The 144179-nt window shown below is 37.1% G+C and overlaps 5 protein-coding genes, 2 long non-coding RNA genes and 3 pseudogenes across 14 annotated transcripts; 6 read left to right on the plus strand and 4 right to left on the minus strand.

The window, feature by feature from the left end:
* The first annotated feature begins 1572 nt into the window (after positions 1-1572).
* LOC130725656 (peroxidase A2-like) lies at positions 1573-6581 on the plus strand (annotated as a pseudogene).
* Positions 6582-7873: 1292 nt separating this feature from the next.
* Positions 7874-10189, minus strand: LOC130725658 (protein FAR1-RELATED SEQUENCE 5-like). The gene is made up of 2 exons (XM_057576867.1): positions 10130-10189; positions 7874-10048 (listed from the first exon to the last, which is right to left on the minus strand). Exons 1-2 carry the CDS (start codon positions 10187-10189, stop codon positions 7874-7876), a joined length of 2235 nt encoding a protein of 744 aa, XP_057432850.1.
* Positions 10190-11161: 972 nt separating this feature from the next.
* Positions 11162-11762, plus strand: LOC130725659 (peroxidase E5-like). Its single transcript, XM_057576868.1, has 2 exons — positions 11162-11392; positions 11505-11762. Exons 1-2 carry the CDS (start codon positions 11162-11164, stop codon positions 11760-11762), a joined length of 489 nt encoding a protein of 162 aa, XP_057432851.1.
* Positions 11763-19785: 8023 nt separating this feature from the next.
* Positions 19786-22148, plus strand: LOC130723867 (uncharacterized). Of its 2 annotated transcripts, none has more exons than XR_009014373.1 (2): positions 19786-20156; positions 21784-22148. It is a non-coding gene; the product is annotated as an uncharacterized LOC130723867 (long non-coding RNA). The 2 variants fall into 2 exon arrangements; XR_009014374.1 differs by lacking the exon at positions 19786-20156 and adding an exon at positions 20166-20747.
* A 21687-nt stretch (positions 22149-43835) lies between these two features.
* Positions 43836-46485, plus strand: LOC130726498 (protease Do-like 5, chloroplastic). Of its 3 annotated transcripts, none has more exons than XR_009014877.1 (6): positions 43836-44031; positions 44732-44881; positions 45239-45301; positions 45425-45522; positions 45665-45820; positions 46032-46485. XR_009014877.1 is itself a non-coding variant. In XM_057577776.1 (5 exons), exons 1-5 carry the CDS (start codon positions 43993-43995, stop codon positions 45689-45691), a joined length of 369 nt encoding a protein of 122 aa, XP_057433759.1. In that variant the 5' UTR covers positions 43838-43992; the 3' UTR covers positions 45692-45854. The 3 variants fall into 3 exon arrangements, 1 of the variants encoding a protein (XP_057433759.1); XR_009014876.1 differs by having other exon boundaries at positions 43837-44031; positions 45665-45855; XM_057577776.1 differs by lacking the exon at positions 46032-46485 and having other exon boundaries at positions 43838-44031; positions 45425-45514; positions 45665-45854.
* Positions 46486-46880: 395 nt separating this feature from the next.
* Positions 46881-49291, minus strand: LOC130726205 (uncharacterized). Of its 2 annotated transcripts, XR_009014744.1 has the most exons (3): positions 49104-49291; positions 47583-48203; positions 46881-47494 (listed from the first exon to the last, which is right to left on the minus strand). It is a non-coding gene; the product is annotated as an uncharacterized LOC130726205 (long non-coding RNA). The 2 variants fall into 2 exon arrangements; XR_009014743.1 differs by having other exon boundaries at positions 46881-48203.
* A 17090-nt stretch (positions 49292-66381) lies between these two features.
* LOC130725660 (uncharacterized GPI-anchored protein At1g61900-like) lies at positions 66382-67208 on the plus strand. The gene is made up of 3 exons (XM_057576869.1): positions 66382-66706; positions 66806-66868; positions 66982-67208. The coding sequence occupies exons 1-3, from the start codon at positions 66382-66384 to the stop codon at positions 67206-67208; spliced, it is 615 nt and encodes a 204-aa protein (XP_057432852.1).
* On the plus strand, positions 67039-71715 carry LOC130723130 (ferredoxin--NADP reductase, root isozyme, chloroplastic-like). Of its 4 annotated transcripts, XM_057574088.1 has the most exons (4): positions 67479-68620; positions 69201-69257; positions 70637-70972; positions 71356-71715. In XM_057574088.1, the coding sequence occupies exons 1-4, from the start codon at positions 68597-68599 to the stop codon at positions 71461-71463; spliced, it is 525 nt and encodes a 174-aa protein (XP_057430071.1). In that variant the 5' UTR covers positions 67479-68596; the 3' UTR covers positions 71464-71715. The 4 variants fall into 4 exon arrangements, 3 of the variants coding, with proteins under 3 accessions (XP_057430070.1, XP_057430071.1, XP_057430069.1); XM_057574087.1 differs by lacking the exons at positions 67479-68620; positions 71356-71715 and adding an exon at positions 67039-67225 and having other exon boundaries at positions 70637-71257; XM_057574086.1 differs by lacking the exon at positions 71356-71715 and having other exon boundaries at positions 67930-68620; positions 70637-71257.
* Positions 71716-72995: 1280 nt separating this feature from the next.
* On the minus strand, positions 72996-114575 carry LOC130722745 (peroxidase E5-like; annotated as a pseudogene).
* Positions 114576-123306: 8731 nt separating this feature from the next.
* LOC130722744 (O-fucosyltransferase 23-like) lies at positions 123307-125478 on the minus strand (annotated as a pseudogene).
* Positions 125479-144179: the final 18701 nt, after the last annotated feature.

The raw sequence follows: 144179 nt of genomic DNA on the forward strand, positions 1-144179 counted from the left end.
GAACCCAATACAATTTTCCAGAGAAACTAGAAACCACACAGACAAAAACTTCAAAACTATATATGTCATTTTTCCAAGCCAACATATTAAAAGAAGAAGACAAATTACTAGGGATCACAACCACCATCCAAATACCAGTGTAGCATGTACTTTCTGATATAATTGGCGAAAGCACTCAACAGGGAATCTGAGAGGTGAACCTCCTTGGCGAAACCACTCAGCATGCAACAACTTTTCTGAAGTGGATGCGTGGACAGCTGGATTTAAGATTTTACAACAGCACTTGCAGTCAAACAACGTTGCTAATGAGAGAATGCACCACTAACCTCATAGCAATTCTAAAGTAGATGTTAGTGCCATATACAAGAAATTAAATGTTACCAGATTAATTTGGCAAGTAAAGCATAGCAACTTGATGCAGGATCTTTTTACATCTATTAAGTATTACTATACAAAGAGAAGTCCCTAGTTAGAAAAGAGCATTTTGTATACGTTACCATATTAATTTGGCAAGTAAAGCATAGGTAGCAAGGATCATTTTTAGTTCCACGTAAAAAATTTCCTCCAACATTCTTACCGCACTTACTTTCCCATAACCTCACCACATATTAATAATTACATAAGCATGCATATGAAATATAAGTTTAATTTGGAGTTAAGGAATAGTGAAATATATAACTTGGGAAAGATGAAGAGGTTAAGTAAGAAAAATGAATTAATTTTTTAAATCCTATAACTGGCAAGTACTCAGGTACCTCCAACATTCTTACCACACTTACTTTCCTCCAACATTCTTTCTGATGCATTATAAGGCTATGAGCCTAAGAAAGATGAAGAGGTTAAGTAAGAAAAATGAATTAATAGTATGACTAATAAAGTGAATTAATAGCATGACTAATAAAGGATTTACGTACCAACTCTATCTTTCGTCTATATATAAAAAGTAAAAACATTACAAATGAATTAATAGCAGTAAGAAAAAGAGGAACCATTATATTGGCGTGACAGTAACATAACAGAACCAATAATGGACCAAACTTCAAAAGCCAAAGTGCCAGCTCAGCATTTAAACGAGTAGATGGTTATGGCTGTTATAACAGAAAGAAGAGAAGAGTTAGTATGCATCTTTGTAGTATAAATACAGGTTGTTGAACCTTTTGTAACTACCATTTTCATTTTCTATCAGATAAAACTTTTCTATCTTCTTCTCTACGTTTTCTGTTAATAACAGAACCACCAAACTTCAAAAGCCAACATCCATCCCTTCTAGTGTAGAAAAGTCGAGCACAATTTCCAACTATATTCAAACAAAGAGCAGCGGAATTCCCTTATTTTTGCCGAGAACCAGCTCCAACTTTTCCACTCAATTCATTCAGAGAGTATATGGCTGTAACAATGTGGCGGGCTATTACGGGATTGAATTACAAATAATTAATTAAATTCTTAATTAGTAAATAGTCTAGAAAGTTCAGTCGGTCCCAGCAATAGTGGTGTGACACACACACACACTATAGAGTATATATAGAGGATTCTCCCGCATTGTTTGTCCATTGTATAAAAACCCGCTCGAATTCCCATTCCCAGCAATGTTTATGATTTCATCTATGATTTGAACTTCTAAGAGAAGTTGTGTTTGCTTCAGGAGAATTCTTGAATTCGTGTCATTCCTTAAGGAGAATAACGTGGATCTTACAAACGTGAAGGTACGTAAAAGATGATTTTGCTTCAAATACAATAACATTTTGCAGACTTTCGTTCACTTTTGCATGTTTGTCTTTTGGTTGGATATGATATATATGCTTCTTTCCCTTTGCTCTTGTGTCAGATGTATGTTGGTTAAGGGTGGGTCAAATGTCCCACCAAATTTTCATAAGATGTGCTAATAAATGTATAGTATTGAGAATAAAAGAATTTCATTGCCCCGTATATAAGAAATGCCCCCACACAGCCACACATCGATTTATACATTTTCAAAAAGTTTGAACTTTTTTTAATGAGTACCCAACCAATGTTCACACAACTTGCCATGTTTATAATTTACTAAAATTAATTATCAGTGCAATTAGATCATTAGATTGTATTTGGAAGTGGTATATTGGTAGGGCCTCTAGTACTTAGATAAGAGAACAACAAAAAGTGCATCCAAAAAATTTAAATTCTAAATTTTCTGGGGCTGAAGGACTGAATGCAAAAGTTTATGGTACTCCATTGTCCAGAAGCTAAAATGGCCCACTTGGACCTGAGCTACATTAATGCAAACAAATGCCAAATCTGATCTTGCTTTTTACCTCTCTATATGTTAACTTAATTAAGGTTTTACCAAACTCTTTCTGATGCGTTATAAGGCTATGAGCCTAAGAAAGATGAAGAGGTTAAGTAAGAAAAATGAATTAATTTTTTAGAAAGCAGAAAAATGAATTAATAGTCTCACTAATAAAGTGAATTAATAGCATGACTAATAAAGGATTTCCAACTCTTTCGTTTATATTAGTTCAGGCATCTCAAAAAGCCTCCCAAATTCCCCCTATGGCTGTAATAATGTGGCGGGCTATTACGGGATTGATTATATTATGTGCTTCACTGATCCATGCAGCAGTCCCAGTCCCAAATGGGACTGTTGCTGCTGACTTGCTCAGTCCCGATTATTATAAAGACACATGCCCCCAACTGTACCATACCCTATCCGGTGTGATCCTCACCGCCGTTAAGACTGATATACGCATCGCTGCAAGTCTCTTGAAGCTTCACTTCCTTGATTGCTTCGTTCAGGTAATCTTTCAACTATTTATTTATTTAAACTACAAGTTTATATGATATTAAAAGATAAGGCTGAAATAAAATAAGTGTTAACATTATTGCGTTTTATCTTTGTGACCGATAGGGATGCGATGGATCAATATTGCTGGTCGAAACTGCCAAGATACGAAGTGAGCAAAGAGCATCTCACAACATGCACACAGTGAGGGGTTGAATGTGGTGTATGATATTAAGCGTGCGGTGGAAGCAGTATGTCCGGCTACAGTATCATGTGCTGACATTCTTGCATTATCTGCGCAAGTCGCTTCTGTTGTGGTAAGGGGTAGCTATAGATTATTTCCCAAGCTTTTTATTCCTAAATCATTTTTGTTCTAATTTTGGTGACTTTAATTTATTGTTTAAAATAAATGGTGACTTGTATATATGTTTACAGGGAGGAGGTCCCACGTGGCAGGTTCCACTGGGAAGAAGAGACAGTTTGACGGCAAATAAGTTTCTCGTCAATCAAAATATTCCAGGAGTAGCCTTCACTGTGGACAATCTCAAGAATTCTTTTGCTGCCCAGGGTCTCACCACCACGGATCTAGTTGCCCTCTCAGGTAAACTCATTATCTTTTTGCCACAATTTGTTTTCATATAAGTAGTAAAATTTGATGAGCCAACTACTTAAGGATTTATTTGCTCAGAGCAAAAGTCTTAGAATTTAACATGCCCTTCCTAGTAAAAATTGTGGCTTCACGAGAATCTTCAATATATCAATAGTGTTATCTTCATCTTTTACTAATTTGTCCTCTTATGTACCCACAAAGGAAAAAGAAAACGCATGTTCCATCCAAAACCACTAGCACATCCATAGAACTACTGCCGCAAACAGCCCTCACCTCCCTGAACAAGTCCATTGCCTGTGAGACTCAGCCTTTGTATTGCCCAACTTCCAGTAATAACGAAACAACCATCTTGCAACTAGGAAGAAGAAAAATCAAAAACAAAAAATTGATTTTGACCACAAAGAGGATGCAAGCAATGGCCCTTTATATCTATCAGGGAGAGAGAACCGAAAATCACTTTTCCTAGGACATGGAATGAAGTTCTGAAATTTGATGGTTTAAAAAAAAAAGAGATATTGGTATTGAGTCCTGTAGTAATTCAACAAATTCACCTGCCGTAGGAGTGTTTCTACCATTATTTAGTTGAGGTTCAAAGTGATTTGGGGCAAGAAACTTAGGTACCAAAAAAATAGCAAGATAACCTACTTTTGGAGAGAAGAGGGTAATTTTGTAAATCTTCATAAATATTTTATTTTTTGCACTTTTTTTTTTCTGAAGAATTTATATTTTTCATTTTAACTTTTATCATCTAATTCTTAGATTTCATATCCAAATCAAGATAAAATATTTTCTCTTTAAATTCTAACTTGTAGTTTGTTTGGATGTGAAACAAAGAATACTTTTCTTTTTTGAAACACCAAAGAATACTTATTAGAGAGAATCTGGTGTTTTCCATTAGTAGATAAATCTAAAAAGACAAGTCCGTCGGTTTCTTCCTCAAAATATATAATATATTACAAATGTTTTAAAAATATAAATAATTAAGAACAACTACGTAATGAGTAACTAACATATTACATTTTGAGCTCAAAAAACTAACATATTACATTTTTAATGACTCACTATTATTGGGATTATCGAACAACCACAAAATTTGCGGGAAAGGCCGGAGGGATATTAAATGTGGGCGAGGATCTAATTCTAAGAGAAAAATAAGATAAAAAATTGTGTGCATATATTAAAAGTCTTCAGCAAATGAATTTAATTTTGTATAGATGACCTATATCTCATTTGTGTATTTAATTAGGTGCCCATACCATTGGAAGAGCTCACTGCAGAACTTTCATGGACCGTCTGTACGATTTCTCTGGGAACCCTGACCCCAGTATGGACAGCACATACTCAGATTCATTGCGTGCTTTATGTTCTCGAGATGGATCTGGAGCCAATTACGAGACCTATTTGGACTTCTCTTCCCCAGATAATTTTGATAACGGTTATTACATGGGCCTCCAGGTAAACCAGGGTTTATTACATACGGATCAGGAGTTGTATTCATCCACTAATGCAGATACTTCCATGCTTGTCTCCAACTTCAGTAGCGATCAAAGACTATTCTTTGATCAATTTGTTGAATCAATGATCAAGATCAGTAGGATCGGTGTGCTAACGGGCAGTGATGGGGAGATCAGACATCAGTGTGATTTTGTCAATGCTGGCATTCGCTTCCCCTTCTCTTACTTTTGGTTGTTTTGGACTGTATTAGTTACTTATATATGTATTACTTTATGTTAGTATTATTTTAGACCTTATTATAATAATAACATAATTCGAGTACTTTTTATCAACAAAAAAATAATCTTAAATAAATTATAACTTTAATAGCTCTTTATAAAAATCTTAAATAACATAAAATAGTATCTATTAAATTTAAAATTATTTAGGTTTTGTGTAATTAGTTTCCTCTGTTATGCCTTCTCAAGTCATTTGCACTACTGATATATAATAGATCAAAAAATATATTTAATTTTTTAAAATTGTTTTGTCTAAATTATTTACTAATAATTCATATTTTATTATTATTTAATTTTGATTCTTGATGTTAAAGTATTTTAATTTACACACGCGCGCGCGCGCATGCACACACACTTTTTGTTAGAGAACAAAGTTATGTCCTGAAGTCTTTTGTCATGTTACGTTCTATCTTATACAACAAACGTAAAAATTAGTTTGTAGTTGAATAACTTATTGATTTGAAATTTTTATTGATAAGTTTTAATTTAATGTATATAATACTAATGAGATTTTTCATTTTCTTTATGTATTTTTAACAAAAATTCAATTGAGTTTTACATTTTAGTATGTAGTTGGATAGCTAATGACTTAGAAAATTTTATTCAATTTCAATATTTTAATTTAATTTATTTAATACAAAGGGTTAAAGTGTGTTTTACATTTTAGTAGGTAGTAGAATAAATTAGGACTTCCAAAATTTTAATTAGTTTATTATTTTATTATTTAAGGTATTAATATACAAAAGAAATGTTTCATCATTTAATGCATTTAATGTAAAGGAGTGCAACAAAACTCAAGTCTCCTTTATATATATATATATATATATATATATACTTTATATATATATATATATATATATATATATATATAGGGAGCATATCAGGTGAGAGGAGTGGTTTATAATGAGAGATGAGAGGAATAATTAATAACCCTTGGATCAAAATAAAGGGTTCAGATTAATTCTCACTTTTAAGTTCTCACGTGACCACCTCTCTCTTCAATTCATTCTTTTCGCACATACGCACACCATCGTTCGTTCTCTCCCTCTCCCTCCCCGTCTTCCAATCCTGCATCAGATTCAAGTCTGTTCTTCCCTTTCCCTCTATTGCTGACGAATATGGGTTGGTTCTGTGTTTATTCGAGTTTCTTCTAGCTGTTGGAAGCAAAGGCAAACACGGTTTTCGTGTTCACTTCAGTTCAATTCAATTCAATCTGAAAACCCTAAAGCTTTAGGTGGTCGAAGATGGAGGTGGTGGAACCCGTAGAGCCACAGTCACTGAAGAAGCTATTATCTATCATTGCTGATTCTAATTCATTATTTGTGCCTCCTTTCTCCTTTTCTATTTCAAAAATCGTAACTTTTCACTATTTTCGGGTACCCATTATTTACCATTGCTGATTCTAATTTATTATCTTTATCTGTGTTTTTTGCAGATATATTTCCTTGGAGCTTATTTACGGAGTATTTTTGGCTACATGTGAAATTTGTGTTATGTTGGTTTGCATAACTTGCTTTAATTTTTTTTTGCACATACAAATTTCCTCACGAATTTTGCAATTTGTGTGATGCTATTAGTGGTCAGATTCAAGTGATTCAATGAAGCCTTAGAGAATGAATCAGCATCTCAGATTGAAGTGATTTAATGCAATGGTGCATCTTTGGAAGCTAATGGAAGAGTCCTATGACAGTTAACTAATGTTGATAGTTTATACTTGGTGACAATGTATTAGGTTATGAATTGGTTTATACTTGGTGACAATGTATTAGTTTATACAGTGGTCTCCCCATGAGATGTATTCCCCATGAATTGATCTGCTGGGTTATAAGTGTATTCCCCATGATTGCTGAACAACAATAGGCTGCTGTCTTTTTTGTAACATATTTTTCTGGTTCTTCTCTTGTTTCTCTGTTACTTGAGTCCCTTGTACACACCATGGGTTGAGGTACCCCTAGTACCTCTTTAATACAATTTTGTTTATCAAAAAAAAAAGTTTCCAGTCTTTATAAATATTGATCCACAAATGTGAAAGTTGCTTATGTTGTATCAAGTGACTAATGATTTCAAGTTATGATTTTGTAATGAAATGGATGTTAATTTTTTCTTTTTGCCCATAACTGTGAAAGTTGTTTTGCTTCCCCAATATCAAATGATTATGGAGCAACTTTGAAAACTTTTACTTCATTTCATTTGTCCCAGATCATCAATAAATTTACCTTAAATCTAAATATACACTCTGCTAGTACAGAGGAATGCATAAATACTGGGATGAAGAGAAGTTCTGGCAAGTCTAATTCATAATCTGCACTTCTAGCACATGGTCAATGTATCAGTCTCAATAACACATGAGAAGCAATTATTTCAAACTTCAACTCTAAACAAAGCTACTAAACTAAATGATCCATAGCATGAGATCCCTGAATACAATTCATCTTCAATGAGCTATCACCATTGTCTACAACATAATGAAAAATCCAAAATCAATTTCCTATTTAAAACATTGAATTGACGTGTTCTTTTAAACTCCAAAATGTCCAAACTTGAAGGTTGAATTGACTTCTTCTACTTGAATTGAGTTCTCTTTTACGTCTTCTTTTCATGCCATTCTTCCCTTTTGACAACAAACACATCTATTTGCATGTGAAATAAGAAGAAGCAACACAAAATCCCCTGTTTAATAACAAACAAGATTCTTAGTTAGAAAGTTTTTAAAAAACAAGAACAAAAAAGCAGAAAGAAGTAATTGAAATCATATACGAAAGTTTCTTACCAAAACTAGGAAGATGCTTTTGAGGGACAGTTACGACTGTCATGAATTCCATGTTCGCCACAAGTTCTACAAAGCCTTGTTCTTTTCTGTTGTTGTTCTACAGCCTTCTCTTTTCCACCTTTGATTCGTCTTCCACTTCCCTTTGTTTTTGAAACCCGTGGGGGAAGGATTTCCACTTCTTTAGGAATATTGGATCCAACAAAAGTTTGCAAGTCATCAGCCATATCTTGTTCAGGATTCTCTTCAAACTCGTTCAATTGCTTTTCAATGTCAATAACTCCATTCATCACGAAAAGCAATTTTTCTTTACTATTTCCCGCCTTCTCCACACACTTGAATAAGTGATCCCATACATCTGAAATGATCTTCCTCTCATTTTCTGGTTTAGAACACATTTCCAATGCATTCTCAGCAGTATCAAAAATAGGTTTTCTATTTGCCAACTTAGTCCACCTATTTAAAATGTAATTACTTGGGATCTCATTTAATCCTTTCCCTTTTAGAACACAAAGTATGTGTCTACAAGGTATTCCTTGAGATTGATACATTTTGCAAGAGCATTCTGCATTGTGATTAGAAGGATTATAAGCCACTTCTCGCATTTTAGCATTGGCGTGACTGTTATCGATTATATGCAATATTTCCAGTCCACCCTCCTCTTTCTTGCTTTCAACTCCACAATCCACACATGCAATCCATAACTCTTTCTGAAACTTATAAAAGTTCTCATGAGTATAAACATTTGATCCATGCTTTTCTAAATTGCGATTCAACTTCAGTTTTGGTTGTGAGTGAAGTGAATCATTATCTGCAAGTAGTTCCTTTTGCCTCTGTGCTTCGATAGCAGAATCAAATCTCATCCAAAATTCAACCAAACTAACATTAGGATTCAAAAATTTACCATAGAAAGAATTCTCACTTTCTGATCTTGAGGTTGTTCTCAATATCCCAGCTAAAAAAATATCTTTAAAGTAAGCTGGGATCCACATGCTTCGAATATCATACATATGTGAGAGCCAATCATTCTTTTGTAATTGAAATCTAATAATGATAGATTTCCATGTTGTTTCAAATTCATTTGCTGTCTCCGATCTCCAAATACATGACTTGAAATCAGTGTTGAACTCCTCATTGGCATTCAATGAAACACCAACTTTTTCAGAAACTTTCTTCATAATGTGCCACATACAAAATCTATGAGCAGAATGATTAAAAATCTTCTCTATAGCTACTTTCATTGCAGGATCTTGATCTGTTATTATAAGGTTTGGTTGATGGTGACCCATGGCTTCTAAAAATTTTTCAAACAACCAAATGAATGAATCAGCTTTCTCATCTGCTAAAAATGCTGCTCCAAAAGTAACACATTGCCTATGATGGTTTACTCCAGTAAATGGTGCAAAAATCATTGAATATCTATTTGTCTCATAAGTAGTATCAAATGAAACAACGTCCCCAAATAAAGAATAATTTTTTCTAGAAAGACCGTCTGCCCAAAAAACACATTTTAATCTACCTTCTCCATCTACATCATAAGCATAATAGAAGGATGGATTTAATTCTTGCTTCCTTCTAAAGTTGTCAATAAATACATGAGCATCAGAATCTTTAATTAAAGTCTTTAAATCTCTTGAGTAATTCTGAAGATCTCTTTGTGTGCATCCAACATTTTGATAACCCCCAAATTGCTCTTTCAACAAGTGGTAAGTTTTCGAAGGCCCAATATTTGCTCTATTATATGCACGCAATAAACTCTTGTGCACAGGATTCACTTTTCTTGCTGATCGTAAAAATTGTCTCTTCATAGGTGAAGCAAGTGCATGTGTATGACTTTCATGAAATTTATTAAGTTCATATTTACCTTCCTCTACCAGTTTGAAAACAGCCCTTGCATAGCATCCTTCTCTTGTTAGACTCCTTCTTCTAGCCTTAAGCTTAACTGTGGATTCACTTTGCACCACACTTTCTGTCTTATTTGGTAGGTAACCTTCTTTTGAGCAAACAAAATACTTCCAGCGCTTCACGCCATTTTTGTCTTTAGTTTCAGATGAGCAGCGAACACTAAATCCAGCATTATGTGCATACCTTTTGTAAAACTCTTCACCTTCTTCTAATGTATTTAATTGTTGTCCAACCTTCGGCTTTAATTCTTCAGCACAAGTTGGCACCCATTCGTTTTCCTAAAAAACATTACCATATAAGAAAAAATAACTTAATTACACAAAACTGAATATAGTAACATAGTGTAGAGAGCTTTGTACCTCTTCAATTGAGCTGTTGAGGGCAGAATCCATCCTTAATGGGGATACAATTCTACTCATTCCTGCATATAGCAATGTCGCCCAATTAGCTCATTGTATTTACCAATTAAAATTGAGAAAATAATAACTAATTCAGAACAAGTGGGATGAGATTATTCAAAAAGGGCATATACGTGGGATGCATTACAAAGATAAGAGTCAATTGAAATATATAAAATGCATACAGTGGGAACATTTTCAGCCAAGAAACAGTCAATTTTGGAAGCATTAATGTAACTTAATACCCTTTTACTCAGATTTTGCAATGAAAAGCAATGAAGTTCAGTGGAAGATGTTAAAAAATCGAAAGGGGGAAACCTGGGAATAAAACTTGATCATCACTCGAAAGGACGGTGGAGCGAAATAGAGCCTTGGTCCTCCGAAACGCTGCGAGGGTGGAGTGGGCAGAAACGTCGTCGTGGCCGAGGACGGAAGGAGACGTTGCCCGACGGCGAGAGGATGAAGTGAAATCGTCGGAGAAGAAGGCAGTGACGGGTCGTGTAATTCTGCCCGGCGACGGAGAAGATGAAGTGAACTCACGAGTCGTGTTTTTGGGGAGAGAACGAACGATGGTGTGCGTATGTGTGAAAAGAATGAATTGAAGAGAGAGGTGGTCACGTGAGAACTTAAAAGTGAGAATTAATCTGAACCATTTATTTTGATCCAAGGGTTATTAATTATTCCTCTCATCTCTCATTATAAATCACTCCTCTCACCTGATATGCTCCCTATATATATATATATATATATATATATATATATATATATATCTTTGAATATTCAAAGCCTTCACCATTAAGTTTTACCACCTAGGAACTTCTATGATTTTCTAGGCAAGCCAAGATTAATATATATAACAATTCATAAGCTGCCTTCACAGTGAACCCGACCTCATAATTTCCTTGCCACCCCCATTTATCCACACTTCCTCTTCGAATAGGAAATCAGATTCAGTTTAGACCTCAATTCATTCAGAGAGTTATGGCTGTAATAATGTGGCGGGCTATTACGGGATTGATCATATTATGTGCTTCACTGATCCATGTAGCAGTCCCAGTCCCAAATGGGACTGCTGCTGCTGACTTGCTCAGTCCCGATTATTACAAAGACACATGCCCCCAACTGTACCATACCCTATCCGGCGTGATCCTCACCGCCGTTAAGACTGATATACGCATCGCTGTAAGTCTCTTGAAGCTTCACTTCTTTGATTGCTTCGTTCAGGTAATCTTTTTAGTATTAATTTATTTAAACTACAAGTTTATATGATATTAAAAGATAAGGCTGAAATAAAATAAGTGTTAACAATTATTGCGTTTTATGTTTGTGACTATAGGGATGCGATGGATCAGTATTGCTGGTCGAAACTGCCAAGATACAAAGTGAGCAAGGTGCATTTCCCAACATGTACATAGTGAGGGGGTTGAATGTGGTGAATGATATTAAGCGTGCGGTGGAAGCGGCATGTCCAGCTACAATCTCACGTGCTGGCATTCTTGCGTTATCTGCGCAAGTTGCTTCTATTGTGGTAAGGGTAGCTATAGACTATTTCCCACAATTGCTTGCCTTTTTTCCTATATCATTTTTGTTCTAATTTTTTGACTAATTTATTATTTAAAAGAAATGGCGACTTGTATATATATTTACAGGGAGGAGGTCCCTGTTGAAAGATTTTTTACCACTCTACGTTTGAATCTCTCAAGACTCAATTGTAGTATAGTAAAGGGTTTTGTCGTATCCACAGGGAGGTGTAATACTTATGCCGTTCAATAGTTATCAAGCTTAAATGATGGTTGCACAATAGTTTGATTTTTGTTTAAAAACATAAAAGTAAATAGGAAAACAGATAAAATGACAGAGAAACAACAGATATGAGGAATGGTTGGGATGAGATTTCATTGAATGACCTCTGTGCCTTCTAGTGATTCAAATACAACCAAGTCTATGCTTATGACTCATCTACACCAGTTCAACCCTACATCATCGATGTCTCGCATGAGTGGATAGCAATAACTCTCTAATCCTAAACATTGATGTCTCACATGATTAAGAAAGATAGTTATCATGAAGCTTAGGTGTTTAAGTGACTAACATACCTAACTCTATGTCTAGCAATTAGGATTATTAGGTGATTAACTCTAGTTCGGACTCTAGGCGATATAGCTCTCGCTCTCACGCCGAATCAAGCATATATGTTCTAGATGCGCAAACTAAAACATAACATGAAGATCAAGAGAGAATCACTAACTCATAAACAAAGAACATGATTTATATCAAGGAGAATCAAATAGAAAATATAAGTATCAATCAATTACATCAAACCCCAACAAAAGAGAGAGATTAGCTATCCATTTTCATGGATAACTTTACAAATAGAGAAGAAGAATGAGAAGAACCGAAACCGTCGCGATGTCTCGCCGCCGAATCCGATGTCCAAGCCTCTTCTCTAGCCTCCTAAGCCTCTCTCCATGTTTCTCTTGTGTTTCCCCTCTGTTTGGGTTCTGTTCTGATCAAGATCGAGTTTTCTTTTGAAACTGAAGAAAAATCCTTTTATAATGATTTCTGCATCTGTGCAGAGTGCTGGGCGCCCCTTTATGGGCGCTGGGCGCCCAGTTACTTCAAGGTTGGGTTTCTGGAACCGTCATAGGCGCTGGGCGGCCACTGACAAGCGCTGGGCACCTTGATGATTCAAAAATTCTTCAAGTCTCATGAAAATATACATTTTTCCTTGAGAACTTAGACCCTACATCAAAATTTGAGAATATAATCAATCATAAAACACATTTGAGCTTAATTCTCAATCAAATAACAAATTCCAATCAAGATGAGGAGAACTAATAAGGATTTCTCATGAATCACTTAAGATAAGTGCCTAAAATGAATTCAAATATACGTAGAAATGACACTTATCAGTCCCACGTGACAAGTTCCACTGAGAAGAAGGGACAGCTTGAAGGCAAATAAGTTACTCACCGATCAAAATATTCCAGGATTAGCCTTCACAGTGGACCAGCTCAAAAATGCTTTTGCAATCCAGGGTCTCACCACCACGGATCTTGTTGCACTCTCAGGTAAATTCAACAATTTTTTTCCATATAAGTAGTAAAATTTGATGAGCCAACTACTTAAAGATTTATTTGCTTAGAGCAAAAGTCTTAGAATTTAACATGCCCTTCCTAGTAAAAATTGTGGCTTCACGAGAATCTTCAATATATTTGTGAACCCATAAAATTATAAAAGCTAAACTAGTGTGATAATCCGTACGTTGCACGGAATTTTATGTTATATTTTTTAATAAATAAATTAGTTTTCATATATATAATTTAAATTATAAATAAGTCAATCGTGTATAAGTTAACCATATAATAATATATGAAGAGAAAAATGAAATAAAAAAATGAAATTGTGTTGTATATATCAAACAATTTCAAAAAAATTCTTAAGCACTACATTTACAGTATTGGTCTAGTGTTTGCCCGACTCATCCAGTTAGGGATGACAATTTTCACTTGTGTGTGTGGGGATCCCTGTGGGGATTACCCCATTTGGGGACCCTATCTTGGGGAATTTTCTCCCGTGAGGGTGGGGGTGAGGACGAAATCCCCCCGAGACAAATTTGGGGATAGGGTTGGGGATCACCCTCCCCGCCCCATGTACATAGGTAAAAATTCAATAATACCCTTAATAACTAATAAAAAAATATAAAGGATCATAAACGTAGCCGATTAGGTACTTCAAAATTTTAGTTTGAACAACATATTTTTAATGAAGATGAAGATGTTATTGAGGTAAAAAATATGTGGTTTCTATATTTAAACATTTGTGGTCCTGGTATAAATTTATGTATTTTTTTATTTTATTTTTAATGATATATTAATGATCCTTGTAGGGATCCGTGGGACCTGTGGGGAGGTGAAGATGAGATGAAAATTCACCCCGCCACGGGGATATAGAGTGGGGATAAGACAGAGAAGGGACGCGGGGATGGGGAGAGGGGATGTACTCCCCATACTCCATCCCCCCCACCCCGTGCGGGTGTCATCTCTACATCCAGTATAAAAAGTTTAAGATCCTTTCTTGAGCGTATTGTAGAGAGAGGTACATATAATTGACCATGAGTGAAGATAGACCTCAGAAGGAAGAGCCCAACCTGAGATAGTGTTTGTCCTTGCTTTTGTTTATGGTCATCGCGAAGCATACTACAATTGGTAACTGTCTTCTTCTGAATTTAATTGGAAATTTAGAATTAGAATGGACTTGGTTCCTTCTTGAAATGTGTACTTTGTCATTAACATTTGTTCTTATGATAACAGTTGCACTAATAGCACGTTCTTCAAGTTCATCCACAATTAACTTGGTTCCATTGTGTAAAACTGCTTCTTGGTCTATAATTCTCAAAAGCATGATTGGAGTACCTACTTTAATAATAGTTTGTGGTTAGAGATTCCTGAACTTTTAGTGTCGTTCAAAAATTCTGTGGTAAACCACTCACCCCAGATTTCAGAATCCTCATCGGATCGCAAGGCAGAGTCGGAGCTCGGATATTCATGTTATGGTGCAGCTACCATGCAAATCATGTAAGTGTTTATCATTTCAACTGCTTCCAGTGTAGGGGCCAATATTGTTGTATCTTGAAAGAATTGCGGGTCTTTCATTTTGTGTGGAAGGTCAGGATATGTATATTTAATCAATTCCATTAATGGGTCGGGACTAATTGGGATGAGCAGATCTGGCGAGATTTGAACATTATACTTTCATGCTCTTGAATCAAGATGATCGTCATTTCCAATTTTAAGAATCCAATCTGCAAACTCTTTGATTTATTTTGCTTCATCAGTCGTCTCACCTGCGGTTAGACGCATGTTCTTAGACAATTTCATAACTTTAAAATGCTTCCACAATGATGAAGAGTTTATTGTAGCTTCCACAACTTCCTGTTTGCTTCCTCTAGTTATTACAGGTAGTATTTGTCTAAAATCACCTCCAAGTATTACTATTTTTCCTCCAAAAAGTTATGTACGTTGTCTTCATTTTTCAACCTCATCAAATCTCGAAGTGTAACGTCAATGAGTTTCGAAACAAAACTTTTTCAACATTTGGAGCTTCATCCCATATAATAAGGCTTATTTTAAGCATAAGCTTTACTCCTAGACTTCCCTGCTTTATATTACATATTGAGGTCTTTGTAGCATCTAATAGAGTGCAAAATTTAAAATGAGTTGTTCTGCCTTCTGGCAAGAGTAATGATGCTATGCCGCTGGAAGCAACATTAAAAACAATTAGTTCTCTAGATCTAAGTGACGTAGATAAAGTGTTCCAAACAAAAGACTTTTCGGTTTCACCATAGCCATATAAAAAGTAGGAGCCTCCTAAGTTTGACAACACAAATGTGACAACCTTATCATATACAGACTTTTGCTCCGGTGTAAGGATACTAAGCAACTCTTCATATTATACCTTTAAAGCAACTGCGATTCGTAGTCCAACAGTCGAGAATGAAGATTAACTAATGTTTTTTAACTGTATCGAATATAACTAATGATGTTCACACATTTCGCATAATTATCATGCGCAACGTCATTCTCTAAACTCTTGAATTTCATTTAAATTAAATCTGAAGAAATAATTATATTATTATAGCAACATTTCAAATCTTAATAATATAACTTGAAAACCTACATACCTGAATCATGAAATATTTTTCTTTTGTTGTGTAGAATGCCTTCTAATAAGAGAAGTCAAAGCCAACATGCTTCCCAAACATCATTAGACTTTGAGATTGAATTAATCATTAATATTCTTACAAAGAGTTTACTCATTTGTTCTTTATAAGCTAAATTAGAGACTTCTTTAATTGCATCTATATATTCTTTGTCATTTGTTAGCAACCTCAATTGATCACATGCTATCTTAAAAGTATCATATGTTATTCCATTCACCGTTCTCATACTTCTATATGATGTACAACTCTTTAGCATAGTAAGTAGGATTCTCATGTAATATAACTCTTTGATGCCTAGAGGGATATATTGCAGTATGCCAATTTTAAAACCTTTTTTTCTTGGTTTTCAGATTCTATCTTTTTTATGATAAACAAATCTACTGGAAAATTCAGCATATGTTAGATTCCGCCCGTCCCGATATTTTTCATTAGCTGCAAACCAAGTCATAAACATTGTGGATTTTGTACGACTCTTTTCTAGAACATCTCCAACGTCTTCATCATCATTATAATATGCCAAATATTCATTTGGAAGATGAAATTTTAGTTTTTGCACCGACGACCATCGTTTGTGTATGGTAAAATCAAATGTTCTCCAAGCTGCCTCACACAGAGAAAGATAACGACAATCATAACTTTACCGCATCCACTGGCTCTTTCGCTTGAGCATCGTTGTCCTTATTTGAAATTTCAAACATTGCTCGGTCTGCGCCTTTGTTGATATATTTGAACAAATATTTTATAGCATTGGACTTGTTACAGTACTTCACATTAATGTGAGCTGGATACCTTATAAGGAGTGTGAGATTGTAAGACACAACATACCTGCAATGTAAAACATGCCGCATGCAGATTACAATTGTAAGAAATAACATTTCTGAGTTATCTTTCATTTTGTCACGAAGTTATATTTGTTAAAATTGGTATCAATTTCAATGTTTTTTTTTTTCTTGATTACAATTCGTGTTTACCTTCTTCTATACTGGGGGGTAGCCTTCTTCATCAATAGGTATGGTGTTCTTAAATTTCTTTGGGAATAATTTAGTGCACCTACCCTTCTCTATTAGTTGTAAACAAAAAAATAAGTTAGTATTTTTTTTTGAAGAATTAAATTAGTACATTCAAGACTACTTTTTTTTATAAGCATATTCAAGACTACTTAATAGTATTTGGATATTTATAATGCTACATATGTAATTGATTAAATTAACTAAGTGTTCAATGAAATTAATATATCATTTTAATTTTTAAGGGTCACTATTATAAATGTAGACTCGTTGAAAGTATAGTAATATTTATAAAATAAAAATAATGTAAGAATATAGCCCTTGAGTGTTAATATTTTAAAATAACAATTTTTTTGAAGTTTTTAAACTAATAATTGTTTAAACATAAAACATAATTACCTCAATTAGGGGTTTAATTTTTATGGATAAAGTAAAATTATTGAATCACATGTACAAATTTAAAATTATGAATTTAAAAATATTTTTTTAAACGGTCACATCTTATTAAATCAGTTTTCCTAGATAAGTATTAAATGACTTTGAATGCTTTATAATAATAAATTTTTATAGCTTAAAATGGATTGTTAAATATGAGACTTGAAGTCAATTTTTTTAAACAATATGCAAACGCAAATGTGAAATGCTTTGAAAGAGTATAATCATGGTAGAATGATACACAAAGTAGTAGGATATAATTATAAATCAGTATAGCTTAATTCTATCAATGTACTCATCAGTGATTATACTATCCTGGGAACTTCAAACCATTTCAGCACTAAATCTAACCATTTCAAGCAACTGATTCATTAGCGGTTTCGCCAACACCAGAGTGCCTGCAAACACATTGTGCTTGAATTCATAAGGATATTAGTTTTTTATTGTACAACCAGAAAGACCTCCTAAGAGAACCTCAGTGCAATCACCTCAACTATCTGAATCTGAAAGCTCTGAGAACTCCTTGGAAGAATCCTCAAGTGAGGAGACTGAAGATGATGATGTCCCTCTAGCCAAGAGGCAAAAAGTTATTTTTGAGGAAGAAGATGAGCAGGATGACTGTGAGATCATCCAGGATGTGCTTCGGTTATAAGGGAATCTTCAGAAGCTGAAGAATCCACGGCTTCTGATGAAGTACCCTTAGTGAAGAGAAAGAGACTGTCTCTGACGGGTCCCCTTCAGCAGAAAGAGGCAGAATCAAAGCAGGCATCTGACCTTGCTTCAGAGGCACAAAGGGAAAGAAGATCAAAGAGCACTTCTGATCCTGCAAGGGTTGCAAAACTCACCAGAACCACTCCCATCAGAAGTCCAAGTAAGGTAATTACTGAAAGCATTAACTCTGATTCTGCTTTAGTAGTTATTCCTGAACAACCCCTGCCTATATCTACCTCCATGCCTACCTCAACCCAAACAGCACCCACTCAACCTGAAACATAAGCTCCTAAATCAACCATCCAAACAGCTACCACTGTCATTCCTTCCATCCCAATTCACACCTCTTCCACTTCCACCATGTAAGATCAAGTTTTGATCTAGTAGTACAACTCTATGTTTTGATGATTACAAGTTAACCTTTTGATATGAACAATTGTGGTACTCTAACGTGTTTTTCTGAGTGTGCTATTTACAGGCTCTGACCTCAACTCAATCTCACACAAATCAGAAGCACTGTGTATAAAGAGTGACCCAAGCAACGCTTTCGCATTCACCATGTTCAGTATGAACAGTGGAAAAGCTTCAGAAGTTCTGAAGCTATACAAACTCTGATGTGGACTCAGTCGCTAGAAGCTCTGAAGATCCAGAAGTTCTGATAACCAAGAAACACTGAAGGTTCAGATGTTCTGATGGTGTAGAAGACTCTGAAGATCCAGAAGCTGAATAGTGGAAACTCTGAAGTCCAGAAGCAAGAAACTCTGAAGGCCATGTTCTTCCCTCTGAGTTCAGAATCAGAAGATACAATGGTCAGAGGATCTGTGCTTTCCCTCTGACTCTGATCAACCGGCTTCACAAGTTCCAATATGAAGTATTCCCCTGATCAGAAGTCTCCTAGGTTAAAAGGTCAAGTCGCTATCCAAGTACAAAAGCAAGTGTACCTTCCTGACGACCTACCTAACGTTCTCAGCCACAGCAGAAGCTGGATTTTCCAGAACTGCCCTCCAACGGTAGCATTTCCCATGCAACGCTCAACCCTAATCCTTGGAGTATATATAAAGGCTGAAGATTGAAAGAAGCGGCGAAGAAACTAAGTAGAAGCAACATACACGCGCAAGACATATTCAAAATATTCTAAGCTTTCTTTCATCTTGAAATTCATTGTGTTTACTATAAGCTTTTTAGAAGCACTTTCTTTGTAAACAAGAACTTCATATACAGTTGTATAGTTTGCCTTTAGGAGATCAAGGTTGATCGGATCCTAGAGAAGACTAAGAGAGTGAATCTTAGTGTAAGCTAAGTCAGTGTAATTGTTAGTCACTTGTAGGTTTCAAGTGCAGTTGTAACTCTTACCTGATTAGTGGATTGCCTTCATTCTAAGAAGGAAGAAATCACCTTAACGGGTGGACTGGAGTAGCTTGAGTGATTTATCAAGTGAACCAGGATAAAATCCTTGTGTGCTTTTCTATCTCTTATCTTTAGCACTTAAGTTCTCAAAAGATTTGTCAAAATCTTTAAGGTGGAAGTTTTGTTCTGAAAACGTTATTCAAACCCCCCCCCTTTCTACCGTTTTTCATACCTTCAATTGGTATCATAGCGCAAGTTCTGATTACCACACCTAACAGTGTTCAGTGATCCGGGCCGGTGTGAAAAACAATGGCTGCCACCACCAGTGAAACTCAAAGAGATGGTTACTGTAACACCCCGTTTTTAATTAAAATAATGTTGGTATTTTATTTTAATTAAGATTATATTGTATGGGGGTTTAATAGGTGATATATTAATACTTTAATGAAATAAAATAATTTTTTTGTGATGCTGAGTGTGTTTTATGAAATGGAAGAGAGCTAGGGGGTGAAAGTTAGGATTAAAAATAGAGACAAGGACTAGGAGAGATTTTAGGATTTTTAGTTTAGCCCTTGAGGAATTAGGTTTAGATGGTTTAATAAGGATGGGGAAGCAGCTAAAGAAAAAAAAAATAAGAAAGAAGAGGACGCGTGAAAGAAGGAGAAAAAAAAAAAAGAAGGTTGTGCGTGAAGTAGCAGGAAGAGATGGAGAGCGGATCGGCTTCGGAGAATTCGATCGGGAACGGGGAGCTGCACTCAATCCAAAGGTAAGGGTGGGATTTTGAGTTTCTAATGGAATTATGGTGAATGATATTAGGGATTTGGGAGATGTAGAATTGTTTCTGTTAATGATGTTCTGGAAATCTGATTTGAAATCCATTGATTTTGGGATTTTCTTTTGTGTGATTGAACGGGGTGAGGGCAGAACCATAGTATGCTAGGAGTTTTGGGTTGAGGTTTCCTTTTGATTTTCTTTATGATCACGCACATAAGGACTGTTAGGTAGCATGCTTGTTAGGTTTTGTGTCTTGTTTGATGAGAAACAACTTTAATCACTTATTTTGGAACATAAAACGGACTGGTCATTTTCCTGGTATGAACCGTGACTTTCGAAGCCTTTTAGAGCCTGTTTAGAGTGCTCGAATAATGTTGCGTTGAACTGAGAAAGTGTAGGCCTTTGAAAGAGCTTTCTGGAATGATATGGTACATAATTTTTGGTTGAGAGACGAGGTCTGTAAGTTCAGTTTAGTAAACCATGTTTTTCTGCGCTCTGTATCTGCTATCTCTGCCAGTGAACTTCAACGTGATTTTTCACCTTGTTAATGTGCCCAGAAAATTCTTTGATGAACTAGAAAGAGGTAGAGTTTTCTGTTAGCTTTTCAAATTGAGGTCATTTGTAATTTTTGAACAAGTAACGAATCCTGTAGGTTATCTCTACTGAAATATGTTTCTGCTGTGAGCGTAATTCCTGAACTGCTATATGATTTATGCACGGATTTGATGATGCTGTGCTGCTATCCAAAATTTCCTGGGCTGGACAGTACACTTCGAGACCTGTTTTCGCCCAGTTAGAGTGCTCAAATGAAGATGTGATCAACTAAGAAATTGTAGGACTTTAAGTTAGCTTTCTAGGCATATAAAATACATGATTTTTGGTTCAGTAACGAATTCAGGAGACCGCTTTTAGTGGCTGGTGTTCCTGCTGTTTTTCCAGATTACGGAAATTCTGATTGTTTTGGAAATATAATTAGATTTAGCTTACATGTTGTATGAAAGTTAGTGTCTTTATGTTCCATGTATTAGCTATGAGAATGATGCATGTGGCTGAACACCTTTAGCATGAAATCCATAATTTATTTACCATATGTGATAGCTTCTTCCATGATTGCATGCTTAAGTGAGTTGTTTCATTGATTTGGTGCCAAAATTGCCTAAGATGTCAGGGTAATTGTATAGTTGATAAAAATGCATGTGTGCTGAATTGTGTTGTTTTAAGCGATGTTAGTGATGTAGTGATATAGGCGCAATGCCTCATGTTGAAGTGATGATTATGAGATGTATACGTCCTTTTGAGTCGCATAGCATCTGCATACTCTGTGATGGCCTGTATTGGCGATTTGTGATGAAGGCTTATGCCTTGTGCCTCCAATAATTGGCAATTCGTGATGAGGGCTGAAGCCCTGTTGGTACCACATACATATGCATAGTCATTGTTGTGTTCGAATTGTATCCGAGTCGATGACGTTATTTGTGACTGTTTTAGTAACTGAGCTATATGAATATAAAAAGAAGTGGTGTGGCATTAATCTAGCATATTTATTGTCATTCTTATATTTATGATACTCGATATCTCACCCCTTCTGTTTGAATGTTACCCTTGTTGGTAACGTGCAGGTAATTAGGAGGAGTAGTCTATAGCCTTTATTTCGAGTTGGAGTCCTTGCTCTGATACGTAGCACTCGGGGGGGAAATGGACGCTTGTTTTCCTTCTGTTATAATTTGAATTAAGTTGTTATTTGAGAAGTTGTTTCTGTTTTAAGTTGTGGGCAAGATACTATGTTTTCTTTAAGTTTTAAAGACACTGGATTCGCTGCATAACTATTTGTCAAAGTGAACTAGTTCAAAGACTAATTAACTGTCACAAGAGCATTTAAGTTTATTTATGAGTTCATCTCAAAGTTTATGTGCTATGTATCTGTTACAGGAGCATTATGATAATGTTTTAAGTGATTATGTAATGCCCCATGAGTGTTAGAATTTTTATCACTCTGATATTTGCAATACATATACCGTTTAGAATTGGGGTGTTACAGTTACAACGCAAAGCCTCCTATGTTCGATGGTCAAAGGTTCGAATATTGGAAAGATAGACTGGAAAGTTTCTTTCTGGGTTTCGATGCAGATCTCTGGGATATTATTGTGGATGGCTATGAGCGTCCAGTTGATGCAGATGGCAAGAAGATCCCAAGGTCAGAGATGACTGCAGAACAAAAGAAGCTGTACTCACAACATCACAAAGCAAGAGCAATTCTTCTAAGTGCTATTTCCTATGAGGAGTACCAGAAGATTACCGATCGTGAGTTTGCTAAAGGCATTTTTGATTCTCTGAAGATGTCTCATGAAGGAAACAAGAAAGTCAAAGAATCAAAGGCATTGTTTTTGATCCAAAAGTATGAATCCTTCATCATGGAGCCAAATGAGTCCATTGAAGAAATGTTCTCCAGATTTCAATTGCTTGTAGCTGGCATACGACCTCTCAACAAGAGCTACACAACAAAAGATCATGTCATAAGGGTCATCAGGTGTCTTCCTGAAAGTTGGATGCCTTTGGTGACTTCAATAGAGCTCACGAGAGACGTTGAGAATATGAGTTTAGAAGAACTCATCAGCATTTTGAAATGCCATGAGCTGAAACGCTCAGAGATGCAAGATCTGAGGAAAAAGTCCATAGCCTTGAAATCCAAATCTGAAAAGGCTAAGGTTGAGAAGTCAAAGGCTCTTCAAGCTGAAGAAGAAGAATCTGAAGAAGCATCAAAAGATTCTGATGAAGATGAGCTGACTCTGATCTCCAAGAGACTCAACCGCATCTGGAAGCACAGGCAGAGCAAGTTCAAAGGCTCTGGAAAGGCAAAAGGCAAGTATGAGTCCTCAGGCCAGAAGAAGTCTTCAATCAAGGAAGTCACATGTTTTGAGTGCAAAGAATCTGGGCACTACAAAAGTGATTGTCCAAAGTTGAAGAAAGACAAGAAGCCAAAGAAGCACTTCAAGACCAAGAAGAGTCTGATGGTGACATTCGATGAATCAGAGTCAGAGGATGTTGACTCTGATGGTGAAGTCCAAGGACTCATGGCCATTGTCAAAGACAAAGGAGCAGAGTCAAAGGAAGCTGTTGACTCTGACTCAGAATCAGAAGGAGATCCTAACTCAGACGATGAAAATGAGGTATTCGCTTCCTTCTCTACCTCTGAACTGAAACATGCTTTGTCTGATATCATGGATAAGTATAACTCTTTATTGTCTAAGCATAAAAAGTTGAAAAAGAACTTATCTGCTGTCTCTAAGACTCCTTCTGAACATGAGAAAATTATTTCTGATTTGAAAAATGAAAATCATGCTTTGGTAAATTCTAACTCTGTGCTTAAGAACCAGATTGCTAAGTTAGAAGAAATTGTTGCCTGTGATGCCTCTGATTGTAGAAATGAATCTAAGTATGAAAAGTCTTTTCAAAGATTCCTAGCTAAAAGCGTGGATAGAAGCTTAATGGCTTCAATGATCTATGGCGTAAGCAGAAATGGAATGCATGGCATTGGCTATTCTAAACCAATTAGAAATGAGCCTTCTGTGTCTAAAGCTAAATCCTTGTATGAATGCTTTGTTCCCTCTGGTACCATATTGCCTGATCCTGTACCTGCTAAAGTTGCTAAACATCCTCTTAAAAAGGGATCTTTCTCTATGACTAAATATCATGCAAATATTCCTTTAAAATATTATGTTGAGACACCCAAGGTGATCAGAACCTCTGGGGTAACTAACAAAAGAGGACCCAGAAAGTGGGTACCTAAGGACAAGATCATCTATGTTGCAGATATCCTTGATAGCTCCACTGAAACACCAATCATGGTATCTGGACAGTGGATGCTCGCGTCACATGACGGGAGAAAAGCGTATGTTCCGAGAGCTGAAACTTAAGCCTGGAGGCGAAGTTGGCTTCGGAGGAAATGAAAAGGGTAAAATTGTTGGTACTGGTACTATTTGTGTAGATAGTAGTCCATGCATTGATAATGTTTTATTGGTAGACGGCTTAACACATAACTTATTGTCTATAAGTCAATTAGCTGACAAGGGTTATGATGTTATATTCAATCAAAAGTCCTGCCGGGCTGTAAGTCAGATCGATGGCTCTGTTCTGTTTAACAGCAAGAGGAAGAACAACATTTATAAGATCAGATTATCTGAGTTGGAGGCTCAGAATGTGAAGTGCCTTCTGTCTGTTAATGAAGAGCAGCGGGTATGGCATAGACGGTTAGGGCATGCCAGTATGAGAAAGATTTCTCAGCTGAGCAAGCTAAACCTTGTCAGGGGCTTACCCAATCTGAAGTTCGCTTCAGACGCTCTTTGTGAAGCATGTCAGAAAGGAAAATTCACAAAAGTCCCTTTCAAGGCAAAGAATGTTGTCTCAACCTCAAGGCCGTTGGAACTTCTGCATATCGACCTTTTTGGACCAGTGAAAACTGAGTCTATAGGTGGCAAGAGATATGGGATGGTTATCGTTGATGACTATAGCCGCTGGACATGGGTAAAGTTTCTAACCCGCAAGGATGAGTCTCATGCTGTGTTCTCTACCTTCATTGCTCAAGTGCAAAACGAGAAGGCTTGTAGGATTGTGCGTGTCAGAAGTGACCATGGTGGAGAGTTTGAGAATGACAAGTTTGAGAGTCTGTTTGATTCCTATGGAATTGCACATGATTTCTCTTGTCCCAGAACTCCTCAACAAAATGGTGTTGTTGAGAGGAAGAACAGAACTCTTCAGGAGATGGCTAGAACCATGCTCCAAGAAACTGGCATGGCTAAGCACTTTTGGGCAGAGGCAGTAAATACAGCATGTTACATTCAGAACAGAATCTCTGTGAGACCAATTCTGAATAAGACTCCTTATGAATTGTGGAAGAACATAAAACCCAACATTTCTTATTTTCATCCTTTTGGCTGTGTTTGTTATGTTCTCAATACTAAGGATAGATTGCATAAATTTGATGCTAAGTCTTCTAAGTGTCTATTACTTGGTTATTCTGATAGATCTAAAGGTTTTAGATTTTATAATACTGATGCTAAGACTATTGAAGAATCTATTCATGTTAGATTTGATGATAAGCTTGACTCTGACCAGTCAAAGCTAGTTGAAAAGTTTGCAGATTTAAGCATTAATGTTTCTGACAAAGGCAAAGCTCCAGAGGAAGTTGAGCCAGAGGAAGATGAACCAGAGGAAGAAGCTGGTCCCTCTAACTCACAAACTCTGAAGAAGAGCAGAATCACTGCAGCTCACCCTAAGGAATTGATTCTGGGCAACAAAGATGAACCAGTCAGAACCAGATCTGCCTTCAGACCCTCTGAAGAGACCTTGCTGAGTCTGAAAGGATTGGTGTCCTTAATTGAACCCAAGTCCATAGATGAAGCTCTTCAGGACAAGGATTGGATTCTGGCAATGGAAGAAGAACTGAATCAATTCTCCAAGAACGATGTTTGGAGCTTAGTGAAGAAGCCTGAGAGTGTTCATGTTATTGGAACGAAATGGGTATTCAGAAACAAGCTAAATGAGAAAGGAGAAGTAGTCAGAAACAAGGCAAGGCTAGTTGCTCAAGGCTACAGCCAGCAGGAAGGAATAGACTACACTGAAACATTTGCTCCGGTAGCAAGACTGGAGGCAATTAGACTGTTGATCTCCTTCTCAGTAAATCACAACATAGTTCTACATCAGATGGACGTAAAGACTGCCTTCCTAAATGGTTATATCTCAGAGGAAGTCTATGTTCATCAACCCCCAGGTTTTGAAGATGAAAAGAAACCAGACCATGTGTTCAAATTGAAGAAATCACTCTACGGTCTGAAGCAAGCTCCCAGAGCATGGTATGAGAGACTTAGCTCATTCCTTCTGGAGAATGAGTTTGTAAGGGGTAAAGTAGATACAACTCTTTTTTGCAAGACTTATAAAGATGATATCTTAATTGTGCAAATTTATGTTGATGATATTATATTTGGTTCTGCTAATCAATCTCTATGCAAAGAATTTTCTGAGATGATGCAGGCTGAATTTGAGATGAGTATGATGGGAGAATTAAAGTACTTTCTGGGAATACAAGTTGATCAAACACCAGAAGGAACATATATCCATCAGAGCAAGTACACTAAAGAACTTCTGAAGAAGTTCAATATGCTGGAATCTATAGTGGCCAAGACTCCAATGCATCCTACATGCATTTTGGAGAAAGAAGATAAAAGTGGTAAAGTATGTCAGAAGCTCTATCGTGGAATGATAGGTTCACTTCTATACTTAACTGCATCTAGGCCAGACATATTATTTAGTGTTCACTTATGTGCTCGTTTCCAATCAGATCCAAGGGAAACCCACTTAACTGCTGTTAAGAGGATCCTAAGGTATCTGAAAGGCACCACTAACCTTGGCTTGATGTATAAGAAAACATCAGAGTATAAGCTTTCAGGTTATTGTGATGCTGATTATGCTGGAGATAGAACAGAGAAAAAAAGTACTTCTGGAAATTGTCAATTTCTGGGAAGCAATCTAGTCTCATGGGCAAGCAAGAGGCAATCAACCATTGCACTATCAACTGCAGAGGCAGAATATATCTCAGCAGCAATATGCAGCACTCAGATGCTCTGGATGAAACATCAGCTGGAGGATTATCAGATCCTTGAGAGCAATATCCCAATTTATTGTGATAACACTGCTGCAATCTCGTTGAGCAAGAATCCTATCTTGCATTCAAGGGCAAAGCACATTGAGGTAAAGTATCACTTCATTAGAGATTATGTGCAGAAGGGCGTACTTCTTCTGAAGTTTGTTGATACTGACCATCAATGGGCAGATATCTTTACAAAGCCCTTAGCAGAGGATAGATTTAATTTTATTCTGAAAAATCTAAACATGGACTTTTGTCCAGAGTGAAGATGGATCAGAACCTCTGACTATGATACTTCTTGATCAGAAGATGTCTAGTCCAGAAGGTAACTCAATCAGAGTGTGTGTGCCCACTGGTACTGACTCTGAAGCTGAGACAACAACACGTGTGTCAGAATTTCTGATGCATAATTCCTTGTGCCCGTGTGACAGTCTGTTATGACTGCGTGTAGATATGCTTATCTCTTGTGTGTGATTGTGTATTTTACTGTTACTATCTATCTTTAATTTTCAACCGTTGATCTTACAGTGCTTTTTGAATCAACAACGGTTATTTGATAAAACCCACTATACACACACGTTCTCGTTCACTTCCGGTTTTCACTCTCGCACTCTCTGCTTTTCAAAACCGCCTCTTTCTTGATTTCTCTCTCGATCTCTCTTCATCCTTCAAACTTCATCTTCTACCTCAAACCTTCAACCTCTTCAAAATGGTGAGACAAACCAGAAGATCTACTGCAGATACACCTCAGTTCCCTCACATGGAAGTTGGTTTGGCAACGGGTCAAAGGGGCTCTGAGAACCCGGCACAAGAACAAGTTCAAGTTCAAGAGCAGATTGTTCCTATTGCAGAACGGGGCTGTGCCGTTCACTGCGTATTTGCTCCTGAGGAACTCCAAGTCCTGGCAGAATGGAGATTCAACCTCGACAACCTGGCTGCAAATGGGTATGATCTTCGTCCTGAAGTTCAAGCTCAAGGTTGGGGAAACTATTTCAATCGACTTCGAGGACCGGTGTATGAGAAATTGGTAAAGGAATTCTGGAAGCACGCAGACTGCGATGACACTCAGGTGGTCTCTCACATTCTTGGCAGGAAGATCATTATCACTGAGAAGTCATTCGTGAATCTGCTAGGTGCAGATACTGCTTATGGGTATCGTTTCCAACTGACGGAATCGAAGCTGAAACCCAGCACCAAGGACATAGTCAACCAGGCTCTGTACACCACCTTCAAACCGGGCAAGACGAGTTACAAAGTGATGGATCTTCACCCCAAACTCAGAATCTGGCACAAGATCCTGCTCAACTGCATAAACCAGAGACCGAAGGGCAGTTCTCCAGACTACATCAACTTCAACCAGAAGGCGATGCTGTTCTTCATTCAAGACAAGGAGAAGATCTGCCTTCCCTACTTCCTGTTCTCCTACTTAAAGGAATGCATCCGGAAGTCTCGCACCACCGCCTCCATCAAGTCTGCAATCAAATATATCCCTTTTGGGAGGCTGCTCTCAGACTTTCTCATTGAAAGCAACTTGGTGCAAGATTTGATCGATGCTGGTTGCACAGAGGATTTGAGCACAATTGTCAGTGATGTCTTCACTGCAAACTCCTTGAAGAAGATGGGCTTAATCCAGAAAAAGATTGCTCCTGCTCATGAAGACTCATCTTCTGAGATCAGAGGAAGAAGAATGCCTCTGAATGACTACCCTCTGTGGACTCAAGCAGACCATCCTGAAGCCATCAGATGCTATGTTGAAGACCTCAGGGCTCAAGGATTCGAGATTGACCTTGATGATTTCATCAGCAGACTACCGCCAGCTCCAGAGTTTCCTTCTCCTCCAAAGAAGAAAGCTCAGAGGAAGATGGTTCTGGAAGAATCCTCTGAAGAATCTGATGTCCCTCTGGTCAAGAAGACGAAGAGAAAGCCTGATGATGGTGATGATGATGATAGTGAGGATGGTCCTCCAAAGAAGAAGCAGAAGAAGGTCAGAATCGTGGTGAAGCCTACTCGGGTGGAACCAGCTGTTGCAGTGGTCAGAAGGACTGAACCTCCTGCCAGAGTGACTCGATCATCAGCACATTCAAGTAAGCCTGCACTTGCTTCTGATGATGATTTGAATTTATTTGATGCACTCCCTATTTCTGCCTTGCTTCAACACTCCTCAAATCCCCTCACTCCTATTCCTGAATCCCAGCCAGCCGCACAAACCACCTCTCCACCACATTCCCCAAGATCTTCCTTCTTTCAACCTTCTCCTACTGAAGCATCACTCTGGAATCTGCTTCAGAACCCAACCTCTAGGTCAGAAGATCCAACATCTCTCCTTACCATTCCGTACGACCCATTATCTTCTGAACCAATCGTCCAAGACCAACCCGAGCCCAACCAAACAGAACCACAACCCAGAACGTCTGATCACTCTGCTCTCAGAGCATCAGCACGTCCTGCTGCCAGAACCACGGATACAGACTCTTCAACAGCCTTCACACCTGTATCCTTCCCAACCAATGTTATTGACTCTCCTCCCTCCAATACCTCTGAATCAATTAGAAAATTCATGGAGGTTAGAAAAGAAAAGGTATCTGCCTTGGAAGAGTATTACCTTACCTGTCCAAGCCCTAGGAGATATCCTGGCCCTAGACCTGAACGTCTAGTTGACCCAGATGAACCTATCTTGGCCAATCCTATCCAAGAGGCAGACCCCTTAGTTCAACAAGCTCACCCTGTCCCTGACCAACAAGAGCCCATTCAACCAGACCCTGAACCTGAACAATCAGTGTCTAACCAATCCTCGGTTAGATCACCTCACCCTCTGGTTGAAACTTCAGACCCTCACCTTGGAACCTCTGAACCCAATGCTCCCATGATTAACATTGGTTCTCCACAAGGTGCCTCTGAAGCCCATAGCAGCAATCACCCAGCCTCTCCTGAACCCAACCTCTCCATAATTCCCTATACTCACCGTCAACCCACATCTCTCTCTGAGTGCATCAATATCTTCTATCATGAAGCCTCTTTGAGGCTCCGCAATGTGCACGGTCAGACTGATCTCAGTGAGAATGCTGAAAATGTGGCTGATGAGTGGAACAATCTGAGCACTTGGCTAGTGGCTCAAGTTCCAATTATGATGCAGCTCCTGCATGCAGAGGGCAGTCAGAGCATTGAGGCTGCAAAGCAAAGGCTTGCTAGGAGGGTGGCTCTTCACGAACTAGAACAGAGAAATAAGCTTCTTGAAGCTATTGAAGAAGCCAAGAGAAAGAAAGAACAAGCAGACGAAGCTGCACGTGAAGCAGCAGCTCAGGCTGAACAAGCCAGACTTGAGGCAGAACGTCTTGAAGCTGAGGCTGAGGCAGAGCGACTTGCACCAGTTGTGTTTACTCCTGCTGCTTCTGCTTCCCTTCAAGAACCTCAAGCTGCTCAGAATGTTCCTTCCAGCTCTACTCAGACAAGCTCATCCAGACTCGACATCATGGAACAACGTCTTGACACTCATGAATCCATGCTGATTGAGATGAAGCAAATGATGATGGAACTTCTGAGACGCACTGACAAACCTTAGTTTTTAGGATCTCTTCTTTTTCTTCTTTTTCGTTAACTTTGTTTTCCTTTTGTTAAACTCTGTTTCTTTTTATTTATTTATTCTCTTTTGTTCGTTTGTGATTATATATGCATATATATCTATATACTTATGTCACATATGTTTGCAAAAGTCTTTTTTATTCATTGTTCTATGTTTACATCATATTTCTTTACATCATATAATCTAGAATGGAGGATCCCTCCTCATTCTTCTGCACTCCTGGCGCTGCTCTGACCTATCCTTCTCCAGACGCTCCAGTACATGCTGGATGTTGTTGAGTCTGACCTTTAGCTCATCTTTCTCCAGAATCTCTTCTGAAGTCCTGAGCTTCTTTTCCAAGATTTCTTTTTCTTCCAGCAGCTTGAGTTCAAGCCGGCTGAGTTCTTGCACCTCCTCCACGAAGGCAAGAAATTCCTTCAGGTCTCTCTCCAACTCTGGACGCAGGTCCTCTTCCAGCAGTGTCCGTGTCAGCTCCGCGATGGTCGTTGCACCCTCTGGATGCCTGATGTTCAGGAACAAGTCCTCTTCAAACGCCTTCTTCCTCAGATCTTCTAGTGCTACGTTGTATGATGCCATTTTTTTTCTTACTGAAAATTATTCGAGGTGTGAAGCTTACCTTTCTCTCCAACGCTTTTTATAGGCTTCACTTTCTCTCTGAAAGTTAATGCTATTACAGTTTCTCGAGGTTAAGTTCTTGGTAACTGACCCTTCTATTTACTCACTTGACCGGTGGTAAACGTTCATCCCTTGCATTAACTCTTCTATTTATTTTCGCCTAACTCTGATTCTTACATCGTTTTCATTTTCTTTAAACTTAGACCTTCTCTGAGGGGGAGTACCTTGTACTTCAAGCTAAGTTTTTCACACCCCAAGCTTTTTGCTTATGACAAAAAGGGGGAGTAAACCCAGTTTTTGATGTGTAAGATGTGTTAGTGTGATTTATTTTTCTTTTGGAGAATTTAAGAGTTCCACCTTCATGACCATAGATGTGTCACTGGACAAATACAAGGAATACATTTCACTTCTTCTGAAGTGATTCTAAGTTGACTCTGATACCCAAGACTCTGATACCTTGTCCATGACTCTGATCACTTATGCGCTCTGATTATTCGTTTTTCATCTATGTCATAAGCTTCTCACTCTGAACTCTTATATTTTTTAGCTCAGAATCTAGACTTTACTAACGTTTTCATCAAGTATTAGATTCAGGGGGAGCTAAGCTCAGAATCAAGGAGTGACTTGAATTCAGAATGAGCAAGATAAACTATTCACATCAGGATAAGTATTATTCTATATCTCTAAACTCTGAGTGAATTCAGTTTAATGTTTAAGAATTGTTCATCAAAAATCTTAGTTTTGTCATCATCAAAAAGGGGGAGATTGTAAGATCAAGTTTTGATCTAGTAGTACAACTCTATGTTTTGATGATTACAAGTTAACCTTTTGATATGAACAATTGTGGTACTCTAACGTGTTTTTCTGAGTGTGCTATTTACAGGCTCTGACCTCAACTCAATCTCACACAAATCAGAAGCACTGTGTATAAAGAGTGACCCAAGCAACGCTTTCGCATTCACCATGTTCAGTATGAACAGTGGAAAAGCTTCAGAAGTTCTGAAGCTATACAAACTCTGATGTGGACTCAGTCGCTAGAAGCTCTGAAGATCCAGAAGTTCTGATAACCAAGAAACACTGAAGGTTCAGATGTTCTGATGGTGTAGAAGACTCTGAAGATCCAGAAGCTGAATAGTGGAAACTCTGAAGTCCAGAAGCAAGAAACTCTGAAGGCCATGTTCTTCCCTCTGAGTTCAGAATCAGAAGATACAATGGTCAGAGGATCTGTGCTTTCCTTCTGACTCTGATCAACCGGCTTCACAAGTTCCAATATGAAGTATTCCCCTGATCAGAAGTCTCCTAGGTTAAAAGGTCAAGTCGCTATCCAAGTACAAAATCAAGTGTACCTTCCTGACGACCTACCTAACGTTCTCAGCCACAGCAGAAGCTGGATTTTCCAGAACTGCCCTCCAACGGTAGCATTTCCCATGCAACGCTCAACCCTAATCCTTGGAGTATATATAAAGGCTGAAGATTGAAAGAAGCGGCGAAGAAACTAAGTAGAAGCAACATACACGCGCAAGACATATTCAAAATATTCTAAGCTTTCTTTCATCTTGAAATTCATTGTGTTTACTATAAGCTTTTTAGAAGCACTTTCTTTGTAAACAAGAACTTCATATACAGTTGTATAGTTTGCCTTTAGGAGATCAAGGTTGATCGGATCCTAGAGAAGACTAAGAGAGTGAATCTTAGTGTAAGCTAAGTCAGTGTAATTGTTAGTCACTTGTAGGTTTCAAGTGCAGTTGTAACTCTTACCTGATTAGTGGATTGCCTTCATTCTAAGAAGGAAGAAATCACCTTAACGGGTGGACTGGAGTAGCTTGAGTGATTTATCAAGTGAACCAGGATAAAATCCTTGTGTGCTTTTCTATCTCTTATCTTTAGCACTTAAGTTCTCAAAAGATTTGTCAAAATCTTTAAGGTGGAAGTTTTGTTCTGAAAACGTTATTCAAACCCCCCCTTTCTACCGTTTTTCATACCTTCACACCACAACTGAACCTGTACCTCCTTTCAATCCCTTCATTCAAGGTATTGTTCAAAGTGAGGCTACTCTGAGAACTTTGGTTCAACAATTCACTCCCAAGCCTCCATCCACTTCACAGACCCTCCTAATAACTCAAACTGGTGAGATCCCTGCTGAGGAAGAAAAAGAGGATGATGATGTTCAGATCCTCGAACCGCCCTTCAATGTGAAGCCTTTTCAACAAATAGCTTCCAACTTTGAAGACCAGCTTCAAGATGCTCCTGAAACTTCCTATGTGTCTTTGTCCAACTATTATGCAGTAAACTCACGGGATCTGAGTTTTACCTCACCTGAGAAGACTGCTACCTGAAGGCAAAGACCAGTAACGATCTCTGAAGCAGAGCATATGGATGAATCAGATCATTCAGGCATAGAAAAGGACCATGAGATTGATTCTATTCCTTCAGAACAACCCAGACCTGATAGCTCAAATGCTTCAAGCTCCAATGCAACCAGAACTCCTCAGCCTGTTCTGACCTTGGCAACCTCCTTCCGACCTCAAAATCTTATTCAACTCATTCAGGAGTTCTCTAAAGAGGCCGCCAGAAGACTGAAATGGTTATATCAGGTAACTGATAATCAGTTTGATGCCTCTCTTGTTGATGGTCTATGGTCTGCCTTCAGAAGGTGGTCAGAAAGCAAAGCTTATGAACTTCAGAAGCAGCTTAGCAGGGAGAAACGTCTAAGAGTTCATGATGCATCTGAGAGAGCCTATGAGCAAAGGCAGAGAGTGCTGCACAGAGTCTGTGAACCCTTGAGAAGAGCTATGGCTGAAAGACAATATGTTGTTTCTAAATGTACCTCAGAAGATGCTGAGATGATTCCAGCAGAGGTTGCAGAAGACAGCTCTGACGGCATAGTCATTCTGGAAGATGCAGATGCTAATGAAGTTGAGAAGCAAGGGCCAATTCAAGTTGATACTGAAATGTCATCAGAGGCTGGAGTTGCTACTCATACTCAAGCTCTAGAAGTTCCTACTTCAGCTCCAGCTCCAGAAGTTACTACTCTTGCTGCCAGAATTGACCGCATTCAAGATGATCAGCAGAGACTGTTTCAGATGGTTGAGCAACAAGGACTTGTTCAGATTGAACAGAGCAGGCAGATTCAGGAATCCTCCCGCAGAATGGAAGATATGATGAAATTCCTGATCGAGCATCTTCCCTCTTCTTCCAAGCCTTGAAACCCCTCTCATCTATCTTGCATGCATTTATTTTTATGAGTGAATTTATTTCATGTTGACTGTGTTACATTCTTATTCTATTATTCAATGCACCGTCCACTTAGTAACTCACATGCTTTTATGATTTGATAAGTTTTATGCATGTTTTTCTGTTACTTTTCCTCCTTATAATCTCTGCAATCCTTCTTCTCCATCACACCGCAATTCACTTCACATCAGTCATTTCACTCTCGCCTCAAATCTATTTCAAGAATGACTTATGTAGACTTAATTTCTGAACTCAAGACTATGGTATTTGACCAAGTCTTTCCGTGGAACGTTAATCTATCTACTTCTCAGATTTCTCAAGCTCTTGAGAAGATTGAGAATCTTCTGAAATGTTGGCTAACATCCCATCAGACTCATTGTCTTCAGAATCTTCAAGAAATTCTGAATGACCTCCTTCGTCTGACCACTCGCCGGAAGAACATTAAAGATCAGTTCCAGGGCATTTGTATGCTTCTGGAATATGAAGAAGATCAAAACGAAGCGGATCAAGATGCGGTCCGGGAGAATGAAGCTCTGAAGGAAGACCTGGCTACCCAGATGACCTCAATTGATCAGGACGTTCGTCCCCTACATCTTCAACTTCTCTCCATGAAGAATTCTCGTGCTTTCCTATGTATATAGGATTAGTTTTCTTCATTCCTCTCTATCCTTTGTACTCTTTCTCCGTTCATCAATAATAACAGCTTCCCTTGCATCATTTACTTGTTTGTTATTGTTGTTTGTGACTTTGTTTTTCACTTTTTTTGATTATGACAAAAAGGGGGAGTACATAAAATGGTTTTGATAAACTCTTTTATATAATATAAAACCAGTAAGAGGAGAATAAGTATTAATTACTTATAGCACATAGATATTGTCAAGCGTCTCAAATAAGGAATACATTTTGTTCATATTCTGAACTAATTTGCTTCTGACGCCTTATTCCAATTATATCTGGACAAGTCTTATGTGATCTACGCAAGTTCTGAACCATCACTTCTGATGAGTATACATCCTGCTACGCGTATCTTCTGATCACATCTCCAAGACTCCGAATCTAGACTCTTCATCATCTCATCAAGTCATAGATTCAGGGGGAGTCAGGGGGAGACCCCAGCTCAGAATCAGGTGTTATCCCAGATTCAGAATGAGCAATACTAACTGTTACACAAGGATAAGTTTAATTTCTGATCTCTTCTCTCTTGTGTATTCAGTTTATTGTTTAAGAATTGTTCATCAAAATACTTGTTTTGTCATCATCAAAAAGGGGGAGATTGTAAGATCAAAGTTTGATCAGTGGTTGCATCTCTATATTTTGATGATTACAATTAAGGTTTGTGATGATGAACAATTGTGGTACCCTAACGTATGTCTTTTTTAGTTGTGACAAACAGGTTCTGAATCTGACCCAAGCCTATTTATTCAGAAGAAGAAGAACCAAGGGATACTAAAAAGAGAGCTCTAAAGCGTACCATGTTCGTTCAGAACAGTGGCAAATCCTTCAGAAGTTCTGAAGATACAAGCTCTCAAGAGGTTCTGAAGAACCAGAGTCAGAAGTTCTGAAGACCAGATGTTCTAGTGGAACGGTCCAGAAGTAGAAGACTCAAGTTCTGAAGACCTGCAAGAAGTTGGTTCTGAAGACCCAAGCTATTCTAGCTCTGACGTTCAGAAGTTCTGAGGAACTTGTTCAGAAGCAGAAGTTGCAAGGTCAGAAGAATACAAGCTTTAATCTGACGATGATCAGAAGCTTCACCAACGTTCATCTGAAGCACTTCAGATCTCAAGTCAACTGGTGAAAGGACAGGTCGCTATCATAGTACAACATCGTACAAGTCTCAGTCTGTCCGCCAGCTACCTCGTGCAGCCTAGCAGTCTGATTTTACAAGATTGCCACTCCAACGGACAAAACCCTAGCAACGGCTACATCACATGTCTTGGAGTATATAAAGGCTGAAGAAAGAAGAAAGAGGCGAAGAAACTTTGCTGAAATCATTCAACATATACGAACCAATCTCTTAGCATTAATTCTTCACTATTCTTAAACATCTAAGTTTACTATTAGCTTTTTAGAAGCACTTCTTGTAAACCCGAAACCTTTTACATTACATTGTAAAGTTCCTTAAGAGACCAAGGTTGGTCGGATCTTGAGAGGACTGAATCAAGGTTGATTCAGTGTTTAGCTAGTCTTAAGAGGATCGGTAGATCAGCTTCTTAAGAGGATACTAGTGAGAAAATCAGTGTATTGTTAGTCACTTAGCAGGTAGCAAAGTGCAGTTGTAACACTCATTGATTTTAGTGAATTGCCTTCATCAGAAGAAGGAAGAAATCACCTTCACGGGTGGACTGGATTAGCTTGAGCTTTTATCTCGAGTGAACCAGGATAAAATACTTGCGTGCTTCACTTCTTATCCTTCAGCATCTAGTTCTTATCTTTGAGTTAGAAAAAGTTCCAAAAGTATATCCTTTATTCAAAAACTCTATTCAAACCCCCCCTTCTAGTGTTTTTCGCACCTTCAATAGAAACATACATTCTTTCGTTCAAGCCAAATGTACCAAAATAGTGTATATGGAATTAGTCTCCATAGCAATTTATCAGAAACTCTACATAATTCATCCCATTCCAACATCAGATCACTTGGTGTATGAGGGATTACCCATTCAAGCACCTCGATTGCACTGAGTAGTAGAGCGAGAAATCACAGATAAAACACACAACATCTTTGGTCACGCAGTTCGACCAAATTGCTTACCTCTGCGGCTATAGAGTAGCTATAGCTCTTTTGTATTACTTGTGGCATGAAGCATGTGGTACAAAGTACAACTTTTAGGGTTACATTGTTATCCTATTTATAGTGGATTCTATTGATCTATATTTTACAATAAAATCCTAATAAATCCTATAACAATTCCTTAAAACCTTTTACAATCCACATTAAATCAAATCCTAATAAACTAAATATTTTAGCCCAAAATATAATGAGCCAAATCTCAACAGTCTCCATAGCAATTTATCAGAAACTCTACATAATTCATCCCATTCCAACATCAGATCACTTGGTGTATGAGGGATTACCCATTGAACCCCTCACGAGATAACACAGCACCACAAAGGGCCAAATGAAATTACAATGTAAGAAAAAATGGGAAGTAGACTCACAAACCTCATTGCAGAATGAGCATTAATATACTGTTTGATTAGTGTTATAAATAACCCTTAGATATGTTATTTATAATAATGTGATACTAAGGTTTTTTATTTTTTATAAGCCAATGAATTTAATAGAAATATGTAATTATTGTACATGTTTTCATTCTTCTCGACCTACCCTGTCAAATTTGAAGTCTACTCATGCATGTCTTCGTTTTCACTCATTTATTCACTTTCCAATCCCAGCCAAGTATAATTTTAGAATAATTTTACTGTAATAAGCAGGGTAAAAGTTTGGAAACAACCCACTGAATGATTGATGGTCATTAGTTCAGCTGAGAGATCACAAAATCCATTACATGAGTATGAAAAACCACCCTTCCAATAGGTTGAGGCATTACGAGCAAGACCATCAAAACCAATCAATTGTCTGCGCCTATCAAAGCTACCATCATATTAAGCTTAGTTGTAGACTCACTCAGGGAAGACCAAAGTTATTTGCTAGAGTTTGAAGAAACAACGACAACAGGATGACTCAAGAACTCTTTACACTCCGCAATAGATATCATGATCGATTGTATAACATACTCCACAGTCCATAGAGAGTCCTAAAAAATGTCATTAATTGTTACGCTAATGCCAAAGCCACCATAAAATAATGGAAAGTCAGTGCTGGTCCCTATGATGGATAAAGGGACCACAAAATAATCGAAAGCGAGCATGAAAGAAAGCTGGATCTGACGGCACACCAAACCTCGTCCAAACCTCTCGTGCATGAATACGTGTGTGTTTGGATGATCGTTAGGAGAATTGGACCTGGCCAGAATTGAATCTGATCATAATTTGATCTAGTAAACGTGAGTTTGAGTGACGTGATTTATGTTTGGATACGTTTATCAGGAATTGATTCCCGTAATAGAATTTCATTTGGATAACTTTGGTTAGAATTAATTTTGATTATGTAATGACCAAAATGGGTATGAATATTTTGGATTTATCTATAGTGTACATGATTTTTGTTGGATTTTTGTTTGAATATTTCTACATCGAATACCTTCCCTAAAAATTACTGAGTTTTTTCCTTGCCATATATACTAAATTATAGCCACCCAAATGACCCAAAAGCCTTTTTTCGTGGGTTAAATATCTGATGTTATGGATCTGTTTGGCATTGGCATGTGAGGAAACCAAAACAGATTATTCCCGCGGATTGTATATTGCTTACCTAGAATATCTGGTTTCAGATATGGGGGGGTATTTTTTGGTCAAAAGATATGGGGTTGAGAAATATTTGACAATTGCCAAACCATGGTAGATGTCAATTTTATATTTTTGGTCATAGAGGGATATTTCATTTAAAAAGGCCCAGCCCAAATGGCTAGTAAGCCGAATACATTCAGCCTTTTCATCCAAAATGTCTTACAAGTTACAATCCTCATCTTAAATCAATCATGTATTTAAAGATAGTCAAACTCAAGTAGATAAAACAAAAGACAATGCGGTCACAAATCACTTTAGGACCAGTTTCAACATGTTTAGTACCAGTCCCAAATCAACTTAACAACTAAAATGTTCCATGCGAGCAATAAAAGCGAAGTCTTAATTGACCGAACATCCACATGCAAAAAAGTTCCATGAACCAGTTTAGGAGCAGTCCTAAATCAAACAATATAATACCATTTGAATCATAACTCAGTCCAACAATAATAAGAACCAACAGTTATAACCACTTGAAAAAGTCACAGCCATGAGTATTATTAGCTCTATCCAGGATTCATGTATGCACAGCCATAGCCACTTGAAAAAAGCTAATAGTGATAATACTACATAACTGGTACATGGAAAGGTTTTGATAAAGCTTTTTTCCTCGTTGTTTGTACTACTTTTGGCTAAACCTTTATGATTCAATCGTAGCAAAGCAGATACGGGTTTATCGTCCTCAGGGATTGTGTGAACATCAGTTCCACCAATTAAATATTGATCTGAGCGGATAAAAAGATGTTTGATAAATTGTTTTTGTGGTTTTTGAATATAAAAGAAAACGGTAAAAGAAGATTTACAGAGGTAACAAAGAAGAAAACATATTTAGATTGCATTTTCACCTAATCCTCTAATTGCTTTCAACTCAAACACTTTTGTAATGGTTCATTTCATTTATGATGCCGAGAGCTATCCACCTAACTATCCTTAGCCTAGGTGAATCTTTCAGTTGGAATTCCTAGACGTAATCCCTTACCATCTAGAAAACCCAAAAGGAATAATATAGCTCAAGTTCTCTCTCAAAGGCATTCTCAATGACCAATCTATCCTAAGACAAGGTATCCTAGGCTTGCGAATCTCCGTTCTCACCCGAAAATTCCTGTTAGAACTCATAACTCCACCTGTCACGTAGAAATTCGCTATTGTTCCTACCCAAGATATTCTCACCCTAAGACAATTGATGCACTAAGAAGTTTCTCTCTTAAACCGGACCCACACCAATCTCTCGATCTAATGCTAGTCCCCTGAAATCGTACATGGATCAATCGATACTTGAAGCACAAAAAGCAGAACTTTAACAACAGTGTTGTAATCTAAGACATAGGTGTCTACTTTCATTGAACTAAGCATACACAAACTCACAATAATCTCCCGATCTATTTATGAATTAGTGAAACTCTTTTGATTATCAATTGATTGGTTAGAAGCATAAAGTGCAAAGAATAACACAATATATGAAAGATTTCATTTACATTGATGAAAAAGCTTACAACAATCAAAGCATCAAGTTATAACATCCTAAATACAAGGGATAAGGAAGAAGAGATGAAACCCAGAAGAACAGCGAAGGATCCACGACGATAGAAGCTTTCCCAAGCTTTCCATCGCCTCCGAGAGGTTGTCACGGTCCTTCGGCGGTCACCGCCACGCTCCGGAGCTTCAATCCGTCAATCCTAGACCCAGGGAGCTCTCCTCCATGAAGCCCAACTCCCTAGTCCTGTTTTGCTCCAAAAATGGGAGAAATTTGAAGAGGAAATGGAGAGATCCATCAAAAATCGCGTTTCTGCCCTTTTATAAGTGTTTATGGCAGTTACAGACCGTTGGGCGCTCATCAGAGGCCGCTGGGCGCCCTGCTTCCTTCAGCAATGAGTTTCTTCAACTGTCTGGGCGCTCAGTGCTCCTTTTTGGGCGCTCAGCGCTCTACTTCTCCAAAAATGCATTTTTTTTCTTTAAATTTGGATTCTTCATTAATTTCTTCCTTGCATCAAAAGTTCAAGTTAAGATCATGAAATATATAATGTTTACACTATTTATAAGTTAAAATTATGTATTTACCAAACTAATTCTTTGGGGGATAAAATGATGAATAAAGTAAGCATATAGGTCAGATAAGTGCTTAAAAAGATATACGTAAAATGAGCACTTATGAATGGGTGGATATCATTTTGTACTTAAAAGAAGGAACATATTAGACGTTGGATAATCACTCCTGAATAATTGGCTTGAATGGTGAGCTTGATATTGATAAGTGAGTGGAGGAAAACGACAGGGTTGGGCATACATGATCAGTTGCACTTGTAGTTGTATCCAAGATCTAATCCTAACTTCCTAAGGGTAGTTGAATTACCTTGTATGACATGGGACAAAGGTTGTTTTGGTGTGTTTCAGTGGCTTTGATCTATGGGTTTTTTATCAATCCAAATCAATCTTAGATCTTTGTGGCAAGGCAAAGTAGGTGTTGATATTTCAAAATTAGCTAACATCCCACCAATACTGTTTCGAACAATGATTTGGTAATCTGGTGTACAAACTTATTACAATGACAAGGCAATCCAAGTATCCAACCCGTTGGGTCTTTGCCTGAACAAGGGAAGCTCCACTTTCTTGGCGGATTTCCGAAACTCATCCAGAAGACGTCCATCAAGCTTGGTCCAACCCGAGACATAGGAAGGGCCTCCTTGCTCTGTTCCTGATATGACCGGAGTGTTGCGATTTAGCACACTTCCAGACTCATCTTGATCCTGTGGTTGCTTGGACAACTTCTGGGATAACAAGTCGATCAATCGTGCCTGGTTGTTCTCCGCTTGTTCCTGCATAGATACAACAAGAGTCGATCAGAGATTGGCCACCTCGGTTTCCAGAGCTGCAACTTTCGCCTCCATTTTCTTCGGTGGCATTCGGCATCGTCAGTCCAATCGTCGATTCAATGGTCACCGTCTAGAAAAGGATCCGGCAGGTCGGACCAATTTGATGAGAACCAATATAACAGTGAATTGAAATAGAGAATGAAAATGAAATTAACAGACTGATATTGATGAAATGGAAAGAGTAAATACAATGGCCTAAGCTACTCCCAGAGTAGAACTCCTATAGAGAAGAAGAGACTCTCTTCACTCTATTCTTACAAGGCAATTCTCATCATAACCCTTCCCTAAGCTAACAGAAAACCTATATAGGGTCACACACACTTCACACACTCCTTCTCTCCGCAAATACTGTAACTAACTCTGCCAGCTCACCCCTCTCTAAGATTCCCCTCTATTGGACCTATACATGGCCTGCTCTCATGTGCTGCGGCCCAATGCTCATTAGAAGCTCTATCAGCCTGCTGTAATGCCATGGAAAACTATGTATCTCACATGCATAAGCAAAGCTTCATTACGGACTTGCAAGCTTTAGACTGTGCAGAAACTTTAGCAATGAAATTAAAAATATCAAATATCACTGAGAATGTTTATAGTCTTTGTCATGTAAGCCTTATGGATTTTTCCCTCCAAAGTTAGTTCTGCTTTTCTTTTCCTGTTAGTATGCAACACAGCAACACTTAATGCCCATAATATTTATACCTGATGGCTGATGTTAATAATTCTTTTTTTTCATCCCGCTTGTTCAACTTTGTCGGTAAATCAACATTGTGGATGCTTCAGTTGGGAATCAAGGTAATTCTTCAATTGTGTGTTGTGTCAATAATAATTATTTGCAAGCACCACATTTTTTTGGGGAAGTGATTGGGAAGAGGAGTGAAGGGGGTTTAAGTATGAGTGCTTTTAATTGAGAAATATTAGAACAAACCCCCAAATTAGTCCTGAAAAATAAGTGGGTTTTTAAGGCTCCATTACACTTAACCGATTTGCACATGTGACATGTTAACTTGTTTACATAGTACTTACTTGGCCCTTATTGTTTTCCCACGTAGATTGGGCACTCATGCTACCTGCCTTTCTCTTTGATGGACTTCTTTTCCTTGATACCCAAGATCTCATCGTTTCCACCGAAGGAAACTATTTCAAATATCAAAATTATGTGTGGAAAAAGTATATGGGCCAAATGAGTACAACTAAGCTCCATTAGTGTCACAAATCCCACTTGACAAAAGGACTAATGTGTCTTTCGGTTGCACTCTTCGAGATCATGTATACTACTTTGTCTTGCAGTGTTCTTTTTAGGGACTAATTTGGGGTTAATTCAAAATATTATATTTACTTTTGAAATGCATACTATTTTTATCATGATTTGCTTGAAAGAAGACAATGTGGTCCTCTTTTTGTGTGTTTTTGCATGTAATTCTCTGCTGACATGTGACTTGCTACATAATCTTCCCTAGCTTGCATGACAATATGACATGAATTCTGGGATTTGCTTCCTTTGTGATTTGAATGACAATATTCCAGCTACCTGGCCTTCTACATATATAAAGAAACAAGTATCAATTGTATGGTTATTCTTCCCACAGTGTGTGAAAACTCTTTGGGAATTCTGAGAGTTCTGAGAATAGTTCTGGTTATACTTTCCACCTCTTCCTCTGCCTTGTGCATGTCCTTTTCCCTTGAAAACCACTTCTCCCTTGAGAACCTCTACCTTAAGAAGAATTAGAATTTCTAAACTGTAAATTATTTCCTGAATTCTGAGTTTGTGCCAAATAACATGAACCATTTTTTCATTAACAGCAAGAGCTCTTGTTTCTAAAGCAGAATCAGAAACCACATGTTGATGTAATTGTCTTTCTTGCTGAACAACTAGGGAAAAAGTCTTGTTAATAGAAGGAAGGGGTTCAATAAGCATGATTTGGGATTTCACGTGTGCATATTGATCATTAAAGAAGTGATGAAGAACCGAGTAAGTGCTTTGAGGAAGCAAGAAGCTATGTTAACTCTGTCTGGACCAAAATTAGCACTTGTAATTGATAGAAATGTCTAATGTATGCATTGGATCATAGTTTGAGAGTGCTGAATCTATCTATCTATCTATCTAATCTAATCTAATCTATCTAATCTAATATAATATGGGGTTGTCTAAATGACCCATGCTCAATTTTGGGTTATATCACTCATGGCCTTGTTGTACCAGTTATAATCTGACATGTGTCATCTTATTATCCACATCACTTATAATATTTTATTTTCGTAATATATATATTATTATTTAATTTAATTCCTTAATAATCCCTACCAATTTAGTTAATAGCTTAGTAATCCTGTCATTTTAAATATATCCTCATTCCCCATTCACGTTCTTCTTCATAAACAAGAAATCGTTCTTCCTTTCCTTTCGCCGGCGGCAACAGCGAACTAATCGACGTGGTGCGGTGGTGGATCTCCGGTAGCCCAGCCCGCTTCTCCAACCAGCACGCTGATGTCGTTTTCCTCTTCTCCTTGTGTCCTTGTTGATTTGGTTTGTTTTTCTTGAATTCAGTTGTTTACAAGTTCAATTTTTCTATACTGTTTTTATTTAAGCTCTTGATTGTGTTCATCTGAGTCTAGTTTCTTTTCTGCAATTGTGGTGTTGCATTTTAACATTTGTACAAACTGATTTTTATGATGCTCTTAAGCTGTTCGATGAAATGCTTCATTGAAGTGTCTTTGTTCAATTACTTTGTAGTAAGATTGGTGTCAATCCTGGCTCTGAGTTTGGAGTGGCATGTGATGAAGCAAACAAGTATGGTGGTTTTTTTTTAGCTAAGCCAAACTTGTATATATAAAGCACAAGATGTGCCAAGAGTAACAAATAGTACAGACCCAAGGCCAGAAAAAAGAAACAGAGAACCAAGGGAGAATGGGAAAAAAGAGAATTGATATCAAGCAGCCGTTTGATAGTTGCTTCCAAAATTTTAGAAGTGATGTTGGATAGGTGTTTGATCATTGTAGTATTAATATATGGTTTAGAAGTTGTTCTCACTGGTCATTCTTTCTTAGAATCGCTTCTCTATATTTTCATTTGTCTGGCTAAGAAACTAGGTTATATGAGAAAATAAAGTTACTTATGACACACTTTCAACACTGTTATTAGCTTATTGCTCATGTTATATATGTTTTTTTTCTCACATTAACAAATGATGGTTTTGGTTCTTTTTCTCTTATTGGGATTTTCACAGGAAACTTCACCCTCGGTTGTTTTCATTAAAGATCTTGAATTGACAAAAGTCCCAAAGACTTCTTCTGATCAAGTCATGCTGAATGAGGATGAAGATGCAAAAGTGGAAGGCACTGGTTCAGGCTTCATTTGGGATAAATTTGGTCACATAGTAAGGAAAAATTTTAGAAAGGGAATTTGGTTGTCCCACATAGATTTGATTCTACTTGTATTTCATAATAATTTTTTCTTTGTTTTAACTTTGAGGCTAGTTATCTTATTGGATAGTATTATAATGGTGCTTTTAATTCAGGGAAGATTGAAATATGCAAAGCTATTCAATGAGTTTGAAATTCCTTTGGTCATTATCAAAATAATTGGATACTGAATAACTAAACTTAAGGCATGTATTTATAACTTTACAAGCTGTCTTGATAAGGAATTGCAGACTCTTCATGCCATTGATATTGTATTTGATTGCACAATTACCAATTGCTCAAAGTAGTCATTTGGCTTTTTTGGTGGACAGGTCACCAATTACCATGTTGTTGCTAAACTGGCTACTGATATAAGTGGTTTACAACGTTGTAAGGTTTTCCCTTATGCTGTTAATTCCTTCAAACTTCATATTTCAGATGGAAGAAACATAAGTCTGTTTTCCTGTATTTTCCATCATTTATTTTACTTGCATATATGCTCGTATTTCTGTCTATAGGTGTTCCTAGCTGATACCAAAGGAAATAGCTTTTACAGGGAAGGGAAAATAATTGGGTTTGATCCAACATATGATCTAGCTGTCCTCAAGGTAAAGTGGTAAACATTCCAATCCTCTTCTTTTTCTTCTTCTGTGTTATTCCCCTTTGCTTTCAACTTGGTTTGCATTGTGTGGTTATGCTTTAGCACTTTTTTTGTAAGTTGTAACTGTATTAGTGGGTTGTTATTTTGATTGTGATAGGTTAACATTGAAGAGAACATGGACTAAGATGCCACTTTTGCATAGGACAAAATTGTTGTGCTGGAATATTGTCTAATCGCATTGCCCTTCCTTCTCTAGAGAAGATGGATTAAGATATTGAAGCATGTTACTTGTCACTTGAAGCATCCGGCACTCGTAAGAGCTACACTCATAACTTGGCCCTTGTTTAGGTGTGTGTTTATTCTGTTTCATAACTTTTTTTGTTTTACGGTACATTTCTTCCATGGATAAAATGAAAAGACATAAAAATAAACAATATGTGTTCTGTTTTCAAGACAAAACTAAAAATACTAGTTTGTTTTTCGCTTGCATACCCTTGACATATTTAGGATTGGTAATATTGCAGTGGGACTAGACTGGATTGCGGATCACTATGGGGTTCCTGCTGTTGAAGAATGGAGAATGCAAATGTACAATGTCGTGTCTAAGAACAAGCTCGTGCAGTGGGACTACACTACAGTAGTATTGCAGTGGGACTACACTACAATAACTGGATTGCGGATCAGTGTGGGGTTCTTGCTATTGAAGAATGGAGAAAGCAAATGTGCAATGTCGTGTCTAAGAACAAGCTCATGCAACCCAATCTATTTTTTCTTCTCTTTGTATATGGGTATAGCACCCCTTATGGTATCTTATATACATGTTTTTAGCCTTCAAAAAAAAAAACTTGGCCCTTCCTTGAAAACAAGTGTAGATTTTATTTGTGTGTCTGTATTGTGGCCTTTGTGCACAATGTACTTCATCTTTCTATCAAGTCTCAAATTATATTCAATGAATAAAGCTTATGCACCTTTGATTAATATCTATTGTCGGAGCTATTTTGATGTGTACCTTTTTTTACAAAATGGGAAACAAAATGAAATAGGTTGCGAAAATTAGAAAATAAAAGGTCATGAAGGGAGGTTCAGATTAAATAACCTTATGTAAAGACTGAAAATGTAAGGGAAAAAAAGGATGCAAGTCCTTGCATAGAAATATTAAAATGAAAAAGAAGTACTAAATGTATTTTGAAGCTAAGAAGCATGCAAAAGCAAATTAAAAAGCATTTATCTTAAATGAAACTGCACATTAGTCATGCTTTGTTTTTTAATCTTAGCCACCTACAAACCTTGTTTCTCACATTATAGAAATACTTCAGTTATAGGATTTAGTATAGAAGAAAAGCATGTGTGGTCGTAAAATGAGAAGAATCATATTATACACAAGAATATTATTACTCTTATTTCAATGGGAGTATGAGAACAAAGTATCTAGCTTTGAAAAAAAAAACATGGCCTTTGGTACAATACAATTAAAATCTTGCTAGAACCACAGAAGGCAAGTTAGGCAAGTTCAATATTTCTCTCTAATGCTTGTACAATTGCAATGACACTCAATTTTATAGAAAATCCTGTTGCATTGAAAATCCCCTTGCTACTGAATTTCATCCGGAATGTGGGTTTCATAAGGATCAAGTTCAAGATTTCCTGGAGGTGGATCCCTTAGGGGAGCCTGACTTGGCTGTCCCTTGTGACCATAAGGAGTACTACTTGTTGGACTACAATCTAGTTGATTCTGACTTCTCTGTCCCAGATACCTAAAACGTCTTCTTTGAGACCCTAGTTGAACCTGATTGTGCTGTCCACTAAAAACTGTGCCCTCTGAAAAAATTCACCGGTAATCATGGTCTGTACTATGTCCCGGAGTATCGCGTGGCTCTGCCAAACTTTGCTGTTCCAGGGATGCGCTGCATCTACACGGAGCACCTAGGTGATCCTGACTTGGTTGTTCACTATTTAGTGTGTTCTATGGTGCACGAGAACCATCATGCTGAAAAAAAATAACCATGAAAACAAGTTAGCAGTGCCATAAAGCAGTAATAACAAACCATCATCCCAAAATTGTTCAGATTATGCACCTTCCTTTTGAGGCTTGCTTTGTAACTCTGGCTACAGACAAATGCTTCTTACTGAGATAGAACCCAAATCCCAGGATCACTTAAAGACAATCTTATACATACCAAATGGCAAGTTTGGCTGTGTAGGTATAGTTAACCATTTTTGACATGCAAGCATACATTTAATGCCACACACTTTTGGTGCTTATCCAACATAATATGTTGACAAAATAAAAAAGAAACTTGTGAAGTTTGTTTGGACGAATCAAAATTTTCACATTTAAGTACATCATGCATCTTGGAACGTAAGATACCTTAATCAAATCCAGCATTCTCTCAACAAGTTCCAGGTCATCTGAAGTTGTAAAAACTGTCAAGATTGCAGGAAAAACTCACCTATTCTGATCTTCCCCTACAACACCGTTTAGTGGAGGAAAAGCTGGAAAGAAACAAAAAAAGGAAATCGCAAATGCCATGTAACAGAAATTCCACAGCCCACACCACTAAACCAGCGCCTATGCAGGCTGAGTACACAGTACAGGAAAAAGAATAGACCGCACCAGTCAGATAGGAGATACAGGGCAGCAACAAATTACGTCGCCAAGGAGTGTACTGAATTTGAAGGGAAATGAATCTTCTCAACTACAAAAAAAATGCAGACCATGTCAAGATTTATCATTTAACCATTGATTTTTATGTCTTTTTTTTTTGAAACTGATTTTTGTGTCTAATGCAACAAAACAAAGGTTAATATTTATATTGCTACGGTTCATGTGTGGGAAGTTCCCTAAGCAAGAATATATTTTGATATTCCTTCAACCCTTTTGAGTTTTGATATTGAGCATGATTCACATAAGATAGTACTGAGGAACAAGCTAAATATGATTAGTTATTGTTGTCAGTTTTATTCCATCAAACCCTTTTGATATTCCATCCACTCATATAAGCTATTAAGTATGGTTTAACACTGAAAACTTAACTGATTTGGATAAGGAAGGAACAATAACTTGACAATAAGAGCAAAATACTAAAAAAAATAATCATATTCATAGTTTCATACCTCTCATGAATCAACCAAATTAACATAGCCAATGGGGAATGCCTTTGACAGAGTACATTGCTATATTTACAAAAAGTAAAAGCTATAATCTACTAACAGATAAAGTTTTTAAAATCAAGAGTGAAGTATCAAGTAAAAGTTCTGATTTTCATTCAATCAGCCATACTTACTACAAAGTAAAAAAAAAAAACCACCATACTTGTTTGCTTCATCACATGACACTCCAAACTCAGAGTCAGGATTGACACCAATCTTACTACAAAGTAATTGAACAAAGACACTTCAATGAAGCATTTCATCGAACAACTTAAGGACATCATAAAAATCAGTTTGTACAAATGTAGAAGTACAACACACAATTGCAGAAAAAGAAACTAGACTCAGATTAAAGGCTTCAAATTCCATGAACACAATCAAGAGCTGAAATAAAAACAGTATGGAAAAATTGAACTTGTAAACAACTGAATTCAAGAAAAACGAACCAAATCAACAATGACATAAGGAGAAGAGGAAAACGAAATCAGCATGCTGGTTGGAGAAGCGGGCTAGGCTGCCGGAGATCCACCACCGCACCACGCTAGGTCGTTGTTGCCGCCGGCGAAAGGCAAGGAAGAACGATTTCTTCTTTCTGAAACCGAAGAGAAGAACGTGAAAGGGGAATGGGGATATATTTAAAATAAAAGGATTACTAAGCTATTAACTAAATTGGTAGGGATTATTAAGGAATTAAATTAAATAATAATATATATATTACGAAAATAAAATATTAGAAATGATGTGGATAATAAGATGACACGTGTCAGATTATAATTGGTACAATAAGGTCATGGGTGATATAACCCAAAATTGAGCATGGGTCATTTAGACAACCCCATATAATATATAATACTAGTATTTTTTACCCGTGCGATGCACGGGGATATTCATTTTTTTATGACGTAAAATTTTAAAATATTTGTTATTGTTGTTATATGTATTAGAAGATAATGGACATTGATATTAATATCACCCACACCTATCATTATCATCCCCAATGTGTATCACAATTTAAAGTGTGCTACATTTTCACTACCGCTACACATTAGGGTGGTTGGTATTAATAAGAATGTGTGTAGTATTTTTAACAATGTCCAAAGATAATTTACAAATTAATAAATGATATAGTTTAATTTTAGATATAAGAACTAATTAATTTGTAAATATTTTTTCATGATAAATGTGTTGGTTTTTGTCTTGCAAAAAATAAATTATTATATATATTCATCCTTATTTATGTTAATCAATAAACATATAAAAAGAAATTTTAGAAAAAAAAGGGAGTAAAAAAAAAGAAAGAGAAAATGAAAATACATAAGCGTTTTAAGCTAGGCTAATTTGATGTGCATTTAGGTAATTTTCATATAGATTTTTATTTTTTGTTTCATGTAGAATGAAAGTAACTTTTCTCTAAGAGAGATAACCTGACAATGATATGGATGTTCTCGACTCGAACATGATTTCCTTCAAAGAAAGACGTCTTACCCAAGAAGAAAGTAATTTTCATTTTTGTGTGTGGAGGTAACAGTAGTTTTCATATAGAATAATTGTTGATTGAGCACAAAAACATTAAAAAAATGGAAAATATAAATAGGTTTTGACTCGGGAAGTTTTAATCCAAGTCCTAGTATTGTGACCCGTGAAATACATGGAGATATTCATTTTTGTTTATAATGTGTATTTTTTTCATATTCTTAGTTATTTTTATAGATTTACTAAAATAAGAATCATGAATTAAAACAATACAATTCTTTTTAAATATAAAAATTGTTGAATCTGCTTCACACCGGTGCTGTCATGCTTGAAGTCGATGAGTTTAGTGGATGTTCTTGGAAGTTTATGCATCTTGGAGTTCTGGCGGATTTGTTTTGCGTTTTTTTAAGCCAAGAAAAGATTTTTACTTAGATATCCAAATAACTTTACTATGGAGTATGTATATGAATCTCGCATAGAAAAGAAGAGCTTACCTAGAACAAATTGGCGCCCTTGACTGACTAAATCCCAAAATAATTTGTGCATTTGGTATTTTCATCATTGCACCTTGAATTTGCAAGGTCTTCAGAACTTACACTGAAACTACTTAACGCTCAATTCCTAATATGCTTCCACCAAACATGGTTCCTTTCAACTGTGTACCTAACCTCGAACTTCATCATCAGCATCGCAAGTTTTTGGTCTTACACGGATGAACTATCACAACTAAAATTTCTTCGTTATTTTCTTGGCTTAAGTACACCACCACCTGGTCTGCGTATAAGTCTCAAAGTGTACACACCATTTGATTGCCTCTGCAATTTTCATTATAATTATAACAAAATAAACCTAATGATTTAGGAGAGTCTAAAAAATTTAATATAATCAATCAATGTATGAAAAAGACTCACGCTGAATCGTGTAGCGCAACATCTATATGCCTATTTGTCTTCCCATCCCTTTCACTTTCTATTAATCCACTTTTTTTCAACTAAATGCTCATTAACATCTAACATAAAAAAAATATAAAGATTAATAATAAACTACAATGTGGAGCATGCAATGCTGCTGTTGTATGAGAAGTAACCTAGCAAGTATTAGTCATTAGCAAAACCCGTTTTGCTAGATTTTTTTAACTGTTTGGCTAGGTTTTGGTTAGGTCTGCGGAATCTTAGAGGGTATTTTTTTGCTGGTTTTGCTTTTTGGATCCCCTCCAAGGAGGGTGAATATCATGTATATCTCCTCATCTTTATTTCAATACATTTTGACTTTCAAAAAAAGTATTAGTCATTAGCGGTTGTCTGAATTTTAGGAAGTGGTACAAAATCATATTTTGCTCCATAAATTGTGTCACTTGTAGTCTCTTTAACTTTAGAGATGCCCATTAAAGTAATCTTGTATTTATACTTTGTGACTCTACATTTCTTAGCAGATGTTTGAACCATAAAATTATGAATCATATAAACTTGTCCTTCACACAATGTGTCACTAAACCGTGCTATTTGACTCCGGCAAAGGTTGCATGGATCTTCGAGCGCCGTTTTATTTTCAAAATAAAAATTTCCAATTAGAAATAAATAATAATAAATTTATTTAAAATATTTTTGAAATTAATAGTTAAACTCTATAGAATGACATTGATGAAGGAAGTTCAAAAGGAAGAGATATGAGAGTTTTTTTTATTGAATGACCTTTAACTTTTAAGGTTTAGTATTACTATTAATTATCAGTTGATTAGAGCTTAAACAAATCTAAACTAATAAAATGTATCTTATGGAATTCCCTATGTTTTTTAGTGATATCATATTTAATATTAATTTTGTCTTATGAAATTTCATAACCAATATGAATTAAATAGTAATAAATTTTTTTAAAATAATATTGAGATTAATAGTAGAAAGTTATAGACTAACATTGATAGAGGAAGTTCAAGGGAAAATGTATAGGGATGTTTTTTTTTTCTATAACATGTTTGGGATATTTATTTTTATAATTATATATTTTATTTAATATTAAATTTGTCTTTTTGAATTTCATAACTTATAAGAAATAAATAATAATAAATTTATTTAAAATAATTGTGAAGGTAATAGTAGAAGTTCATAGAATGACATTGATGAAGAAAGTTCAAGAGGAAGGAGTATATGAGTGTTTTTGTTTATTGAATGACCTTTAACTTTTAAGGTTTTTTTTAAAACTCACTTTTAAGTTTTATTATTAATATTAATTATTAGTTGATTAATGTTTCAATAAATATAAACTAATAATATGTGTCTCATAGAATTCCTACTCTCAAGCGGTTAAAACTATAAAGACAAATTGAAACCGAAAGTTAGTATTTAAATAAAAGTTAATATATTTATATTATGGTTGAGTTATAACATAAAAAAATTAAGATTCAAAAAATTTAACTTGAATGTCATTGGTCCTTCAATTTTAGTCAAAAAATTAAGGATTTCATTTCAATAGGAAAATGAACAAAAAAAATGAAGTACACTCAACCAATAGAGTTGATATTTATCAAAAAAAAAAAAAAACCAATAGAGTTGATAGATAAAAGAAATAAGAAGGCAATACAAAACCAAAAATTGAAAAATAATGTAAAATTAGTGCATTCGTAGTGTAAGTGACACCTAAAAATGACAAAAATAAATTCAACCTAATGTATTCGAAGAGAAGAAGGACGATGAAGATGACAACACTTATAAAGTGAAATAAAATAAAGATGACTTTCATTCAGTAGACCAAGTTGACAATCAAACAATTAAAAAGTACAAAAGATGCAAGAAACTTACATATTTTCAAGATAGTATATTGGAAGAACGGTAACAATAGCAGTAAAGCCTGAAAGAAGAAAAAATTGAAATGAAATCAATTAAATGTAAAATAAGAACAAAGACTTCATTTTATTAGATTAGAAGAAAAGAAAATCAGTTAGTTGATTTAGTTGATAATGAAAATGAAAAGAAAAGCAAGAAACTTACATTAACTAAAGATTGAACTGTCAAAGAAATAGAAATAACATCATATTTAAAATTGTGCATGAAAAAAATGAAACACAATAAGAGAAATGATAAAGAAGAAAACATAATAGAAGTTAAGAAAATATCATAGTAATTTTATTAATCCATAGAGAACTCTTATCAGATGGACGATGATGATGGAGAAGAACATCAATGCCTAAAGAATGAAAACTCATGAAGAAGAAGAAGAAGTGACTGATAAAAAAGAATAGATGAAGTAGAAAATTTTCTAACCTGACAGAATATCTTCTTATGCAGGGGATGATGCTTTTAGAGAATTCAAATGAGAGAGATTTCTTCCATAGGAATAGAGGTTCTGGAGATCAAGATGGGAAAGATGAAAGGAATCTGAAAGTGGAATGGAAATGTGTTTCATATATGAGAGAAAAAGGAAGAGACTCTTGCTATTTTTGTAACCACATTCAAGAGTTACAAAAGCAATAAAGAAAACAACCAAGAATGTCAAAAGGTTTCTCAAAGGGTTTTGTAAGAAAATGATGTACGGTTAGGATTAGAAACAATCAACGGTCAAGATTGATTTTATAATTAATTATTCACAAATTTACATATATGCCTATGAAAAAATATTCACTCATGTGCATTGATTTATTGAATTACTATCTTACCCTCAAAGTTGCAAAAACTTTTCTTTTATATAGTTTATAGATAATATATGAATTGTGAAGTGCGCCGTATAACGACGCCAGCTCATCATTTATACTCCTTGTTCCAACTCAGTATTTTTGCTGACGTGTCACATTGTATTCTCATTTTTTCACCTTTCGTTCTTATTACCAACACAGCGAAATCAAACAAAATCGTTCCCCAGTTCTCATAACGCAGCACAATCCCCTCTCTGCTTCTTCACTGCGTCGTCCAATCCCTAACCGCAGCTCTGAGTTCTCCACCATCAATCTATCTCTCTCATAGTGGTGTTTGATTTCTTGGGTTTGCATCCTCCGTAGTCTCGGATGCCTGCGTTTCCGTAAGCACCACTGCCGCCTCCTCTTGGCTTAATCGTTTCCGCAACATCGAAACCCCGATAGGGCTCTCACAATTTTCCAGGGCTGTTTTCGTGACTGTGGCGAGAGCGAGAATGCAATCGATCCTTACATGAGAGCACGATGGTGAACTTTTGTTGGTAACTGCTTTTATTACTGTTGATTGCCTTAACATTTTGATTCAGTAAAATTACGGAGGCTCCGTGTAAGAAATGAGGAAGAGAAAATTCACATGCTATTTTCATGATTTTAGTACTTAATAACAGCTCAATTGGTTGGAACATGTGGCCTTGATTAGTGCTGCTATTTACCAGTTTTCTGTTCATTTTGTTTGTTCTAGGTAGTTGTTAGATTATTGGTTTTAGCTCGCATTTAACTACAACTAATTATAATATTGAATCCAAAGAACTCCAGGACCTGATTGATGCTAACACTAGATCATGGGATAGGACTCTGGTTGAGAACATTTTTCATTCAGCTGAGGCCAGCAAGATACTGAGAATTCCACTTTCCTGGGCTAATAGAGAGGATTCTGTTTTCTGGAACTTTACTTCATCAGGGTTGTTCACTGTTAAATCTGCTTACAGCAGGCTGATGCAGCTTCAATGTCTGAATGAAGTGTCCTCCTCCAGAAGGAAACCAGAAACAAATTTTGTGTGGAAACTTAGAATTCCCAAAAAGGTGCAGCATTTTCTCTTCAGGTTGTTGCAAAATGCTTTACCATGCCAAGAGAACCTTAAGAAGAGGAAAGTGGAACTTGAACCTTGTTGCCCTCTGTGTCAGGATTGTTTAGTAGATACTGCATCTCATCTGTTCATGACTTGTGACTGGTGTAGGAGGTTTTGGTGGTCTTCCCATTTGGCATTGAGGTCAGGAGATTTTGCTGATGGCATAGAAGCTTGGATTCAACACTTAAAGAGTGTTTTGCCTGCTGATGATTTTGAAAACTTTGTAATGATGGTGTGGGGGGTTTGGAAGGCAAGGAATGACATGATTTTTAACAAAGTTAGGCCTGAGAGTCAGCAGATCTTGAATATGGCACTATCAGTGAGGAGAGATTGGCTGGAACACCAAGCTGTCAAAGGGACTCAATTGAATGAGCAGGCTAGCTGGTCTCCTCCAAGTGAGGGCTTTTTGAAGATTAACATTGATGCAGGTTGGTCTGGCAAGGAGGGTACAGGTTATGGGTTAGTGGTGAGAAATGCAGAAGGTGTGTTCCAAGCAGCAGCAACTCAGTATGTGGATCATCGTATGGACCCCCTCTTGGCAGAAGCTCTTTGCTTCAGATGGAGTGTGCAAAAGGCTTTGGATTGGAACCTGGACCAGCTTATTTTCTCTTCAGATTGCAAGCAGCTCGTAGAAGCTTTCAAGAGCCCACATAGTTTTCCTGTTTTACAGAATATTATAGATGATTGTTTAAGTTTAGTTCCTACTTTTACTAAGTTTGATTTTATTTTCGAAGGCAGGAGCACCAATAGGGTGGCCCATGCGTTAGCTGCTGATTGTCACTTGTATCCAAACTGCTCTTGGTGGGGAGACCCTCCATTAGGGATTCTTCTTAGCTTGGCAGCTGATTCTTCTATTTCCTAATGAATATACATATTGACTTCAAAAAAAATTGAATCCAAAGAACTCCAAAGCCATGTGCAAATATTCACTGCCACTGCACCCCCTCCTCTTTTGACATTGCCAATCTTCACTAGCCGTGTGGTATTCTAATCACAGTACTTGGCACATCAGTTTTCAAATTGCATTCGATCTTCCACAATCCTCACTATTATCATTCAAGTTGTGAGTTAAGAATAATCTACTACTTTACAATAGAGTGTTCTTTAATCCACTATATTTTACCATACATACTTTTGCAAGATATATGTTGTTCATTGTGCTATTAATCTAAAGGATGTTTCATTCCATTTGGAATTTGAAATTACACCTACCATCTCTTTCTGCACTTTCTGTATATATAGTGGATGTGTGAGTATTATTTAAGGCCTCTTATAGTATACTAATTTTGTTGTTACAATTTGTAATGATCTTCATTTTTTTCAGTGATGTTTCCAGGTGCAGGAAAATTAATTTTATAGCTTTTGCTTCTGAAATGTGTGCTAGAATTCCAATGTTGTATGCTTTTTTATCTATTGGTGGATTATATTAAATATATTAAATTGGTTTTTATCAATTTTTGATTATGATTTTTATCCCATCCTATTGATTTTATTATAAATTGATATCCTATGAGCATGTATCTTCTTTTATGCTTCAATCAAATTTATCAGACAGTGCAGCAGGCACCACATGTGTTCCCCTCAACCTTTTTCCTTCACTTTTATGTTGCAGTGTATAGGATATGCCAATTTAGCAAGACTTGATCCTCAAATCGGTCGTAGAAGAAAATGCAGTGGATAGAGTTATCTTAAGATTACGATTGACAGATCATTCTTCTTGATCAGGTGAGAACATGCCATGGAACACCGGTGACCTGGCAGCAAACACAACTTGTCTGTATGATTTCTATTAGTAAAAATAGATTTTAGTTGTGAATTAAAATTTGTTAAAAATAAAACAATGGAAGTAGATGTAAAGAGACTCAATTTGTACTTACTATTTGATGGTAAAGTTAGGGCAGTATGTATTTTGTCATGACTCATTGGTTTTTTTAATAGAACATACCTAACTTAACACTTTTAACTTTATAAGTAAAAAAATCACTTAGCAACCGCGCATCGCGCGGGTCTTAGTCTAGTTTGAGTTTGAATTGTCATGCCTTTTACTTGTGCCCATTGCCCATTAATTATTTGCTTGAACCTTTGCTAGGATGTCAATGCATATCCAAGAAGTATTTTGAACTGTACAGCAATACAGGAACGGAATAACAAAAGTATTTTTCTTTTTTAATGTATTTTTCAAATTGACAATTGTGGCTATATGGGCTTTCTTTTTTGTTTACCAGTTTTTAATATTCTTCTATTTTGTGAGTTCATCTAGTTTAAGAGCAAAAAATTCTGAGGGCAAGACATTTGAACTAGCTGAGGAGAAAAATGTATCATAGCACAAGTATGACAAAAATAAACAGAAAACGTAACAAATAAAAACAGTCATTGAAGATGAACTATTTTCCATAATTGTTAGTGAGGCTAAGCCTTACAGAAGGAGATGAGGGAGAGGCCTAGCTTAGCTGCACCCACAAGTTCATAGAATCAAGCTTTCTATCATTTGAAAGAGAAAACAATAACCAAAACTAGATATACATGGTTTATATAAAAAATAATTATGTGGTCAGGTAAATATATATAAAAAAAACATTTCTAGACACTAATAGACACTAACGGTCCTTTAAAAAAGACACTAATGGTGTAAAGTGATAGGCCGGCCCATATTTTTTCAGAACCGCCAGAGTGAAATATTAAGAGGCCAGCTTGGTTAAAAGACGTTTATAAAAAAGAAAACTAAGTGATCCTAAATTCAGACAAAAAAAAAGTGATCCTAAATTATTTAGAGATTCTAATTTTGTTTTAATAAAAATGGTAGAAGTTAGAGAAAACATCTCCTCCATTCGGAGAGTTAGTGGCATATTAGGGAGGTTAGCAGAAGCTCATTCATAGATTTGAGCGTTAAAAGATTTTCTCAAGATGATTACTCATCAATTGAGATTTGACTGAACGCAAGAGATTTAAACTCTCGACATATGCGAAAGTGATAGTTAATCCTAGAACCTAAGACTCGTTGTGTTAACCCAATAGTTGACATAGAGATTATAATTAATTAGACACTAACAGTTAACAAACACACATTCAAATAAATTAATTTTTTCTGAGATTATAATGAAATTGAAAAGAAAGAAAAATAAAAAATAAGAAAGTGAGACATAATTAAACATGTAGAGCCCTTCAAAAAAAAAAGAAAACATGTAGAGATTAATCAACTCCTCTGCTTTTGAGATTACTCCACCACCTTTGTTCTCTGATCTCATGGAGTATCACAGGTAACCGAAGTTGGATTTTTTGTTTTGTTTGAGATTCTTAGTTGCTTGATAGAATTTTATTTACGAATACTGAGACTTTTGTTTTATGGATTTTTGCAGATGGCTGTAACTGTTCCTGTTGGCAGTGATTTGTCAATCAGAAGATCAGGGTTTAAGGTTTGATGTTTTGTTAGGATTAATTATATTAGTATTTAATTTAGGAATCTATCTTTATAGTATCTTTTATATTAAGATGTTATCTCTTATTCTAGTATTATATCTTCTGTTTTTCTTAGGGATTAAGTTATTGATATTAGGATTAGTTATTATAAATAGGAGTGCCCTCCTTCGGTTAGAATCATGGATTGAATTATTCAGTTGTAAAGGGAACCAGCCCTATTGAAGAGGAACCAGCCTCTTGGTTCTGAAGAGGAATCGGCCTCTCAGTTCCTATTTATCCTTTTTATTTAATATAAGTCTTTTATTCAGAAAAAATACCAAAAATATTCCCTTTTCCCTATTTTCTCTATCGTTTCTCCACGTTAGGATTTTCGGGTCCTAACAATTGGTCCGACCTACCGGATCGAAATTCCGCCAGTTACCGCACGCACCATTACACTTCCTCTTTGATTCTACCACACCTGCCACTTACAGTTGTCACTTCGCTACCAAAAAAAAAAAAACAGAACTGTTCACCTGTTACTGTTCATCGCGCACTGTTCACGTCACTGTTCATCTGCCGATTTGGGTTTTCTTTGCACGAACGTGTCCATTTACACATTGATCTGCTGTTCTGGGCGTTTATTGTTTTATTTCCAGAAGTTCTTGCCATCATGGTCCTTTCAATGGAAGAATGGCAAACTATTGTCCAGGAGTTTCCCAAGTTTGACGGGGTGGATCCGGTTTCCTGGATTGCTCGAGCCCAGAAAATCTTCGAGGTACACCGTTTGCGGGATCTAGATAAGTTGCAATTGGCATCCCTTAGCATGGACGGGGAGAAGGCCACTAATTGGTTTTATTGTTGCTGTTATCAAGATCTCGATCTCACTTGGAATCGCTTCATCTCCCTCTTGCTTCAACGTTTTGGCTACGGGTATCGTGCTAACGTTTTCAAGAGGCTGAACACTCTCCGACAAAGCAGTACTGTTGACGCTTATGTGCGGGAATTTGAAGCTGTGGTGGCCCATGTTCCTCGTCTTTCTGAAGAGCGGTTGTTGGAGTGTTTTCGGTGGGGCCTCAAACTGATGGTTCGTCATAGGTTGCATTCTTTCCGTCCTACAACTTTGTTGCGTGCCATGGAGATTGCTAGGGAAATTGATGCAGAATTTAGCCTTGCTGAAGAACAATCACTGGCTCCAGAGGCTTCTCTCCCCCCTCCTTCTCACACCGAAGGGGAAACCGTTGCTAGTATTTCGGTGGAAGAAGAAGGCATACTCAAGGAGGACTCAAGCGAAGATGTACTCAAGGAGGACTCAAGCAATCAACATGTTGCACTTACTTCTGGAATTTATAATGAGTCCAAGCAAGACACTGCTTTGCCCATGGAAGGTCTCACAAACGATGCTGCCCATATGCCTCACATCAGCACAATCTCTATGGTAGATGCTCCGTTGTCAATGACTGTGAATTCTGTTATGATTGAAAAGTTTGGCAAATCAGACGGTTTCAAGCATCTAGGTACACAATTAACATTGGGATTTGTGGATGAAGATGGTGACTCGATGTGGAGGGTTGAGGCCTCAATGCAAATGCAACCATGGGTCCTCAATGTGTTGTCCAAGCGACCTCCTCCAATGCCTCCAGATATGGACACTTGGACACTTGCTGTTCTGGCGCTTCACTCGGTTTGCCGCCTACAATGGGACCCGGGAGGGGAAGATTGGATCTACTATGCTACTTCCAACCTTGAGGACAAGGTTGATTTTAGGGGGGGGAGTATTGTTAGGATTAATTATATTAGTATTTAATTTAGGAATCTATCTTTATAGTATCTTTGATATTAAGATGTTATCTCTTATTCTAGTATTATATCTTCTGTATTTCTTAGGGATTAAGTTATTGATATTAGGATTAGTTATAATAAATAGGAGTGCCCTCCTTCGGTTAGAATCATGGATTGAATTATTCAGTTGTAAAGGGAACCAGCCCTATTGAAGAGGAACCAGCCTCTTGGTTCTGAAGAGGAACCAGCCTCTCAGTTCCTATTTATCCTTTTTATTTAATATAAGTCTTTTATTCAGAAAAAAATACCAAAAATATTCCCTTTTCCCTATTTTCTCTATCGTTTCTCCACGTTAGGATTTTCGGGTCCTAACATGTTTCTTCTGATTCGTTTTGTTTGCCTTTTGATCTTGGAAACATTATTATATGATTGCTTTATTGCTTTTCTGGTTTTGTAATGTTATATATATAGACCCAACTGTCTGAAGGATATGTAGTTATATGTTAGATTTTTCTGACTAATAACATGTTTAGTTTCAAATGCTCAAAATCACTTCTGATCTGAGTAGATGTGAGTTGTATTCTGTGCAACTTGCACTAATTTGATTTGGTGTGGCTGCTATAGCGCCTCGAGGGAGCAATTATCAATATTGATGGATGTTTCTTTCTGAATGAGATTAGAAAAAATTATTTTTTCTATACATTTGATCTGGTTCATTTCTGTATCTACAAGACTGTAACGGATTGAGAAATATCGGTTAAAGATGAAAGTTTTGTTTTATTTTTCTTCCAAGAGAAGCTGTTGGTTGTTGATTGAGACAATCTTCCACTTAGAACTGGTGCAACTGAATATTATGATCTTAGGCATTTAGAGCTTTGATTTACGTGGTATTTTGGTTTTCCAAGTGCAATGGTGTTTTGATGACCTTGTCTTGTTGGCACACTTGAGTAGTGTTGGTGTGTTCATTTCTGAGTTTTACATTTTGTTTCGACGGTACACAGATGCTTTTTTCATTACTTATTAATTGATTCAAAAGTTGTTTTGTTTGAGAATGATACTGCAGTTGCTAGAACAAGAGATGATTTTCACTTAATTATGTTTTGAAAATTTGCTTTCTGTTTTGTTTATAATTTGCATTTTTGAAGTAAACTACATTTGGTGTCGCAGGCATCTAGCTTCAACTTTCGGGATAACTCATGGGCACCGGTGTTTACTTTGGACTTGAAAGCAAACAGCTCCTGTGTAAGAAGTCGTCAGGTGATATGCATGTCAGTGCCAGTGCAACAAACGAGTGTGCCCTAAGTTACTGTCTCCCCATTAGAATTGAAAGAAGCTCCCGAGCCTCCCTTGAACTTACACAAGCCTAAACAACCTTATACAGCAACAATTGTTTCTGTTGAGAGAATAGTGGGACCAAAGGCTCCAGGGGAAACTTGTCATATTGTGATTGATCATCGAGGAAATGTTCCCTACTGGGAAGGACAGAGTTATGGTGTTATTCCACCGGTAAGTGACTTGTTGTTAGTGATACTCATTTTATGCTTCCGCTCCTCATTGTATCTGATTAGTGGATGTGAATCCATTATGATTGATCTTTGGCTTCTGAATATTTGGTGAATTAATTTCGATGAAAGGACCTTGTTTTGGATATCTTACAACATCCAACCAAATGTGAAATGTCCTTCGTATTCAAAGTTTAATATTATTGGCCATTGGTAGAACTTTACCTGGTTCTGCCTTGCCTTCACAGTAGATCTGAAAACTAGTGATGTCTTTTCAGTTTGTTAATTCACATAGAAGATTTTTATCCTTTCTTTTTTCTGGGATCAGATATAGGAGTTCATGCAGTTAATGCTGAAATGACTTTACAACTCATAAATGCTCTTGTACATGGGTGGCAGGGTGAAAATCCGAAGAAACCTGGGAGTCCCCATAATGTTCGACTCTATTCAACTGCGTCCACAAGATATGGAGATACTTTTGATGGCAAAACAGCCAGTTTGTGTGTGCGCCGAGCTGTTTATTATGATCCTGAGACAGGAAAGGAAGATCCATCTAAGAATGGCATTTGTAGCAACTTCTTGTGTAACTCAAAGCCTGGAGACAAAGTTCAGGTCACAGGTAAAGCAAACACTTTTTTGCACCATCGAAGCTTGAAATGACTTCTAACTTCTTTCATTAGTTACTCAGAATTCATATTTTTGCAAATTGATGCTTTGGCGCGCCTTACTTAATAGAGAGAATTTCTAATATCTGCTGTTTCCCTACACACCTTATCAAAAGTGTGATGTGACAGCTTTACAATGGCCATGTCTCCTCAAATTAATGCCTGAATGTGCCTTGCTTTTGGAATTTCTTTACCAACTAGAGGAGAGTACCTTGTTGACTGCTACTTGTTTGCTTGTTAATCAATTGGACTTCATTGGCGGCCTCTATATGTGAAAATACTAACTTGCTTAAGTAAAAGATGGGGCAATTGGGGATATTTGATTAAGTTTCCTAATTACGTAATGAACAATGACTTGAAAATTTGAAATTAGATAGACATGGTGATTTGGTATGCCTGAATTCTAAACTTCAAAAGGTTTTCATGTTGTATTCTAGTAATCTAGTGAGCCTATTTTTCACGATTTAATAGCTCTTCTTAGATTCCAACATTTGGTCCTTTGGTTAACATCAAACTCTTATCATATGAACATGGTAACGAAAAGTGATAAACTAAATAAAAAATAAATCCTTACAGGGTAGTTTACTGTTCGTACTTCATTCTTAACCACATGTCCATATTCATGACTTTTGCACCTATTTGATTTTTTCCTTGTGTAGTTTCCACACACTGAATATTATGGTCTTTCTTTCCTCCTCCAATTTTCCCTTTCATTATGGTTTGTCTAGCTCAACGTATAAAAATGAATCTATTTATATTATTGAGCGTTTGGTTATATATGCCTATGTTTTTGTGTATCTGTGTTTTCTCATGACACTAAAATGAAATTTGTCCACTTCCAAATTTCTCGGTGACAACTTTGGGTGTTCACTCTAAATTTTACTTTCAACTGATAAATAACTTGCAATTTTACGTTCACTCTAATTTATAGAAGGATGGATAACAAAATTGTAAGATAAACTTCTGATGATTTAACTCGTCTTGGGTTGTCAACAAGTGTTGGTTTTCACATACATACTACAATTTTCTTTGCAGGCCCTTCAGGGAAGGTAATGCTTTTGCCTGAGGATGACCCAAATGCTACCCATATAATGATTGGGACCGGCACCGGCACCGGCGTTGCTCCATTTAGAGGCTATCTTAGTCGAATGTTCATGGAATCAGTCCCTACATTCAAGTTTGGCGGACTAGCATGGCTTTTCCTTGGTGTTGCCAACACTGACAGTCTCCTCTATGATGATGAATTCACCAAATATCTGCAGGATTACCCAAACAACTTCCGCTATGATATGAAAAATAAGATAGTGAGATATAATTAAACATGTGTTGATCTCATCATCATGGCTCACTTGGCAGTATCACAGGTAACCATCGTTTTCTCCACGTTGACACTTTTTTCGCTTCCCAGCACAATTGGGTCACCTCAAATGGATTCAAAATTTGACCTTTTTGTCTTTGTTTTTATCCCCACCACTTTTTTCCATCTGGGTTTTTGATTGATGCATAAGTCTTTGGAGAATTAACCGAAGTTGGATTTTTTGTTTGTTTGAGATTCTTAGTTGCTTGGTAGAATTTTATTCACGAATACTGAGACTTTTGTTTTGTGGGTTTTTGCAGATGGCTGTAACTGTTCCTGTTGGCAGTGATTTGTCTATCAGAAGATCAGGGTTTAAGGTTTGTTGTTTCTTCTGATTCGTTTTGTTTGCCTTTTTTCCTTGGAAACATGATTATATGAATTTTTTATTGCTTTTGCTGATTTTTGTAATTTGAAATTTATACACCAAACTGTCTGAAGGATATGTAGTTATATGTTAGATTTTTCTGACTAATAACATGTTTAGTTTCAAATGCTCAAAATCACTTCTGATCTGAGTAGATGTGAGTTGCATTCTGTGCAATAGCGCCTCGAGGGAGCAATTATCGATATTGATGGATGTTTCTTTCTGAATGAGATTAGAAAAAATTATTTTTTCTATACATTTGATCTGGTTCATTTCTGTATCTACAAGACTGTAACGGATTGAGAAATATCGGTTAAAGATGAAAGTTTTGTTTTATTTTTCTTCCAAGAGAAGCTGTTGGTTGTTGGTTGAGACGATCTTCCACATAGAACTGGTGCAACTGAATATTATGATCTTAGGCATTTAGAGCTTTGATTTACGTGGTATTTTGGTTTTCCAAGTGTAATGGTGCTTTGATGACCGTGTCTTGTTAGGACACACTCGAGTATTGTGATGTGTTCATTTCTGAGTTTTACCAATTGTCTCTAGTGCACACAGATGCTTTTTTTTTTTTTTTTACTTTTTAATTGATTTTCAAAAGTGGTGTCTGGGAATGATACTGCAGTTGTTAGAATAAGAGATGATGTTCACCTTGTTATGTTTTGAATATTAGCTACCTGTTTTGGTTATATAATTTGTATTTTTGATGAAAACTAAGCTTGATGTTGCAGGCATCTAACTTCAACTTTCGGGTTAAATCATGGTCACCAGTATTCACTTAGGACTTGAAAGCAAACAGCTCCTGTGCAAGAAGTCGTCAGGTGATATGCATGTCAGTGCCAGTGCAACAAGCGAGTGTACCCAAAGTGACTGTCTCCCCATTAGAATTGGAAGAAGCTCCTGAGCTGAGCCTCCCTTGAACTTATACAAGCCTAAACAACGTTATACAGCAACAATTGTTTCTGTTGAGAGAATAGTGGGACCAAAGGCTCAGGGGAAACTTTTCATATTGTGATTGATCATGATGGAAATGTTCCCTACTGGGAAGGACAGAGTTACGGTGTTATCCCACCAGTAAATGGCTTGTAAGTGATACTCATTCTATGCTTCCACTCCTCTTTGTATCTGATTAATGGACGCGGACCCATAGTGATTGATCTTTGGCTTCAGAATATTTGGTGAATTAATTTCGATGAGAGGACCAAATTCGTATTCAAAGTTTAATATTATTGGCCATTGGTAGAACTTTACCTGGTTCTGCTTTCCGTTCACATTCCATCTGAAAACTAGTGGTACCTTTTAAGTTTGTTAATTCATATAGATTGTTAATTCACACAGAAGATTTTTATCCTTTCTTTTTTCTGGGATCAGATGTAGGATTAAATGCTTAAATGATTTCATAACTCATAAATGCTATTGTACATTGGTGGCAGGGTGAAAATCCGAAGAAACCTGGGAGTCCCCATAATGTTCGACTCTATTCAATTGCGTCCACAAGATATGGAGATTCTTTTGATGGCAAAACAGCCAGCTTGTGTGTGCGTCGAGCTGTTTATTATGATCCTGAGACAGGAAAGGAAGATCCCTCTAAGAATGGCGTAACTCAAAGCCTGGAGACAAAGTTCAGGTCACAGGTAAAAGCAAACACATTTTTGCACCATCAAAGCTTGAAATGACTTCTAACTTCTTTCATTAATTCCTCAGAATTCATATTTTTGCAAACTAATGCTTTGGCACGCCTTGCTTAATAGAGAGAATTTCTAATCTCTTCTGGTTCCCTACACACCTTATCAAATGTGTGATGTGACAACTTTACAATGGCTATGTCTCCTCAAAGCAATGCCTGGACGTGCCTTGCTTTTGGAATTTCTTTACCAACTAGAGGCTCACCTGGTTGACTGCTACTTGTTTGCTTGTTAATCAATTGGACTTCATTGGTGGCCTCTATATGTGAAAATACTAACTTGCTTAAGTAATAGATGGGGCAATTGGGGATATTTGATTAAGTTTTCTAATTACGTAATGAACAATGACTTAAAATTTGAAATTAGATAGACATGGTGATTTGGTATGTCTGATTTCTAAACTTCAAAAGGTTTTCATGTTGTATTCTAGTGAGCCTATTTTTCATGATTTAACAGCTATTCTTAGATTCCAACATTTGGTCCTTTGGTTAACATCAAACTCTTATCATATAGACATGGTAACGAAAAGTGATAAACTAAATAAAGAATAAATCCTTACAGGGTAGTTTACTGTTCATTCTTCGTTCTTAACCGTATGTCCATATTCATGACTTTTGCACCTATTAGATTTTTTCCTTGTGTAGTTTCCACACACTGAATATTATGGTCTTTCTTTCCTCCTCCAATTTTCCCTTTCATTGTTGTTTGTCTAGCACAACGTATAAAAATGAAAATTTTATTTATATTAATGTGTTTGGTCATATATGCTTTAAATGTGAATGATTTTAATGACATAGTTGATACTTCCAAGCTCCTTACTGCCTGTGAGAAAATTGATCCTGTAAAAGAATGTTGCTACCAAATTTGTCAGAATGCTATATTAGAAGCAGCTACAACAATTGCATCAAAAGGTTCTGATTTTTGGGACATGGATGCATCACATGTTCTACCTGAGCATTCAATTCGGGTCAATGATTGTAGAAATATAGTCCTCAGATGGGTTGCTAGTAAGCTTGATCCTTCTCATGCCAAGAAAGTTCTAAGAGGACTGTCTAATTGCAACGTGAACAAAGGTTAGTTTGTGTAATATGACATATTTCCTTTGTGACAACAGTATAGTATAGTGTGACTTGGGATAGTTTTTCCTTCATGATTGTCTTTTCTGTATCTAGATCTAGATGAAAAACATTGTCACTTGAGGCTTACCAGTAAGATATTTCAACAGTCATCATTTGGTTTTCCTAGTAGATTTTTGCTAGTTGCATTCTGCACTTTTAATCATTTATTGGTTATTCCTAATTATCTTAATCCTCCATTTTTCAACTTTATTCTCTTTCTTTTGCCACAGTTTGTCCCCTGGTTCTCCCTGATACTAGGCAAGTTGCCAAGGGCTGTGGACATGGGATAAGTCACAAGACAGCCTGCTCTAATGCCATGGAAAGCTATGTGTCTCACTTACAGAAGCAAAGCTTCATTACGAACTTGCAAGCTTTAGACTGTGCAGAAACTTTAGCAATGAAATTAAAAAAATCAAATATCACTGAGGATGTTTATAGTCTGTCATGTAAGCCTTAAGGATTTTTCCCTCCAAGGTTAGTTCTGCTTCTCTTTTCCTGTTAGTATGCAACACAGTAACACTTAATGCCCATAATATTTATACCTTATGGCTGATGTTAATAATTCTTTTTTTTCATCCCGCTTGTTCAACTTTGTGGGGAAATCAACATTGTGGATGCTTCAGTTGGGAATCAAGGTAATTCTTCAATTGTGTGTTGTGTCAATAATAATTATTTGCAAGCACCACATGTTTTTTTTGGGGGAAGCGATTGGGGAGAGGAGTGAAGGGGGTTTAAGTATGAGTGCTTTTAATTGAGAAATATTAGAACAAACCCCCAAATTAGTCCTGAAAAATAAGTGGGTTTTTAAGGCTCCATTTCACTTAACCGATTTGCACATGTGGCATGTTAACTTGTTTACATAGTACTTACTTGGCCCTTATTATTTTCCCACGTATATTGGGCACTCATGCTACCTGCCTTTCTCTTTGATGGACTTCTCTTCCTTGATACCCGAGATCTCATCATTTCCACCGAAGGAAACTATTTCAAATTCTTTCCAATATCAAAATTATATGTGGAAAAAGTATATGGGCCCAATGAGTACCAACTAAGCTAGTTAATTTGCACGTGTAGATCCATTAGTGTCACAAATCCCACTTGACAAAAGGACTAATGTGTCTTTCGGTTGCACTCTTCGAGGATCTTGTATACTACTTTTTGAGTGTGTCTTGCAGTGTTCTTTTTACGGACTAATTTGGGGTTAATTCAAAAATATTATTTACTTTTGAAATGCATACTATTTTTATCTTGATCTGCTTGAAAGAAGACAATGTGGTCCTCTTTTTTTGTGCTTTTGCATGTAATTCTCTGCTGACATGTGACTTGCTACATAATCTTCCTTAAACAGAGGCTGGTTGTCTATTACCTAGCTTGCATGACAATATGACATGAATTCTGGGATTTGCTTCCTTTGTGATTTGAATGACAATATTCCAGCTACCTGGCCTTCTACGTATATGAAGAAACAAGTATCAATTGTATGGTTATTCTTCCCACAGTATGTGCAAACTCTTTGGGAATTCTGAGAGTTCTGAGAATAGTTCTGGTTATACTTTCCACCTCTTCCTCTGCCACCACTTCTCCCTTGAGAACCTCTTCCTTAAGAAGAATTAGAATTTCTAAACTGTGAATTATTTCCTGAATTCTGAGTTTGTGCCAAATAACATGAACCATTTTTTCATTAACAACAAGAGCTCTTGTTTCTAAAGCAGAATCAGAAACCACATGTTGATGTAATTGTCTTTCTTGCTGAACAACTAGGGGAAAAGTCTTGTTCATAGAAGGAAGGGGTTCCATAAGCATGATTTGGGATTTCAAGTGTGCATACTGATCATTAAAGAAGTAATGACAGAAGTAATGAGGAACCGAGTAAGTGCTTTGAGGAAGCAAAAAGCTATCTTAACTCTGTCTGGACCAAAAACATTGATACTTAGAGAAAGAGAATAATCGAATTAACTATTCCTAGTTGAAGGTCAAAGGTAAGGTGGGTGAGTAAGAGTACTATGACTGAGGAAGTGACACAACAAAGATCGAAGAGAAAAACGCGACCCTTCCATTCTCCAAAAGATCATCAAACCCAAATCCAACTCCAGCTTCTCACAAATTGTTCCTTATAAGTATTAATAATCTTCTCAGATTACTACACCACCTTTGTTCTTTGATCCCATCATCATGGCTCACTTGGCAGTGTCACATGTAACAATCGTTTTCTCCACTTTGACACTCTTTTTCGCTTCCAGCACAATTGGATCACCTCAAATGGATTCAAAATTTGACCTTTTTGTCTTTGTTTTTATTCCCCAACTACTTTCCATCTGGGTTTTTGATTGATGCATAAGTCTTTGGAGAATTAACCAAAGTTGGATTTTTTGTTTGTATGAGATTCTTAGTAGCTTGATAGAATTTTATTCACGAATACTGAGACTTTTGTTTTGTGGGTTTTTTGCAGATGGCTGTAACTGTTCCTGTTGGCAGTGATTTGTCTATCAGAAGATCAGGGTTTAAGGTTTGGTGTTTCTTCTGATTCGTTTTGTTTGCCTTCTTTCCTTGGAAACATGATTATATGAATGTTTTATTGCTTTTGCTGATTTTTATCATGTGAAATTTATACACCAAACTGTCTGAAGGATCTGAATTTATATGTTAGGTTTTTATGATTAATTTGATTTGGTATGGCTGCAATAGAACCTCCAGGGAGCAATTATAAAGAGTGGTGGATATTTATTTCTGAATGAGATTCGAAGAAACTAAATATTTCCGTACATTTGATCTGTTTCATTTCTGTACCTACAAGACTAATGGATTGAGAAATATCGGTCAAAGATATATTTTAATTGTTACCCAAGAGAAACTGTTGGTTGTTGGTCTAGATGATCTTCTTCTTAGAACTGGTGCAACTGAATATTATGATCTTAGGCATGTAGAGTTTGGTATATGTGGCATTTTGGTTTTCCTAGTGCTTTCATAACCGTGTCTGGGTAGCACACTCGAGTAGTTATGGTGTGTTCATTTCTGAGTTTTACATTATTGTTTCTACGGATGCTTTTTTTATTACGTATTACCAGGTTATGCATGGATAGTGCAGTTTGGTGATTGTTCTTTTGGATTTTGGTGATTGTTTTCCTGCTGTTAAAGGATCCTTGAACCTTGTACTTACATACCTACAGAGGAGTTTTGCTTGAAGTATTATTGGTGATCTCATCCCATGTTATGGATTCATGTCTTTCTTCGTCTCTTGAGAAGTAAATATAAATCAGCAAGGATCCAAGGTGCTGGCAAGATGGATTGAATTAATTGAAGGAAGCAATCTGACTTCATTTATTGTTACTGTTTGTCTTGTGCGAGTGCGAGTGTTTACTTTGTAAGATACGGAATTGCTTGGAACCAAGGCTTGTGAGTTGGAAGGATCGGTTGTTGTGCTGTTGTGGTGAACATGGAACGGGTTTATTTTTTAGCTTTTTAGACAACTCTTTGGAATGTCATATTGGATTTTAGAAAAGGGTACTCTTTTTCCTTACTAGGTTTTCCCAAGGGGTTTTTCCTAGTAAGGTTTTAATGAGGCCTTTCTTTCTAAAATCCTTCTTTCCAAAGAGGTAGTTGGTAGTCGGTAAACCGTTGAAGGATTTTGTCTTTGTAACTCTTTAGACTTAGCCTTTACTTTCCCCTCCTTCTCTCTTGTATTGGCTTGAAGTACCCCTTGTACTTCATTTCAATATAATTCTTATTGCTTATAAAATAAAGTGATTTCAAAAGTTGTGTCTGAGAAGGATACTGCAGTTTCTAGAACAAGAGATGATTTTCACTTAATTATGTTTTTAAAATTTGCTTTCTGTTTTGTTTATATAATTTTCATTTTCTTAAAGTAAACTACACTTGGTGTCGCAGGCATCTAACTTCAACTTTTGGGATAACTCATGGGCACCGGTGTTTACTTTGGACTTGAAAGCAAACAGCTCCTGTGTAAGAAGTCGTCAGGTGATATGCATGTCAGTGCCAGTGCAACAAGCGAGTGTACCCAAAGTGATTGTCTCCCCATTAGAATTGGAAGCTGCTTCAGAGCCTCCATTGAACTTGCACAAGCCTAAACAACCATATACAACAATTGTTTCTGTTGAGAGAATAGTGGGACCAAAGGCTCCAGGGGAAACTTGTCATATTGTGATTGATCATGGTGGAAATGTTCCCTACTGGGAAGGACAGAGCTATGGTTTTATTCCACCAGTAAGTGACTTGTTATTGATACTCATTTTGTGCTTCCGCTCCTCATTGTATCTGATTAGTGGACGTGAATCCATAATGATTGATCTTCGGCTTCAGAATCTTTTGTCAGTTAATTTCGATGAAAGGACCCCGTTTTGGATATCTTACAATATCCAACCAAATGTCCTTCGTGTTCGAAGTTTAATATTATTGGTCATTGGTAGAACTTTACCTGGTTCTGCCTTACCTTCACATTCCATCTGAAAACTAGTGTTAACTTTTAGTTTGTTAATTCATATAGAAGAATTTTTGCCTTCCTTTTTTCTGGGATCAGATATAGGAGTTCATGCAGTAATGCTGAAATGATTTTACAACTCATAAATGCTCTTGTACATGGGTGGCAGGGTGAAAATCCGAAGAAACCTGGGAGTCCCTATAATGTTCGACTATATTCTATTGACTATATTCTATTGCATCCACAAGATATAGAGATTCTTTTGATGGCAAAATAGCCAGCTTGTGTGTGTGTCGTGCTGTTTATTACGATCCTGAGACATGATAGGAAGATCCTTCTAAGAATGGCGTTTGTAGCAACTTCTTGTGTAACTCCAAGCCTGGAGACTAAGTTCAGATCACACGTAAAATCAAACACTTTTTAGGCCATTGCTGCTTGACATGATTTCTGATTTCTTTTCACTACTCAAAATTCACGTTCATACAAATTAATGATTTGGTGAGTCTTGCTTAATTGAGCGAATTTCTAATTTCTTATGATTCCTACACGTTTTCTTGCTATTCCTGTTACCTTAGGTGTGCTCTACACACCTTATCAGGAGTGTGATGTGTCAGCTTTGCGAGGTCTATGTCTCCTCAAAGTAATGCCCTAATGTGCCTTGCTTTTGGTATTTCTTAACCAGCCGGAGGAGATGTACCTTGTCTTCTGCTATCTGTTTGCTCGTTTATCAATTGGGCGTCAATTGCGGCCTCTATATGTGAAAATTCTAACTTGTGTAATTAATAGATTGGGCCATTGGGATATATGATTAAGTTTCCTAATTACATAATGAACAATGACTTGAAAATTTGAAATTTGACAGGCATGGTGATTTGGAATGCTTGAATTATCTAAAAACTTCATAAAGGTTTCTTTCATGTTGTATTCTAGTGAACCTGTTTTTGACTATTTAATAGCTCTTCTTAGATTCCAACATTTGGTCCTTTGGTTAACATCAAACTCTAGAGGCCTCACGAAGCACTTTCATTACCAAGTGTGGGCACTATGTAGTGTTCTAGCTCCAAGCTTTGTTAGCTCCAGATTTGTAACCTACACTGAACACCACAGCAAAAAACATAAGAATCTCATGCACACCTAATTTTGACTGTATCACTATGCTAAACATCTAAATTTTGAGCAAAATGTATGTTTTAAAAAGTGCTATTGTTTAATTTATCTCACCCAGTGTGGGTGAGGTTGATGCTTGAGCTGCCAATGGCTCTAAATGTAACTTGAAACTTATTTGGATGAGCTGCATTTTGACCTTTTTTTTGAACCAATCAAAAATCTTGTATGGATGAAGCTTCCAACAACTTCAATCTCGAGGGCTTACAACATCACATGGATGAAACTGTTGCAAGACTAGCATCAAAGACAGGCAGGATGGTGATTTGCATTTTGACCTTTTTATATTCTTTTTATGTTTGAATCTTTTATTGATTGTTGTTGTGAGCAGCAGCACGTCAGACAATTAGTTATTAATCTTTTGTTTTTAATTAATGTTTACCTTATTTTATATGTAAATTTTAAAATGGGTGAATAGATGTAGTTCAAATTAGACATGTGGATAAGAAAGATTTAGTGATTACTAATTAGTATTATGATAAATGCCAAATTAGACTTCTAGGCCTAATGGGTTCAGGTCCATTTTCTAGGTGTTTTGTGCTCCATGAAGCAGTTTCTTCGCGTTAGGAATAGCCACTTTGTTCTTTATACATGTAGTCATAAAACTTAATGCAGCATCATAAATTATAAAATACTATCATAAAGTTATAAATATATAAATAAATAATAAGGTCCAGCATAACACTAACAAGAAGTGATAAATATATAGAATAAGGTAAAAAATGACCAAATCCACAAAAAGTGAAAGCCGGTGGCACCATTGACCAAGTTGCAGTGGCGGCGGATCTCCCCGTCATTATCCGTCAATACACCCAGCCTGCTCATCTTTGTCATTGATTCAACAAACTGATCAAAAAATAGTTTCTGATCTCTGCTGAAGCTAGAGACAAGGTTGGCAGTGTCTGCATCAGAGGAGAACAATTCCTGATCCGTTTGTAATGTTCCATGTTGTGCAATCAGGCTCTTGTAGTACCCATTGTCAAATTCATCAGGACTGTATATGTCCAAATAGGCCTCGTAATCGTCCCCTCCATCTTCGGGACATAAGGTACGCAATGAGTCCAAATATGAGCTATCCATATTGGGGCCAGTGTACACCGGAATCATGGACAAGTTGTAGAGGCGGTGCTTGAAAAATCTACACTGAGCTCTTCCAAATGTATGAGCACCTGATTAAGTACACAAATGAGATGTGGATCAAAACATAACTCAAAACTCACTAGGCCGCTAGCCCTCACAATAATAATTAAAAAAAAAAGTCAAAATCCACAATGTTGTTAAATAGTTTTCAATTGAGTTTATTATTAAACAATGTGCTTTATTTTAACCATTGTTTTCAAATCAAAGGAAGTAGTTTTCTTATTTGATATGATCACTCACTGGCTTATGAGAAAGAGGCAGAAATTGACATTAAATTAAGAATGGTGTGGTGGTGGCACCGGCACTATTTGATTATGATTTTCTACTGTGTTTAAGAAAATTTAGCTAATAACACGTGCTAAAATATTATTAGAGCACCTAAGACTATGTTGATTTTATCCAATATTTACTTAGAATATTTTATATAGAATATTTTTTCTTAAAGATAAAAATAATTAAAATAATATATTTTGTATGTTTGCTTATTTCTTTTCTTTAAAAGTTGAAATTAAACCTATAATATTTTTTTATAGTGGATAATTATTTTTGAAAGACATAAATAATTTTTATTCTTAAAAATATGATATTTATCCGACAAAAAATCCTATGCAACATAAGATTTTAAATTTTCCTCGAAAAATTTACATTTTATCTTTATTTGAGTAAGAAACCGATGGACTTATCCTTCTTAGAGTTTATCTACTAATAAAAAACACCAGATTATATTCACTCTAATAGGTATTTTTTGTCCACGTCCAAATAAACTACAAGTTAGAATTTGAAGAGAAAATATTTTTATCTTAATTTAAATATGAAATTTCAGAATTAGATGATAACAGTTAAAATGAAAAATATAAAATTCTTCAGAAAAAATGCAGAAAATCATATATTTATGAATATTCAATTATTTATGTCTTTTATAAATATTCATTTAATATAAGTGTCAGTTGGTTAAATTTTTACATTTAAAGAAAAATAAAAAGCAAACATATAATTTTGGGAATATATTTTATCTAAGTGTAGGTGTAATTAAAATTGTGAATATATTTTACCAGAGAGAGCGACTAGATCCACATAGGTGAGACCCTTGGCTGCAAAAGCAGCTTTGAGCTCGTCCAGAGTGAAAGTCAATTCTGGATAATTTTTGTTGACGAGTTTCTTATATGCCTTCAAGCTGTCCCTTCTTCCCAGTGGAACCTGCCACGTGGGACCTCCTGCCTGTAAATATATATACAAGTTACATAATCAGATAAATTAAAGGTCAGATTTATTTTAAACATTAAATTGTTCATAAAAATTAGAACACAAGCTAAGTGAGAAAATCATTAGTTGCCTGTTCTGGGAATGAACATTGAGAGAAGGTATAGTACCAAAGGGTAGAGAGATTGTGCTAGGGAGAGAGAGTAAGAGAGAGAATGCTGAATTTCATGTGTTATTTTATCAAATGAGCCCAAAGTCCCCTACACTTGATAACTACCTCCTATTTATAGAGCTTGGGTACTACCTATTGGGCCAATTGGGCCTCCAAGGTCAAGGCCCATCTGAAGGCCAGGGCCCCGCCTCAGGGCGGGATACATGCTGGGCGTTGCCCCCCTAGGGGCTCGCCCAGTCCACTAGTCCACAAGACACCGAGCTCGAGGTATGAGAGCTAAGGGTGTCTTTTAAATGCTTTTACATATGTCTTACAGTACACCAGAATCTGCACTGCCAACATGGCTTGAGCAAAAGGAAACTTGCATTTTCAGTTACCCAGTCCACTGACTTGACGAGCAACCCGAGCTGGCAAGTCCACTAGTCCACAAGCGGCGAGAACGATTACTTCGTATTGGCGATAAGTTGGAGCAGGTGTATGATCGTTCGCCGGCGGAAAAGGTGGCAGGCATGGGTCATGTGCTGATCATTCAATCACCGACTGGCGGTAACCCCGGCGAGCGACTGAACTTTGTTGTTGGTGTCACCTGCCAGGCGATGGTGTTTGATCTTTATAATGGCGAGGCTTTTCGCGCTTTCCCACAAACAATAACAATTGGGTTTGACAGCCAAAAGATGAAGGGCGAGCGCCCTTGGTCCGCAAGTCCACAAGCTCGAAGCAGGAGAGCGAAGTGTGTCTCCAAACTGTGACCGTCAATCTCTGTCCCCTTGTGATTCCCCTAGCAAGTCGCCCGTTGCCACTTTCCACTTGGTACGGCGTTCCTCGGCTGGCGGTTTCGACCAACGCGCAGGAACTATTCCCAAGTTTCTAGTTGCAATAGCTTCCCCGCCTAGAAGATCACCTAGCCACGCCACTTGGCGGGATCAACAAAGGATGTATAAAGCGTGTAGGTCGCCGACATGGCGCAAATGAAACACAAACCGCCAATAGCGCAAGGAAATACGCAAATACATGAATCTCCGATTGACGCGGGACCTAGAAAGATGGTGTACAAACGTCTACAAGATTAAGGAGTCGTGGTGGCCCGCTTTATATGACGTGACTCGCTGAATAGAAGCTGGCTCGCCTGATGACATGGTCTCCCGCCAATCTCCCCCGCATCCGCCCCTCGTAGCATCTTCATGGATCAAGTTGCTTCCTGGGCGAGCCCCCTAATATGGCGAAGGGACTCAACCAGTCCACAAGACACCGAGCTCGAAGCATGAGAGCACAATGTGTCTTCAAGCTGAAGTCGCCGCCGCATCGTCCTCACCATCTTGCTTTAGCCTTATAAGAAATTAGTTTGACTTGCTCGCCACTATTTTGCGGTAGGTCGCTACCCTCATTTTTGGCGGTAGGTCGCAACCCTCTTGCGGTAGGTCGCGACCCTCTTGCGGTAGGTCGCCACCATTTTGCGGTAGGTCGCTACCCTCATTTTTGGCGGTAGGTCGCGACCCTTTAGCGGTAGGTCGCAACCCTCTTGCGGTAGGTCGCGACCCTCTTGCGGTAGGTCGCCACCCTTAGCGTGAGGTCGCCACCCTTTTGGCGACTTTTGTGTGTCTAAACTGAGTCTTACAGGTCGCCACCCATAGCGTTTGGTCGCCACCCTTTGGCATGAGGTCACCACCCTAGCGGTAGGTCGCCACCCTTGGTGTGATCGTCCCATTTCGGGACGCAAAGTGCTTTGGGTTCCAATGGCCAGTTGGATTACCAAAGCGGTGCTCAGTAGAATGGGCAATTTGTACCCCACACATCGCCAATGAATCCGGTTGTTACGTGGGCTTTTCCGGGGCTAATTTAGTTCATCGTGAAACTTGTTTCACTTTGTAACTAAATCGCGCCATCAGGAGCTTGTCCCACCCAATAACAAACCGCTTATGGAAGTCTTCCAAGTTTCACAAAACTTTAATGGTGTGCCCCAATTCACCCGCTCTTTCTCTTTGATCCGATTTGCTCCTCTCTATCTGAATCAAAACCAGTGAAGACAATATAACTTTTAATACCAACTTCAAAATAAGAAAATTAGGAAATACAACAACTGAGAAGGGAATCAAATGAAAGACGGAGGAAAAGTTTGAAGGAATTGGAAAAATTTGTTGGCCAGCGATCTTAACCATAGCAACGCTTTACTCGCCAAACTTCCATGGCCAAAATAAAACGTGCCCACCAGAATTCCGCCGCCGGGGTAAAACGTGCTTGCTAGATTCCAACGCCAACGACATTCTCTCGCCGTCGAACTCCATCGCCAACAACACTAGCTCGCCAAAGCAAACGTGCTCGCCAGAATTTGCTCACCTCCTAATCGAGATTTTCATCCGAAGCTTCGATTTCATAACATCTATGACCAACCAACGCACTCTTCTTGCCGTACAAGTTAAGGCAATTATTGTAACACTCCCTCGCCATCTTCTGGTCCACTTTCAGCTTTCCCACCTTTCCACTGCTTAGCGGATACTTGACCGCCAAGTGGGCTGTCGAAATTACAGCACAAAGGCGATTCAACGTATTTCGCCCAATGATGACATTGTAGGATGCTACCACCTGGAGAACCAGATACCTTACCTTCAAAACCCTAGCACACTCGTCTTCCCCAAATATTGTGTCTAGATCAATGTATCCCCGCACCATTACTTGCTCCCCCGCGAAACCTACCAAGGTTCCCGCGTATGGAGTTAGATCATTGTCAGTTAGTCCCAACTTGTCAAATGCATCACCATAGATAATATCAGCCGAACTACCCTGATCCAGGAGTACCCTTCTAATGTTGAAACTGTTCATCCTTAACTGCACCACAATCGGGTCGTCCTTATGAGGCTTTATCCCCTCAAAGTCCGCCATCGAGATTGTTATGTCAGGGTGTACGAATCCAAAAGCGACCTCATGAACGGAATTTACGGCACGAACATGGCGTTTACGCGCCGCGTGAGTGTCGCCACCGCCGCCAAATCCCCCGGCGATGGTGTTGATGGTCCCGACGGGCGGTCCTGAGTGTCGAGCGAACGTGTCATCAGCCCCTTTTGTGGCGATAGCCGCTGATTCTTGTTTTTTCTTGCCCTTAGTGTCCGCTCGCTCCTCTTCCCGCTTGTGCGCTTTGTTTTGATCGCCTCCATTGCGCCACTGGCCTTGACGATTTCCTTGATATCCCGCCCGAATCAACTTGTCAATCTCCCGCTGCAAAGTCCAACAGTCATCCGTATCATGCCCGGCGGACTGGTGGAACTCGCACCACTTCTTGGGATTGGCGTCCCGTGGCTGATACTTTGGGGCCTCCGGCTCATCCACTAGATTTGCGTCGCTTGCCCCTCGGAGCGTATCCGATACATCTGTGTTCATCACCATATCAGTTTCCTCCCGCTGGCGATGAGACTTAGATTGCCAAGGCCGACGTTGTTCATAATCATCGCGCCGTGGATACAACTGTTCCTTGGTCGGTTTGAATACCGACTTCCCCTTACCCGGCCTCTGCTGTTCGCCTTCCCCCTTATCTTCGCCGCTCCTATCTTTTTTCACGCGCTTGGGCGACGTGTCGCCCTTTTCCAACTTCGCGCGCTTTCTTTTGAAAGCGTCGTCCTCCTCGTCGAGAATATAAGTGCTGGCACGAGCACGCATCTCTCCCATCGAGCGCGCCGGCTTACGTGTCAATTTGCTGTTCAACCCTCCCGGCAGCAAACCGTTTTTAAATGCTAAAGCACAAGCTCGAGGCTCCTCGTCCTCTACCTTTACCGACGCCGCGCTATACCTCGCCATGTACTCTTTCAGTGACTCCCCTTCCTGCTGGCGAATATTGTATAGGTCATTGATTGTCACCGGCTGATTCTTATTTGCCGAGAATTGCACTAGAAACTTGGATGAGAAGTCTCTGAAATTTGAAATCGATCCACGCGGCAAAGTTGTGAACCACGCCATCGCCGTCGATTTGAACGTCGATGGAAACATCCTGCACTTCACCGCATCTGACGCCGCAATTATCACCATCTTCGTATTAAAATACAGAAGATGATCTTTCGGATCGGAATCTCCGCTGTAAGAATCCAGAACTAACGTTTTCATGTTATCCGGAATCACCACATTCTCAACATCTTCCGAGAACGGACGGAACTCAGCCACGGAGTCTGCTTCTCTGCTTCCATCATCTCGCTGCTCGCGACGGTAGAAATCTAACTGAGCCTGTAGATGCTCATTCCGCTGCTGGATGTTGCCAATACTGCGCATCAAATGGCGCCATTGCTCCTGTGTCACCGCCGGCTGTTGCTCCGGAGCAGGTGAATTCTCTGGTGAACGCTCCAGAGATCCCACCTGTGAAGGCGATGGAGGAGGTGGTGGTGATGGAAGAGGAGAAGGCGACTGTACTCCTGTCGTTCGTACCGGAGAATCCAGGTCCACACGATGAGGCCGCCGAGGCGGCGAAATCCGCTGTCGCATTGGTGAATGATGCTGCCTCCTGCGTCGAGTCTCCATCCAAACCAGAAACGATGCAAACTCGATCGGAGAACCAACACTAGTCACAGAATCAAAATCAGAAAACCAGAGAATTGCCTAATCACAATCAGAGGTAACTTCATGCACAATCAATCCACGTGAATGGGAGTAGAAAGTTTTCGATTCCCCACAGACGGCGCCAAATGTTCTGGGAATGAACATTGAGAGAAGGTATAGTACCAAAGGGTAGAGAGATTGTGCTAGGGAGAGAGAGTAAGAGAGAGAATGCTGAATTTCATGTGTTATTTTATCAAATGAGCCCAAAGTCCCCTACACTTGATAACTACCTCCTATTTATAGAGCTTGGGTACTACCTATTGGGCCAATTGGGCCTCCAAGGTCAAGGCCCATCTGAAGGCCAGGGCCCCGCCTCAGGGCGGGATACATGCTGGGCGTTGCCCCCCTAGGGGCTCGCCCAGTCCATTGCCCTCACCACAACAGAAGCGATTTCTGCGGAAATCGCAAGGATGTCAGCGCATGAAACAGTGGCCGGACATGCTGCTTCCACCGCTTTTTTTATTTCATTGACATCTTTGAATCCCTTCAATATGTATATGTTTGGCTCTGCATCTCGCTCGCTATCTATCTTGGCCGTGTTGGCCAACAATACTGATGCATCGCAGCCCTGTCAGTCACAAACATAAAACATATTAATTGTTTAATATGAACAACAAAAATATATAATCAATCTCTTGTTTGAAAAAATTACCTGAATAAAGCAATCACTGAAGTGAAGCTTCATGAGTCTAGCACTGATGCGTGGATCAGTCTGAATGCTGGTGAGGATCACGCGATATACAATATCGCGCAACTGGGGCATGTTTCACTATAAAAATCTGGCCTCAGAGTGTCAACAGCAGCAGTCCCATTTGGGACTGAGACGACTGTGGCATGCAGTGAAGACCATAGTAGCAGCAACATCACCAGACGAAAGATAGTAGATGTCGGCATGTCGCACAATGAAGAGGGTGTGTTTCTTCGCTGTGGGTGACTCGGCGAGTGAAGAGGGGGAGCGGTCGGCGCAGCGATGCTTGAAGAGGGAGCGAGTGACACTGTGACTGCACATTAAAAATAATCATGTATCAGAAGAGTCGCCACTAATGTTTTTAGGGAGAACATCAGAGAACCCAAAATAAAAGAAACAAAACCTAGATTCGGGATTCGGTTACGTATAGGGCGTTAGCGCCCTACAACGTCCGTTAAGAAACGGTTACGTATGGTCAATTATGCAAGGTTTCCTAGCTTTCTAAATCATTTATTTTGCCCTTAAGAAAATGTCTTGTATTAAAAAAAAATATATTTACAAGTTGCTAGTGTAATGAGAAAATTATTCTACAAAGAAGAACAAAATTTAGATTCATTGTTTGGAGTGCCTGGCGGGAGTGACCTCGAACCTACGTATTCTCTATCAACAGAGAAAATCAAGGCTACATAGTTCTTGGTAAAAAAACATGAGTTAATTGTAATATTTTTTAGTTTTCAAAAGATTAATTCTTTTTTGAAAAAAGATTTGTGGCCCAAGGTTAACTCACCCACGATTTATGGCCGGGACGCTTTAGCCCAAGGTTTCATTTATGTACTTTGAAGAAGGAAGAAATCACCTTAACGGGTGGACTGGATTAGCTTGAGGGATTTATCAAGTGAACCAGGATAAAAATCCTTGTGTGCTTTTCTATCTCTTATCTTTAGCACTTAGTTCTCGAAAGATTTGTTAAAATCTTTAAGGTGGAAGTTTTATCTTGAAAACGTTATTCAAACCCCCCCTTTCTACCGTTTTTCATACCTTCAATCAAGATAGGAACTTGAGCAATCATCCAATCACACAGATGATCCCATTCTTCAGCAACAGAGTCAGGGTTCTCATGAAGGTCAGTGTGACCTTGCACATTGCGAACCATTAATGATGCTTCATAATTAAACACACTGATGCACTTAAGAAGGGAGCTGGGTTTGAGATATGTATAGGGAACAATGGAGAGATTGGTTTCAGGAGAAGTGGGATGATTACTGCTATTTGCTTCAGAAGCACCTTGAGGAGAACCAACATCTAGAGTTTGGACGTTTGATGTGTTGATCTCAGGGTTAGGCTGAGAGGTCTCAACCTCAGGGTTTGGAGATCTAACCGAGGAATGGTTAGAGACCGAGTTCTCTGGTTGAACATGTTCTGGTTGTGAGGGAAGTGCTGGTTGTACAGGAAGAAATGGAGGAGATGCTGCATTCAAGGGGACTATTGGAATAGGATGATCTGGATCAACTAGACATTCTGGTCTAGGTCCAGGATATTTCCTTGGGCTAGGAATGGTTTGATAGTACTCAGGAATAGCAGACTCTTTCTGTTTCGCAATTTGATCAAATTGGCGAATGGATTCAGAGTTATTTGAGGGTGAAGAGTCGGCAATATTTGTGGGAAAGGATACAGAGGGACAGGGAGTTGTGGTGTCTGTATCATTTGTTCTGCGAACTGGATGATCAGATGCTCTGAGGACAGAGTGATCAGAGGTTCTGGGTTCATGGTGAGATTGGTCAGAAATAATGGGTTCAGAGGCTTGAGGGTTATATTGAATGGTTATAGGTGAGGTAGGTTCAGAGGGTTTGAGAGTCTGAAGCATATTCCAAAGAGGTGCTTCTTCATCAGAGAGTTGGAAGAATGAAGATCTAGGTGAGGTAGTTGGAGAGGTGTGTTGGTCAGCTGGTTGAGACTCTTGAATGGGAGAGAGTGGGGTAGCAGTGCGATTTAGGAGGGCAGAAATGGGTAGTGCATCAAATGAGCTTAAATCATCATCAATAAATGAAACAGCAGACTTACTTGATGATTTCACTGCAGATCTAGTAACCCTGGCAGGAGCCTCAATTCTGGTTACCTCAACAGCTGGTTCCACACGAGTTGGCTTCTCCACAATTCTCACTTGCTTTTTCAACTTCTTTGGTGGAGGAGCATCATTATCATCACCATCAGATGGAGCATTTGGCTGAGAGGGTTCCTCATGTTTCCTCTTAGGCTTTTCATTCTTCTTCCTCTGATCAACACCATCAGAGGGATCAGTCTCTTCAGAGGATTCTTCTATAATTATTCTTCTCTTCTTCTTCTTCTTGGGAGGAGAATCAAATTCTGGAGCTGGAGGCAGGGTTCTGAAGAACTCATCCACATCTATTTCAAAACCTTGTTCCCTCAAATCAGCTAGATAGTGCAAGATGGCAACTGGATCATCAGCTTGGGACCATAGAGGGTAATCGGTCAGAGGGACTCTTCTCTGTCGGATTTCATCAGAGGTATCTTCATGAGCAGGTGCCACCTTTGTCTTAATCAATCCCATCTTTTTCATGGATGTGGAAGTGAATACATCACCAACAACGGTCGTCAGATCCTCTGTACAGCCTGCTTTAGTCAGATCTTCTATCAATTTGCTTTCCAGAAAGAGGTCTGAGAGCAATCTTCCAAAAGGAATGTATCTGATTGCAGACTTTGGAGAAGCAGTTGTTCTGGACTTCTTGATGCACTCTTTGAGATAAGAGAATATGAAGAAAGGAAGGCAGATCTTCTTGCGGTCCTGAATGAAGAAAAGCATCACTTTCTGACCGAAATTGATGTAATCTGAAGAGCTTCCCTTTGGCCTTTGATTGATGCAGTGTAGGAGAATCTTGTGCCAAATCCTCAGCTTAGGATGAAATTCTACCACTTTGCAATCACTTTTTCCTGGCTTCCAGTTTGTGTAGAGAGCTTGGTTAACAGCTTCTTTGGTCTTGGGTTTCACCTTTGATTCCGATAGTTGGAATCTGTAGCCTGTGCCGGTATTTTCACCCAGAAGATCAACAATTGATTTCTCCGTGATGATAATTCTTCTTCCAACAATGTAGGAGACTACTTGATTGTCATCACAGTCGGCATGTTTCCAAAATTCTTTTACTAATTTGACGTAGACTGGACCACGAAGCCTGTTGAAGTATTCTTCCCAGCCTTGAGCTCTTACTTCAGGACGAAGATTAAACCCGTTGGCAGCGATGTTGTCAAGATCAAATCTCCATTCAGCAAGAACCTGGAGTTCATCAGGAGAGTAGACACACGTAACAGCACAACCCCTTTGTGCAAGAGGAATCATCTGGCATGTAGCTTAAGCTTCTGGTTGATTTCGCTAAGTTGCGGAGCTCGATTGACCGGTGGCCTGACCCACCACCATGACAGGAAATCTCCTTCCGTCAACAGTTTCACCTCTGTTAGATTTCACCATCTCTGAAGCGGTTGAAGGTTTGGGTAGAAAGAGAGAGGATGAATGAAGAGAGAGAGAGAGATCGTGGGGATAAGGGTTTTGCAAACCGAAGAGAGAGAGAGAGAGAGAGTAAAACAATATGTGATGGAGAACGTGGGTGCTTAGTGGTTTTTGAAAATAACCGTTGTTGATTAAAAAGCAAAGTAAAATCAACGGTTAAAAATTAAAGACATCATAACAAATGGTTAATACACATATTACACGATGGAGAGAAGCACATCAACACTCATTACGACAGATTGTCAGCACGGGCACAAGGAACGATGTATCATAGCTACTGACACACGTTTACTGTCTCAGCTTCAGAGTAAGCACCAATGGGTACTTAACCTCTGATGGAGTTTCCTTCTGAACTAGACATCTTCTGATAAAGAAGTATCACAGTCAGAGGTTATGATCCATCTTCATGCTGGACAAAAGTCCATATTCAGATTTTTCAGAATGAAATTAAATCTATCCTCTGCTAAGGGCTTTGTAAAGATATCTTCCCATTGATGGTCAGTATCAACAAACTTCAGAAGAAGTACGCCCTTCTGAACATAATCTCTAATAAAATGATACTTTACCACAATGTGTTTTGCCCTTGAGTGTAAGATAGGATTCTTACTCAGTGAGATTGCAGCAGTATTATCACAATAAATTGGGATGTTGCTCTCAAGGATTTGATAATCCTCTAGCTGATGTTTCATCCAGAGAATCTGAGTGCTGCATATTGCTGCTGAGATATATTCTGCCTCTGCAGTGGATAGTGCAATGGTTAATTGCCTCTTGCTTGCCCATGAGACTAAGTTGCTTCCCAGAAATTGAGAATTTCCAGAAGTGCTTTTTCTCTCTGTTCTATCTCCTGCATAATCAGCATCACAGTAACCTGAAAGCTTATACTCTGATGTTTTCTTATACATCAAGCCAAGGTTAGTGGTACCTTTCAGATATCTCAGGATCCTCTTAACAGCAGTTAAGTGGGTTTCCCTAGGATCTGATTGGAAATGAGCACATAGATGAACACTAAACAGAATATCTGGCCTAGATGCAGTTAAGTATAGAAGTGATCCTATCATACCACGATAGAGCTTCTAACAAACTTTACCACTTGCATCTTCTTTCTCCAGGATGCATGCAGGATGCATTGGAGTCTTAGCAATTGTAGATTCTTTCATGTTGAACTTCTTCAGAAGTTCTTTAGTGTACTTGCTCTGATGGATGTACGTTCCTTCTGGTGTTTGATCAACTTGTATACCCAGAAAGTACTTGAGTTCTCCCATCATGCTCATTTCAAATTCAGCCTGCATCATCTCAGAAAACTCTTTACATAGAGATGGATTAGCAGATCCAAATATAATATCATCAACATAAATTTGCACAATTAAGATATCATCTTTGTAAGTTTTGCAAAAGAGAGTTGTATCTACTTTACCCCTTACAAACTCATTTTCCAGAAGGAATGAGCTCAGTCTCTCATACCATGCTCTGGGAGCTTGCTTCAGACCATAGAGAGATTTCTTCAATTTGAAAACATGGTCAGGGTTCTTCTCATCTTCAAAACCTGGAGGTTGATGAACATAGACTTCCTCTGAGATGTAACCATTTAGGAAGGCACTCTTAACATCCATCTGATGAAGAATTATGTTGTGATTCGCTGAGAATGAGATCAGTAGTCTGATAGCTTCCAGTCTTACTACCGGAGCAAACGTTTCAGTATAGTCTATTCCCTCTTGCTGACTGTAGCCTTGAGCAACTAGCCTTGCCTTGTTTCTGACTACATCTCCTTTCTCATTCAGCTTGTTTCTGAAAACCCATTTAGTTCCGATCACATGAACGCTTTGAGGTTTCTTCACTAGGCTCCAAACATCATTCTTGGAAAATTGATTCAGTTCTTCTTCCATAGCCAGAATCCAGTCCTTGTCTTGAAGAGCTTCATCAATTGACTTAGGTTCAATTAAGGACACCAGTCCTTTCAGACTGAGCAAGGTCTCTTCAGAGGGTCTGAAGGCTGATCTGGTTCTGACTGGTTCATCTTTGTTACCCAGAATCAATTCCTTAGGATGAGACGCAATGATTCTGCTCTTCTTCTGAGGTTGTGAATCAGAGGGACCAGCTTCTTCTGGTTCATCTTCCTCTGACTCAGCTTCCTCTGAAGCTTTGCCTTTGTCAGGAACATTTATACTTAAATCTGCAAACTTTTCAACTAGCTTTGACTAATCAGAGTCAAGCTTATCATCAAATATAGCATGAATAGATTCTTCAATAGTTTTAACATCAGTATTATAAAATCTGAAACCTTTAGATCGATCAGAGTAACCAAGTAATAGACATTTAAAAGACTTAGCATCAAACTTATGCAATCTATCCTTAGTGTTTAAAACATAGCAAACACAACCAAAATGATGAAAATAAGAAATGTTGGGTGTTATTTTCTTCCACAATTCATAATGAGTCTTATTCAGAATTGGTCTCACAGAGATTCTGTTCTGAATGTAACATGCTGTGTTTACTGCCTCTGCCCAAAAGTGCTTTGCCATGTCAGTTTCTTGGAGCATGGTTCTAGCCATCTCCTGAAGAGTTCTGTTCTTCCTCTCAACAACACCATTTTGTTGTGGAGTTCTAGGACAAGAGAAATCATGTGCAATTCCATAGGAATCAAACAGACTCTCAAACTTATCATTCTCAAACTCTCCACCATGGTCACTTCTGACACGCACAATCCTACAAGCCTTCTCGTTTTGCACTTGGGCTATGAAGGTAGAGAACACAAAATAAGACTCATCCTTGCGGGATAGAAATTTTACCCATGTCCAGCGGCTATAGTCGTCAACAATGACCATCCCATATCTTTTGCCACCTATAGACTCAGTTTTCACTGGTCCAAACAGGTCGATATGCAGAAGTTCCAACGGCATTGAGGTAGAGACAACATTCTTTGCCTTGAAAGGGACTTTTGTGAATTTTCCTTTCTGACATGCTTCACAGAGAGCATCTGAAGAGAACTTCAGAGCGGGTAAGCCCCTGACAAGATTGAGCTTACTCAGTTGAGAAATCTTTCTCATGCTGGCATGCCCTAACCGTCTATGCCATACCCATTGCTCCTCATTAACAGAAAGAAGGCACTTCACATTCTGAGATTCCAACTCTGATAATCTGATCTTATAAATGTTGTTCTTCCTCTTGCTGTTAAACAGAACAGAGCCATCGATCTGACTTACAGCCCTGCAAGACTTTTGATTGAAAATAACATCATAACCCTTGTCAGCTAATTGACTTATAGACAATAAGTTGTGAGTTAAGCCGTCTACCAATAAAACATTATCAATGCATGGACTAATATCAACACAAATAGTACCAGTACCAACAATTTTACCATTCTCATTGCCACCAAAGCCAACTTCGCCTCCAGGCTTAAGTTTTAGCTCTTGGAACATACGCCTTTCTCCCATCATGTGACGCGAGCATCCACTGTCCAGATACCATGATTGGTGTTTCAGTGGAGCTATCAAGGATATCTGCAACATAGATAATCTTATCCTTAGGTACCCACTTTCTGGGTCCTCTCTTGGTAGTTACCTCAGAGGTTCTGATCACCTTGGGTTTCTCAACATGATAGTGTAACGGAATTTTGGCATGATATTTAGACATGGAGAAAGTTCCCTTTCTGAGAGGGGGATAAGCGACTTTAACAGGTAATGGTTCAGGTAATATAGTACCAGATGGTACAAAACATTCATACAAGGATTTAGCCTTAGGCATAGGAGGCTCATTTCTATTGGGTCTAGAATAGCCAATGTCATGCATTCCATTTCTGCTTACGCCATAGATCATCAAAGCCATTAAGCTTCTATCTACGCTTTTAGCCAGGAATCTTTGAAATGATTTTTCATATTTAGATTCATTCTTACTATCAGAGGCATCACAAGCAACTACATCTTCTAACTTAGCAATCTGGTTCTTAAGCACAGAGTTGGAATTCACTAAAGCATGATTATTATTTTTCAATTCAGAAATAATTTTCTCATGTTCAGAAGGAGTCTTAGAAGCAGCAGAGAAATCCTTTTTCAACTTTTTATGCTTAGTCAATAAAGAGTTATACTTATCCATAATATCAGACAAGGCATGTTTTAGTTCAGAGGTTGAGAAAGAAGTGAATACCTCATTTTCATCGTATGAGTTAGGATCTTCTTCTGATGCTGAGTCAGAGTTAGTTGCATATTTTGACTCTGCTTCTTTGTCTTTGACAATAACCATGCGTCGAAGCCCAGAAAGAAACTTTCAATTCTGTCTTTCCAATATTCGAACCTTTGACCATCGAACATGGGAGGCTTTGCATTGTAACCATCTTTTTGCATTTCACTGGTGGCTGCCATTTGTTTTTCACACCGGCCCGGATCACTGAACACTGTTAGGTGTGGTAATCAGAACTTGCGCTCTGATACCAATTGAAGGTATGAAAAACGGTAGAAAGGGGAGGGGGTTTGAATAGCGTTTTCAGAATAAAACTTCCACCTTAAGATTTTATCAAATCTTTCGAGACACAAGTAAAGTGCTTAAGATAAGAGATGAGAAAAGCACACAAGGATTTTATCCTGGTTCACTTGATGAATCACTCAAGCTAGTCCAGTCCACCCGTGAAGGTGATTTCTTCCTTCTTAGAATGAAGGCAATTCACTAATCAGAGATTTGTTACAAATGCACTTGAAACCTACAAGTGACTAACAATACACTGACTTAGCTCACACTAAGATTCACTCTCTTAGTCTTCTCTAGGATCCGATCAACCTTGATCTCCTAAAGGTAAACTAAACAACTGTTTAAGAAATATTGTATACAAAGAAATTGCTTCTGAAAAGCTTGTAGTAAACACAATGAAGAAATAATGCTTAGAAGGTTTGAATATTGCTTGCGCGTATAAGTTTCTTCCAACAGCATCTTTCAGTCTTCAGCCTTTATATATACTCCAAGGATTAGGGTTTGAACATTACATGGGAATGCTACCGTTGGAGGGCAGATCTGGGATTTCCAGCTTCTGCTGTGGCTGAGTATGTTAGGTTAGGTCGTCAGGATAGTACATTTTCTTTTGTACTTTGGATAGTGACTTGACCTTTAACCTTGTTGACTTCTGATCAGAGGAATGCTTCGTGTTGGAACTTGTGAAGCTTGTTGATCAGAGTCAGAGGGAAGCATGGATCCTCTGACCGTTGTACCTTCTGATTCTGAACTCAGAGGAGAAGTACTTGGTCTTCAGAGCCATTTTTCTTCTGGACTTCAGAGTCTTCACTTTTCAGCTTCTGGATCTTCAGAGTCTTCTACACCATCAGAACTTCTGAGCTTCAGAGTGTCTGCACCTAGCAGAGCATCCTCATCACCACTATTTCTCTATCTCTTGTTCCTCTCTTCTCCTACTTGCTTACTCTTTATTCACAACACGTTATCAGCACGATAGTCTCTCCATAGTTCTTCATAAGTAAAAGGGTAAGTGCCACTTCCAGAGTAAGTACCACATCCATGTGGAAGGTTATAATTTAAAATTTTTTTTTTCTTCTTTCTTCTTCTCCTTCTTTGAATCATTTATCTATGAATCCAAAAGTACCAATTTTTGCATGAATCCTGAAGATTCATAGCCTTACAGTCCAGAAGTAATGTAATTGAATTATTTATGCATGAATCAGGAAGATTCATAGCCTTACAGTCCAGAAGTACTGTAATTGAATTATTTATGCATGAATCAGGAAGATTCAAGCACTGTAATTGAATTATTTATGCATGAATCAGGATGATTCATAGCCTTGCAGTCCAAAAGTATTGTAATTGAATTATTTATGCATGAATCAGGAAGATTCATAGCCTTACGGTCTAGAAGTACTGTATTTGAATTTGAATGAGGAATATTCATAGCTTTACAGTCCAGAAGCACTGGAATTGAATCATTATGAGCCTACGGTAGAAAATCACTTTTACGATGATTGGCTGAGATTCGTGATTCAATGCGAACTTGATATTGGTGATTTGTCCTCTGGAAAGATGCCGCCAACAACTATATTTGAAGATAATACTACATGCATTTCTCAATCAAAAGAAGGATACATCAAGGGAGATGAGACAAAGCAAATATCACTGAAGTTCTTCTTCACTCATGATCTACAAAAGAACGGTGATATAGACATCCAACAAATTCGTTCAAGTGAAAATTTAGCAGACTTATTTACGAAGGCTCTTCCAACTACAACATTTGAAAAGCTTGTGCAAAATATGGGAGTTCGTCGGCTCAAAGATCTCAATTGAAATGCATTGTACTCTTTTTTCCTTAACCGTGTTTTTTTCCCATTGGGTTTTTCATGGTAAGGTTTTTAATGAGGCAATGTACAAAGACAGACTATAGAATGATGTACTCTTTTTCCTTCACTAGGTTTTATCCCACTGGGTTTTCCTAGTAAGTTTTAATGAGGCACATTCTTAAAGGATGGTCATCCAAGGGGGAGTGTATGAATATTTGGATGCCCATCAGAGTTAAGTCCATGGGTCAGGCCCACATGTATACTTGTTCAACACTCCAAACCTAATAATATAAATAAAATGGAGTCTGCACCTAGCAGAGCATCCTCATCACCACTATTTCTCTATCTCTTGGTCCTCTCTTCTCCTACTTGTTTACTCGTTATTCACAACAATTTTCTAGTTTTATTAATTTTAGTATTAATTCCAGTCTGCTATCAAATGTCATGTTCTAGAAAGTTCCTTATAATTGAATGTTTCAACTTGTTGGCCATCCCTTAATTCTAGGGAGCTAGATTTTACTATAAATTGTAATCCCTCCGTTCCTATTTAACTGTCCGGACGAGAAGAAACACACATATTAAGGAGTGCAATTAATTTTGTTGGTTTTCATAAAATTAGTATTTGTTTTTCATTTTTACCTTTTAGATTGCATTTTATCTTTCTTCATTTATTGTTCTGATAAGGGTATTAGTTGTAAAAACATCAGTTAATGATCTCTTGAAATGCTAGATGAACAGTTAAATAGAAACAAATTATTTTTCTGAAAGAGGATAGATAAATAGGAAGAGAGGGAGTATTGTTTATATTGGAACAGAAATAACAAAAAATGAAGAAGGAAAAATTATTCTCTCATTGATTGAATTGATTTACATGATTACCCCTTTATCTCTTTGTGCCATAAGCCAAATGCTTTGTGAAGTATATAGCATCCCACACCTTTTTCACTGAGAACTCTATTGTTACGATCCCTTTACAAATACATAGGTGTACATTCCCTCAGCCTACTTGTTATCATCTTGATCAATATACATAGCATTGAATGTGTAAATAACAATGTAAAAATTACACGACCAGTGAACAAAATTTTAATTTTCTTTTATGAAGAAAAGAAAAAAGAAACTCGTACAAGTAACATGATAGTCTCATCATTTCATTAAAAATAGAAAGCATTGGAAACTGGCATCATATGGTTAGTGAAAATAGTGTGTGTTAACATCTTCTAAGCTTCGCCGATCCAACCCTTCCTTTCTCAGTACCAAAATCACATCTTCAAGCCTTTCAAAGTCAAGTTCTGACTTTATCAAACATTTCAAGTTAGGTTTTTTGAAGCCTTAATGTCTATTCGTTGAGAATATACATGTAGAGATTAATTCTTACTCCCTCCGGTCTTTTTTATAAGAAACACTTTGACAATTTTTTTTTGTACTTTTTATAAGAAATACTTTTATAAAATTAAGTCAAATAATCAATTTCAATGCAAAGAGACATATTCCCAATGCAAAAATTTAGAGGGAAATTGCAAGCACCCAATAGGCATGGTCAACCTTTATGGTAATTAGTGTGATTGTTCTTATAAAAAGGAAAAAATATCATTGGAATTAAACATAGTAGTTTATTTTATAAAAAATATATGTTTCCTTGGTTTGTGTGATTTGGTCAAGTTTTTCTTATAAAAAGGATCGGAGGGAGTATTAGGCACCCCACGATAAAAAAAAACAACAATCTTTTAAAGTCTCCTTCAAAATCACTCTATGACCCGTTATTATCTTTCTAATTTATTACATTAAATATTTTTGACTGAATTTATTGAATTGATATTTTTGTTGACTGAATTTATTGCATTGAATTTTCTTCTGTAATTCTTTTTGACCTGATTTATTGCATTATTTTGCTTGAGCCTGTTAAATAGCCTCTAAGAACTAGTGCATTTGTCTATCTTCCAACACAAAATGGCTGTCAAAATCAACTATCTGTTCTTTTTCTTTGCAATTATATGCATTGCTTCCGCTCTTGCTTCAGGTAACTAAAGCTTATAATACTATTTTATAAGTTTTGTTTTCCTCCTGTAAATTGAAAGCTTGAACTACAAAATACATCCGCGATATTATTTTTATGACAGTTTGTTTCAGTGTCCTATTTTTTATTTTTACTTTGTTCCCTTTTCACTTCAAATTTATCAATTATTCCAAAAGTAAGAAAGCATTTTTTATTTGTACGTATTGTTATTTCCGTCATGCGTACAGAGTTAAAAATAATATTAATCGATTTCATATTTAAGAATTTTAGTAAGAATATGTTTTCTCCTACGAATAATCATCAATCCACATGTAAACACATTCCACAACAATGATTTCTTTACTAGCTTTGTAAGATTATCAATGGGTACTTATGCGGTGATCAATAAATGAATTATTCGATTTTAGGATATTAGCCCATCATATACATATGTGATATGCAGTTTCTAATTATATTTTACTAATTGCAGAAGAAGTTGTTGGTCAAGTAACTCCAACTTGGATTGACGAAGATTGTTTCTTCGAATTTTTTCCAGGGTGCGATGATGCACGTTGTTATGGTCAATGTGCTACGACACGACCTTACAAGGGTGGTCAATGTGTCTGTGTTTCTTCTGATTGTAAACCTCGAAAGAAATGTTGTTGCCACAAGTAAATCTACAAACACATTCTGTATGATTGCAATAAAAACATAAGAAATAAATAAATAAATATATTACTTTGAATTTATATATGATTATTCTTATGAAGTTTCTTTACGTACTACATTTTTTGATAAATGATGGTGGTTCAGTTAAACTTGATCTCTTAGATATATATTTTTTTTCCCTTCATTTTTAAATTAGCTTACAAAATATAATTTCCATTGTCCTTCGTAAAGAATGATGTCAAGATATATTTCATAATTTCCTTGTTCAAGAGGTGGGATCTCGAGCTTGACAGAGCTGTTTGGGTTGACTAGAAAAGGGGATTTTGCCAGACCATCCTACAAGGACATATATGAGATGAGATATTAGTTTTGTTCAATGGACATATATGAAATTCTAATACGCTCTTATTCTTTTCAGCTAATTAAGATCTATATTTTTTCGGTGATTAACCTTTTGACTCTTTGGCCGAAACCCCGTTTGTCTAGACACCTCTATAATATTTTTCAACATGTTTTTTATGTTGAGTAAGTTTACGTTAATACATATGAAACTCTCATTTATCCATGTGATAATCTCATAAGTATGTTAATTAATAATAATGGATATCATTGTATTTGGTTTAAAGCTGTTTTAATTTACTTATCGAGGTCGTACCCGATGCAAATGTTTGATTTAAGAAAAACTGCAGTAACTAGGAAGTGATTCCTAGGTTGTTTCCCAAGGATTATCGTTTCAACAAAGATTCAAGAACGCACACACTCTGGCTGGGTTTAGGGTTCAGTTTCAGTAGACAAGTAAAAGATAATAAGCGGATTAACACAATCAAGTAAAACGGACAAATTCCTTTGTGCAGTATATCGCTACTCAATCATTGGTATAAAAAGATCAATTCTTTCTTATTAATTTCCTAGTTCGTGAGAATTAATTAACTAAGCGATAACTGATTCACAGATTCCTAAACTAAGCGATTAAGAATCGTTTACGACCTAACTTGAACTAAGCGAACATGCATCATCTTCTAGTTCTAAGTTACGGAATTAAGCAAACCTAAATCAGAAGTAGGGATGAAGAATATTAATTAAGAACGAATTCTACATTAAAGACTATACCTCAAGAGCGCGATATACGTTGCAAAGGAAGTCGATCCAAGGAAGTTAGCCTTTCATGGAATGGGCAAAATCAGCCATATTATTGGAGAAGAGAATAGAGATTAAAAGCATAAACCCTAGCAGAACTCTAATATTACTGAAAAAGAAATTGCATTAAAATAATAAAGTAGAAGGTAAATTGTTGTCTCAGCACCAATCCTTGAATAGAGCAGAGATCAAATACTAATATGGTAAATTCTGTGGTACCCTCAATTTTTTTTGGGTATGGTACCCCATTAGGTAATTATGTAGATTATTATCATGTTATTCAAGGTAAATACTATATCTTTAGATTTTACTTTACTTGTCAATTAACTTTATCTCATGAAATTCATTTTTTGATGAAAAATGTACGAATGGTGGAAACGAATAATGATAATGGAGATGCGCGTAAAATGACCATGGTTGATAGATGCACAGAGCTCAGAAAACACAACTTTCAAATCTCATGTGCCTAAGAATGGAACGCTGCATTACTACGATAGAACACAATCAAAATTTTAACCGGCATATGAGTCTTTATTGTTGAACCGACTCATTTTGGGTACCACACCTTAGTCTGGCTTAAGGTACCACAGCAAGCACCAAAAATCAAATACTAAAAGATAAAATCCTAAAGATAAGATCCTAAAATAACAAACTTAAATAAGTTGGAATCCTAAAGATAATTTATTCCGAAATTAAATCCTAATATAATCTAAAATACAATCTTCACTTCACCACAAATTTAATCTTCATTCCGCAATTCCCAAAATGCCCTTGCTGCCAAATATAACATGAAAATAATATTAAACTTAATTAGACCTCATAAAATAAATCCATTCCAAACAAAGTCAATTAAGCATAAAGAACCATCATCAATGGCAAATTAAGGTCCTGAAAACTGGCTAAAATATTGCTCATCAAACACCCCCACACTTAACCTTTTGCACTTCTTGGAAAAAATAAAGAATTAGGAGCATGAAAATAAATTTGCAACAAAAATGGAATCATGTATAAAATGCAATAGCCTAAAACATCACATACTCAAGAATGAATCCTAGGAAATGCAAAAAAGTGGGCAAAATCATTAATACAAGTAAAGAATCAAAGAGTCAATCAATCCATGAATATCATCCAAACATCCAAGCATGCAAAGTAACCAATCAAACCAAGATATTTGCCGCTAAGGAAAGGGAAGTTGGTCACTGCTACCCAAGGGAAACCGCCATACAAGGTTATTTTCAAATATGAGAAGCTATACGACTTCTGCTACAAGTGTCGAAGAATGGACCACATAGAGAAGGATTGCAAAGAGGTTGTGGTATCGGCGAATCAGAAAAAAATTTGTAGTTTGGCTTTGAGCCCCCGCCCCGGCGGTTGCTGCAACCCGTGATGGAGAAGTTAACCAGGGAAGTGCATAGAGGGACGAGCAGGGACAGTGGGAGAGAGCAGAATTCGAATGGGCCCGCCACGCCACAGGGAACAACATCCTGGAGGTGGGTCTCGTGAACAAGCAAGACATGATCAAGGGAGGAAGGGAAAAGAAGTGGCCACAGTATCTGTACAGGAGCAAGAAAATTCTAAAGATGATGAGGACCTACTTCATGAAGAATCAGGGGATAATTCATTTGCTGCAGCTTTGGAAAATTATGGAAAAGGAGAGGAAGACTTATTTAGCATTGGCACGGGAGAAAAAATATTAAAACTAGGGGTATTAAAATTGGAGGTGATGACCAAAGGGTTAGCTCAGAGAATAACACCAGGAAGAGATCAAGTGTCTACTCTTTGGCACCTGGTAGCACCAGTATGGGGTTCACACCCCCTTTGAAGAGACTTAATTCTGACTGTGGATTGGATATGGCTGGTGTTGTTGAGCAGCCATATCGTGGAACTTTCACGGGCTTGGGAACCTTGAGGCAGTACGAGCTATGCGTAAGCTCATCCACTCGGAAGCTCCCGATATTGCCTTCTTAATGGAGACTAGATTATATAATTCAGTGATGTTGACTCATCAGGGGGGTGGGTGGTTTATGTAATATTTTTCCTGTTCAGTGTGCGGGCAGAGGTAGATCTCGGGCAGGCGGCTTTTGCCTTTTTGGAGAGAAGAGGTAGAAGTTACAATTATAAATGCATAGTTAAATCATATTTTATTTACGGTGGTCCACCAGGACTATCCGACTGTTTCTATGCAGGTGATTGCAGTGTACGACTTTCCTGAGCATCAAAATAAAGTGAGAACCTGGGCTTTGATTATACGTCTTAAGCCAGCTACAGAGGTTCCGTGACTGTGTATTGGTGATTTTAATGATATTCTTTCCCCGTGTGACAAGCTTGGGGGATACCTGCCCGATCTTGTGCATCTCCAAGTGGCAACCCAAGCTTGTGTGGATTGTGGGCTTCAAAGGGTGGATTCCAAGGGGCATTCTTTTACTTGGACAAACAATAGAGTCAGTCCGGCTACTATTGCGGAACGTTTGGATTTTACTTTGGCAAATGATGCGTGGAAGGACTTACGGGCTGTTTCAATAGTGATCCATCTGTACAAGCTCCAGTCAGATCATAACCCAATTATGTTAAAATGTGGGGTTCGCAATGATACACGGAGACATAGGACCCGAATGTTTCGGTTTGAAGAGGTTTGGTTACAAAGTGGAGAGGAATGTGCTGAAATTATTCATGAGGTGTGGAGTAACCAGGAAAGTACAATCATGGAACGAATTGGAGAGGCTAGTCGAGCTTTGGACGTGTGGGGCAAGGCAAAGTTTGGTGATTTTCCTAAGCGCTTGTCAGATACTAAGGCCTCGCTCCAACGGTTGGGGCGTAGTGTCCAGACGGAGCAAGTACCTGCAACAACAAGAGAGGCCGAGAAAGAGATGGATGAGTAACTCAACCATGCGGAAATAATTTGGGGCCAGCGATCAATGTCTACGTGGCTCAGGAAAGGGGATCGGAACACCAGCTTTTTTCTTAAGAAGGCTACCCGAAGGCGCAAGAGGAACTAAATTGAAGAAATAATTGATGATGGAGGCACAAAATTTGACAGAGACGTGGACATTGCCAGAGTGTTGACAGACTACTTCTAGGATTTATTTGCTACCCCACACCCCTCTGGTGTTGTGGAAGTAGCTTCTTTGGTGGCTAACAGGGTGACAGATGCCACAAAACGGTCTTGATTGAACTTTTTACAAAGGAGGATGTGGAGGAAGTGCTTTTGCAACTGCATCCTTCAAAGGCTCCACGGGTACATGGCTTCCCAGCTTTATTTTATCAGAAATTATGGAATATCATTGGGGACGACGTGGCAAATTTTTGTCTACAGGTGCTCAACGGTTCAATTTCTCCAGGTATGATCAATCAAACTCTTTTAGTGCAAATTCCCAAGGTTAAGAAATCTGTTCGAGCTAATCAATTCAGGTCTATTAGTCTTTGAAACGTATTATTTAAAATTATCACCAAGACTATAGCAAATAGGATGAAGTTGATTTTGTCTGATTTAATTAGTGGGTCCCAAAGTGTGTTTGTGCCGCGTCGGTGGATCACAGATAACGCCTTACTTGCTTATGAATGTAGAAAAAAGTAACTGGTAAGAAAAAGGTGATGGCTCTTAAGCTTGAAATGTCGAAAGCGTATGATCGTGTTGAATGGCCTTTTTGCAGGAATTTTTTAGAGAAAATGGGCTTCCCACAATGTTGGGTTAATTTAATTATGAGTTGTGTGACTTGTGTGAATTTTTCTATTATGCTTAATGGAAACCCACAACCTATTTTCGCACCCAAGAGGACAGTGATACCCTTTATCGCACTACTCATTTATCCTTTGTGGTGAGACTTTCTCAGCTTTGATTAAGAGATCTATTGCTTCCTCAACCTTACATGTTATTAAATTTGCCAGATCTGCTCCGCTAATTTCCCACCTTTTGTTTGCAGATGACAGTATTCTTTTTGCCCGGGCTACTCTTGAGGAAGCAGAGTGTATTAAAAACATTCTGGCGACCTATGAGCGTGCCTCTGGGCAGATGATAAACTTGGATAAGTCCGTGCTTTCAGTTAGCCGAAATGTGCCAGAGTATTGTTTTCATGATTTGCAACAGTTGCTAGTAGTAAAGCCTGTAGAAAGTAATGAAAAATATCTGGGTCTTCCTACTATCATCGGTAGGTCTAAGACTCAAATTTTCAGGTTTGTCAAAGAAAGATTATGGAAGAAACTCAAAGGGTGGAAAGAGAAATATTTATCGAGGGCAGGGCGTGAGGTTCTTATAAAACCTGTGGCTCAGGGAATGCCATCATATGTTATGTCTTGTTTTATTCTTCCTGATGGTTTATGCCAGGAGATTGAAGGTATGATAGCAAGGTTCTTTTGGGGTGGTGATGCCTCTAAAAGAGGAATTCATTGGATGAAATGGGAAAAACTTGTCCGGCCCAAGATTGAGGGGGGTCTCGGCTTTAGAGACTTTAAATCTTTTAATCTTGCTCTAGTAGCAAAGAATAGGTGGCGAGTTTATTGTAATCGCTAGTCCCTCCTGAGTATGGTGTTCAAGGCTGTGTACTTCTCGGCTGCTGATGACCCTTGTTTAGTGGTGTTTTTAGGGTCATTTCTTTCTTTGTTTTGAGTTTTTTTGTTGAGTCTCATGTAGTGTTTCATGCATTTTTATCTTTCTTTGAGTGTTTACTTCGTTTTGGTAATTTTGTAGTTTTATAGGGAGTTTTCTTGCATTTTAAGTAAGTTTAGGACTTGCATGGTTTTATTGTGTTAATTGAAGGATCTCTTGTGCTAATAAGCTCTTTGAGCTTCTGGAATTTTGCTTGGCTTGTTGGTAAGTTTGCAGATCAGAAACTGAAGGTGAAAGAAGGCCAAGAAGCATGGAATTGAAGGAGGACTTAAAGAGGCTTGAAAGAGGAGTTACAAGCGGAGGATGTGGAGGAAGTGCTTTTGCAACTGCATCCTTCAAAGGCTCCACGGGTACATGGCTTCCCAGCTTTATTTTATCAGAAATTATGGAATATCATTGGGGACAACGTGGCAAAGTTTTGTCTACAGGTGCTCAACGGCTCAGGTTCTGGAAGAGGCTCTTGAGGGAAATCATACAGCTTCATCTCCCAGGAGTGGATCGTCGTCGTTATCTTCACGACCATCTACCCCCCCCCCCCAAATAAACACATAAACAAATAATGCAAGGGTCAGGTCAACAGAAACAACAACATATTCAACAGCAGAAAGCACATAATGTATTTTAATGAGTCTTTTATGGGTATAATAAGTCAGTTAGTCAGTGTACTAGCGGAATCTCACATCACACAACCCACCAAACCTTCCTTGGCCAATCACATACATCCGCAGATGTACAAATCACGTGAAGCTGCAATACTTCACAAAAATCTTATGGTGACCGCAGTCAACCAAACACACGTGGAGCCGCAATGATCCACAAAATTCTCCCTCGCGTGCAAGCTACCGTTTTCTCTAACGGAACCGTCGTTCTCATGGCCCATAGTCTTCACTAGACCTATGTCCAATTAAATTACATTTCCACTTTTTACTTGCAAGCGAGTTATTTCTCTTTCTCTTATATTGAGGCTCTAAGTCAAGTCTTCCTAGAGTCTTTATTTCTCTTCACAAAACTAAAGGTAGCAACACAACATTCACATTGCACAAAAGGGAATTACAACTAGGTGAGCGACCCTTTTGTACAAAAAACCAATCAACAGTGTGAAATCATTTAAGAATAGCCATATACATAAAATCATGCATATTATGTCACAACAGCATCACAAGGCAAGTATCAAGGCTCATGAAATCAAGCTCAACAGCATATAACTCACAGCATCTCCTAAACACATGTTCCTAACAAAACTTCAAACATTTTCGCAACTCAACATATTGACAGCAGAAACAACTTTCACAAAAACAGAGCCACGGAATGCATCTTTCAACCAAAAATCACGTATGATGCTTTTCTGGAAAGCTATTTTAAATATCTACAACTCTCTAGTTAAAATAATTTTCATTTGCGCCCCATAATTAGGTGATATTACTCCTTAAAGTTTCTGTCCGACACAGGGAAAAACAGCAGGTATGACAGTTACCCAAAACGACCTACAACACACAATACTAGACCAAAATTTATGATCTTTATATGCCTGGAAAGCTCTTTCGAAGATCTACAATTTGTATGTTAATCATTTCTTTATTTGGAGACCATAAACAAGTGAAAATAGGACCTGAAGTTTACTGTCCAGCACAGAAATCTGACAGAGAATGCGCGCACTTGCCATCAATTTCGTTTTAGCCATTCTACTCTAAGGGTTCTAAGTCATCTACCAGCATCAAATATAGTAACATGTTCACAGTGTAACCCAATATCACATGGAAAAAGTCCAACACACATCGCATATTCAAAACCTCAAGCACATCAATCAAGTTCATACATAAAATCATGTCAAAGCATGACAATATGGCCTAGACATGCTACCCAAGTCCTAGGACCAGCCCTTACCTTGATTAAGAGTGAAGAAATCAAAAGTTGGGTGATGAAGAAGGGATCAAAAGCTGCTGTCCAAGACCCTCTCTTCATGGGCTTGGGTTTCTTTTCTTTTCTCTTGAGCCCGCTCCAAGTCAAACCCTTGACCCAATAACTTAAGCACTTAATCAGATCTGAATCTAATTAAAAACTTAAGCCCTCTTAAGTAATTTCATAATCAAATTCGGAATTAGAAGAAAACAAACTAATTTACTCGCTGGTACTGTACAGCCGGAACCACCGTCGCTTAAACGCGAATATCTCGAGCTACAGAGGTCGGAATGACCTGATTCCACTTCGAGAATTTTCTTAACTTAAAGTGCTACAACTCTCATGAAGGAAGTTTTCCCAACCGAGGTCGTTAAGACCCTCTAAAAATCCACACAAGTTGACAGCTATAATCTGTCAATTTACAAACTTGGCCAAAAACCTCATTTTTATCAATTTTTCTCAAAAACGATACAAAATGAATTTAGGGCCTTACAATAAATAAATATATATATATATATATATTTTCTAATGCAGATTTAATATTAAATAGGGTTAAGGGTCATATTAGTCCCTGTGTTTGTAAAAATGTTTGATTTTGGTCTCTCAGTTAAAAAACCGTCACTAACTGTATTATAAACCGCCACTAACTGTAAAAAAAACCGCCACTAATCATCATATTTTTGCTAAGGGACCAAAATCAAACACTTTAACAAACACGGGGACTAATATGACCCTTAACCCTAATAAATATGTATTCAAAGTTAATAAAAAACAAAATCTTTAATTTTTTTTATATATGCTTTTTGTTTTGCCACTGAATCCGTAATAGTCTCTCAGTCCTTCTCACTCATATGTCAAGTACTTTCTGTTATCAATGAACTGATATGTGACATGTTTTTTAATTACCAGGAGGTCAGTCATATACCATGAACAGGGACTGTGTTGTTTGATAATCCTGACAAACTTATTTGGAATACATGCAGCATAAGACTGTAAGGATTGAAGCAAGACAAAAGTTTAAATGAAAAGATACCAATTTTTAAGGAATTTACTAATGAAAGAGATTCATTGAAGAAATATAACAAATACATATGTCAAAGAAAGCGATATAAGCCCAAGTGCAAACCTGGTCAGGATCATGACAGACAAACAATTTGTAAACTAGTTTTCTATTTAGGGTAGCTGAAAGAGGGAATCTCATTGGGAAGAAATCAGTTGAATATGATTGGCTATGGAAATTGTATAAAAGAATCACTGACTTATCAATTTGAGTGTGAAATATTAGCTATGACCAAGTCTATTAATTTTGGTTTTAGTTTGATCAAAAAGAGTTTGCTAAACCATATATAAGTACAATAACCACACAGATCAAACCCATAATGAGCATAGGCCAAACAATTATTGACAGATAAATTTGTGTTTTAATCTACCGTCACCTTTTTTCTTATTTCATTATGATATAATTGAATACTTTTAAAATTTTCAAGAATCATTTTAGTCAACTTTTGAACTTTAAATCTTATTATAACTATGTTGACCCGTCAAGTCTTCTTTCCGACCATACACATTTCACGAAAAATCACTCACCCACCGTCCATTTTATTCTTACACTCAATCATTTCTCTCTCAACTTGTAAGAACCTCTTTCTCTCTCTTCCCACTATGGACCGCGGCGTCAAAGCCTTCTTGGCTGTCATCGGTAGCTTCACTCAGTCATTTTACTTATAAATTATTCAACACTCGCATTTTACTTATAAATTATTTAACACTCGCATTTCACTTATAAATTATTCAACACTCACATTTTCGGTCATTGTGTGAATTTTTAAAAAGTTTTCACTCACACTTGAATTCTAACACCGGGTGAATGAATAATGAAGGGTCGTAGAGTGGCAAAACAATGCAGTGTACTTGAATTTTAACCTCAATACCCAATAAGATTGGGCTCCTTTCCCATTTTTCTCTTGGTCAGCCCAATAAAAAAAGAATACTGGCAGGGTTTTCCCTTCAGTTAGGGTTCAGTTCAAGTTCATAAATCTTTTGAGCCAAAAAAACAAAAACTCAGAAATCATAAATGGCTTCTATGTTCTGCAACTCAGCGTTGAGGGTAGCTTCCAGGTCCCTCACAAATCGAATTGATTAAAAAGTTTGTAAGAAGTAATGAAAAATCTGGTAAAATCTGGTTTAGGGCTTATTTAGTTGTCATTAGTGGCTTATTGTGTTTAGGATTGTTAGTGTCTATAAATAGCCATAGCCATAGCAGAAAGCTGTGTGTAGAGAGAAGACAATTCTGATGCAGCACTACATTATTGCTTCCACTGTAGTGGCATGGGACAACTCATTTTCTTTATGAGTGTAGGGTGACGAGGGAAGTGTATTATTGGGTGCCTTTAGCTATTACTCCCTCCGGTCCTATTTATAAGCAACAAAAAAAAATTCACATAGTTTAAGAAATGTAGTTAAACTAGATAAAATACATTAAATATGTCTTGAATCAAAATAAACTTCCAAAATTACCCTTTATTATTAGTGTTGGAAAGTGAAAAAGAGAGAGAAAAAAGTGGAGATTGTTGGGGTTGATTGCAATGTAAGTCCCACATTGCTAATGAAGGAGAAAAAAGATCAAGTTATGCATCTTGGAGAAGTCCCACATCGCTTAGATTAGTGAGGGGTGGGAGGGTTTAAGACTATATATAGGGATCTCAGGCTCCTTGTTTCAACACACCAAAACACCAAAGATGTAGCACCTGAAAACACTTTAAGTTTATATTTGTGTTTCCTTTTTCTCTTATGCTCTTGTTTTAGAGTATTGTGAGATGTAGTTCAAATATTTACTTTGGAGAGTGTGGGTGTACTGGGGTTATGGGGTGGTTGAGAGTGAAGTCTATGTGTTGTAACAATTTTCACATAGTGTTTATTCTCTGGTTGTCGGTTTTGACAACGGTCGTGGTTTTTTCTCCGGTTTTGGAGTTTCCACGTTATATTCTTGTGTTGTTGATTGCGCTCCTGTTTTACTTTACTTCTTCAGCTGTGTTATTTCCTAACAGTATTCACTAACTTTCTACCTTATGTATTGAGGGCTAAGGCCTTTTAGGTAACTTTGGCTTAGTTCCAATGCCCTAGTGTTTCCTGCTGTATTGCCCACTGGGCTTTGGGCCCTAAACCGGCCTGTTTTTAATATACCAAGTACCTTTGACAACAAAAAATAGACACGTGCGTCTGTTGTAAAAGTAAGAGAACAGAAATAATAGAAAATTCAATTCCCCTCCAATCTTATCTTCTCTCAGTTGCTGAACCATTATTGTGTGGTATTCCTCAAAGGCTCTAACATAGGTTTAGTGGGGCATCACTTTATAGTTTATGGGCTCTTGTTGGAGAATATACTTTGAGGCTTAATGGGGCATGCGAGAGAGATTGATATATGGAGATGTTTCCCAGATAGCATTTCTGATTGATTGGGGGATAAAGCACGTTTTGATAACAGTTTGAATTGATCCTTGTTAACAAAGGCTTTTGTTAGAGTAGAGTTTATACTAGATCGGTTGTAATTTATTTCTTTTGTTTTTTGTGGTCTATTCCTTTGATTTGTATTCACATCTTAATTCTTTTATATTTGGATTTAGTACCCTTGTGCTGAATTTTTATACAATTTTTTGGCTTTTCAAAAAAGAAACCTTACCTGTATGGCTGTACGTACACATACCTTAATAAACATTGTTTATATTTGGATTTACATATACACAGGTTAATTAACAACTTATGAGTTTACAAGTATAGTTAGATATTTACGACTCTAATTAGTTAAATATAGTTAATAAAGTTTACCATGATTAGATAGTAGGTCCAGTTAATGAAACTCTTTCTCATTCAGCAAAAACTACGACTATATTATAGATTTTTGCCACTGTTAAGTTAAGTTAATCTCTCAGACTCTCACGCATCACCACTATTGTAGCCTCAGTTGTGTTAGTTATAATGACCATTCTTGACATGGCAGCTCCTTCCCCAACCTCCACCGTGTTCAACAAACCGAGAGTAGAAAAGTAAAAATTGGCTTCTCGGTTGTCTCCACTATCTTTTCTTAATTGTATATACATGATAATTATATGCATGTGTCATGTGTGTATTTATGAATTGATTAATTCTAGCGTTTGTGTAAGTAAATTAAACCAAGGATCCATCAATTTGTGACACGTTCGTGTTTACTTCATTAGCCGGCCAAGTTTTATGTTTTATTCCTTTTTTTTTTACTGCCAATGATCGCCGTATAGAATTTTTTTTTTGCAAATAAAAGTTAATTTATTTAATTGATAGAGACTTGAAAACAATTCTTTCAAGTGAACAAATTGTACAAACACCCAAACTGATATAATTAGTTCCAACCAACATTATGAAAAACCTTGTAACATATTTTTTTTTTGGTCAAAACCTTGTAACATATTAAGGACCATGACAGACACCTTTGGATATGTCTCAGGGTCGTGCAACCCTTTAGCCAAAAAAGGCTGATGCCTAAGGCCTAAGAAAAAAATAAGGCCCAATAAAAGATTTTGTTAAAAAGGACCAACATATGCACCCACTGCACTGATACTCCAGAATCACCCACGCCAGCATTAGCTTACTGCCACATAATAAAATAGGGTCTTGCTCTTGAGTCGGTGGTCAAATCCCCAATAGATCAAAGTCTTCAATGCAAAATACCACCAATTATTGATTGACTAACACCCATCAACCAAAATCAACCAAAATCTTATGCAAAAGAACCCCCATTCTTTTACCGCCAACTCTTCATGTGTTTTTAACTTTTTATTTCCTTCTTTATTTATTATTGACTCATGGAATTTATCTAAAAAACAACTTTTATCATTATTTGATAGTATTACTCCTGGGCATTTTGCTCAACACAAATAAGTCTGAGGGTCATGTTCCCTACAGGATACAACGCCAGTTCAAGTGTGGAGGAACCCGCCCTCATTTGTTTATGCATCACTGTTCTTAGATACTATTAGTTTTTCTTTGTCGTTAATTTTCCTCCTGTAACCAAAAAAAAGAAAAAGAAAAAAAGAGATATAGGGTAGGAAAAGAAAACAAATACAAGAAGAGAAAATGAGTAGAAATTGAATAGAAGAGAAAATTGGGTGCAAATATTTCAAGAACTCTTTAAATAATTAGTCGTAAAATTTGGGTGATTCTTTTATCGCCAACATCCACACCACATATTTTTCTCACAACTCTCTACCACCACCACCACCACCGTCACTAGCACCATATCCATCGCCACCGCCCACCATCATCGCGAACACCCATTGCTACTACCATGGTGCCACTGCCACCACCACCGCCAAAACAATGTGATTGCCACCACTACTACCGTTGTCATAGGTAACATTCACCTCTACCTCCTCTACACTCTTCCCACCACCACCACCACGTAATGCCAGTAGAAGATGCCTTATAACAATGACTATTATGAATTTACAAAGTTGTAAATAAATTTTTTAAGACCCAAAGGTGAAAACCACTAAGTAGATTCATAAAAAGTTAAAAACTAATTTAGATTTTTAAAATTTTCGAATATAAAACAAAACCCTAAAAAAGCACATATTATTCTTCTACCACCTATACTAGTGTTACATAATAGCAGGTTTTGAAAAGAATAATAAATTGGCTTAATCCAGTTTTTGGTCCCCAACCTTTGCCATAAATATGGTTTTAGTCCCTCGCCGAGCAAAGGTAGGTATTGATCCCCAGTTTTTTGCAAAATAGTTGGCTTTGGTCCTTTCGGCCGGTTGGGTCAACGCCGGAGCTCTGCCATCTAATGTGTCCCTTGTCGTGTCAATTAATGAGCTTACGTGGCTTTTCTTTTTCTTTTTCATTTAAATTCTAAAAAAAATCATAATTAAAACCCTTTAATCCATTCTTCCTAATTAATCTTTAACCTAATTACTAATTAAAAATATTCATAAAAAATAAAAAATTAAACACACTAATTTTTTTTTTGAAATTAAATGTAACACACTAATTAGTCGTGCTTGGACATGACTACTCCAAGAACCTTGTCTTCTCCGTCTCGCTTGATTTGACTATTCTTCTTTAGCTTAGCTTTTTTTTTTGGCTTAATTGCAACTTTGGTCCTCGACGTTTACCAATGCCACGATTTTGGTCCCCCCACCTAATTTAATTACGTGGATGGTCCCTGACGTTGTAGGTCGTGTGCAACGTTAGTCCTACCGTTTATTTCTTAATAGAGGAGGCTTACGTGGACGTCCAGTTGGAGAGAGAAAGGAGATATGAGGAGAGAGGGAAGCACGTGAGTATCACGTGACCCTTATCTGAACTCATTATACCCAAACCCCTGACTTCCCTGGAACGAAGAAGGTAACGCGATTTAGATCCCTAGGGTTTCAGATTTGGGTATAATGGGTTCATATAAGGTTCATGTGAGTTCACGTGATACTCACGTGCTTCCCTCTCTCCTCAGATCTCCTTTTTCTCTCAAACTAGACGTCCACGTAAGCCTCCTCCATTAAGAAATAAACGGTAGGACTAACGTTGCACACGGCCTGCAACGTCGGGGACCATCAATGTAATTAAATTAGGTGGGGGACTAAAATCGTGGCTTTGGTAAACGTCGGAGACCAAAGTTGTAATTAAGCCTTTTTTTTTTGTCAAATTCTTTAGCTTAGCTAGTCTAGTGTTTTTTACTGGAATTTTCCTTTCAAGTTGTCGTTAGCCCCTGGGCCATCTCCTTGTCCTGCGTGACCTATTTTCTGAGGTTGGATCTCCTTGTGGCATTTGGGCCATGTGCCTTTGTTCTTTTGCAGCCCGCTGTGTTTTTTTATTGAAATGCATGTGAATCTCACAAACTCACATTTACTATGTGGTGAATTGGATCATTTTTTTATTTTTTATTTTTGGGTGTATATGTGTGTGAATATTTTAGACCTCTTGGCCCAGTATGTTTAGTGATACTGTGATAGTGTGTGAATCTGCCAATGCTTTGCGTGTGTGTGGGTAATTCAGGGTTAATATGTGTGTATATTTGTCTATTTGTAATGGGCTTAGAAAAATCAATGAGTTAGTCACGGTTAGTTCTTTTCCCTATCATCAGAAACATGCCCTACCCAGCGGAGAAAGACTATACTGGAGCGATCGCTAAGAGAAAGAAGAAGGAAAGGCAGGACGCCATTGACACTGCTGAATCTCTAAAGGAACTCCTTCCTAATCACCCACGATTTATGGCCGGGGCGGCGGGCCTTAACTTGCCCCCACCGGAGCCATGAGGCTTCTATGTTGGAACTGTCGCGGGGTGGGGGCGACCGCGACAGTCAACGAGCTTAGGGATCATGTCACTAAGCAAAAGCCCTCAGTTGTGTTTCTCATGGAAACACGTGCTCGAAGAACAAAAATCGAACGTCTAAAATACAACCTCAACTTCTCCAGCTACCATGTAATTGATCCCATTGGCACAGCGGGCGGATTGGCCCTTCTTTGGAAGAAGGATTGCACAGTTGAGGTATTAGAGGCCACCACGACCTACATCCACACTTTAATTAGCTTCCTAGAGAATATCATTGGCACGTAATTCACCTTCATCTACGGAGACCCGATACACCACATAAGACTCGCTCTTTGGCAAGCAATCTCGCGACTCCAACCTATAGGGCAGAGAGCTTGGTGCTGCCTGGGTGATTTCAACGAGACCCTCTCCCACAGTGACAAAGATGGTCTTATACCTCAATCACATCGCAGCTTGGATAGGTTTAGAGGTTTTGTGGACTCTAATGCTCTTTTAGGTGTGGAAACCAAGGGATGCATGTTCATTTCTGACAAGCACAATCCTGCAACCCTTCTCGTTTTGCACTTGGGCAAAAAAGGTAGAGAACACAGAATGAGACTCATCCTTGCGGCTTAAGAATTTTACCCATGTCCAGCGGGTATAGTCGTCAACAATGACCATCCCATATCTCTTGCCACCTATAGACTCAGTTTTCACTAGTCCAAATAGGTCGATATGCAGAAGTTCTAATGGCCTTGAGGTGGAAACAACATTCTTTGCCTTGAACATGACTTTTGTAAATTTGCCTTTCTGACATGCTTCACAAAGAGCATCTGAAGAAAACTTCAGAGTGGGTAAGCCCCTGACAAGGTCAAGCTTACTCAGCTGAGAAATCTTTCTCATACTGGCATGCTCTAACCGTCTATGCCATACACATTGCTCCTCATTAACAGAAAGAAGGCACTTTACTTTCTGAGATTCCAACTCAGATAATCTGATGTTATAGGGTTTTTTCCACCTCTTGTTGTTAAACAGAACAGAGCCATCGTTTTGACTTACATCCCTACAAGACTTTTGATTGAAAATAACATCATAACCCTTGTCAGCTAATTGACTTATTGACAATAAGTTATGCGTTAAACCATCTACCAACAGAACATTATCAATGCATAGACTATTATCAATACCAATAGTACCAAAACCAACAATTTTACCCTTCTCATTGCCACCAAAACCAACTTCGCCTCCAGGCTTAAGTTTTAGGTCTTGGAACATACACCTTTCTCCTGTCATGTGTCGCGAGCATCCACTGTCTAGATACCATGATTGGTGTTTCAGTGGAGCTATCAAGGATATCTGCAACATAGATAATTTTTTCCTTAGGTACCCACCTTTTGGGTCATTTCTTGTTAGTTACCCCAGAGGTTCTGACAACCTTGGGTTTCTCAACATGATAATGCAAAGGAATCTGAGCATGATATTTAGACATAGAGAAAGTTTCCTTTTTGAGAGTGGGGGTTAGCAACTTTATCAGGCAATAGTTCAGGCAATATAGTACCAGAGGGTACAAAATGTTCATACAAAGATTTTTCCTTAGGCATAGGAGGCTCCTTTCTACTGGGTCTAGAATAGTCAATGTCGTACATTCCGTTTCTGCTTACGCCATAGATCATTGAAACCATTAAGCTTCTGTCTACGCTTTTAGCTAGGAATCTTTGAAAATATTTTTCATATTTTGATTCATTCTTACAATCAGAGGCATCACAAGCAACAACTTCTTCTAATTTAACAATTTGATTTTTGAGCACAGAGTTAGAATTTACTAAAGCATGATTACTCTCATTTAATTCAGAAATTCTTTTCTCATGTTCAGTAGAAGTTTTAGAGACAGCAGAGAAATCCTTTTTCAACTTTTTATGCTTAGTCAAAAGAGAATTATATTTATCCATGATTTCAGATAAAGCATCTTTAAGTTCAGAAGTTGAGAAGGATGCGAATACCTCATTTTCATCATCTGAATTTGGATCATCCTCTGATGCAGATTCAACATTAGGTGCATCATTAGACTCTGCTTCTTTGTCCTTGACAATTGCCATGAGTTCTTCAACAATTTCACCATCATAATCAATTTCTTCTGACTCTGAGTCATCAAAAGTCACCATGAGGCCTTTCTTTGCTTTGAAGTGCTTCTTAGGCTTCTTGTCCTTTTTCAGCTTGGGACAATCACTCTTGTAGTGTCCTGATTATTTGCACTCATAGCAAGTGACTTCTTTTGACGAGGACTTCTTATGATCGGATGAAGATTCATGCTTTCCTTTGACCTTTGATGAGCCTCTGTACTTGCTCTGCCTGTGCTTCCAGATGTGGTTGAGCTTTTTGGAGATCAAGGTTAGCTCATCTTCATCAGAATCTTCAGAGGTTTCTTCAGATTCTTCTGCTTCTTGGAGAGCTTTGGCTTTTTTCAGATTTGGATTTTAGAGTTATAGACTTCTTCCTGTGAGTCTGATGCTCAGCACGATCTAACTCATGACTCTTCAGAATACTTATGAGTTCTTCCAAACTCAACTGGTCAGAATCTCTTGAAAACTTCAAGGAAGTTATCAAAGGTACCCAATTTTCAGGAAGACCTCTAAGGATCCTCTTGACATGATCAGCAGTAGTGTAGCTTTTGTTGAGAACTCTTATTCCAGCAACAATCAGCTGGAATCTGGAAAACATATCTCCAATGGATTCGCCAGGTTCCATCTGGAAAGCTTCGTACTTCTTGATCAAAGACATCGACTTTGTCTCCTTCACTTCTTTGTTTCCTTCATGAGTCATCTTCAAGGAATCAAAGATAGACTTAGCATACTCATGATCTGCTATCTTCTGATATTCTTCATAAGAGATAGCGTTGAGAAGAATGGTTCTAGCTTTATGATGTTCTGAGCATTTCTTATTCTGCTCAGCCGTCATCTTCTCTCTTGAGATCTTTTCGCCATCAGCATCAACTGGACGCGTGTAGTCATCTACGATGATATCCCAGAGATCGGCATCGAAGCCAAGAAAGAAGCTTTCGATTCTATCTTTCCAGTACTCGAACTTTTCTCCATCAAAGATAGGAGGCTTTGCACTGTAAACATCTTTTTGCGCATCACTGGTGGTAGCCATCACAGTTTTTCACACCGGCCCAGATCACTGAACACTGTTAGGTGTGGTAATCAGAACTTTCGCTCTGATACCAATTGAAGGTATGAAAAACGATAGAAAGGGGGGTTTTAATAGCGTTTTCAACTAAAAACTTTTCCCTCTTGAGATTTAGACAAATCTCTCGAACAAACAACACAGGGTGAAAAGATAAGAGATGAAGAGAAGCACACAAGTATTTTATCCTGGTTCACTTGATAATCGCTCAAGCTAGTCCAGTCCACCCGTTAAGGTGATTTCTTCCTTCTTAGAATGAAGGCAATCCACTATTCAATGTTTGTTACAACTGCACTAGCAACCTGCTCAGTGACTAACAATACAATGAACTAGCAAAGCACTAAGATTCACTCTCTTAGTCTTCTCAAGGAGCTGACCAAACTTGGTCCCTTAAGGAAATACAAACTCACGGTTTGAAAGGTTTGGTTTACAATGAAGTGCTTCTAAGAAAGCTAGAGTAAACACAATAAGAACGGTGAAGAAAGATTGCTAAGAGAAAGATTGAATATCGCTTGAGTATTGCACAAAGTGTCTTAGCGTCTTCTTCCAGCTTTCAGCCTTTATTTATACTCCAAGGATTAGGGTTGTATCCGTTGTTTGAAATGCTACCGTTGGAGGGAAAATCCGGAACTTCCAGATTATGTTGTGGCTGAACGTCTTAGGTAAGGCCGTCAGGATAGTACAATTGCTTTTGTACTTGGATAACGACGTGAGCCTTATCCTAGTTGACTTCTGATCAGGCGACGCTTCATATAGGAACTTGTGAAGCTTGGTGATCAGAGTCAGAGGGAATCTTGGATCCTCTGACCTTCGTATCTTCTGCATCTGCACATCAGAGTTGAAAGTACTTGGTCTTCAGAGCTAGCTTACTCTTGGACTTCAGAATCTTCACTTCTTAGCTTCTGGACCATCAGAACTTCTGGACCTTCAGAGCCTCTGGACCTTCAGAGCTTCTGGACCTTCATAGCTTCTGGTCTTCAGAACTTTAAGTGATCTGAATCCACATCAGAGCTTATCATCTTCAGAATTTCTGAAGCAGATACTACTGTTCAATCATAACATAGTGAGTGCGAAAGCGTTGCGTTGGTTACTCTTTTTGGCTTTGTGCTTCTGAGGAAGTTCTTTTGACCAGATTCAGAGTCTGTCATTTAATCACTCAGAAAACAACGTTAGAGTACCATAATTGTTCATACACAATAGTTAACATAATCATCAAAACATAGAGTTGTACTACATGACCGAATCTTGGTCTTACACCTCCTCCATGTAAATAAGAACAGAGACTCAGAGACATAGATGAGAAACTAGCAAGCATGAAAAACCTTACCAACACCGAGCCGATTTATGCTCCTATAACAACAATGTATGCACAAGACACTGTTGTTGGACAATGTCTTCTCCACAGCAGCTTTCACCTTGTTGATCACATCCAATCCCCTAAGAGAATTGATGTTGGGTCATGCGTCCTGCTCACTCTTAACAGTCTCAGTGTTGTTCAACAACACTGATGCATCACAACCCTGCAGTGATGATCACAAACACAAAAAAGACGATAGGAAAAGCTGAATTGAAATAAAAGAGAGTTGTGGCGGTGGTGCATGGTCGGTGTTGGAAGGGAGAATGAAGGAATTACTACTAAGTCTAAATTCAATTTGTTAATAAGAGGTCATCGAGTGATGCAACATAAAATCTTTAATGGTTCAAGGTTCAACATATTGTATTGTGAGCCCAATACAATATGCTTTTTTTTGTCAATCGAAACTAATTTCATAACAAAGGCCCAAGACCAGGCCCAAAAGAGAAATACACTATTTTTTTAGGTTCTGTTTGAAATTGTTCTCATATAAAATTATACATCTTCGAGGAAAAATTTAACATGCACAAGTAAAAACTTGTGTAAGGTTGCACTTGTGCCTTTTGACCTGCAGTAGGAAGTTTTTTAAAAAAAAATCAAAATACCTATTTTCTTAATTAAACATTTATCTTTTAATTAATTTCAATTATTGTTTATCTTAATCTGTTCTCTTCTCTCTCCTTCTTCACCACAACCACTAAAACCCAGAACACCATCCCCAAACTTTTTCAACCACTTATTTCAACTACATGATGATCCATGAGACAGAACAAAATAAGAAAGTTAAGGGCAACCCATAATATTTCTCCAAAGCAGAATCATTACCAAAGAACAACCTTTCCATGCACCACAAAAGCATTTTTTTTTATTTGCTTCTCAGAACCCAGGTTCTGCATCCCCTTTGTCCCTGATCTCCTCCCTCTCCTCACTCACCCGAATCCAGAACAGGGGAATGAAGAACCAGATCTGGGTTGCAGAGAAAAAATCAGATCTTGTTCCCAGGAGCAGCAAAATCAATTCTTGTTCAACACCCACGCCACAAAATCGTAAAAAGAAGAAAACTTTGCAGGAAAATTGATGAAACCCCATCCTCTGCATCCCCTTTCTTCTCTTGCTCCGATGATGATGGTGGGGAGTGGTGGTTGTCCTCCTCCAAGGTCAAACCTTTTCCCTATTTCGAGTGTGCCTCTCCTTTCCTCCAGATCTGCAGAAGCCAGGGCAACCCACCTTCACGTTCGTCAAAAAATGGGTTTTTGGGGCTTCATCACCGCCAGTCCTCTTCTTGATTTTCCTCTGGTTCATCCTCACCTTCATCTCTCAACCACTTCGTGAAACGATGCCGTTCGTCTACGGCGGGTATGGGGTGAAGTTCGGTAGGGGTGGTTGTGGGGGTTGCGCAAGGGATGAAGAGGGTGGGTATGAGTTTCAGATCGAACCAGATCAAAATGGGTTCAGATCGAACCAGTTTCAACCTACTTTCACAAACTCCAGATCCAAACTCCAAACCCATAAATCCTACAGAATCGAAGGGAAAAAAGGGAAGAAAGAAACTGGGTTTGGTGCCTCCACTGGTGAACAACGGCGATGTTTGTGCCTCAACCACAAAATTTTTGTGTTGATTTGTACTATTTTGGGTGGTTCCAGAACGAGTGATGATTAATGGGTTTGGTGCTGGAGTGAGAGTAACAGAGATCTGGAGGATGGAAAAGTGGCTTGGTTGAGGAAGGTGGAGAGATCTGAGTTATTTTGTTTCAAATCTGTTATGTTGATGATGATGAACCGGTTCTGAATTCAAGTTTAGATCCAATTAACTTAATTAAAATCATCACAAGTTAATTATTGTAATTAATAAATATGTATTTTTATTTATTTTTTAAAAAACCGGAAAAACTTGCTAGTGCAGGTCAAAATGGCAATGTGTAACCTTACACAAGCTTTCATATGTGCACCGTAAATTCCTCCCATCTTCGACCATAAAAAATAACAATTTTATGGAATTTGAGAGGAAGAGACGGTCATGGAAGTGAAGAAGTGCAGAGGATTGATTAGAGAGGAAGATGTACCTGAACGAAACAGTCGTGGAAGTGGAGCCTTAAGAGGCTGGCTCCAATCCGAGGATCAGAGAGGGAGGTGGTGGCGATCACCTTGAATGCCATGCTGTACAAGGAGGGACACGTTTTCTCATGGAAGTTTGGATTAAGCTCTCTATCTCGATGATCAGTACTCATGAGTCATGACTGATACTTTAGTGACAACTGACTTTCTCCTTGGCAATGGGCTAATGCAGGTTTGTACACATGGTAGATTTTCAGGTTTAGGGGAGAATTTTAAAAAAATTATTAGAAATAGCTTTAATAAAGCAAGGAATGATTCTGCACAAATTGAAAATAGATCCAGACACTAATGATCTCAAAATCCCCCAAAGGCTTCCACATATTCTTTAGCCTATCACGCAGATGCAGTAATGTCTCCTTGCTTTTTTACTTATTAAATAACCAATGCATCTTGTCTGGTCTTTTGTCTACATGAAATGATGAATTTACATCACTGAAGGCACAACCCTCCACAGGGGGTGTTAGATTTGCCACCCCAGGCAATAGATCTAACACCCCACTTAAAAGTGGGAAAATACCAAAATGTTCCTCCGTATTTATTTTCGGTAGTTAAAATTCCGAATTTTTTCGGAACATAAACTTCCATAGGTAAGTCGGGAGAACAGTCAATATCATGTTTCTATAATGTTTCGGAACATTATATTTCCAATATATTTCGGAATGTTATCTTCCGAAGGATACTCCTGCCATTTTTTTAAAAAACTTGGGTGTTAGATCTATTGCCTGGGGTGGCAAATCTAACACCCCTCCACAGGTAAACTTTAATAATTAAAGTGTTTGGAAACCTCTCTCAACTTAGTTGGCTAAATAAAAAATAATTTTATTTCCATAATAATGTTTATGGATATCCTTGTTTGTTTTTAAACACAACTCGATCTATACATTAGGACAGTGAAATACAAAAATCTAACAATCCACTAAGACCCAGCCCGACCCAATATGTTGCTTGTCTGGTTGGATCAGTTCATTAGATAAAAAAAAAAAGATCCAATCTCCTCTGGATCCAAAAAGTCCTAAACTCCAAACTAAGGTTTAGATATGAAAGTTTTTTCATGCGATCAAACTCTTGTTCCTTTGACCAAAAAAAAAAAAAAAAAAAAAAAAAACTCTTGTTCTTTTGAAAAAAGTGTTTATTTTTGCATTAAAATGTGTGTTAACCTGAGTTGAAGTGTATGAGTGTATCTAAATATATGGTTCTCTTCACCTCTAAGAAAATTTGAAACTAAAGTTTTCATCATTATTTTGACCAAAAAAAAAAAGATCAAGTTTTCATCATTACTCATTACTATTTACTAGGTGATAGAAATGTGCATTTGTCTTCAATAAAGGAGAATTGTAGCATAGTAGTAATTCATCAAATAAAAAAATTAAATATTTTTGATCAAAAAAGTTGTAGGATGTAATAGGCCCATACCCAATGCCCCCAGTCTGTTTCGTCTCTCTCTGATAAAGCACGAATTAGAAAATAAATCATGTTTTTTCAAGAATAGGTGTTTAACTGTTTCAGGACATTAGGACAATTCAAAGTTCAACCAAACAGTCACATGGCTATCCAGAAAGAAAAAAAAAACTGCATTCAGAATGGCCTCAGACGTTTGTTTAATTAAATTATGTATATTTTTCAATTAAAATGACCTACTGTCAGAGATTATGTATTGTCTCCAACAACCTACATTTTGCAGAACTTTTAATCCTAGAATGTGGAACATCTGCATAATTAAGCTAATGTTATCCGAGTAAAAATGTTATTAACTAAATTCATTTCTTACTTTTCACATAAGAAAATGTTGCAGGCTTCCAACATTTAAAACACAATCGAATCACTATAGCTGCTAGGTAAGTTGTTCATTTTCTTTTGAGCTATGTGATATTGGCTGATTTTGTAGGGCTTAGTCCCTTTGTTTTATTTTGGGCCTGGCCTGTATTGAATGAAACTTTTAATCTTTGACAAAAAAAAATTTCATGTAGCCACATAGGAATCCTCAGCACCAGTTCTGTTTTTAGGGGCCATTCCATGGGACCTTTAATGTTTTATGAGAATCTCGTAAATAAAAAAGTAAAAAGTGAAAAATATACATTGTCAATTATTGTTAAAACAAAAAAATTATTTTGTTTCAGCTATAGCTTAAAAAAATTAGTTTCCTCCCTTATCCATAAAAATTAGCCAACCAAAAAGGAAAGTTACACAAATATCATCATTAATATTATTTAATATATTTTTATTTATTAAAAATTAAATTAAATCTAATGTCAACAATGTTACAAGATGTGTTGAATGAATTATTTATTTTATTTATTGAAAACGAAATGTTAGAATTGATTAATTATAAAACTCTGATAAATGATTTTGTAGCTCAAAAAAGGTAGAAGATTAATATAAAAAAATAAGAATTTATATGATACATTAAGTATATTTAAGCCTCAGATAATTTGCACCTTAGGCCCCGAAATGTCTATACACGGCACTTCCAACAATAGTGCTTCGGCGCCATCTAGCGAAGGTCCTGCTTATTCCACCCTAGCCGAACCAGTGGTGTTCCTGGCGATGTCGTGCGTAATGAGTTGGGTCGATGATTTCGTTCTCAGTGTCTCATGTACGCTCATAGCAGAGACGATTGAGGAGGGCTCAAGCGTCTATGTTGTGGAGGATGAAGGCGATATTTGTGGTTCCACAATTAGTCCTTAACTAAATGATTGACAGTTCAATTTACGACTGTTGGTTAGTATATTTGTGGTTCAACAATTCATCCTTAATTAAATAATTGATGGTTTCATTAAGGGCATATGCTTCATACACTCAAGTCATCTATTATATTAGTGAGCTATTTTTTATTAAGTTTTCATCATTATTTTGAGTTTTGACCAAGGAAAGATAAAGTTTTCATCATTACTAATTACTAGGTGATGGAAATGTGTATTTGTCTCCAAAATCACATGTTGCATAATTGACTCAATGACTTTCACGGCTTAAAGTTTCCTATGAAAATTGCATGTTTAACATCAAAGCTCAGCTATCTCAACACACTTTCACGTGACATCATCAAACTTAGAATTGTTTCAAATGTGTACCTTTCAATTCACTCCACTCCCAATTTCAGAAGTTATGTACCCTTTTTAGCTTAAGACAAGGCTCTCCTTATCTTTAGGCTTGAAATAATTCATTCAGGCCATACCATATGAAAGAGTCAACATCAGATCTATAATCCCATTAGTACTATTCACATGAAGAATGAGAATGATACAGAAATCACTTCATTTTGAAAAAGTGACTGAATTGAATTGTCACGTAAAGTAAAGAGGACATTTTGAACCGAAAAGTTGGGCATCTCATAAATAGTTTTGCGGTGATCCAAGGTCTTCAACTCTACCACTAGTCTAATAGTGTCTATGATCACATAGATGGATGCCACTCCCAAACGCTTTGATATACACATAGTTGTTGTAATTTTTATTATCTGCTGGGACCATAAATATAAGATAATCCAGCTCCAATCAAATAGAAAGATTATAAATGTTAAAAGTTAAAACTCTCTAATATATACTACTAGCGGAATTACCCGTGCCCTGCACGGGTGACTTTTGTTATTTACAATTTAAATTTCATGTAATATTATATTTTGTATCATTTTAGTAAATATACTTTAACAATTGTTTCAACTATATGTTCTTAATAGTGATAATTGTGTATTAATCTACCACAACTTTTTACTTATAAATTTTTACTTATTTAAATATGAAAAAATTAAATATTTTAAATTATACGACTTAAATTCACTCAAATTTTTATATATGCATTAAATCAGTATTTTAATTTTTTAATACATGTTTAATTATTAATATTTAATTGATTATTTTTCATATCAATGTTTCTATTTATAATAGCAATAACACTAATAATAATATATATATTTTGATTCAAAATGTTTGGTGAATGTGCATTTCCTTAAGGGATTTCGCCTAGACTTCTGGCCCGGGTTCGATCTCCTCTAAGGTAAAATATAATACATTTGTGGTTAGGGACATCACTACCGTATCCCGAGCCAGATTACTCACGTTGGGCCCTTTTCCCCCGTGGTGACTGGTGGGCTTCTCTTATTTTTGATTAAACTCTCACGTGACTATTACTTTTAAGTTTGAACTCGTTCCCCTTTTTTGTCATTGGCTCTTCGATCGTACCTTTGGTAACCACCGCCTACCAGCGACGATGGTGGAAAAATTCATTTTATCAATCCAAGCAGATAAATTGAAGGATTTTCGTCTTTCCCCTTCATGATTAAAAAATGGATGAATAAGTAATTAATAGGATCATGAAATAGGGGCTTCATAACCGAACTAAACCAATTTAAACCGCTCAAATCGATAAAAAAAAAACCAAAAATTGAAATAATTGAAAATTGCAAAAACCAATATTTTGCTAATGGATCGGATTGGTTTTCAGTTCCAATGTTCTAAATCGAGCCGATCCAAACCAAACCGAAAGTATTTATTTATTTAAATTTTGACATACATAATTACCCATTTAACCAAACTTATAATATTTTATTCCATGTATACCCAAGCCTTTATAGTAATGTGTTTAACATTTTCCAAGTTAGGAGACATATGTCTTCTTTTCATTCAGCGAAAGTGAAACATATCATTGCGTACATAATTAATTTCTTACAGTATTGATGTTAGTGTTAAGCATGATATCTTGTCTCTGTAACTTTTACAGTGCTTCTTGTTTTATTATTTTATTTTCTATTTCGTTATGTATTTCAAGATTTTTAGTTTCTTTGAAAAACTGAAATCCAATCCAATCCAAACTGATAAAAATTTGATCAGCTTTGAAAAAAAAAAGATTGGGTGATTAAATTATAAAACCGAAACGATCGGATCAGATGATTTTTTCCTTTAAAACCAAATCGCGATCACCCCTATCATGAAACATGAAATAAATCATTTTACACAACCAATAAAAATGAGTGAATAAGAGGATAATGTAACCAATAATAAACTTATAATATTGCGAATTTGCGATCATATAGTGGTGGGGGAGAATTATAAAATAAAAAATGGAAATAAAACTCTGAAAACAATAAATCAAAATAAGATAAACACAATGCCACAAAGAACGTGTGAAAGAGAATGTTATAGATTAAGAAATAATGTGAGAATTGTCTCAAAAGAGAAAATGAATTCTCTAACCAATGCACATGTATAGCAAAATTAATTATTTGTGCATTAAGATAAAATTAAAGCATTACGTTGCACATGATTGATAAATTATTTTTCTCTATAGTTGTTTCAAATGAAAGAAAAATTGAAGGTGAAAGTTCCTTAACATGAAATTGAATAAAGAATTGAGAAACAGAAAAATGAAAGGGAGGAAAGAGAGGAGTATGAAAAATATGGATGAAAGTTGAAAATACTTACCATGGAGTAGACGAACGGAGAAAAAACAGGATGAGTTTTTTTTATAAGAAATTCCAAAGATAGGAGGAAGAAATATAAGATGAATAGGAAATGGAGGAAAATGAAAGTCCTTGCCTTGTTTTCGAGGATATATGCACAAAATAATGCTGAAATATTTTTATTTATTAATGCTTAATTTTTTCCTAAAATAAAATATTCATTATCGATCAATGAAAAATTAATCATAAATTAAACATATCAACAAAATTATTTGTATAAATGTTCTAAGGATTCATTAATTAAATTATATCAATTTAATTTCGAAAATGTGGAATATTTCATTTTGAAAATTCAATTCTTTAATTAATATTGTCTAATTTAATTAAATTTTTTCGTTATTTCCTACAAATTATTTCATTGTTCCAATAAATTATCAATTCCTGAGCATCAAGGTTTTTAAAAATTGAATTTCAAAAGAAAATTAATTAAACTCATTAATTTTAGGAATTAATTAAAGCCATTAATTTCAATTATAAGAAATAAAAATTGTAGTGTCTAAAATAGGAATATTTGTTCAATTGCAAAATTTTCAAAAAATTCAAAATACAAATAAATGATGCTGAAAATTTTTAAAAATATATTTATTTTAGTTTCAAAAATTTATTTGCTCATCACACTCACTTTACAACTAATCTAGTAATAATTAGATTTTAAACAATTACTACAGTAAAGGAAATTCGAATTTCAAAAAAAATTAATTTATCTTTTAAAATCATTTTAACCATGATATTACAGAAAAACAAATAAATGAATTTTAGAAAAATAAAAATTAAAAGATCCAATATTTATTTCTATTTGAAATAATTACGAATATTTATTATAATTATTTAGCATATTATTAATTAAAATAAAAGGATTCGTAGTATTTTTATGAATCGTATATATCTTAAAAAAGAATTTAAGGGAAAATAAAAATTGGATTTTTTTAATCAAAATTGATTATTTTCAAAAAGTTTAAATCTAATAATGAATTTTTAATAATGGATGAAATAAAATAGTTTAGAGATGTTCATGTATTGTATAATGTTTTCGAAAATATGGAGGGGCAGAAAATAATATTATTTGGAATTTATATCCTCACTTTGATAGTTTTTATAAGTATTAATTATGTTTTATTCTTAAAAAATATTTTACCTATATTAAACTTAGCAATTAATGTGACAAAAAAAAGTGGAAATATATATTTTTGTTCTGGAAGGAAAATGAATTACTTAAGAGGAGACATGTGACATAGGTCTTCTAGAAGAAAACCTTCTTTTCATATATAGATATATATATATATATATATATATATTGAAAAATTAAAATAACATTTACGTTGAAAATTAAATTAAATTTATTTTATTATTTTTTATTATTTTTGTTCTATTTTTGAATTCAATTTTTTTTATTATATTAGATATATTTTCAAATAAAATTTCTAGTTAAGGTTACATAAAAAATTGAAATTAAAAATCAATATTATATATTGAAAATCTGTACTTTCGTAACACATGAAAAATTAAAATAATAATTACGTTGAAAATTAAATTAAATAGTATTTTTTTCCGATTTGTGATTATTTTTGTTTTATTTTCGAATTTAATTTTTTTTCTTATCATATTTGATATGTTTTCAAATATAATTCGAAGTAAAGGTTATATAAAAAATCGAAATTAAATATTAAATATTAAAAAAATTAAAACATTAATTGCTGTGATAATTAAATTAAAAAGGATTTTAAATATTTTTGAACTTTTAAATAAAGGTTACATAAAAATTGGAATTACATTAAATGATATTAAATAGTGTGAGTCATGATAGTGTGTTGTGACAAAAAAGTAGAATGAGTTTTTTTTTCTTGGAGGGAAATTGGAAGAATTTGGGGGTGCCATGTGGCATAGGCTTCTAGAAGGAAACATTATTTTCATATATATATAGATTAGTACATGTGTTTAAATGAGTTGAATGTGCTTTCAAATTGATCTCAACATATATCCAAATACAACCTTACCTATACAAGGCTTAAACTCAAAACTACTGAAAATAGAATAACCTCAGATTCACATGCACAGTTGTACTTCAAACTTATAAATCCAAGCATGGCTGTGTTTAAGGGTGGCCTCTAGGGTGCAAGTGCACCTTAGGTCTTGCACCATGCAAGAGTCAATTTGACTTGTTATAACAGGTGATAATTACTTGCTGAAAAATTAAATAAAAATGCTATGTTACAATAATGCCCTCATGTATGTTGTACCCACTCTCCTCTATTTGGATCTATCGCACACTCTACCTTCCTCCCCCTCCTCCACCGGGATTCCCAGCACCGGCAACCGCCGCGAGCACCACCGCGAGGCCACCACCATCCTCCACCGGCTGGACGACCGCCATAAGGTCGCAGATTTTCTCGGAGAGGTGGAGGGCGCGACAGAGTGCTAATAACCCAGATCTGCCTCAAAATCTGATCCACTATCACAGACAACCCATATCTGCCTCAAAATCCGATCTATACTGGTGGTTCTGTGAGGGAATAGGGGGAACTAGGCTGATGGTCCTACAAAAGCTCGGTTGGATCGATCTACCCTCGAACCAGTCATGTTATTGAATGTTCTCAGATTGAATATTGAAGAGAAATATAGTGTGGAAGTCTCATCATCAGATTTGCCATTTGACAAGTTTCATTGTTCAGAAAGATTTCTTTATGTGGGGTGAGCGATGAGCTTGTATGGGTTCCAAATTTTTCATGGTTGGAAATTTTGTATTAGTGTTATGAAATCTATTATGTGTAAGGAATCTTGTTGTTTGGGATTCTGAAATTGTTTGGGAAATTAATGTATTAGAGTTCCGAAATCTGAAATTATGTTGTTTGGAAATTTTTGGTGCTTGTATTTTGGGAATCTTGTTTCTTGAAGAGAGGAAGATGATTCTGGGTTTGGAGAAGGAAAATGGCTCAAAAACTGGTTCGTAATCCTTATTAATCATATCTCCACCACGGAAACAAGTTGAAAATTAAGAGGATAAAGAAGATTATCATACCTATTTTTATGTTGAAAGGTTCGTAATCTGGTTTAGAGTCTCAAAAGCCATACCCATATGCCATAACTTTCCAGAAAGATCAAATGTGTGTTTATCTTCAATCGTATTTGATCAGGAATTTTAATTTTGTTGGTGTTGTTCGTGAGTGGTCCTGTGTTGGTTTAACCAGATGGGAGAGAATGCTGCTTCAAGGGGTGAAAGCACTTGGATCAGCCCAGGAGAAAGCTTATTTTGAACGGAAGAGCGCCGCGCTGGAAGCCTGCGGTCGCCGCTGTAGTGGCTTGCCGGTGAAGAGGTTGAAGAAGAGGTTGAGACAGAGAAAGGATGATGCACACATAAGGGCTTTAATGTCATAACCAAATTAAATTTTAAAAAAATACAAAATCCGTTTAATAAGATGAAACGGTTTCCAATTCCCTACATTAACAGGTGGTGTGATCTCATTGGTCCTACCATGTATGGCATGGGTGCAAGACCCATGAGGTATTGTATTCTATCCTTCACCGTGTTTAAGGGTCTGCAAATGTAAAAGACCCCACTACAGTGGGGCACCCCGCAAATTATTTCCAAAGGTGGAACTTCCACAACATCATATACATGAACTACGTATGTAAATAGGGTCCACATTATGTTCTCTCAAATGTACAACAAATAGATATGTCCAACAGACAGTTGTAATCATGTTGTCTCTACCTTGTGCAGTTGTCACACCATCAATTAGTAACAGAAATGTCAAAAGAAACCAAAACTTACCCTTTTGAAGAGACTTTATTTAACAATCTGACAATCAATACATCTCAGAAAACCAGTTCAAAGTATGGTGTTAAAATTTACATAACAAGACACTATACCTCAGTGAAAACAGAACAGCTATATTCCATTGTAATATCTACTTTTTCTTTTTTTGGGAGTGTGCTAATCAAACTTCCATAAGTGAAAATGTTGAGACATTAGAAAAGGGGCTCTTAAACTAGTCTTAATTAGACTTTTGATATTAGCAACAGGGATTAAATTAAAATATGGTCCTTGCAAGTAGAGATATGATTGGTGCCATAGCTAATTGCTTGAAGACTTGAATCAGACATATTTGTAATCCATCTCATTGGACCATTTGATTCTCCTGCTAGATTGTAAGCATAAGAAGGCCATCTTACATCAGTTCCACACATGCTGGTCACACTAGTTCTGATCATCTTCTGTGTTCTTTCAAGAACTATAAGACTTGAAAATGTAGAGAAACTGTTTCCCACAAAGATATTGGCCCGCAAACACACTTCGTAATCGATTGCGGATTGAATTAGATACGGATACTTCTTAAAAATTCCATCTACAGCAAGTTTCTTCTTCTCAAAAGGAAGAAACCCATCTCCCCAACCTTCCATTATGGAAGAATTGTTAAGGAGTTTATCACCAACTGCAAGATAAACAACAATCGGAGTCTTCAAACCAACAATGTTTTTAACTCTTTCCATGATCTCTTTCTTGCTACTGCAGATTTGATTTGTGTTCAATCTCTGCTCTAGCTTCTTGCAGTGAATCATCCAATCAATTTCTATCCTCATGTGGACAGCAACATATGGAAGAGGCTGAAATGATGAACTATCAGAGGTGATACTCTTTTTCAATTCCTCTGATTCAGTTTTTCCTATTACCTCTCTTCCAACTTCTCTAATCCTAGACACAACTCTATCAGCTTCTTGAGCAATCTCATCTATAACTTCTAAACACTCAAAAACCTTTGCATAGTCCTTCACAGGCCAATGATCATGCCACATGAATGGGTTTTTGCCTACAATTCGGATTACCTCATAGTCATCAAATGAGCCTAAGCTATACTCCTTCAATTGTGATAAGTCTCTCGCCAATGTCCACCTCCTTCCACTCCCTTTTTGCATTTCAAGCACTTGTGTTCTATTCAAGACATCTGAGTAGTAACCCAACCGAACAAAACCACGGAAAAGCGTGTTAAACTTATCAAATTGGAACACTTTATCAAAGGAAATGGGTTGCAGGAGGTCAATTTATTTGTAAAACAGGGAGGCACTGAAGCTTGGCATCAAAAGGGTTCGATTCAGCATTCTAGCAGTGAGGCATGCTCTTGCAAATGCAATCTTCTGGTTGTTTAGACCCCACACAAGCTGCGGAACCGCCAAAAACTTATCCTGCCGAATTCCCAATTCAGAATGGCTGCTGATATATACAAAGTTGCTCCATTCAAATACATCAAAGCCAGGGAAGGAAGGAGGGAACAATACTCTAAGGATCAAAACAGTGACAAGCAGAACCATACATTTGGTTGCTGTTGATTTCAGAGTGCCACCCAAGAACTTAGACAAAACTTCCATGTAGGAATTAGGATTAACTCTCCCAAGCAAAGCATCAATTTGTTCTAATTTAAGAACTCAGAATATGACTCACAAAAGATCAACATCGGTGCATGAGCAGCATGCCAGGATCCAATTTTGAAGCCCCCCACAATCTGAAAGAATAGGAATAATGAGAATGCAACAATTTAAGTAGAGAGTTCACCAGTAACAAGATGAATGTCTATACTAACAGTACCACATTCCAAAAAGCTAAAAAAAGAAAAACATCAAAATCTGCTTACCCCAGATTACTTATGGAATTTTAATGTGAGAATATTGAATTTTGATTCTGATTTATGAAGACACCTTCAATGTTCTTCATCTTTATGCCTTTATCTCATAGCAATTGCATTGTAAAAGAAAAAGAAAAAGAAAAAAAATATGACTCACACAAGAACAAAACATCCGAATAAGAGCAGGACCTATTAAACCAACGTTAAAAATCAACAAATAATAGGATTATGTATTGAATTAGAGCCATGAAAGCGTTTGCATGTTGATTTTTTTACCTGTGGAAAGCTTTGAATTGAATGACTGAGGGAATAGGCGCGCATCACATGCATGAGAGTTGTGGTAAAAAACCCAGAAAGCAAATGGGATAAGAACCAAATGGGGTTGATGATGAGTGTAAGAGGGACCACGTTGAAGCCCAAAAAGAATATATGGGGATGAGGAAAAGGAGAAAGGTGCTGGGAATAGAGAGAAAATGGACAGAAGAGGGTTGTTTAAAGGAACAAATGATCATGGAAAGGTACAACTAGACAGATAGATATGGAAAAGCAGAAATTCTTTCGAAATGGTTGATTAAATAAATTAAAATAAAGGACACTATATGGATTTGACTCAGCTATGCAATGGAGCCAAAATTTAGGATGCACGTGTTTGTGTGTAGGTATAGGCTCGAGATTATATTTGGATAATGAATGTTATCACGTATTTTACGATGAAATTATGATCTTAGTATGTGAGTCGAACATTACTTGAGTTATGTTATTGTTGTAGTAGGTGCGGGTTCAAGTGACTCGTTGGATTGGAATATCTCAAAATACCAGTGCAACAAGATTACATCAAATGTGAGGGAGAGAGAGGGAGCGAGGGCGGGAGCGAGAGCGAGCGAGAGGAGGGGGTTGGATTCAGGTTGGTCGTTACAACAAGAATCGCTGGCGGAGTCGTGGAGGAGATGGCCACGATGGATCACGCAAGGGGAATGGCAACATCACATCTTTTTTCTTTACCAATTTTCCGGACAATTTTGGTGAGAAGAACTTGTGGGGGGTTTTCCAACGGTATGGTAGGGTGTGGGAAGTGTACATACCACCAAGAAGGGATTAGAGACGGAAGAGGTTTGGATTTGTTAGGTTCTTGAATGTGACAGATCCTAGGCGGTTGGAGGGGGAGCTGGATAAAATTCTGATTTGCGCCACGAAGATGAATGTGAATCTTCCCAGGTTCGCATAAAGGTGGCGAAGAAGGATCATATTCAGAGACAGAGGAATCCTGTGGGGCACAAGGAGGAACGGCGGGACTGGGTTAAGAAGCCTGAGGTGAGGCCAGATCGGTCTTATGTTCAGGTGGTGACGGGAGGAGGGAATTATGCAGCTTCGGGGAGTTCTTTAGAAAATGTGCTCAAAGGCATTCCTGTGGAGGAATGGAATGGTCCTGCTATTCCGGATGCAGAAGCATGGTTGAAACCGAGCCTCGTGGGAGTGATTAAAAATACAGCTTGGATCCCTTCCTTGCAGAACGCTTTTCTCCTTGAGGGTTTCTCTACTATTCAAGTTAAATACTTTGGGGATGGCTTGGTTCTTCTTTCTGGGCCGGAGGGTTTGAACCTGGAGGAAGCGCTTGCCGGTTCGAAGGAGTGGATGGAGGAAAAATGTACGTTTTTTTTTTTTTAAGAATGTGAAAACATGTAAGTTTTTTTTTTTGGTCAAAGGTTAATGATATAACATTAAACCACAAGGTGGTGAAGTGGAGCTTTGTGTCACCAAACTGTACAAACCAAGCCAACTGGCTAAACAATAACCAAGGTAAACATGAATCAACTGGCTAAACATGTACGTTTTGATTGACCAAAAAAAATCTTACTTTTCTTTTTTTGTTTTGTTAGTCTTTCTTGTTTTTGTTTTGTTAGTCTGATGATAGGGAGAAGAACTAACCTTGACTAACTGTTTGATTTTTCTGAGCCCATTACAAATATACACACATATTAACCCTGAATTACCCACACACACGCAAAGCATTGGCAGATTCACACACTATCACTAAACATACTGGGCCAAGAGGCCCAAAATATTCACACACATACATACAAAAAATCAAAAACATGATCTAATTCACCACACACCAAATGCGAGATTGTAAGATGCACATGCATTCACTATTACAGGCTAGAGATAATCTTTCTTGAATTTAACGTGTGCACCGTCAATGTAAACTTTGTTTACACAGTGTAAATTTTGAACAAATGATCATGGAAAGGTACAACTAGACATTTGTATTGCAGGAGCGACTACTTCACAACTTTTGTATCATTTAGACTATGAACGTACGCGATTGGCTATTGATCCACTGGAGTATCGTGCTACTGATCAACGCCAGGTTAAAGGACTAGTTGATGTTTATCGTAAAACCTTATCAAGTGATGGAATTGGTGGCTTGTACAGGGGATTTGGATTTTTTTTTCTGAATAATGTAAAAAAAATATTTATTTAGCAAAAAGGGGTGGGAAAAAAATTATTTAGCAAAATGGGGTAGTTTTTGGAGAAAAGGCCACGGACACAGGCCCCGTCCATAAACCGTGGCTAAAAGTCTGGAGAGGCAACGGTTTTTCGTTTTGGTGGCCATAACCACGATTTCTGGAACGGCTACGGTTTTACTGTTGTTGCCCTAAGTTTCTTTACATTGACATTGATTTTTTTCTCTAAAACTTGGTATAAATTATTTTAACCTATGAAAAAAAAATTATTATATGTTTCTAGAATTTCATTTGAGTTTACTATCGCCCCGATGTACCAAAAAAGAATTTCATATGAGTTTACTATATTTATTTGTGTTATTTAGAGATATTTATTTTAAAGAACTAAAATAAATATGAGTATTTTTCTTTATTTATATATTTTCAAAAAAAAAAATTATATATTTGTAAATTTCATGAATTTTTTTTTTTGAACTCAAATTTCATGAGTTTATTAGAGTTATTTGTGTTCTTTATAAATATTTAAATAAATAAAATCCTCATAATTATTTTAACTAAAATAATTATCTATTTATGTTGTTTAAAATAAATATTTATTAAAAATAAATGTCTATAAAGAACACAAATAAATACAGTAAATTCTTATAAAATTATAAAAAAATTTAAGAAATTTTTTTCATAAGTTAAGATAATTTATATGAATTTTCTATTGTAAAGAAGATATAGGCAACAACTTTGTAACCGTAGCCTTTATGAAACCTGGGTTCTACCCACATTTAGACTGAACCGTTGCCCTTTTATACTTTACGCCACGGTTTATTGACGGGGGCATCGCGCCCGTGGCCGTTTCTTCAAAAACTATCCCACTTTGCTAAATAATTTTTTTTTCACCCTTTTTTGCTAAATAATTTTTTTTTACATTATTTAGAAAAAAAATCTAATCTTAAGTCCGTTTGTTTTTGAAACAAATTATAAACAGACATGTATCACTTTGGGGTGTGGAGAATCACTAATGATCTCCACCCAATGCTCTAGCTACTAGTGAATATGGAACCACACATTTCTAATTTTAACATTTTTTCTTGCAACATTTATTCTAAAAATTGAAAAGCGTATTGCTGAGGTGCCTGTTGAATCTAAGGAGTTGGGTACACTTATATACAGTAGAAACTCTTTAAATTAATAATGTCAGGACCGGAGAAATTTATTAATTTAGAGAGTTATTAATTTATCGATAAATTAATAATTATTAATTTAAAGAGTTTTTAAGTAATTATACTGTACATACCAAACAAAAAGGCAAATTAGTCTATGTCTCTTAGAATTACGTTGCAGCGAACCTTGAAACTCAATGTAAATTAGTAACTACAGTGTTCATATGCATTGGAAATCAATAATGACTTTTGAAGTTCAGTAAATGTAAACAAGAGGAACAAATGTGTTCAATGTATTCTTAAAGGAAAACGGACAACTATTGAATCATATTTCAATAGAGTGTAATATATTTTTTTTCAGTTTCTATTAGTTATTAATTTATGATTTTCTTAAGACCGAAAATTATATAGGGATCTCCCGAAAAATTATTATCTTATTATTTTATCGAGTTTTTCAATTTTTTACATTGGCCCAAGTCGGAACCGGACAAATTTATTATTTTAGAGAGTTTATTAATTTACCGAGTATTAATTTAAAGAGTTTCTACTGTACTATGGCCTTACATCTATGAGCCGCTGGCAGATCTAAACACCATACAAAAGACTACCAATATAGTTGCAGTTGCTGCAACTCTTCTTGAGTAATATAATCAGCAGAAATCAACTGGCGAAATTGCAGTTTGGACAATATTATTCTCTTTTCTTGACATAGTTTTCAGGGGCGGAAGAACTACAAATGCTAAACACTATAGTGTAAGTTTGGACTCTTATTGGTCATAGTTCCTCTTCAATGATTGTTTTTATTTCCGTCAACATATAAGGTTAATGTGGGTGAGGTTGATACTTGAGCTGCCAATGGCTCTAAATGTAACTTGAAACTTATTTGGATGAGCTGCATTTTGACCTTTTTATATTTTTTTATTTCTTATGATTGAATCTTTCATTGATTGTTGTTGTGATGAGCATACAGCATGCACGTCAGACAATCAATAATTAATCTTTTATTTTTAATTAATGTTTACCTTATTTATATTTAAATATTAACATTGGTGAATAGATGTAATTCAAATTTGACATGTGGATATCAAGAAAAATTTAGTGATTACTAATTAGTATGATAAATACCAAATGTGGGTTCGACATGTGGGTTCAGGACTTCAGGTGCATTTTCTAGGTGTATTCACTGTATTGTGCTCCGTGAAGCAGTTAGGAATAGCCACTTGGGTAATGATATATACACACCTCTTTTTTTATACACTTCATTTTCACCTATTTTTATTTCTATCTTTTTCCTCTTATCATCTATCACATCTTATACTTTCTCACTCTTACTTTTTCTTTTCTTCCTATATCTCTCTTCCTCCACCTCATTTCACCTCATTTTGAGGTGTGAATAAATAATTATTGATAGCCACTTTGTTCTTTATACAAATTTCATATCCGAGGGGTTGCTAAAAACTGCTAAAAATTCTTGGTGCTTGCTACGATACCACAACACTTGTGTGGGTATGATACACGAAAAGGTTGTGGACCAATCACATCCTCCGTATTTAAAAAGAAAAAAATGAAAATATAAATTATTTTTGTTGTGGACCAATCACATCCTTCATGTATGATACATTGTGGGTATCATAGAAACCACCAAAATTCTTTTGTGGCGAGTGTAATTTCAGGGTTTTTAAAAACCACCCCTAGATCACTTGCAGACATTGAAACCTTCCCACTAGACGTTAGAAAAACTGCCGCTAAACATTTTCGTTGTTTTGCGGGTTTGAGGAAGGTGGAATTCCTGCTTAACTTGTCATAATTTATAATGGATGGCTATCAGTTTTTTTTGGAAAGTCAAAATGAATTAAAGAAACAGTTACAGTGAACATTAGGTCAGTGAAATAGTGAATAGCAATCACAAACTTTCTACTCCACCGTCCACAGAGTAGGTCTGTGATTGCTATAATTTGAACTTGAGATAAATCTGAACTTCTATTATAATCAGTAACTCCATTACTATAATTTTAATTTTTTAAACTAAGTCCAATGTGAAACAGTTTCTTATGACACCTTTTCCATCTTGGGTTGCAAAGCATAAAAGTATGTACATTAGGTATCTTATGGCCTTTGTAATGTAAGTTCAACTCCTAAACCCAACAAGAGGTACTAAAATGTAAAGAAGAAAAATCTATTACTAATTCATTAGTCAAGGTAACCTTCCAGTTTCATATAGATAATACATCCAAACTCCTTTGTACGAGTTAATTTTCCAAGTTTATCTCCATCAATTTCTTCCGCTATATCCCTTTTTCATCTTATGATACATTTCTTGTGGAGCAGACAGTATCATGCCACCCCAATCCTAGTTTTATCCAACTATTGAGAGGTTGAAAGTGAATTGAAAGTGGTTTTATAAGGTTGATTTGAGGAAAGTTTACTTAATAAAACAAATTGCTTAGACAAAACTGAATACAACATCATAAATTTATAAAATAGTACTCACATGAAGTCATAAATATATAAGTAAATAATAAGGTCCAAAATAGTACTAACATGAAGTCATAAATTGATAAATATATAAGTAAATAATAAGGTCCAAAATAACCAAATGCAAGAGAAGAAAGCGGGTGTCACCATTGATGAAATTGCGCTGACGTCAAATCTCCCCATCATTGTCGGTCATCACACTAAGTCGACTTTTCTTAATCATGAATGCAGTCTATTCGTTAAAGAAAAGCCTCTAATCGCAACTGAAGCTGGTCAAATTGTCTCCAGCTTCAGCAGCGATAAAAACTGTTCTTTGATCAATTTGCTGCATCGATGATGAAGATGAGTCGGCTTGATGTGCTGACCGGCAGTGATGAGATGGGAGATCCGGCATCAGTGCAATTTCGTCAATGCTGGCGGTGAAGGAAGCTATGGTGGCTTCCATGAGAGAGCTTCATAGTATTGCAATGGTGTCGAATCCCCCATTATTGTCGGTCAGTACACCAAGCCGACTCATCTTGATCATAGATGCAGCAAATTGGTCAAATAAAAATCTATGATCGCTGTTGAAGTTGGATACAAGGCCGACGGTGTATGCGGCAGTAGAAGAGAACAAATACTTATCACACTGCAATGTAACCTCCTAGCTCAGCAGGGTACACTACATAGCAATTAGGAGTTGTTCTCCTCTACTGACGCAGACATCGCCAGCCTTGTCTCCAACTTAGCAAGGATCAGAGACTTTTCTTTGATCAGTTTGCTACATCCATGAACCATGATTAATATGAGCCGACTGGGTGTATTAACGGGTAATGATGGAGAATTATTAGGAGGACAATGGCGTAATGGGTTTCGGTTAGGAGTTTCTTGTTCATGGTGTTTGAAGGTAGAGATGTGGGCTTTCTGGTGGTCATGGTGTTTGGTTGTGTGCCTAGGTTAAGTGGAGACAAAAGGGCAGCAGTCTATGGAAATAAGAGTTTCGGTTCTGTAGTTTTGTTGGTGTGGTCTGGGAATGGTTTATGGAGTGAAAGTTTGTGAATGGGTGTTTGTATGAGTTCATGGAGGAAGGAGTGTGTCTTTGCTGTGGTAGCTTAAAATTAGGTGAATGGAGTTATATGGAGGTTTGTGTTGGAAGGAGAAGTGGGTTTTTGATGGTGAAGTGGGAGGTTCTATTTTGGTATGTGGCTATGGAAGGGTGTTGGAAGGCTTTGAGTGATCTTTTCACTGGTTTGTTGGTGGTGGCTTTAGTGCTCTATTCATGGATGAGAGGAAGGTTGGGGCTGAGGGAGGAGGTTTATGGTAAAGGAAGCTATGGTGGCTTCCATGAGAGAGCTTCATAGTATTTCATGGGTTATGTTTTGGTTCCAAGGTAGGGGCTTGTAAGAGGTAGTTGAAGTGTTGAAGGAAGATGGTGATGTTTAGTCGTGGCTATGGAAGAAAAGAAGTGGAGGAGTTTATGTTTGATGAAGGAGGATGATGATTAGCTATGTGTTGGAGAAAAGGGTATGGTAGTGATTTTTGGCGGTGAAATGGTAGAGAAGTGGGCTTTCTGTTGTTCATGGTGTTTGAAGGTATGTGGGCTTTCTGGTGGTCATGGTGTTTGCGTTTAGAGGAGCTGTAGTTTGGGTATGGTTCTGGTTTTGAAGCTGGAGGTTTCTGACTTTCTGTAAAGTCTAACAGAGGAAACTGAAACAAACAATGAAAAATTCTGATTCAACACGCACAGTTCTCATTCATGACTAATCTTTATTTATACAAGTACCAACTAACTAACTCTAGTTAGCTTAACCAAACAGAATTAACTCAAGTTTACACAAAAGGACCTACTAACTCTAACAGTTTCAAGGGAAGTGGGAATGGTCCGTGCTGTCATGGATTGTTGTAGTACAGGTTACAATAAAACAAGAGCCCAAGTCGGAAAAGCAGCATGAGTTCGCGGCTAGAGGGAATACAAACAGTTGCAGCTAGCAGCTAGAGAGAATACAAACAAACAAAGGTATTTGCATGTGGCAAGGCTGACTATTCAGCATTCCACTACCCTGATACCACGTTAATGCTACACGTTTCCATGCCACTATCAAATTACCTCCACTATCCTGACACCACGTTAATGCCCTTTCCATGCCACTATATCAAATTACCTCCATTAATACTACACCTTTCCATGCCACTACCCTGACACGTCCATTTCTCTTTTAAAAAACATGTAATTGGGCATCAAAGCTATTGCGCTCTGAGGTGTGTGGCTCCGTTCCTTATCTTTTGTTGTTTAAGGTTATGCACATTGTTTAAAAGTGTAATTATTGATATATTTATTGACATAAACACCCATATTTAATGTTGAGTTAAAGTGAAGAGAGAGAATGATAGTTATTGGTTAAAAAACTTGTTATGATTTTAATTGGTGAAAATAAAAGGTGGTAGGTGAGAGATATAGTATTAAATGAGGGTATACATGGAAAAAATTGAGAAAAATGCATTGGGTTTATAAAACAATAAAAGTTTTGGAATTTAAACCAAAAGTTAAAACAACAAAAGATTAGGAACGGAGGGAGTAATTGTTTGTCTCACCTCAAAATAAGGTTGAAAGGGGTGCAGGAGGAGATAAATATAAATATAAAAACTTAGGGGGCGTTTGGTAGAAGGGATATTTGAACATTCCCGGGTAAGTTGAGTTGGGAATGTGACATTCTCATGTTTGGTACAAGTTTCAGAAAAAATATTTCCAAGTATTATGGATTCCCAGACATCCAATTCACATTGTTTTTCTCCCACCTTCATTCCCATGTTCAAGAATGGGTATCTTGCATTCTCATGAGAATGAAAGTTATTTCCTACTAACTTTTATTTTTTACTTCAAATTTTATATTTTTAAATATTTTAATTAAATAAATTTTCAAAACATATATGAGAATTGAATTTATCAACCATACACTTTTTTAAAAGATGTCCGGGAATGACATTCTCATCATAATATTCTTGGAAATCCACTTACCCGAGAATGATTTTTAATAACTTGTAACAAACGCTTCCTTAAGGTGAAGTATTAGTTTTTTAAGAGAAATTTATATATTAATTTATGGTTTTAAGACTATTAGCTTTCCTCTTGTAAAAAAAAATGTTCTATGACTATTATATTTCTAACAGTCAAGTTTCTAAAAAAAATATGATTGTTTTAATTCCTACACTAATTATATTTACTAAGTAATATATAAAATATTGTACATTAATCAGAAATGCAATCCGGAAACATCTCCACCAATCTCTCTCGCATGCCCCACTGAGGAATAATTATATCTTCACACCTCATTTTTGAGATGTGGAGAGGTGGAAGAAGAGAAAGATAGAAAGAAAAGAGAGAGAAAGTAAAGATGTGATATGTGATTTGATTGATAAAGAAGAAAAAAAAAAATAGAATGGAGGTGGAAAAGAAGTGGAGAGGTGTGTATATATCATAACTCCCCACGGAGCCTCAAAAGCAAACTCTCCAACAAGAGCCAATAACGTGATGCCCAACTAACCTCAAAAGCAGATTCTCCAACAAGAGCCAATAAAGTGACGCTGCTGCCAATTGCATATATGCTAAAGTAAAGGTAATGAAAAAGGAAACAGAGGGCCATTCAAAAAAAGAGGAAACAGAGAGGGGGTACATTCTTGAGAATGAGCCATAATAGAAGGGGGTTGCATGCATCATGATAATCATATGCATATGAATTTGGATTAATGTACGTGTAATTACTCATTAATATAATTAGTTGAGAGCATTTGTCTTCAAGCTCGTAAATTAATTAACACTAACAGACTCGTACATGGAGAGCGTTCTTCACTTGTTAATTTACACACAATTTAGTAAACATCTACTGCATGCAGAACCGTCCATGCCATCACATCATCAACCTACATATGCTTATAAACAATTACTCCCTCCGTTCCTAATTATAAGACCTAATACAAAAAATTACATTTATTAAGAAAACACTAAATGTGTTTAATTAGTGTATTGGTTTTTCAAAAATGCATACATTTCTCCATATTTACCATTTATCATTTTCTCTCACTAATTAATGGTAAGTGGTAATTAAAACTTTGGAATTTGAAAACACACAATTAATGTGAGGGGTATATATGGAAGAGTATAATATTTTTCCAAGATTATTATTAAAAGTCTTATATTTAGGAACATGAAAAATTTTAAAACTAGGTCTTATAATTAGAACGGAGGGGACAATTATTAAAGGCAGTTCTTGACAAAATAGCTTAAGGACATAATCCAATACACAAAAAATAAAGTAGGGTCCACTTAATGTACACATAAAAATTATGTGTAACCTTGCACAAGGGCAGATTGAATCCTTACCTGATATTAATATTTTTCTGAAAAATAAACAAAATATTTTCACACTTTTGGCCCTAACTTTTCAAGTGTTCACTAAGGTCCTTTACGTTTTGATATCTGGACAGACTACAGGTCTTCTTCCTCCTGGAAACCCTCTTCCCTCCGCTTCAGCCACCATTTGTCGATGTTAATCCGGTGCCAAAACTTGTGGCGCCTCGGAACTAGTGAAATATATAACTTGAGCATACGAAACATTTCTTAAAAACATAAGCAAATACAATTTTTTTATTTTGTAGGAAAAATATTAAGTTAGACTAAGAGCAATACTTACTACAAAAATCCCCTCATTTAGGGTCGATCAATTCGTTTGTCATTTAAACTGTCGTTAAACCAATTCGCAACAGTTAAATGATTAACACTTGATTTGACGCCACAAAGCATACTAACGGCAGAGAAAGGCAACCGCCGACACAACTGCTGTTATATGCATCTTAAAGTGTCGGTTTAAACCGACGCAAAACTACTTTTTGAATTTGGCATTCTGAAAATGGAGCAACGTCAGTTCTAACAGCTCGCAACCTTCTCATCCATCTTCATCGGCGACATCGTTGAAAGGCTGCTGCCGCTGCCTGCTATTATAGTTCCTCGCATTTCTTGCGCTGGTGGTGGTGCTCGTCATCATCCTGTCGGTGAAGCCCAAGAAGCCACAGTTCAATCTTCAGTTATTTGTCAGTACATGAACATCGTCGCCGACAACCCAACCGGAACCACCTCCTCCATCACCCTCACCATTCGCCTCCTCTTCGAAGCCGATAACCCCAATAAGTTTGAGATCAAGTACGACGAGTCCAGGTTCACCATCATGTACGGTGATATCCCACTCGGCAATGCCTCCGTTCCAGGGTTCTTCCAAGAAGGTCACAGTTCGAAACAAGTGGTCGCCACCATCTCCCAAGACCCAAAGGTCGACCCGGCAATGCCTCCGTTCCAAGTTGTGGCAGACCCTGTGATTGAGTCGAGCCAAGCTGGGCAGTGGCCGGTGGGTTACTGCCTGTGGGGTCGACAACAAAAGGCGGTGTGTAGCCTGGAAGAAGGCTATAAGGGGGAATTTGGACATCGTGCGGCTGAGAAATTTGTTGGAAGGGCCTGTTAGACTGCACTGTCAGCGGCATGACTACCCCTTGAGCATGGGTAGAAGAAAAGCCAGGTGGATAGTCAGGACTGGATGACGGTGTTTCATTGTCCTTCTTCGCAACTTCTTTTATAAACTCCATGAGCTTTGACATTTGTTCCTTAAGCTGATTCACTTCCTCCTTCAACTCTGCATTGCTGCGTTCAAGGTCATCCATGATCTTAGCCTGAGACTGGGTCCTGTAAAGATGCCGAAGATACACTTTTTGTTTCTGTAAAATAAAACATTGTTAAGTTATTTATTTAATTCTATATATCTTACGATGTTGTTACTAGGTAGGTTGGCGCTGAACTTGATAAGTCGAAATGGAACCCGTATCCCATCAGAAGGTGCACGACCTATAAGATGGTGAATATGGTTGACAACCAATCTAGGGGGAGTTCCACATAGATTGTGTCTTGAGCATACTAGCAATATCTTGAGAAGTGGACATGAAGATAAACTCGAAATTTTATTAATGCAAAATTTTTTCATACATTAGATTTGCCATTACAAAACATGAACTCTAGACCATATCAACTCTACTGGCCATCTCTCTTTCTTTTAAGCCCTGATGTCATATACTCACACAGACTCATGAATTCACCCACAGCAGGCAATGGTTCCCAGAAAGGGTTGGAGCACATCTCCTCATTTGCTTCGCAAAGGTGACGTAAGAACTTCGGGCCCCAAGTTGTCAATTGATCTCTCACCATATCAAGTTGCTTCTGCAAAATGGCACACTCGTCGCGACTTTCGACGTATTGTGCTTGAAGCGCCTCGTGGTCTTTCATGGCTTGAAGGAGCTTGGCATTCAGAATCTGTACTTCATTGGAGTTTGTCATCACCTTAAAATCTTCTTTTAGAGGAGTGCTAGTATGCTCAAAATTTTCCATTTTGTTTTTTATCAAAAGCAGTGCCAACCTCCAAACTTACCTATCGTAGAAAAAAAGAAAAAAGAGTTAATAGTATGTAATATGATATATACAGTATTTACATTATTAATTTTTAGGGATAAAAAAAAATAGAATATGCTCCCGTGTGTCCTATTAGGGTAAATCCTATGGATGACAATACTATGGCCATACTATTTGGGTGCTACCTTAAGGAGGGATCTAAAATTCTCTCAACTGAAAAGGTCCCCAGATTGAACCTGTCATCATGACCTTAACCACAAGGAACAAAAGTTCACATATGGTAAGCCCATAATGGCAGTAGAAATCTGGGCGGGTATCCAGTGACTGTCAGGGAGCATAGCTCACATGCCATCACTGGGGTCCCCTTCTCATCCTATGGTTGTTCCAAGACTCGGGTAGAGAGCCCAAAATGTGTAACAGACTTGAGTAGTGTGGTGTGTGTAGGGAGCATACAAACCTTTATCCCTATTACTACCCTACCTGCAAAAAAAAAATAGAAAACACAAATATCCAAATAAAAAGGTCATCTATCCTAGGGTTCACAAGATTAAAATTAAGAAAAAAAAGGGTAAAACAAATAAAGCTAACAAGAAAATCACACAATTAATCATGACAGGCCTGACTCTCGAAGTATAGTCCCCAGCAGAGTTGTCAACTGTTGCAACTAGGATTGCGGCGGGACGACGCTTCAAACATTAGAATTCAGAAGAGTCGCCACCAATGTTTTAAGAGGGAAAACATTAGAAAACCCATATGAATATAGTCTTCGAAACCAAAAACGGGTCCGGGAGTCAATTACGCGTAGGAAAGGTATTAGCACCCTAAGCGTCCATTTACAAATGGTTACCCTAATTAAATATGTGAAAGAAAATAGCTTTTTATTTATTCCACCCAAGAAAATGATTTCGATAAAAAGATTAGTTTATATTTTATTAAGAAAAAAAATATTATTTACAAATTTGGCTTGACGGTTGATGCCCGCTCCTACGTATCCCCAAAGTGCCATGGAGAGTTCAAAGCCACGTAGTTCTTGATAGTTTTTGTTAATTTTTGTGTTTTTTATTTTAAAAATATTTGATATATTAAGATATCTTAATTTTTGTAGGAAATAGATCATTTAAATGGGTAGGTGTATTTTATTATATTGAAAACCAGCCAAGTATTAAGAGTTCACGTTATTTTGAATTGATATTGGAAAGATTTGGGTCTCGATAAGTTAAAGGAGAGGAAAAAGAATAGGTTCACGGCATGTACCATATATACTTGAAACAAATAAATTATTTAAAGCAAGAATCTGATCTTTCTAAGAAAACTAATCCTATGTTAGAAAAAAGAGATAAAAACACCTCCTTTAGTAAGACAGGTAACGACAAGGAATTGAAGCAAAGGGAAACAGTGAGATCTCAAGGAAGAAAAAACACCATGGCAGCATCCCAACGCAACATCACCTGATCTTAATAACTCAAACAAAAAAATAATTTATTCCAATAATCATACAGAGGAAAGGCTCGGAAAACATTTTCTTTTCAACTACGAACAGTATCAGAGATCAAATTGTAAGCATGAAATTCATATGGTTTAATAATAAGTGTCCCTAATCATGTTATATATTCAAATACCAAAGAGCAAATATGTATAATGAAGTGCGAACCAAACCTTTTCAATCACCGCTTAATGATCTTGTTTCTGGAAATTCGCTCTCACGCTCAGACTCAATATCTTATATAGTAGAGTTGTAGTTCAAAGATGGAACTACTACTTAAAAGTGAACACTCAGTTTTTTCACACTCTTTTTGCCTTCCTCTGAACATGACATCACCACACAAAACCCCTCTCTATTTATAGCTACAAGTCTAGGGTTTCTTTCTCACTACTCCTGAAATATTCTTGGGAATCATTCTTTCATTCTTGGAGAGGAAGAAAAGCCCAGATAGTTATTTTTGGTATTTATTATTTATTTTCGTATTTATTTATTTAATTAATATTATAATTCTGAAATCAATTAAATCATTACTATTAATATAATTTTGAGTGCTATTTTTATATTAAATTAATTTTATTAAAAGTAGGACAAAATTAGGTGTTCACATTGGACATGTAATAGGACTATTTTTTTATGTCTTTAGAAGCAATTCATGTAAAATAATTTGATGAATATAAGTTGTTGTCTCTCAATATTCTTGAATGTGGAAACTTTTTAATTGTAATGCCGAGGTGATGCTTATTTTCAATAAGGAAATTATAAATTTGTTCATATTCTGATTTCATCCTATGAGTGGAATGTGAAATGTGCTATTTTTTTGGGGCCGTGGAGTGTGCTATTTTGCTACATTTAAATCTCCAGCTTCCATTTGAGATCATTCTCAATGGCAAAAGAGCAAAACATGCATTTCAATATGACTTTTTATTTTGGCCTTTCAAGTTGTTCAATAGTTGTGAAGAAAAAATTTAGACTCTCAACTAGGGATGTGGCAACATAGTACGTGTATAAGAACACTCATTGATATCAAACTTGAAGCCACATAAATTATGGGTTACTCCCTCTTCTTAGGTTATAAATTTTATAATAATTATAGTGGATGTTCACTATTAGCTTATTGCCTTTCGAAAAAAATACTATTAGCTAATTGACTATTTTGGGTTGTTGATCAGACAAGGTCATCAAAAGGGCTAATTGTTCCATGTTTGAGTGGTACTCTAATCCACTACTGTGCGTTCATATTATTTGAGTGTGTGTGGCGGATTAAACTCTGTAGGTGGGTCTGCTTGCTGTTATTCTTGGTGTTTGCGGCTGGTTTGGATATGGGGGATGCCTCTCCTCTTTGTGATATTAGTTGAGGCAGAACTGTACCATGGGCATTTGGTTTATGCTGGCTTTTAAAGTTAGTTTCATGATCAAGTTCAAGTTCAAGTGTTAGCTTGGCTGGAATTTTTAGTTTTTTGGGTTTTTTGTCTTGTCATTTTTTTTCCTTCCTCTCTTGTATTTGGGCTTAGCACCCCTTGTGCTAAATTTAAATGCAATTCATTGGCTTATAAAAAAAAGGGCTAATTGTTTCCACTGTATTGGGGAAAAATCCATGCCACACGAATAGAAATATTTTCATAATTTCTTTTGGTTATGTGGAATCATTTTCTGCCAAATTGGTGTAAGTGTTGGTACTATGGCTGTATGACATGGCATATGACTTGAAACAAAAGGTTAGTTGAAATTTTCAAGATCTTAGTAACATAGCTTGCCAACTCCTACTACTCCTACTCGATGATCCTTATAGAAATTTAGGTAAAACTAATTTTTCTATATCTTGTGAGAATCACACTATTTTATTGTTCAAAATTTGAAGTCCCTACCCAACCGGTAGTTCTGTTTTGAAACAGGACACAATCAAATCCCCTCTTGTAGAAGAAAATTTAGTAAAGTTTATCATATAACATGGTGCTGAATAAAGCAATCAAATTTGAAGTACCAACTCAACCGGTGGTTATGTCCTGAGAAATTTTTATATTACCATAACTGTTGTGACTTATTAGAACTGAAACAAATGGTATATAAGTTTTTCTCATATGACGTGGGATGTGTCCAGTTGACCAACCATATAAGCCTTTGCAGTTAAAGCGGTGCTGAATGATGTTGATGTAGTTATCCCTTTATCATTTGATTGCCTAATTATTAGTAAATATTGAGTTAACTTTTAACCTCAAATCTGTTAATGTTTGCGGGGGCAGAATCTTGTGCTAGATTGAATCCATTACTGGATGTGTTTTTTGTAAGTGTTATGTACTTATACCTTTTTTTATGTATATTTATAATTCTGAAGTTTTTCTAACCCATTACCATTATGGAGCAGTAAATACAACGAACTTTTAGAGAGTCATGACTCTTACAATAGTGTAGAAAGAATACATTACACAATCTTGACAATATCAGTGACTATATATCTCTAACATTCATAAGAAAACAAAATGTACCAAATGAGTCAAGAATTCTGTGATTCCATTAAAAGGATCCATTTTAATTGAGTCTAACTAAAAAGTGCAAAATAATTTTGTGGAGTTAAATTTTGGTTGTAAGAATTTTTTTGGTTCAACATGTTGGGAAAAAACAGAGCTGAAGAAGTAAAATAAACCAGGAGCGCAATCAACAACACAAGAATATAACGTGGAAATTCCAAAACCGGAGAAAAAACCACGGTCGTTGTCAAAACCGACAACAAGAGAATAAACACTATGTGAAAATTGTTACAACACATAGACTTCACTCTCAACCACCCCATAACCTCAGTACACCCACACTCTCCAAAGTAAATATTTGAACTACATCTCACAATACTCTAAAACAAGAGCATAAGAGAAAAAGAAAACACAAATATAAACTTAAAGTGTTTTCAGGTGCTACACCTTTTGGTGTTTTTGGTGTGTTGAAATAATGAGCCTGAGATCCCTATATATATTCTTGAACCCTCCCACCCCTAACTAATCTAAGCGATGTGGGACTTCTCCAAGATGCATAACTTGATCTTTTTTCTCCTTCATTAGCAATGTGGGACTTACATTGCAATCAACCCCAACAATCTCCACCTTGATTGTAATGGTCTTCAATGTTCATTGTCTACACCGACAATCATTGTCTTCACCGACAAACATAATTTTCATTGTCTATATACCGACAAATTAAATTATCATACTCCACCATAAAAGAGTATACTACACTTGGAACTAAACCATCCCTTGAATTTTCTTCACTTGGAACTAAATCATTCCAAGAATTTCCACATGCCGAAACCTTGCTGAAAATTTATGGTGCAACTTCCATGTTGGCTTTCCCCGGAAGTTCATCAGCCATCGACATAACCACGTACCTTGCATCAACGCCAACCAATGCCCGCACGCTATCATCACACACCTTGCATCTATATCAACCAATGCCCGTGTGCTACCTGGACAATCTCATGCCCAGAACGCCTTGTGTAATCATGATTGCATCAACTCCTCCATCACAGCATCATCGCAGCTGCAGACCACTTCTTCAGCACCTTCGCAATATCACACCAAGTGATATCCATCGAACCGGAAGCTCTGATACCAATGTTAGGAAACAACACAGCTGAAGAAGTAAAATAAACCAGGAGCGCAATCAACAACACAAGAATATAACGTGGAAACTCCAAAACCGGAGAAAAAACCACGGCCGTTGTCAAAACCGACAACCAGAGAATAAACACTATGTGAAAATTGTTACAACACATAGACTTCACTCTCAACCACCCCATAACCCCAGTACACCCACACTCTCCAAAGTAAATATTTGAACTACATCTCACAATACTCTAAAACAAGAGCATAAGAGAAAAAGAAAAAACAAATATAAACTTAAAGTGTTTTCAGGTGCTACACCTTTTGGTGTTTTTGGTGTGTTGAAACAAGGAGCCTGAGATCCCTATATATAGTCTTGAACCCTCCCACCCCTCACTAATCTAAGCGATGTGGGACTTCTCCAAGATGCATAACTTGATCTTTTTTCTCCTTCATTAGCAATGTGGGACTTACATTGCAATCAACCCCAACACAACATTGATCATCTCTTCAAGTTTGCTTTGCTTTAAAAAACCTCCATAAATTCATATTTGTTGGACCAATGGTTGGAACTTGGAAGGTAATCCAACGAAATAAACTTCTCCATGAATTTATAATAATAGTTATCTCATTCTTCTTGTCATTTATACCTTTCTTTACGATTTCAACTATCTAATGACATCTAGAAGCAATATCCAGGAAATTACACAAGATACTAATGCCTCTGCTGCTTAATTTGTGTGTTTTCTAACCATTACTTTGCTTTATAACAGCTACTGGTAATGCCACTCAGCTTAGGTGTTCTGATTTTGAACTCAAGAGGTTGCGACTATGTGCAAGGAGAGGCTGCATGAGATTGCGAAGGAGGTTAAATTTGTGCTAGAGAATTTGGAGTGGAAGAACACGATGAAGCAAGGGTTCGTTTGCATGGACGATGAGGTTCAGTGATGGAAGAGCCATATCAGTGAAACCACCTGCAGATGCGAGCTCTGGATCCCTCAACACAACTGGTGTATTATCATTCCTATTGTCCTTGTGAGAATACATGAGATGAATGAGATTCTCAAATTGAGAAAGTTATGGTTTATCCCCTATTTTCCTTTGTTGAATTCCAAAAATTACGTTCCTTAGTGAGTTGAGGTATTAGTCCCTTGGAAGTATGATTTGGTTGCCTTCGACACCTCCTTTTTAAGAGGTATTAGTCTCCCTATATCTTTGGTGTGTTACATGGTTTTTTAATTCTGAAATCACTTTTGACTCTTGGTTTTATGATTTGCAGCAGAAAGGTTTATGTTGGCTTGGGCCCAACTTCAAGGCACCTCCATAGATCTTTAGTTCATTTACTGTTTTGTTTCTCCTATATTTACTCTTGACAAACTCA

This window comes from Lotus japonicus, chromosome 6 (assembly GCF_012489685.1).
Source record: "Lotus japonicus ecotype B-129 chromosome 6, LjGifu_v1.2".
NCBI classification, from domain to species: Eukaryota; Viridiplantae; Streptophyta; class Magnoliopsida; order Fabales; family Fabaceae; genus Lotus; species Lotus japonicus.

Coding starts and splice junctions, on each gene's coding strand:
- LOC130725658 (XM_057576867.1), bottom strand. CDS start 10,189: ATGAGTAGAATTGTATCCCCATTAAGGATGGATTCTGCCCTCAACAGC. Junction 10,049..10,129: donor TCAACAGCTCAATTGAAGAG/GTACAAAGCTCT, acceptor AATGTTTTTTAG/GAAAACGAATGGGTGCCAAC.
- LOC130725659 (XM_057576868.1), top strand. CDS start 11,162: ATGTGGCGGGCTATTACGGGATTGATCATATTATGTGCTTCACTGATC. Junction 11,393..11,504: donor TCTTTGATTGCTTCGTTCAG/GTAATCTTTTTA, acceptor TTGTGACTATAG/GGATGCGATGGATCAGTATT.
- LOC130726498 (XM_057577776.1), top strand. CDS start 43,993: ATGTCGTTTTCCTCTTCTCCTTGTGTCCTTGTTGATTTG. Junction 44,882..45,238: donor GGGATAAATTTGGTCACATA/GTAAGGAAAAAT, acceptor TTTGGTGGACAG/GTCACCAATTACCATGTTGT. Junction 45,515..45,664: donor ATGATCTAGCTGTCCTCAAG/GTAAAGTGGTAA, acceptor TGATTGTGATAG/GTTAACATTGAAGAGAACAT.
- LOC130725660 (XM_057576869.1), top strand. CDS start 66,382: ATGTGTTTGGTCATATATGCTTTAAATGTGAATGATTTTAATGACATA. Junction 66,707..66,805: donor TAATTGCAACGTGAACAAAG/GTTAGTTTGTGT, acceptor TTCTGTATCTAG/ATCTAGATGAAAAACATTGT. Junction 66,869..66,981: donor ATTTCAACAGTCATCATTTG/GTTTTCCTAGTA, acceptor CTTTTGCCACAG/TTTGTCCCCTGGTTCTCCCT.
- LOC130723130 (XM_057574086.1), top strand. CDS start 68,597: ATGACAGAAGTAATGAGGAACCGA. Junction 68,621..69,200: donor CAGAAGTAATGAGGAACCGA/GTAAGTGCTTTG, acceptor GGTTTTTTGCAG/ATGGCTGTAACTGTTCCTGT. Junction 69,258..70,636: donor TCAGAAGATCAGGGTTTAAG/GTTTGGTGTTTC, acceptor TTGGTGTCGCAG/GCATCTAACTTCAACTTTTG.